At 38.1% G+C, this 113,290-nt stretch overlaps 5 protein-coding genes across 7 annotated transcripts; 3 read left to right on the top strand and 2 right to left on the bottom strand.

Annotated features, from left to right (window-relative positions):
• Positions 1 to 6,822: 6,822 nt before the first annotated feature.
• On the top strand, positions 6,823 to 44,416 carry LOC136771894 (solute carrier family 45 member 3). 2 transcript variants are annotated; one of them, XM_066724452.1, is made up of 6 exons: positions 17,976 to 18,065; positions 18,419 to 18,717; positions 26,654 to 26,955; positions 33,257 to 34,087; positions 36,436 to 36,701; positions 37,172 to 44,416. In XM_066724452.1, exons 3-6 carry the CDS (start codon positions 26,757 to 26,759, stop codon positions 37,634 to 37,636), a joined length of 1,761 nt encoding a protein of 586 aa, XP_066580549.1. In that variant the 5' UTR covers positions 17,976 to 18,065; positions 18,419 to 18,717; positions 26,654 to 26,756; the 3' UTR covers positions 37,637 to 44,416. The 2 variants fall into 2 exon arrangements, with proteins under 2 accessions (XP_066580550.1, XP_066580549.1); XM_066724453.1 differs by lacking the exons at positions 17,976 to 18,065; positions 18,419 to 18,717 and adding an exon at positions 6,823 to 6,936.
• Positions 44,417 to 46,555: 2,139 nt separating this feature from the next.
• LOC136771892 (fibroblast growth factor 4B) lies at positions 46,556 to 55,919 on the top strand. The gene is made up of 3 exons (XM_066724450.1): positions 46,556 to 47,741; positions 48,245 to 48,348; positions 51,248 to 55,919. The coding sequence occupies exons 1-3, from the start codon at positions 47,402 to 47,404 to the stop codon at positions 51,422 to 51,424; spliced, it is 621 nt and encodes a 206-aa protein (XP_066580547.1). The 5' UTR covers positions 46,556 to 47,401; the 3' UTR covers positions 51,425 to 55,919.
• A 1,385-nt stretch (positions 55,920 to 57,304) lies between these two features.
• fgf23 (fibroblast growth factor 23) lies at positions 57,305 to 62,641 on the top strand. The gene is made up of 4 exons (XM_066723755.1): positions 57,305 to 57,401; positions 59,530 to 59,958; positions 60,317 to 60,420; positions 61,211 to 62,641. Exons 1-4 carry the CDS (start codon positions 57,305 to 57,307, stop codon positions 61,670 to 61,672), a joined length of 1,092 nt encoding a protein of 363 aa, XP_066579852.1. The 3' UTR covers positions 61,673 to 62,641.
• A 5,106-nt stretch (positions 62,642 to 67,747) lies between these two features.
• LOC136771891 (fructose-2,6-bisphosphatase TIGAR B) lies at positions 67,748 to 77,111 on the bottom strand. Of its 2 annotated transcripts, XM_066724448.1 has the most exons (6): positions 76,985 to 77,111; positions 75,018 to 75,055; positions 72,562 to 72,683; positions 71,376 to 71,453; positions 70,441 to 70,551; positions 67,748 to 69,363 (listed from the first exon to the last, which is right to left on the bottom strand). In XM_066724448.1, exons 1-6 carry the CDS (start codon positions 77,014 to 77,016, stop codon positions 68,932 to 68,934), a joined length of 813 nt encoding a protein of 270 aa, XP_066580545.1. In that variant the 5' UTR covers positions 77,017 to 77,111; the 3' UTR covers positions 67,748 to 68,931. The 2 variants fall into 2 exon arrangements, with proteins under 2 accessions (XP_066580545.1, XP_066580546.1); XM_066724449.1 differs by lacking the exon at positions 75,018 to 75,055 and having other exon boundaries at positions 76,985 to 77,059.
• A 2,918-nt stretch (positions 77,112 to 80,029) lies between these two features.
• ccnd2a (cyclin D2, a) lies at positions 80,030 to 110,352 on the bottom strand. The gene is made up of 5 exons (XM_066724447.1): positions 109,918 to 110,352; positions 108,244 to 108,459; positions 99,210 to 99,369; positions 91,401 to 91,549; positions 80,030 to 85,064 (listed from the first exon to the last, which is right to left on the bottom strand). The coding sequence occupies exons 1-5, from the start codon at positions 110,110 to 110,112 to the stop codon at positions 84,903 to 84,905; spliced, it is 882 nt and encodes a 293-aa protein (XP_066580544.1). The 5' UTR covers positions 110,113 to 110,352; the 3' UTR covers positions 80,030 to 84,902.
• Between the last annotated feature and the right edge of the window lie 2,938 nt (positions 110,353 to 113,290).

The following is a 113,290-nucleotide window of genomic DNA, read 5'->3' as shown; positions in this document are numbered from 1 at the left end:
AATGTCATGGGAAGAACTTTAAGGATAAATACCATAAGGATTTTTGCAGGGTAAATACTGTACAGTATGACTATGATGCCAGCTTTCTGCAACAGAAAGCAGTGATTTACTCTTTCGATTTTGTGAACATCCAGAAGTCTAAACCCATCACTGCAGTGCCACTAACTCTCAGCAGGTGGAAAACGAATTGCAAATTGTTAAGTGGTCACAAGTGCTGGATTCTCACTAGGTTTAAATTAACACTGTAAGCATTTTAGCAGCACTTTAGCAATTAAAGTAGGTTTTATGCCATCAAAAAATGTGCAAGCTTAAATATACAGTAAGCTACCAAATGTATTTGAGCAAGAGACAGAATGTCAATAATGTATTTAATAGAATGTGGAAGACTTTCAACCAGTTTGTGACAGATGGGCAGAGATATGTGTATCAGTGATTTTCTGCAAATGTTAATATACTGTTTCCTACTTGCAGCATCTGATTTGGGAAAAGAAATATATTTTGCAAGCCTTTGTAGGGTATCGTCTCTTTATTTTCCATAAAAGGTATACAATACTACAAATTCCTGGAAATATTTTCAAAGTGTTTATTTTCCTAGTAACCTAGTGTCTAAAACAGGTCTGCTTGGCTGCTTCATTCGACCTCTAAATTATACTTTTATAGGCTGATTCAAGAAATCTACAATCTTGTTTATTCTAATAGCAGTGTCTGATCATCAGCTCTTTCCAGCTAATGCAGCTGTGGAAATTCTTTACATATTGCTCATAAGAAGTACACAACAGAGAATGGTCTATATAAGAGTTCAAACTGCGTTGTATACAGAAATCACTTAATGATCATCGGGTTGAAGGGTTCTGTAGTGCCTAAGAAGATAATGCAGTGTCTCACAGTACACACACCTGTTAATTGCACTGGTTCTGACTGAAGTTCCCAGCCTTTGTAGAATAATCCCAGGTCTTTGTGTTACCCATCTCTTAGCTTCTTAATAGTTTTTTGGTGTCTTCTGCTGTTAAACAGTTGAAGATGACTAAGGATTGAAATCGACGAATGCAACTGCAACACAGAACAGAAGAGGCAGTGGCACTATAGGACAAGCACGGCAAGAATATACTGTAGTGTCTCCCTGGGGGTTGTCTTCCTCATTGTTAAAAGCAGTTGTTGCTTTCCTGACTTCCTCCTCAGTGCATTTCCGCTCTTGATGTCGGTGTGTTTTACAAGTCCAAGTGTCAAGAGTATTTTTCATGTGTCATGATAGGATTTTCTCACAGTTTATTAAGATACAGTTTTCCACAGGATCTGTCTAGCATGTATGCGAATGAATTTTGATTTAAAGGGTGGTGATTAACACTGCATTGTTCATGTATTTACTTCACTTCAATTTAAGTGTTTCATAAATTATATAAATTGATCTATGGAATATGCATAAGAGTTAAGGCTTTGGTTGATTATATGAGGAATAACATTGGTGCAGATAAAATCTCCCCAACAAGCACACCTAATAAACACAATTGGAATTAAAATTGCCTGAAAGGAAGCAAGATGGAAAATTGGCAGAATATATAAACTATCTTCTGAGCAATTTATTCTGCTTCACTTTGTTAAGCTTTACCAACATGCATTACTATATAATTAATTATACCATGATTGAAATTCTACTCTATTTTTACAAATACTAAAACAGTAATGCTTTGATAGTATTATCATTATATTTCCTTCAATTAATGAGAGAAAATGTAATGATACTTTGGCAGTAGAGCACTATTTTACATGACACTGCCATTCTGATAATGCTTTTTATTATTTAAATGTATGTTTTGGAAGGGGAATTTAAGAAAATAGCTTCAGTGTTGTAACATAAATAATTGGTGAGTCTATGATTAATCATCATGGCGAGCTAAATAAGCTTGAAACTAAATGTGAAATTGGATGACTTTTGTTCTGAGGAGCAAAATAACATACATATCTCTTCGACCATGCAAATAAGACTTTGGTGGAACCCTATCTTTTTCTGAGCTCACAATGATATCTATGCAGTAGTTTATGATCAGTAGAAGACCATAATGTTTTACACTTTCATACAAGCCCAGCATTGTTGTCTAACCAAAGCAGGTTAATAGACTATGACATATAATGTTTAAAACATGCAGTGCTGTTAATGAATAACTGCTGGCCCTTTTACTTTGAGTAACAATGTCTGCATTAGACTTGTTTCCCTATTTTACTGACAGGGAAGAAAATAAAACATGACATTATCTGACTAACAAAGAAGAGCTTTTAACGGTATTCCACAGGGCTAAACACTTCTAAGACAAAGAACATTATTTTATAACCCAAAATGAAAGTCATTTGAGTAACCCTGCATTGTATTATTTAAATGTAAAATAAAATCTGGCATTTCTTTTCATGTGTATTCATGAACACGTAAGCACACCCTGCAATCATGAGGCACTGTAGACAATGTCAGGTTGTCACTAGCTGACATCCGATATGAAGCCAGACAGGCTTTATATAGTTCAGAGCTCGAAGATAAAACAAACAAAAAAAACTTTTTGTTGTATAGTCTTTTCTTTTTTCCCCCTGCAGTTTCAATTTCTCACTTCAATCTGAAAGCAAACACAAGCTGCTGCTTTTGTAATGTGTGTAGGAGTCAGCTGAATGTTCAGTGTCAGTGCCTGGTCACACTTAGTCAGAAATGCCTGATTTTGTAAACAAGTAGATTCATTAAAAAAAGTTGCAGTAAGATTCTGCCTGTTGGTCTCATCTTGAGATGATGCTGATGATACATACATACACATACAATCAAAGTACAGTAGCCTCCATTTGTTGAAGTGTAAGTACAAGTTTAGTTCAGTATTTTTCTATACAAATACATAAAAAGGTCATCAACATTCTATGTATCAATAGCACATTTTAAAATTGGTTACTGAATATCATATTTTCAACACACCCTGGCCAGTACTTTCTGAAATAACTTTGACATTGATGGAGGAGGCATAATTATAACTACTAAATTAACAATATATATTTTCAGAGTTTGTTGATCACTGTCTAAGCCTATAGAAAACTGTATAGATTCCAGTTTAGACAGGGCATTTAAGGTTTTAACTGCCACTTCATTGATTTCAAGCACTTACTGTTTTCTTCAGAGGAATTCAGTTCTAGATGATGTATATACTCCACTGCCACTGTATGTACTATATTGCTGAAATAATTGCATAAAGTCTCCATCCTCTAGGTTGTATCAGGGCTTAAGTATTATATGAAGGTTTTTTTTTTTTTTTTGGTAGAGCAGTACTGACAAAACATTTAAATATTTTTGGCAAAATACCACTTGTGCTGGTGCAATTTTTAGGGGGAGGATCCATACATCTATCAATACGATAATGACATGACACAAAGACATGAGTAGATCGCCGTGATTCACGAAAAATAACATTAATAACATCTCGTTACCTGCTCATATTTTTGATACCCTACCCATTAGCCACCTCTGCAATAGAATGAAATGAAATTGGAAAAGACAGATCTACTGTTCACTAGAAAGTGCAATGTGGTAGGAATTGCTATCTATCATATACATATACACCCTAATCACCCAAACTCTTGCCTAGATTTGATGTGAGTTTTGCCACTCTCCCATAAAGGCCACTTTTCAATGTTCTTATATCCTACCCCTGGTTGGTGCTTTTGAAGAACATTATTATTGATTTGCATCATCTTCAGGATGTAGTTTTTGTTAGGAATTGTACTAAACAACTGTGGGACCTCCCAGAGACAGGTGTATTTAACCTGAAATCATGTGACACACCTTAATTGCACAGAGGTTGACTCCATTCGACTAATTACGTGACTTCTAAAGACAATTGTTTTCACCACAGTTCAGTCAGGTGTGTCATAGCAAAGGGGGTGATTACTTATGCTTTCAAGTATTTTCTGTTTTGTATTTTTAATTAATTTAGAACAATTTGGAGATTATATTTTTCACTTTGACATTATGGACATTGTCTGTGTTGATCAGCAGCAAAATCTCCTGATTAAATCCATTCTGATGTCATGTTGTAACACAATGAAATGTGGAAAAGTCCAAGGGGGGTGAATACTTTTGAGAGACACTGTATATATCAAAAAGTCAAGGCTGGGCCCTATCCTTATTAAATACATTGTGAACAGCTGTACTACTATTTCAAGGAATATGGTGTATGTTTCTGCATGGAAAGTTACATTTTAAAATGAGTAACCTGTTAACAATTGAACATGTTTATCCTGTGTTCACAAGTGGAACTGAACATTTACTGCTTGATGTCTATGTGCATCGTTCTTTTTTTTTTTTGTAATGGAATAAATTCTCATAAATTATATCAATAATAGTTGCATAAATATATAGACTATGGAATTTATGTTTTACATATGTTTTTCAAAAGTTAAAACCAATCTAAAGTGAAGACGATACTAGAGGTTTCCTGAACTGTTACTACTCCTTTAAATAACGATCAAAATGCCTGTATATAATTGAAATGTATCTCCTAAAAAAGTTAAGCTGAGTTTAATACATTTTGTATGTAGTTTAGTGTTTAGTTAGAACTGGATGGTCTTATATGATGCATCCAGCTGCTTTCAAACCACTTGACAGGGACAGGAAATATTTTTTTAAGAAAATGACAAACTCTTGGCAACGTTTTGTGAAAAGCTAAGGATGTATATTTATTAACAGCCTAATTCCTGATGCCAGCTGTGGGAAAATGTAAACACGTCATAATTCCTGTGTTGTGCTACTTAGTGTTTGCATTGCGTTTCATAGAGATCATATCAATCTTACATGTGTGTAACACAAATACATTTTGCATTTGTCCAAAAGCATTTCTCTGACGATTTTTTTCAAATTCCACGTCAGGGAAAATACCCATCACTGTTTACACAAGAATATTGATTATGTGCTTGTCATGAACTTGGTAAAGTGTTGTTTCCTGTTCCTAAACACACCATGGGCCTAATTTAAATAGTGGGAAAAGGTTTACAAAAGCTGCACAACACATCTGTTGGTAGTTATGGTTTTCTTTTGCTGCTGTTGCAAGTGCTGTTAACCCTTTGAGTGGTTATTGGCTGGACAATGTTTTTGAAATTATTGCATCACCAGCTGTGCATAAACATAAACATAACAACTAACATAAATGGTGCATTACTGAATGGATTACACCAGAGGGAAATGCATGTTTTTGTATTCATTTCAAAAAAATGAATGAAAATCTAAAATGACAACTAAATTTACCTGAGGGAAAGCACAATCTTAAAAATAAAATATACCTTAATGTTAGGAAAACATTATTGTGTGAGAAAAACAGTTTTGTTTGTTCATTTAACAGGCAAATATGAATGTGTCTTGGTTGTGGATACAATGTCTTTTTGTAATGTCCTTCAATGTAGTGAAGATAAAAACCTGCACAAATTGCCTTGTATACTGTGGCAAACCTCAAAGCTGTAAATGTTGTTACTGCAATTAAATATCGTAATTGAAGGATCGTAAACAAAATAATAATAATGGTTGATTGATAAAACAGAAAATAATGCATAAAGTATTGTTTAGATAAGACAGGGTTCTAAAACCTCCCTGATGATATACAATAACCTAAGGAAATTCCATCATTTTGCACCTATGATGTTCATTATTAAATACTAATAACTTGACCACATTTGGCTTGGCTTGACTTGGCTTTGTATCTCAGTCATTTAAAATACAGGACCCTAATAATGTAAACAAACAGATTTGAATAATACCCCAGCCACTATCTGACCCTCTGTTAGCAGCGGACTGCATTTTAACCTGGCATCTATTCATAAAATCATCAATAGGCTAATATATGGAAAAGACACATATTGAAAAAAGTATTTAATTCATTCATCATGTAATTAACCAAATCACCTGTCAATTTCCCTGGAAAAACATCCTTAATGTTTCAAACCTTTAAACCCCTTCCTATTTATAAAGGATTGATAGAAGGTGCTTTTAATTCTTATTGTCTTATCTCCCATCAAGTAATAACAGTTAGTTCGTGGGACAGTACAATACTGCCTTAATCATAAAAAACCCATAAGGCTTTATAAAACAGTCATCAAGGCTGTGTCACACAAGTGGATTATTATGTGTTAAATACTTATGACTTTGCAACCAATCAATACATATTCATTTTACTGTTATTGTTATTGCTATTGCATAGGCGTCTGCAGAATGCCTTCCCAAAACGCATGTATTCGCAGCAAATTTTTACAGTTTATTGGCGTTAGGACAAAAATACAAGCAAAGTTGTAAATTGTATTAAAATCCAATTCGACAACAATGCTCTGCTGATACGATTTTGATAGATTTTTAGGAGATAAGCAATACATATCACCTCCCCCCACCTGAAACAATACTAGAGCTTCCCAAATTCCCCTCAAAGACCTTAACATTACATTCCTTTTGGCAATCCCTATCTATCAACTAGTTTATATAGTTTATGAATTCTTTAAAATGTGAGTTCATGGCTTATACACATGCGATGAAGAGTTAAGTTGCTCAGGTGAAAGTATGCAATGCTTGACACAAATGTTTGCACTGACATAAACCACTGGAAGGTCATAAATCCAGGTGCGCTGATGCTACACAGTAGGATGGGAAACCAAAGCAACGCAAAATGCTAAATAAAGCAATTTCCATTCAAGAGAAATCCACTACTAGTACTTCTAAACATCGTTTTGTTGTTGTTGTTGTTGTTGTTGTTGTTTTTCCCATGTCCCCTGTGGATTTCTTTCTCTTTCTTTCTTTCTTTCTTTCTTTCTGTTTTTCCCCCCCTTCTGGAGAGTTGCGCGTCACTGGTCCTTCCCACAAGTTAGGAGAGCAGAGCGCGGCGGGCGGAGAGGCAGCGTCTTCAGCCGCAGGGATCAGCGCAGCCGCTTCACGACCAGGTAAATACGCGTTTACTTTCCCCGCTGCAGGGGCTCTGTGTGCTGGGGAGACGAGAGCGCAATCCCGGCCGGCCACCAGACAAAAAAAAAAAAAAAAAGCTGCCAGAATCAATCAGAGAGAGAATTAAACTTGGCCATTATATCATTGGAATAACTTCCGCTTCCTGCAACATGATGTTACATGCATGTTGGCTGTAGCGCACACCGGGACTTCAGTGCGTCCTCTGACTGTCCAACTGATCTGAACTGGGACCCCGGTAGTCCTCTCTCTGCGTGTCGGGGTTGCTTTACAGAGCCGCTTTAACGCCTATTGTCTTGTGCTGCGCTCTTACAAGTCATCTCAGCTGCTTATTCTCCCCTTCTTTCAATTTGAAATGGGGCCAAAGTGCCAGGGTGGCAGTGAGTGCGTACAGATCATCCGGAGAAAGCAGTGGGCAATAACAGAAATGTCCCTAAAGTGAAGAGAGAGGGGTCGTGGATCAAGGCGCCCTGGACGCGTCTGAGTGCCGGGTCCTGGCGCTGTGGGACCCCCGCTGTTTTGACACATGGCAGCGGCAGCGCCGGTGGGGGAGGTGGCGCTGGGCTGGATTTGGAGAGTTCATTTAGTGTTTTTGTAACCTCGCATAACACGGAGACTGTATTGCAACCGCACGGATGGGACGGGGACGAGACGACAGTCGCGATCAAGCGATAGATGAAGAGCTGCCCATTCATAGAGCGCGTCAGAAGCCATGCGGTGGTTTCTTTCCGCGATTCATAGTACAGATCTGTGTTGACGCGCACTTGAATGCTGTGCTCTGGGCTTTTTCATAGTCGATTGAGTCTTATGCTGTTGCCGGGGCCTCTGGAGACAATAATTTGGCATGCATGCATTTTACGCTACTTTCCACTCAGATCGGCAAGAAAAAGACTTCATACTGACTGGATTGTATACTGATTGCTACCATAATGCTCTTACTCACTGAGATACAGCAAATTAGCAATCTTGGGCCTCTTTGAATTATGCCAATCCTTTATCTCGGTTAGATATGAAAAGGTAGAACATCTTGTAGGATCCCACTCCTACTGTACTGATGTGTACGGGTGTGGTTGTGTCTCGATCTGCAGGACTACCTGAAACAAGACCCCGTCCTAATTTCAAGTGGAAATTGGCATGGATGAGAACAGTGGTGCTATTCATGCCAAAGTGCAGTCTTGCTGTGTAGGGTGGGTCATCAGGCTTTCTCTTGGGTCATTTTGTGCTGCCTTGTCTCAACTGGTGCCAAAGTTGTCAGCTGTTACAGCGGCTTTACCTCACCTGTTGTGTCATGAAAACACATCCTCAAAAAAAGAGAATTAAAGCAAAAGTGTGTTGGGGGCGGTGCAGGGGTGCAATGCACAACACAGATAATACAATCTTGAGAACACAATGGCTATCTTATCGTATGCTACACTAGAGTGTGTAGACTATATAGACTAAGGGCCGGATTAAATCAAAACTTTGACCCACCCGCTAATAGAAAACTACAGAATTGTACTCAGTTGCGGCTTCATTTTTAGTAAGATGACACTTTCTTCTAATCATAACTGTAACCACTATGATGTACAGGTTTGTAGTTTGCTATTAGCGGGTGAGTCAAAGCTTTGATTTAATTCGGCCCTAGGTCTGATCACCCTTCATGGAAATTACTAGAAAAAATTGCCATCTTATTATGGCTAGTACTTTCTTGTTACTAAAATGCTGCCACACTATTCATGTAGTGAATTAAACATACATTTTCAATTGTAATGTATTGCTGTTACTTTGCAGGCCTTTCTCCAACTATGTGAACAGATTTTTATTTTATCTTTTCACCTCAGCTTTAAACTACCAATTAACCCTACCAAATCAATGTTTGTAAGTAATGAGACTGATTGCAATTTGCTTTTCCATTTGTTAGGTTTGTGACCTCTTCAGATTTTTTTAACAGGCAGATTGACATCTGGAATGGATATGTTAGACTACCATTGCCTTTTCCCCCTATTCGAATACATTGGATTGATGGGGCAATGTTGAATAAGCACTTGCTTAATTTGACTTAAATGCATGTCAGTAGCTTTCATATTTCATATAATGCATGTTTTGATGAATATCTTATGTAATCTACTGTTTTGAGTTTAGGGGGAGTACTGCATAATCCATTTCTCAAATGGAATATCTGTGCTTTTACACTTGATGATTAATAATTAAAAGAGGGATTTATGTAATATAAACAAATTCATATTACCACTTTCCAGTGTCATATCTGACTTTCTTGCTTTCTTTTTCTTGACAGTATGATCATTAATGTGATGTAGTATCTTTCATTAATCAAGTTTCCTCAAGGTATAGTCATGACCGCATAAACGTGACTGCATATGTTCCTCCAGAGCCAGAATCCTGTTGGTTTTATTGTAAATCATCAGGCACTGAATACCTTTAATACATTGACTAATCAAGCCAAGCAATTGAATCAATTATCAGTTTGGATATAACAAAAACAGAAGAAAGTAGAACATAAGAAAGTTTATAATCGAGAGGAGGCCATTTGACCCATCGTGCTCATTTGGTGTCCATTAATAACTACGTGATGCAAGGATCCTATCCAGTCTGTTTTTAAATGTTCCCAAATGTTCAGCTTCAACCACATCGCTGGGGAGTTTGTTCCAGATTGTGTTTTCTGTCTTGAATGCCTTGAAGCCCAATTTCCATTTGTGTCCCGGGTCCGTGTGTCCCTGCTGATCTGGAAAAGCTCCTCTGGTTTGATGCGGTTGATGCCTTTCATGATTTTGAAGACTTGGATCAAGTCCCACATAGTCTCCTCTGTTCCAGGGTGAAAAGGTTCAGTTCCCTCAGTAGGTCATTCCCTTCAGACCTGGAATAAGTCTGGTTCCTCTCCTATGAAACTGTCTCTAGAGCAGCGATATCTTTCTTGAAGTGTGGAGCCCAGAACTGTCCACAGTATCCAGATGAGCTCTAACTAGTGCATTGTACAGTCTTAACATTACTGCCCTTGTTCTCAATTCTACACTTTTGACAATATACAGTGCATCCGGAAAGTATTCACAGCGCTTCACTTTTTCCACATTTTGTTATGTTACAGCCTTATACCAAAATGGATTAAATTCATTATTTTCCTCAAAATTCTACAAACAATACCCCATAATGACAACGTGAAAGAAGTTTGTTTGAAAAATTTGCAAATTTATAAAAAAAAAAAAAAGCACATGTACATAAGTATTCACAGCCTTTGCTCAATACTTTGTTGAAGCACCTTTGGCACCAATTACAGCCTCAAGTCTTTTTGAGTATGATGCTACAAGCTTGGCACACCTATTTGTGGGCAGTTTCTCCCATTCTTCTTTGCAGGACCTCTCAAGCTCCATCAGGTTGGATGGGGAGCATCGGTGCACAGCCATTTTCAGATCTCTCCAGAGATGTTCAATTGGGTTCAAGTCTGAGCTCTGGCTGGGCCACTCCAGGACATTCACAGAGCTGTCCTGTAGCCACTCCTTGTTATCTTGGCTGTGTGCTTAGGGTCATTGTCCTGTTGGAAGATGAACCTTCGTCCCATTCTGAGGTCCAGAGCGCTCTGGCACAGGTTTTACACAAGGATGTCTCTGTACATTGCTGCATTCATCTTTCCCTCGATCCTGACTAGTCTCCCAGTTCCTGCCGCTGAAAAACATCCCCACAGCATGATGCTACCACCACCATGCTTCACGGTAGGGATGGTATTGGCCAGGTGATGAGCGGTACCTGGTTTCCTCCAGACATGAGTTCAATCTTTGTTTCATCAGACCAGAGAATTTTGTTTCTCATGGTCTGAGGGTCCTTCAGGTGCCTTTTGGCAAATTCCAGGCGGGCTGTCATGTGCCTTTTACTGAGGAGTGGCTTCCGTCTGGCCACTCTACCATACAGGCCTGATTGGTGGAGTGCTGCAGAGATGGTTGTTCTTCTGGAAGGTTCTCCTCTCTCCACAGAGACACGCTGGAGCTCTGTCAGAGTGACCATCGGGTTCTTGGTCACCTCCCTGACTAAGGCCCTTCTCCCCCGATTGCTCAGTTTGGCTGGGCAGTCAGCTCTAGGAAGAGTCCTGGTGGTTCCAAACTTCTTCCATTTACGGGTGATGGAGGCCACTGTGCTCATTGGGACCTTCAATGCTGCAGAAATTGTTCTGTACCCTTCCCCAGATCTGTGCCTCGATACAATCCTGTCTCGGAGGTCTACAGACAATTCCTTGGACTTCATGGCTTGGTTTGTGCTCTGACATGCACTGTTAACTGTGGGACCTTATATAGACAGGTGTGTGCCTTTCCAAATCCAATCAACTGAATTTACCACAGGTGGACTCCAATCAAGTTGTAGAAACATCTCAAGGATGATCAGTGGAAGCAGGATGCACCTGAGCTCAATTTTGAGTGTCATGGCAAAGGCTATGAATACTTGTGTACATGTGCTTTTTTGTTTTTTATTTTTAATACATTTGCAAAGATTTCAAACAAACTTCTTTCACGTTGTCATTATGGGGTGTTGTTTGTAGAATTGTTAGGAAAATAATGAATTTAATCAATTTTGGAATAAGGCTGTAACATAACAAAATGTGGAAAAAGTGAAGCGCTGAGAATACTTTCCGGATGCACTGTACCCTAGCATTGTGTTTGCCTTTTGTATTGCTTCACACCTTGTTTGGATTGGAGAAAGTGAGAGTCCACATAGACTCCTAGGTCTTTCTCATGTGTTACTTCATCTAGTTCTATTCCTCCCACAGTGTCAGTATAGTGGACATTTTTGTTACCTGCATGTATTACCTTGCACTTGTCCACATTGAATTTCATCTGCCAGGTGTCAGCCCACAACTGAATATTATCCAAGTCCCTTTGAATAGAAAAGTATGACTCTCCAGGACCAGATTGGCCTGCTATAATTGGCCTATTGTTTAAGAAAGGAAAACTACAATACTGTCATTAAAGACAGAACTATAATTTGGAGATCCCAATTCTGTTTTCACTTCACAATTGTACAGTCTGTATGCAAAACCAGTGGCCCTACAAATTCCTGCAACTTCTCACAAGTTTCCTGACCTCAATGAAAATATTCCCAAAATGTCTTTCCTTTGAAAAACTAGTTTCATTTGCTGTTCAAAGCAGCGTACAAACAAACTTTGAAGGAACCGTTTTATGGAGTGATAAGAAAATTATGCTCTTTTCTATGTAGTGGCATAATCAAATAATACACTTAATGTTTTTCACCTTTCATTTGGTTTCCAAGGTTCTAAACCAGCTTTTTTGCACTCTAATCACAGCAGCATGTAGACCTGCTGGGAGTTTTCCCAGTGTTAGATTAGAAGGCTTTTCTAAATCAGAATGGCTATTAAGGTTTATACATTTCTGATCTTTTAAGTCAAATTCCTGAATTCTTCCCCCAAACATGCCTGATTTTTTTTCGCTTACTTAACAAAATATAAGTCATGCCAGTGGAATAGCAAAAAAACTGAAATAAATTTGATATAAATATTTTGCTTTATGGTGTCTAGTACCTGTATTTATCTAAGGATAAGGATGCTCAACTGAACTTTAATTACAGGCTGCATATCTAATCTAAATATACATTTTACAATTTCCTAAAATGAGACACGCATAGTTAAACATTATTTCCATTCACAATTATCTTTAATTCTGACCCTTAGCTACAATACATACAATTATCATTCTATATACACAAAGCTCACTTTGCATGATGTTTAATCATCATAAACTCAAAGCAAGATAACAAAGTGAATTTAAAATGTACGCAGTCGTTCACATAACTGCCATGTCCCTTATTCTTGTTGACTTATCAAGCCTTTAAATGTCCCCCTGTAACTGGTTTAATATTGTCAGCTCAAAAGGTATAAGCTACATTGCGACTGACTCTATCCCTACAGAGTTGTTACAGAGATTTGCGATCAATCTTGTCTTTGTTTTTCACATGCTGAAAGAACACTTTACGTGATCGTATAAACCATTCCTTCATTAATTCAATACTGATAAAGACTAATTTTCATGCAAGAACTCAGCAAATAGGCAACAGTGCTAATGTCACCAACCGAGACTGAGTCATAGCATTTCTAAATCCTGTTTCTGATTCTTTATTTTTAAGGTTCTGTCTTTGGTACCAGTGAGGCTACTTCTTTTGGAACTTCTCATGCTTTGTTTCTAAATGTCCTTTTATGTCATATGCCTTGCAAACTTTGCTAGGATGACAAGCAAATCAGTCTGTATGACCTATCCTGCTTCTCAGTAACAGACAATTCTTCCCCAATCTTTCTCAGCAATTCCATGCTCTTCTTGGATGCTTCAGCTTTTCTTCGGCGCTGACTTCTGCTGTGTTGTTTCCCTTTCACATCCCATTTTTCTTTGTTAGATAAATCTATCCATCTGTAGGGAGACTGGGTTTATTTCCCAGACATGTTTTTAATTCTACCAGAAGTGGCTGATCCCAGTACTATTGTCAGCAATTTTGAGAAGCGTGTTGTAGTTACTGTAATAAAATGAAGGACACAGAGGAGCTACTAAGAGTTAGTAACTCCTCTGTGTCCTTCATTTTATTAAAATACAAAGCATTCTAAAATATAAAGCCTTGAGTGAAATGGAAGTCATAAAATGGGCTCAATCATATGATAAACAGGCCACAGGTTGTGTTTCCCTAATATAAGTTGTATTTACTTGTATTCCAGTTGGTACAAACTAAAGTCATCATTTAAAGTGGGGTCAGTTCTCATTCATATCTACATAGATACATTAAATTGCCTTTGAAAGTTTTACCCCTCCAAAAAAATCCACTTCTTTCTTTTGGAGAATTTTCCACGACACTCAGAAGGTCTTCTACTTACCTCTGCAATGACATCAGAGCAGAAATATTCTCCGGCAAAGATTTCACCAATAGCCAGGGGCCAGAACTATATATATTATGAGTTTCCATGTTTCACTTTTCAGCTTTGATGGGAAAATAACCCCAAAAAAAGGCAGCAGACTTCAGTAGCATGTTTATATCTTTAAATAGAACTGAGTCACAGGATAAGTGTACTCCATTGCTGTCCCAAAAGTGGTTGCAATAAGTCTTCACTGGAATTGAAAAATGCTGCTGAAAGTTTGGTTACTAGTTTTTAACAGAGACCGCATTATGAATGCTCTTTACTGAAAGCAACCACATCTCCATTTCACTTCCTCGCCAAGCTCTGTTCCAGCTGAGCGATACCTACCGAACCCAAGTTAATTGTGTACCATCCCTGTTCAAGTCACTTGCAAAGTGCTTTCATGTGGTACTGAGGCTGCAGGAAATTATCAAAGTGTTCTGCAACTGTCAATAATTTGCCAGTAATCAAAAGCTTGCTAAATACTATTAAAGGTTACACTTCTGCCTTTTCCAGTCTGTGAACTGTATAGTAAATCCGAGGTCACATCTTCAGAGCATTACAGGTACAATAAGTTCGCCCCAGATGTTTCTAACATGTGTTTTCTAAGATCCTGCATACTAAGTATCCAACAACTACTGGTAGAGATGAGATTGGTGTTATTAAATTCCTTGAAGGGAAAAATAGATGAAGGTCCGTGGGTTTAAAAACGTAGTTGAAGAGGCACTTTGAAATCGACTCCCACTGATTACAAATGACTAAGAACATAAAGTTAAACATAGAAATGCAAATGTCATTAGCTTTTACATTTTTAAATTCCTGGTGGAATAAAAAAAGGAACTTCCACTGTGTAATGTAGCTTTGGCACAATTATTCTTTCAAGTAATTTGCGTCTGTAGAAAGTGATCAAAAGAAACTGCAAAGCCAACCTTTTTTAGAACACAAAGGATCAAGAACAGAACTCTGCATATTGTTTTTCAGAAAGCTCTAGGGGCAAACGTTTAGTGTTTGGGGGCAGGGCAATCTTTTGATATCTGATCTCCATTTACCTTTGAAATTACTTAACAGAATAGAATGAACTCATGATAGATATGTCAATCCACAACTACTGAAGCTCTCAGATCGAATGGATTCTTTTAGCAAAACTTACACACACTTTCATGTTTTTCTGTATTATTGAAATGCAAACACTTAAAAAATGCAGTGATGCTAATCCTTGCTTGTTGGCCTCTTTCCTCACATCCTTCTTAATGCTGTCCTTTTATGATCAAATCCTCAGAAACAGCCATTCATCCGTGTCTCTATGACTCACCCCTTTCTGTGTATGCATTTATTTATTGGGTAATTAATTAGGAAGAGGCACACTGGTATTAATATTGTCCTGGATGTAAGCCTGTGATTATATATGTTTAACCTCCAATCTCCATATGTTTCCATGTTGACTGGAATGTCCAACTACATGACAGAGGCCTTTGTTTCACTCGGTTCCACACTGAGCTGTAGATTACAGCCCTAAGACTGCACCATAACTAGCATGATATTCAACACTGTAAACAGCTGTTTTGCCTTCCTGTAGGAAACTGAAAAAGAAAATCCTGTCTTCTGTGGGGGGAAAAATCAATAATGGCAGATTTAATTTAGTTTTTTTAACCACATTTGGAACTGAATTTATAATGCAGCTTAACAACATAGTTTTTTTTATCCATACAGGTACAGATTGTGCACAGTGATTCAATTAATTTACAAATTTAGTGAACAAATCATTACAATACCAAATGTTAGCAATACTAAAACCCACACCTTGCATATGTAGATGACGTAGCTGTTTATAAAATGTGCAGGTGTATGTTACAAAAATCCACAAAGTGATATCTAACAAAGCATACAGCTGCAGTCAGACTGATGCCCCTCCCCTAAAAATTATTAAAAAAAAAAAAAAAAAAACGAAAGATAAGGCCTGTAGTACAGCATACTTTTCACAAATCAATGATATCCCTTTTATTCAAATCACTATTACAAGGATCATTATTTAATTTGCTCTGCTGGAGCAGCCTCTAACTGGCCAGAACAGTGCAATTCAATTTTTTGGCTGCTCCAAATCCCTGATAGTGAATGTGGAATATTTTCTAGAGTTTATATGGTTCTGTTAAGTCTTTGAACAGGTAAATATTTTGCATTACCCATTAAACGGGACCAAGGGAAGGGATGACCACAACTGTGCTTACTGGGACTTCCACTCTCCAATAGAGCTTAACCTTAATTACCTCACTCAGCTCATTTCTCAAGGCTATATTCAAAGCTGTGATGTAATCACTGTCAAAATAATCTCCCGCAATGCATTTAATTCTTCTGCGGTGGAAACAAAAGCGTGCTATTTCCAAACTCGATATCTCGACTGGAAAAGTTTACCAAAGAAAAAGACTTGCGAGGAAGGAGAACATTTGGTTATACTTTCCATGCAAATTCATTTCAGAATCGTTTATTTTATGAGCTGCGGTCAATGACCTCTCTGCTAGGCTTATTTAGTTTCTTCTTTTCTTTTTATGCAAGAGAAAGTGTATAACTGTATGTATGTATGTATGTATGTATGTATGTGTGAAAACGATGCGGCCTGCTCCTATATTGGGGCCTGTGTCTATAATACCAAGGCATGTCCTATTACGTCTAAACCATCTGGTTTATTTAGAGTTCCTGAAGGAGGTGTTATCCCATAGCCCTCAGGCCACAGGGGAAAATTCCAGCCGAAATGAACCTGTTGCAGTTACAAACCACATTGAAATGGCAGGTTTTCAGATGGAGAATGCTATGAGCACTAGAGTCCAAACCTGATTTATGGACAGAACACACAAATTCACTGTGATGCTCTAGCTTTACAGCTGAAAATAGAACGGAATGAAGATACTTGTTCAGGCCAACCAGATACCTTCCTTTGTCTTTAATCATCTGAACGTGCTTCCAAAATAATGATAATATGCAGTAGCCACACACATACCTTTCAAAGTTAATTTAGGAGCCAATACTGACTTCTCTATCCTTAACTCCAGGTTTAGCATGGATTATATTTAAGTTTATTGTGGGGTGTCTGTTTGCCAAAAGCAGTAGCACATATCATCTATTTTTACACACTCGCCTGTTTATATGTTGCCATCAAAGAAAAGAAAATTAAAGATTACTCATAATGATGTGTTGGGTTTGGCTGACGAAACTCTTACAGATTTAGAAGAATACCCAAAGTTTACTGACTCATACCAAATACAAACGTTGCAATATCTGTAGCCTGCCTAGAAAAAAGTAAAACTTGTTATATATACAGGTATTCCCAGCTTTGCATGGATTCGTTCTAGCACAAATTATGAAACTAATTCATTGTAAAATAAAATCATACAAATCATTAATATATCAAACATTCATATAACTGAACCACAAGTTGCCTTGCTTAGATAGATGGCATAGCTGTTTCATATATATATATATATATTTTTAATGTTCAGTTGTGTTTAGTAATTTAAAACCAATTGTTTAAATCAAGAAAGTGAGTCAGAAATCATTCATTGGATTAAGTCAATGTAGCTAAAAAGGCTACTCTAATTTTGCATTCCTCGGGTATTTGGGAAAGCCATTTTCCAGCCCCCTCCCCCCTCCTGTAGCGCATTTCCAGCTGAAGGAATTAGAAGGAGGATTACAGCAGTCTTTAGATAGGAGCTGAACCTGTTATTACCTGGCAGGGCATTCTATAGTAGGCTTGTATCAAACAGGTGAAGGCTTTTTGGCATGGTCTTGCTGAGCTGAGTGTGAAAGGAGGAACAGGGGTTGTAGGAGGCATGCTGGAGGGAGAGAAATCTCTCTGGGTTTCAGTTCAGACGTGGAGACCGTAATTAACTGCTTGACCTGGGTGTGCCACTGTCTTTGCTGTTGGTCTCATCCCTGAAAGTTAAGGAAAGGCAGCAGGGGGAATGCTGTGTTTGCCTTGTATTGTCCTTGTCCTGGGAGGAATGCAACAAAAGAAAAAGCAGGTACTACTGAACTATTGTGTCTTTTGAGCATCTGCTTCAGTGTGGCAGGCAAACCAAAACCAAAAAAATACAAGAAAATAAAAATAGCTTAGGGCACCATGTAAAGCCGTAGTGTGCAAAGCTGCTGCTGTGCTGGTTAATATTGATCTGCATTGGCTAACGTGCAGAGGTTTCTTTAAATGCACTGTTAATGACTGCAGCCTGCAACTTGAATCAGTTACCGGTGAGTATGAAACCTTTTGCTTCATGTCTTCCCACCAGTTATTGTATTAGACGGCACTCTCGGGGCTGAGCTTGGATGCAGCCAGAGGGAAGTGTACTTCAATGGGCTTGTGATGGAGTTAATAAAGGCTGCATTTCTACAAGCTTTGAATTTGAGACATGGGTTGAGGGGTGGGTTAGGTTGGGTTGGGGCAGAGGGGTGTGGGGGGGGGTTGAAGGGGAGGTAGTAGGGGGTGTTCCTGATAGGCAGTTAAACATGATACCAGGTCAGGGATTATTGTATGGGGTGTTTTGGAAAGGAGGTGGGGGGGGTCATATGTGGTGGAATTGATATGAATTCATTCTTTGTTTCAGACTAGCCTGTGCTCTTTGAGTGCAGAACCCAAACCGGCAGACTGGAGAATCTCAGGAGAGGAGAATTCCTTCAGGGCTCGGGTTTTTTTTCCAGAAGCCGGGGCAGAGAGCTTAGGGGTGACAACTCTGGCAAAAGGAGCGGAACAAAACATTGTCTAAGACCAGGACAGGCTCGGTTTTTGAGAGGGGAGGGTGAAAATTGAAGTGGACAGGACTCTTACTTCTTTCCCAATTGTATTCTCTGTATAGAGTGAAAAAAAATAAGGACTGCACCACAGCCACAGCTTTAAATTGCTATAGTAAGTAAACAGGCTTTTTTTTCTCTCTTATTATTGTAACTATCAGATTTAGTTCACTGCTTAGTACAACGTGTTCCTGTAACAATTTAACAGTGTTTTACAAGTGTTCATAGGCTACACTTAGCTCAGAGGTGTTTGTAACTGATAATGTCAAGGCTGCTGTCTCATTCATCCTAACTCTGAATGGGCAATGGGGCTGATAAGAGCTGTATTTTACATAACGAGTGTGAAGCCTGCTCAGACTCTGAGTCCTGCTAGACTCCCATCGTTTTGGTATTACTCTGAGCTGGAATGTTAATAGAAGTTGTTGACTTCACATGTTTCACTGAATTTCGTCTGACTCTTCCTGGTCAATTCCTGCAGCTGTGTTTATGATGCATTTGTTAACTGTGAAACCCTGACCTAGCAAAATGAGCACCCCCTCCGACTCTGACCAGATGTCCTGTGGTGTAAATATAGACATTCTTCGTGTCCACCTGTAAAAGGCCCAATGCAATGCATGAGGCCAAGCTGTAACATAGACGTGTGGATATAGGCTACATACTTGTATAATATATACTAGAGCTGGGCAGAAGGGTTATAATTTTACACCATACTATGGATTTTATATATGATATACAATATAAATCGTTACTCACGACACTGGAGGATTATTATTTTTAAGCACATTTCTTGTGATGTTTTATTTAAGGTGTATTGTGCTTTACTAGGCACCGCACAATGCTGAAAGAAACCACGTTTGACCTAGTTTATAAAATGTTGGAACGAATGCATGTTGTATCAAATATTTGTTGTGTAATTTAAAAATGAAATGACATCATGAAACAAAAAGGAATGTGAACCTTGACTTCTTGAGGGCTACGGATTCAAATGCATAATTCAAATGTACATGTGAGTGTAAGATTAAACTTTAAAAGCACAATAACTATACAACAATGTATTGGTTCCCTAGTAACAGTACTACTTTTTATGGAATCATTGACCATATATTTATATAAATATAATCATACATAATTCCATTATTGTGGGCATTCAATCCAGTGGGAACTTTTGTAAGAATTGCCTTACGTAGCATGGAAAAACAAATCTAAATTAAAGGTTGCAGTAGGGTGACCACACATTACTATTAAAATGAATCCAGTGCTTAAATTTAGTACATAGTCGACAGCATTTCTGCTGTTCTAAGTTCCTAAAGCACTGTACGTTTCATAATGTAAAGGGATGTACAAACTACATGTAGATTTTCAATAAAATGGTTAAATTGCCTAGTTGTATTGTTCAATTAAGGATAAGTGACTTTAGGTCACATTTGCCCCTCCCAAGTGAATTGTAGCATTTTAGATTTTGGAAAGCTTTTTGTTGTTGTTTTTTTAAAGTCTGCCTGCAGCCTTAATTAACCTCACTGCATCAGGAGCCCTCTGCTCTAATGCAGTCTGTTCTCCTATTATTTGTGTTGAAGTCAGACTGGAGTGAAAATTCAGCCTTGACAGTTTGATCAGTCCCCTGCGAGGTGCTGAATAAGAGTCTTCATTGCAATGCACACTCTTGTGATACTTGTTCATATGCCAGCATGTGAGAATGCTTTTAGTCAGACCCCACACTGGAAAAAAATACGCAGAAGGTCACAGATTTTGTGGGCCAATCCAAATTCCATGAATCAATGTGAACAAAGCTTGTATTGCAGGGAGACACTTCAGGTGTACAGAGAAAGAGAATACTCACTTCCTGCCAAAGAAGAAGGTTGTGGGTGTGGACGTGCTTTTTAAGGCTACAACCCCCCTCCCCTACTCCATGTCAATACGAATTATTGCTGACGCACTTATCCAGAGCAACTGACAAATGTTACAATATATCACATTATTTTTACATGTAATTACCCATTTATACTGCTGGGTTTGTACTGGAGCAATTGAGGTAAAGTACTTTGTTCAAGGGTACAGCAGAAGTTCTCATAAGTTCAGAGTCCTTACCACTACTACCAATTCCTCTATAGCAATTAATCAAGAGGAATTGGTTTAATAGAGCACTACATTCTTGGATTAAATGTATTCCTGCTGTCCGAATTGCTGTATTGTGTGTCTTCAGAATCCCCTAAACTCATCTCCTCTCGTCCAGCCTGCAGTTGTAAAATGTCAGCCGTGTTCATTTAACCTCAGGACTATTCCGTTACTTTTCTTGTGTAACTTGCTGCTCGTTGTGCTAATAGTTTTCAGCTGGGTCAAATGATACGGACAGCACAGAAAGTATTCAAAATGGTACAGATCGAGGCTTCTCCCTGAATGTGGGAGTCTTGGGAGACTGCATTAGATTTATCTTTGTCAGCAGATTTCATCTGATTTGTGTAGCAAACACTTGTATTATTTCCCCCGACTCACATTGTCAGCACCCTTCATGGAGCTCAGGCAAAACAAAATACTGCTGAGTGGGGTGTTATCTTTTGAGTGAGTTGTGCTGCCGGTGAATCTGGAGTTTAATAATGCTGTGCATTTATATTGCGATTTGTATTTTTTATTCTTGCTATAGAAAAGAGCCTGCCTCCATCTACCACTGAATTGCATCACTCTCTGGGGGTCTTTATGGCAGCCATTTTGCCCCAGCTAATTGCCCAAGAGATTAAGTAGAGAGGAGGAATAATTGAGTGAAATGAGTGACTGGTCAGCATATGGCATTGATATACATAATTACACTAATAAATAAGAAATAAAGTTCTAAATTGCATATGTTATTTTTAAAAGTCTGACTCCACAGCAGTAGCACATGGGAATTAGTTTGCCACAGCACTATTCATTATTTTTACAGAAATTACTTTTGAGCTGTTACCTACAGTTACATAGCTGCTGGTGTATTTTAGCTGTGTTGAAATACGGTGCAGCCTTGACTCCATGTGCAAAATGGTATTCTCTGTCTTGGTTATAAAATGAAAGTCCCTTTACTCAAACTCCACATAGTCCTATGAGGATTTCTGTATAGTGGCCAACAAAAGCCATTAAACTGAAGTCAAAAGCAACCCATGGCTTTATTTGAGGTTTTTACATAGCTGTCGAAACATAGTTTGTGGTTCTGATGTCATTGTTGAACAATCCGCTTAAGCTGGCTCAGATGCAAGCACCCTAGACTTTTTACCTACTTACACAGTGTTCAAAAAAGCGTAATTGAGAGAGCTTGATGCCCCCCAGTATATCAAGTTACTGCTCTGGCAAGATGTGCACAAAGCCTGTTTTGTACAATGATATCCTTTTCGGGCCATTAAACCAGTTTTCAGGTTGTGCTGAATGGGGTGACAAAACGGCAAAATGCTCTGGCAGAGTAGCTAAATTACAGCTAAGAAAAGACTGCATGTATAGGATTAAGAGTTAGGGTTCAACAATATTCTCAAGGCCACTTTGTGAGAATCAGTGAGGTTACAATGTTGAATTTGATTGGTCAGTCGGAATGTAGATTCGGTTTTGAGAGTTTTTATTTTATTTTGTATTACTAGATTGGTGTACATATGTATATAGTTAATTACTAACCTATTCAACAATTGATAGATTGAATATTTAAGATTTGTATATGATATTATAAAATGGACATAATGTATGTTTGGTGGTGAACTCTTCCCAACTTCACTGAACACAATTGTAACCATGGGCTATTATTAAAATTGTTTGACAATGAGGATCTGAGAAACCACAGCCAAAAAAAAAAAGATCTTTAATGACTCTCTGTCTGGGACTGCAACCCTAGGGATTCCCAGAGAGATGGGCTGGGAACGTTGTGATGCAAAAGAAATATAAAATTGCCAATTCAGAGCAGAAATTTTTGAAATGTCTCCTCACAATACAGGTTAGTGCAGCTGGTGCCCTCCGGGCAGGGAGGGGGGAGGGGCAGTGCGTTGACGGGGAGAGACTGCGCGGGAATGCTCAGCCTCCCCTGATGGGCTCTTTTCAGTGTCTCTGCAGTCTGATGAAATGGGATATGACGGCTGTGAAATGTTGGTTCACACAGCCACTCTTGCAGATTGATTGGTATAGTTTAACCCTTCAGTATCTGGGTTCCTACTGACTCAAGATACCCAAAGATCAGCTGAGATACCCTCTCCAAACTATTATTTTCATCATTATTATTATTATTATTATTATTATTATTATTATTATTATTATAATTATTATTATTTGCACAGATTCACTATTTTTTCTATTCTGATAAGAAGTTAAAGCTTGGCGAATTGGCATTTCAAAGAGACACATTGTTGCACATCAGCACAAGTTCATGCTGAAAAGAAAGAGGAAATAACATTAAAACATTGAATTTCACATTACATCACTAGTCACCCTCAGGATCATGTCTTTTATGAAATTGATAGGGAATTGTATATAGGGCTTTGCTTTTATAACAGAAGCACAGATGGTCCACATTTGCTAAACAGCTTTACAGTTTTGCACTTTTTTTTTTCTTGTTGATTCGTTCCAACAGTTAGGAATACTAAATACAAGTTTCACACCTCTTCTTCAGGCTTGTGTGGTCACTATGGGCTGCCGAGTGAGCTCAGACATGGAATTTATACTCCCAACAGAAACCTGAGACATATTTTTGGTTTTGTTTTGCTTTTTCCATGGGGAGCACGCCAGACAAACACTAAATTCCCATGAACTGAAATGAGTGAATTCCAGGTCGCACGACTTCAGAGTTCATGGTCAACTGGGGGCAAGAATGAGAGTCTTAAAATTATTTTGGAATATTACATACCAGTTATAAGCTTTTGTGCTACCTCTTCAGCTTTTACTTTCTGGCTTTAAGATGTACAGTTAACATTCCCCTGCTAATGTAATTGCATTGTGTGTTTGTGCAATATAAATTCAGGTCCATTTCAAATTGTTTGTTGAGGCTTTGAAATGCAATTACTTTATTCAGTATAGCCAATGGTTACAGTGGAGAATTAATTGATTTGTGAGATCTGTAAACCGATGCTTACTCCAGCCAGCTGTCTGAAATATTTATCTTGTACATTTTTCATTATGCAGTGGAGAGAGAAGAACAACATCTTTTTAGTATATTTGTTTCAACAAAATGCCAAATTGAATCACTGAAGTATTCTTGTCTGTTCCTCAGGGATTTAGTTTTAAAAAGTCCCCATTGGTCTATAAAAGGAAGGAAGGAAGGAAGGAAATGGAAGCTAAACCCTTTAAAGACCCTGTTATTTCTTCTATTTTCACTGCTTCAGTTTATTTGAATGGCTTCTGTTCTGCATTTAACATTGTATTATTAGTTAGACTCAGATATAATAAGACATCAATAAATGGAAATGCACTTCTGTAGGAAATGATCATAGTTAAAGTGGCCAATGGATTACAAAATTGATATAGGGGAAAGATCATTGAATGGTGAAATGTGAAGCAATCCTCTTGAATATGTCCTTAAAAAAGATTGCCTTGCAGATCTTAGTCTGAACTATGTCAGGAAACTCTTGACATAAGCTGTATGGTGTGGTGTCCCATTACACTCGAACCCAAAGGACTAACATTGGACTAGGTCACTGATTTTAAATAAGCGGGTTCAGGCCACCAGTGCACCTGATTTGAGGCCAACCTTACCCCACAAGAAGTTATTTGACGTATAAAGTGGTATTTCAATTGTGTTGCTTTGATTTATATTGTTGTTTTCCTCCATGTATACAAATAAAAATCATAAATGGTCAAACTGAGTTAGTCAATACTTAACAGTTCTGTTAAAAGTTCATTTTCAGACCTAGTGTACTTCTGAAACTCTGCAAATATGAAACACTCCACTCCTTATATAAGTATGAAGAGTAACCTTTGTAGAAAGTACTGTTGAAGGAATACATTCTTTATGCAAGTATGAAAATGTATTGCCACCTGACTTTACTTTTCTACTGAAGCATCACCATGGTGATGAAACCTAGAATAGCCATTTGTGTTGTGTATGGTCACAGCAGGACAAAGCCTAAAGGAGGACTTCAGTCAAATCTTCTTCAGGTTATAACTAATTGTGAGACCATCAGTAACTAAAGGCCTTGTTTCTGTATTCCATGTTTCAGACCATTGTGGCTTAAATATCTAAGCAATAACATTAAAACTAAAGTGCATTTGACTTCCCAGAACATTATACTCCAGATCCTATTTTTTTAACAGAATTTGACTTTTTTTTAATATACTTGATGATGTCATATTTTTTGTTTTGCAAAAATTGTCAAAACTGAAGGCGCAAATGTGGACCCATTGGTCTCTCCATCTCCAGTGTTTGTCAACGCAAGAGTAGTATACTTCACAATGGCATTTTAGGTATGCTTTGGGTGCAGGCTATGTTGTCGCTGTATCGATTTGAAATCTGCAAGTCATGGGGCTGTCTAAAGACACTGAGGAATTCAGAAGGATTTCCAGTTTTCAATATGTAGCACCTGATGACCATGTACATACCTCCCTCTGCCCAATGCACTTACCCACCATTCAGTGTGATGTCGGTCTAGGCTGATCTCATTGTAGACACCAGAATATGCTGGCCTAGTTTGACAATACCGCATTTGATATTGCTTTGTAATTTGTCTCAAATGACCACAGCCCGCCAACCAAAGTCTGCAAAGTTTTTGCCCTTGAGATTGAAAAATAACACTTATGGGATGTTGCAATATAACGAGAGCAGAGTCTCATTGGGATTTAATGGAAAATACTATAACTGCCTCAAGGCATAAATTCTACCTTCCTCTCACTGAATTTAGATTTTATGGGATAGTATGTATAGTTGCAACTGGGAACGGTAGAAACAGCAGACATTTTTACACCTAAATGGTATAGCTATAGCCTGTTTTGGTTCCTTGGGACTTCCTCTAGATTTCTCTCTTTTCATTGTGTCTTTTAAGGTATACTTAGGGATTTATTTTTCACACTCAGAAGGGATCTACAGTACTTGGATAACAAATATGAGGCCATGGTCTCTTCTGTTGTGTAAACCCATTCGTTGCCTTTTCCCTGTGTGAGTTGTGATGCACAAATATTGATGGTTTACTTGTGCAATTGCTTTGCATATGCATTTGGCTGAGAATCCTTGTGAACAAGAGAGCGCACCACAGCAATATAAAGCAAGCCTAAAAAACTATCAAAATAAAATGTCTAAAGGATATCTTGGACTGTAAGGTAAACAAAGTGAAAGTTCCCTTCCACATAAGGCATAAATGGAGGATGGTATGTCACAGTGGTAGCCTCTACTGTCCTCTGTCATGCAGGAACATTTTGATATCGAATTGGGAAATTATAAATATCGATTGCGCTTAGCCATACCACTTTTCCTACACTAGGATATGGCAAGGTTAGCAATTGCAAATGAAATCATTTTAGACTTGTTACCCAGCCATAAAATGTGATATAGCCTATATTATTGGTATAAATAGTTCTGATCAGGATGGATATTTTGGGTGCATGGTCGCATAAAAAAAAAAATTAAACGTGTGCAGATATACAACTCTATATTGAAATCTGTACTTGAAATCTGAAACCATGTAATGCAGTGATTGAATTAGTAGTTCATATTTTTCATTGATCAATTGGCCTATATTATGTTTCTGTTTGTAAACCAGAAAAAAAATTGTAAAGATTCCAGTTGACTGAATTTGAGTTAAGAGTGTAAACATTTGACAGTCACCCTATTGATTTCTATGGAGCAGCATAACACGACATCTCCAATTACCTATTCCCAATGAAGGCTGTGAATGCTTCCAGCTATAGGTGTATTTACAATATCGCTGCTTTTCAGTAATGTCCACTGTGTACCTGACAGCTGTACTTTGTAGTGGTCTAAGAAGGGTTATGTGTATGAATTTGAGGATGCAACAGTATGGAATCACCATAGCAGTTATTGTTTCCAGTAATTTTGTATTTTAATTTTTTTAACAAAACTCATTACACTGGCTCTACCTAATTCATGCTTGTCCTGTGTGTTTCAGAATCAGCATGCCACCTGAAGAATGGAGCGCTCACGATGCCTGAGAGAGGAGCCTGCTGTCCTTGTGACTCCGCCAGAAAGCACAGGATCCCTGAGAGCACCATATGGTGTTCAGAGCTCCCAGTAGTAGCTGCCTGGGAAAGAACATTCTAAATATGCTTCCATGCAAATTGCAGTGGCATCTTGTCTTGCTAAATTTCCTGACCTGTGGCCTGGAGATCTGTGTGGCAGCTGGAATTACATATGTCCCTCCATTACTGCTGGAAGCTGGGGTTGAGGAGCAGTACATGACCATGGTCTTAGGTAAGCTCTCATTACTAAGTGCAAAAGCAAAGGAGGTCATTAAATATGAAAGAGTCCTTCTGGAAACAATTAAGGAGCCTTTTTTGTTTTGTTTTAATTGATTTTATTTTATTTTGTAAAAAAAGATCACAGAAATCCTGACTGTCTTTGTCTGTAAATTACTTTAAACTACACTTTCCATCAAAGTTGCATTCTTTTGCACAATCCGTCCATATAATCCATGGTAAATTGCACAAAACACGGGGCCCTATCTATAGATTATAATTTAATTTTAACATTGATAAAGATAAAAGAAGAAATTAATGTAATTTAGTCTGTTATGTTGTGATTTCAATGTGTTTAGGGATTTACATTTTACATTTTTTTTGGACTCTCTAAACATCCAGCAGAACCACATACAATTTGTCAGCAAGGTACTTTACCACTGCTTTTTGGTACTTCAGTAACTGTGACTATGAGCCGGGTTGTGAAGGGTTTTCAGCAATTCTCCTTAACCCATTGTGATATACCCAGCTTGTTGGCATCATGAGCTATTGTATCGTTACATGTATGGCCCTTGCCTTCAAATTTCATCAGCGCTGGCAGTACACTGATACAGTTCAGTTCAAGGTGAAGGTAGGCTGGTCCCATTACTTTTAACATTGTGCAGTTGTTTCTGTATGTTGTTTTGTGATAATCCACAGACAAGGGTCAAGGGGTACCAGTCTGCTTGCTAAGGGGGTCGTGTGGGTGGCCTGTTTTTTGGTCCCTAGAGGGCAGTAAGTGCCTCAGTCACATGTGCTGTTCAAAAATGGGACTGGAGTAGAGGTCATGGAGGCACGTAGCTAAGCCTCTTAGGAGACTCAACTGTGGAATCCTAGGGTGAACCCCAGCCGAGGTCACCAGTGCAGTGAGCTTCATGCTGTGTGTCCTGACCTTCCTGCCTTGGTGAAAAAACATTTAATTTGGTACAAATTAGTGTTAGGAGCTTTAGGCGCCCTAATACATTTTCACTATAGCATACCATGATAAAATTGCTAGTATTAATTAGTACCTGTATTGAACATATCCAGTTCATTCACTTTGGCTAATATGGGCCTGTGTGCATTTGCCTTTCTTTCTGAGTTTTGAGAAGTCTGTAGCAGACAGAGACACTCTGTTCTCCAAACATTGAATGATCCTTGCCTTGACATTGTCAGGGGATGAGGCAGAATTAATAACAAACCTTCCTGTTGTTTCTACAAGTCGTCCACAAGGTCACAGAAGTGTTACCAAATGGCAGTCACAAAGGGGCACTATAGCTACTCAGCAGCTATAGTGTTGATTTTTCAATAGTTATTATAATCTGTTAGACTCACATATTAATCAGCATTTCATTAATTTTCATTGATTCATCCAATTTATCACACATACAATATGGACTTAATCTCTGTTCTGTCTCAAGATGTGAAGCTATAAATGAACAGGGCTCAGAACCTTCACTGAATCCAGGGATTCTCTGTATCTCTGTCACCTGTTTCTCCATTACCAAATATACATCTTGTTGATTCATCGTCGTCCTGTGGATTCTTTAAAATGGGAAAGTATAGGAAAGCAAAGTGATAGAATGAAGACTCATAGAAATCATGGTGAAGTAAACCATGAAACCATGATATAACCATGAAAGCCATGCGAAATCTGCCACATTAAAAATTAATAAGAGAAGAGTTTGTCACTTTTTGCAGGCCCAGTTATGATTGGAAAGTGTTATCAATATGCGGTGGCCTATAACGCAAATGTGGTGCCTGCACGTGACAATTTGAGACTTTATGTAAGTGTCGTTAAATCCATTGGTGTTCTAGTGTTCTCTTTTTGATCTGACATTTTATGTAGGCATTTGGCTTGCAGTGGCTAGAGTTTCCCTGATGAGGCTTTGTGGAAAGAGTGCAAAAGGTCACATTATAAGGTCTTTGCGGTTATAGATTATATGAGGTAATTGCTTATGAAAGACTTCTAATGGAGCAGTTGAGTGGCCATCTGCATCTTTTACGTGCCACTGTGCACAGCTTTCACAAGCAGTCAGATGGAAGTGGTTAATCGAATAAAGGATTAATTTTGGTTCCATCTAACGGGAGTATGTTCTGATGATGTTTCTGCTGCTGGAAGATGTAACGTGCACATTTAATGGGAATCTAAAGGGCTATTATTCCTTCTGTTCAAGTAAGCCATGACTATTGTGAATGAAAAGCCTGCATTGTTCTGGAGCGTCCCAATGACAGTCCGTGCTTTTGATCAGTTTGATGTGAAGTTAATTAGATGGGTCATCTCTTGTCAGCTGTTGGCAAGCAAGAACTTTGTAAAGTCAGATCCAAAGTAAACAAATGGTTAGAATCTTTCATGTCACCTCACAATGTATAGATTTGTTTTCAGTCATCTATCAAGAGGGCCAGCATCTCAGTCCCTCACGCGGCATGCATAAAAATCATATATGACTAGTTTTACAGAATTTAAATAATTTGTATAGGCTATTTTAAATAATGTGTTACAACAACAACAACAAAAAATTACTCCTGTATAATTCAAAATGAAAATATAAAAACTAAGTAATAGAACCAACTCTAGCAGGAGCCAGATGTAAAGCAACAACGCTCTGGTGACCAGCCAGCCGTCAGCACCGGCGATAGGGGATGGTTTCTCAGCAGCCAAACAGCATCTACTCCAGTGGACAGTAGTTCCCCTGTTGTCTTCTATAAAGTGTATATATTACGGAAGGATAGATTCATAATCTCTTGCCTTAGCAAACCATCCTGGAGGCATGTAGTAGCAGTGGACTTATTTGCAAAATGCGTCATTAGAGTGCAATTAGTTTTAAACGCACCATTCTGTACTGGATGCAGAGGTTGTTGAAGATGAATGGATGGATAGTTTAAAACAGTGGTTCTCAATCCTGGTCCTGTCGGAACACTGACCCTGCTGGTTTTTGTTCCAACTGAGCTCTCAATTACTTAATTGATCCCTTAATTGAAGTAAATTTCCTAAATCTGAGCCTTTTAATTATTATTAACAGTAGGGGTTTTAAGTATAAGGAAATTATGATCTTATTATGGAACCAACTTTTTATCAGTTACACAATTTTAAGATTCAAATGTAATCAAATTACTTCAATTAAGGGTTCAATTAAGTAATTGAAAGCTCAGTTGGAACAAAAACCATCAGGGTCAGTGTTCAGCCAGGACTACTGGTTTAAAACACAATCACAACTTTCAATTATTCTGAAAGGATCATGACAAATTGTCCAATCAGACTCTCAGATTTTAATCAAAGTAATTGTTTTGAGTTTTTTTTGTATTATTGTTGCTTATTAAATTTATTGCAGATGGATAGCACTGATGGTTCACAGGGACTCATTTGTACCCTATAAGCTGACCTACTTGCATTTAGATTGCACAGATCTTTGCTCATTTAAGCTAAGTTAAATTAAATTCAATTAAACGCCACATTGGTGGTATTACAAGGGCATACACCTATCACTTGACATTTCACTCAAATTATTCATTTATTTTCCAAAAAGTGTCATAAATATTCACACCCCTGTTCTCAGTACTTTTTGCACACTCCCCTCGCAAGGCAAACACTAAGTTCCAAGGCCATTTAGCAAACTTTAGACAATTTTGTTTATTGCTGGCGACCTTTCCAAAAAGCCTATTGGCGTGGAGGTGATGCCTGATGGTAGATTTGTAGCCTTTGTGTTCCTGAGATGCAACCAAGTAATGTCAATCTCCAACTGTGGTCCTTGGCTCCTTCTTTGCCTCCCAAACCATGCCTCACTGTGTGGGGGGGGGCAAGATGCACTGGTCCTCTACCAGGCAAGTTTACCATTGTTACAGCGGTTTTCAACTTCTTAATGATTGAACAAATAGTGGAAAGAAATAAAAGAAAACATGTTAATGCAGATTTTTATTTATTTTATTTAACAAAAGTAACAGGTGTGTGAAAAAAGGAGACATCTTTTTGAGGAAAAAACTTGTTACACAAAATATTTTTCTCCTAGCACTTTTATTTTTTTGAGCAAACAATATAGCTCATTAACTGTATTGTTAATGTTATAGTCTTTAATGTTAATCTTTATCAAGGGTGTGAGTAATTTTGGAGGGTACTGTATTCACTAAAGACCTATTCAAGCAATTAGTGTTACTATTCTGGTAGAATATTATAAAGCTTAACCCATTTTGGAGGTTTTAAGTACAGGGAGACTGGAGAATAATCACTGTAATTCTGAAACTTGGAAAGCACTAGCTAGTTGAATACTGTTTGTGTCATTGTGTTAGCATACTGCTACCAGGAATGAACTGTATGTAGCTGAAGCAGCACGCATGGCTTCCTAAATACATTTGAAAACAGTAAGTCCTTGTTGCAAGAAGTAATCAAACTGTATGACTCCAATTGTCTTTCATTTAAACATGCTTTCAAAAGACCTTTTGAAAGTTCAAGTTGAATGACCTTTTTTCTTTGCTACTGAGTATATTTCCAAAGTTATACTACTGAACTTCTACATTCTTTGCCCCCATGGTAATAAAAATGTTACTTGGAAAAAATGTGGACTTGTAAATTTTGGTCCTTAGAATTGATGGTGTAATTTTGACCTCAAAGTATTTTCCTAAGAGCCAGGAAAAATAGGCAGTAAAACATGATGTCACTTCAGTTTCCATGCTACCTAAATTCCCTAAACATTTAGATAGCATTCATTTAGAATCTTTAAAACAACCAAGATAATAGGCCATTTAATTCAAGTAACAGCGAATCTATCCCATATAATTTAGTTTTATTTTGTGATTATCACTGTTAATAATAATAATAATAATAATAATAATATTTCTTAGCAGATCCAGGATGAATACCAGATTGACCTTTCATATTGCTGTTAGTAGAAAACAACTTTGGAAATCTTATTTTAGACACTTGAAGTTCACCAATAAAGACTGTCTGATATGAGCAGAGGGAGGGGGGAGTGATAGATGAAAAAATGTGTCTTTGTTTCAAGTTCACAGAGGAATGCAAATTAAAACAGTGCACATCAAAAGCCATTCATCTTATCTTGTCTAATCTAAACCAGTTAAAGATCCTGTCTCCTAATGTATTTCAATTAATTGCACAAGGATATTATTCTATGAAGTGAACAGTGGCAGCATATATACTAGAGTGCCTGCTGGTTTTCTTGAGCAGTGATCAGATTCCCAGTCTGTATATTTTTCTTCTTTGTTAAATTAAGTAATTATTTATGTCTCCTTTATTGCAGTTGTGCATTTTATTGTTTGGTTTATGTCTGTACTCCTGTTGAAGTGGCATCGTTCTGTATCTGACTGTTAAACCACGTGCTGTTTTTGAATCTGCAGTTATTTTATTGATTTGAGGCTTTTCCATATATTGTTTACTCCCAGCTTCACATAAGTCTTTGACCTCTTCAGCTCACAGTCCTGTGATGCCTTTCAACCATTGTGCGCAATAGGCTTTCAGTTCTCTAGCAGGTTTGTATGCCTGTACTGCAGTGTGCCTATGGAGATACCTGATTAATTAATTAAACTTTTCTGTAGGAAACAATTAAGCAACAATTGTGTTCTAAACCTGTCCCTTATAACACATATATTACACATAATTTTGGTACTCCTGATTGCTTATTTTTTCTTCATTACTTATCTTCATATCTGTGTCTTTTAAAATGGCTACACTTGGTTCGCTGGGCATACAAAAACAAAACAAATAACAGCTTGATCTTTGACAAATAAACGAAAAGCACTCCTATACTGCACATTTTTCAGAAGATCAATAGATCCCATATGCACATTGAACTTAAATGGTTTACACTTTACATTAATGGCCGTCAATTCATATTGAATTAATGTATGAATTCCACAGGAACATATTCCACAGGAACATGCCTTATGCACTTCCAACTAATGCTCATATTGATCACATGTATAAATCCTAACCCCAAACCTAGATTTAAAATTTTAGATTTCAAATTTAATTTCAGATTTAAATCCTAACCCCTAACCCCAAACCTAGCCTTTAACACTATCCCTTACCCTGACTCTAACCATATTATCCATGTGATTAACAGCAGAACTCAGTTAAATTGTATAAGGTATTCATGTGTTATTGATACATCAGTTATTGTGAAGTGTGACCAATTCTAGGAATGATTATTGAATAGTACTTGTTATATAATTTGAAATGTTGAACATAAAAACTGGCCAAAAGATTTAAATCCACTACCACACCACTTAATCTGCGCTGTATACTGTACTTGCAATATGGCTAACAATTCTTGTTGCCCTCTCCACAGGCATTGGTCCTGTCTTGGGGCTGCTGTTCATACCTCTGATTGGCTCAGCAAGCGACCAATGCACAAGCAGCTATGGCCGCCGACGGCCCTTCATCTGGCTCCTGTCCACAGGAGTGCTGTTGGCTCTCTTCATCATCCCTCACGCTGATGTCTTCGCGTCTTACTTTAGCTTTGGTGGACAGGCCCTGCAGGTGGCCTTCCTGATCCTCGGGGTGGGGTTGCTGGACTTCTGCGGCCAGGTATGCTTCACCCCCCTGGAGGCCCTGCTCTCAGACCTGTACCGGGAGGAGGAGGCGTGTGGCCAGGCCTTCGCCATGTTCTCCTTCATGGTCAGCCTGGGTGGCTGCATCGGGTATCTGCTGCCAGCCCTTGACTGGAGTGAGAGCTACCTTTCAGTCTACCTCGGCGGCCAGGAAGAGTGCCTGTTCTCCCTGCTCATCCTCATCTTTGTTGTAAGTGTCCTTGTCACCATGAAAGTCTCAGAGGAGCCGGCCTGCTCGCCGGGTTGCCCCGTGCTGGAACCAAAGCCTGTGGAAGGCACCCGCTGCGTGTCCCGCTCCTGCTGCTACCTACTCAAGTGCAAGCTGAGGTTCTTCAAGTCGGGGCCTCTGATGTGCCTGCTGAGGACTTGCTGGTCCATGACTCCCGCCATCTACCGCAGCTACTGTCATGTTCCCTGGGTGATGAGGCAGCTGTGTGTGGCCCAGCTGTGCAGTTGGATGGCGGTGATGTCTTTCATGCTCTTCTACACAGACTTTGTGGGGGAAGGCCTCTATGAAGGGGTCCCCAGTGCCGCCCCGGGAACCGCATCACGGCTGCGCTATGATGAAGGTAAGTGTCCAAGACCCCTGCCTCCCTTTATTACTAAATCATCCTTTTCAATATTATTTGTTAAATTCAGCTTTAATGGAAACTAATTTTAAACTTTATCCATCTGTAAACAAGTTCTATAGGTCCTTTAACACTACAGTGTGAGGCAAAATATGCATTTAATTTCACATGAAATAAAAAAGGATGTAATTGGAATGATATTCTACAGCAGAATACCAAGTGCTCTATCATGTTATCCATGGTTCAGGTGGCAATTTTGTAGATAAAATACAGACTTCGTGTTGGATTGCTTGCCAGGTGTTCTTTCAAACGTCATTTTCTGCATCGGCAATGTACAGATATTTTTAATATTTGCAACCAGCTTATCTATTTTCAGGAAATGATTTCCCCAGATATTGCTGGTAAGGCTATGAAGTGGGCATTACAAGTGAAAGAATGACGTTTTGTGACTTGATCATGTAGCTGACATAATCAGAGAAAGATCCATGATTTGACAACCCTGTGTCACTTAGTAATTCACATAGTGAAGATTAACTGTATTGGCAAATATTACTTTCAGTTCAGAGCTATTCAATGGAATGGAATACATTCTACTCTTTTGTATCTGCAGGTACACTGTCAGACATCTTTACCAGGAGCCGGTTGGATAAAACTATTTTTTATACTAGTCTAAACCATTAGACTGGTCTTAATTTGACAATTAGTCCTAGACTAGTCTAATGTTAAAGTTAGACCGTTGCATAAAAAAAGACTGACTAAGACTGAGATTACAGCAAATATTTCCTCTTGAATATTTATTTATCATATTCTTTCATCATTTCTGTATGTCTTTTACAGACTGCACACACAGTGGCTTGATGCTGTTCATTTATTTTTATTTGTGTTTGAGTGCATTTGAGTAAGTTTATGAAATATGCATTATATTCCAAAACTAGGACAGATTTTCAGTTACTCTGAACTGGTATTGTTGCTGTTTTAGAGAAGCGTTCACTTTTTTTCAAGCGTTTAAAATTCCCAGAATGCATTGCATGATTGATGCGTAAAACCAGTCTAAGGAAAGAGTGTTTTATGCAACCATTTAAACTGATTGTCTGTCTTTAGTATGACTTATCATTATGCCATGACAAAGACTTAGCAAATTCCTTTTTCACTTAAGCTGCTATATAAATTGTTTGGGGTTTCACCTAGAGGAATATATTAGCACAAACAAATGTCAAATGAAAAAAATATATTGTGCATTCATAACTTTCTTTCCATTATGTTTTTACTAAAGGAGGTCATTTAATAGCTGTCAATCTCAGGCTTTTGTTTTCTGTAGGTGTTTTCTGGTGATAATTCTCAGTCAGTTGTTCATTTCCAAGTGTGGTCTAAAGATAAATTACAAGTTGTTCAAAATACAGAATATCAGGTATATATTGTTGCCTGAATTAGCTCAATGAAATACTTTTGTATTGCGATGTTTTGGAATTCCTTTTTAAGTCTCTGTTTCTTTTAATGCATCGATTTATTCAGTTAGCATTTATACTACTTGTATTTTTTATTTTCTAATTAGTCAAAGCAATTTGTTGATTTCTTAATTGCTAATTCAATTACTATAAATGAGTAGGTGTGCAGGGACATCTAGGGCACAGCAGCCACTAAAAAAAACAAGTCGCAGAAAACGCAGGCAACTAATTATTTTTAAATTATTTATTTGTTTTGCCCCCAAGACATAGACAAATAACAATGTAATGCATACCCACGACCCAACCCGTACCCAATGGTGTGTCATGCACAAAGCTTTTGATGAATGATTTGTATGTTGCCATTGCAATAACCAGGTAGAGAACTTTTTTCAGCACATTTAATATGTAGGCCTAGTCAAATCAGGATTCAACAATATCCTGCTCGTAGTGTCATTTGATTCTAAATCCTCGAGCCTTTGTTCGCCTTAGCATTGTTGTGAACGTCTGTCAGGGTCTAGATCTCCTGTACAATGGTAAACGTGGAAAAACAAAACTGAGTGCATGTGATAAGGTAGTGTTGGGCCTTGCAGAAGGATGTGAGGAGTTGTCTGTTACATCAAGAGTAACAAGAAAGTAAATTGGGTTATGACTGACTCCCTTCACATTTCGCCAAGAACTTTTGGGATCAGAGTTTAATGGGTTGCCTCCTCTACATTCTCCTGAATAGAAAAATATGTTTTGGCAGTGTTCCTGTGCACTTTTAGATTTAGATTTAGGAATAATGACCCGCTTTGTTCATCTCTAGGATATATTTGAAAAACTGGAAAATGTCAAACTTGCATTTAAAAAATTAGAAACATTTTGGTATCTTTGTTGTCTAATGCTTGGTTCCCTTTCCCCTAGGTATTCGTATGGGGAGCCTCGGACTTTTTTTGCAATGCGCTACCTCAACCTTTTTCTCACTAGTAATGAGTAAACTGGTGAGAGTGTTTGGCTCTCGCAGAGTGTATTTGACCAGTATGATCAGCTTCACCTTGTCTGCACTAGTGATCTGCCTTTCAAAAAGCATTGTGTTGGTGACCATGATGTCTGCACTAACAGGATTCGCCTACGCCACACTACAGACTTTACCTTACACACTGACCTGCCACTACCACAAGGAAAAGGAGGTAAGTACCAAAAGCCTTCTGTCTCTTTCTTTGCAGGATTTTGTAGAAATTGTGCAACAGAGAAAGAAAAGTCAAAATGGTATTCATATACATATGGTTGCTTGTTTGTGCTTTTCTTATTTCAACTCCATCTTCACGCACGTGCAAATATTGGCTTCTATCCAGATGCCTGAAATTCTTAAAACAAGCAGTTTTACCTCCAGTTCAAACTGAAAATCACTGATTTCTCTCCTTATAAACTGTACAGATATTAAAGGATCTTCCATGTCTTTTAATCTTGTATTATAATTTTATATATACAGCTCTGGAAAAGAGACCACTTAACATTGATTTTTGAACTTGGAGTGCTCTCTTTATTTTTTCCAGAGCTGTATATAAAACATATTTGGCTTTACATTTCAGGTACACTGTGTCATTCTGTAACACCAAACAATATTTGAATCCACTTAAGTTTACTGTTTTTCGTTTAGGTTTATATGCCAAAAACAAAAGCCAAAAACATGCACAAGAATGGGATTACAATCACACGGGAGTCTGTGTACCTCACGCCGGATGAAGAGTCCACCATGAACCACAAACAAAATGGGCATCTTTACTTCAATCCGGAGGTCGCTGGCTTTTACACTGCACAGAACGGTGTGGCCCAGGGGCCCAGCTTCCCCACAGAGGCAATGCCTGGGCAGGACAGCACCTCTGGCAGTGGCTTGGAGGGTGGCAAAGAGGGGGATTTTGGGAAGCGCGGCGTGGGGCTGGACTTTGCCATTTTGGACAGCACCTTCTTACTCTCTCAGGTCTTTCCTTCTCTCTTCATGGGCATGATTGTCCAGTTTACGGAGTCTGTGACCGCCTACATTGCCTCCTCCACCATCTTTGGCTTCATTGCGATTTATTTAGCCAATCACATAGTGTTTGACCAAAAGGACCTGAGGTTGTGAGGTGGAGGGAACCAGTCAATTGGGCACAGGAACAGACACTTCCTTGGTTAGCATAGTGAAACTTGGAAAGGTCCAGTGTTGTTTGAGAAAACGTGGCCATTTCCAGTTTTTTGTTTAGCTACAAGGGTGATGGTGTTTGCTTGATGTGGCTTGCTTGTGTAGGTGTGCGTGTTCATGCGTGCTTGTGTTTTTCAGGCACTGTCCGTACAGAATACCTCCCCCCTCCCCCTGTTCTTAACCAACTAAACTTCATTCAATCCACTGAGAGCTCAAATGAATTGACAAGATTTATCCTGATACACAGAACCAACTTTAAATACTTTATTTTGAACTGCTCTCTGTGATTTGGATTGGGATTGTTTCCCATTACATTGCCCTTGATTTCCAACAGTCTGTTTGTTTTTTCTTTTCCAAGTAAGAACAAGCACACCTTGACCCTTGGATTAAAATTTATATGCGTATTTTTAGAGGGAAAAACAAGTTTTTTATATAGTTGTACAATTTCATTCTAGGGGTTGATGTAGGGGACAGTTCTATATATATATTTTTATATATAAATATCTTATATGTAAATCTATCTATATCCCTATGGGAAGTTCTTATGCAACCTGTTTGAATGAGGTAGAGACTATTGGTGCCATAATTGCTTGGTTGCAGTTGGCATTGGGAGAAGATAAATGATTACTGTTCATAACAGTATAAAGGGTTTTCTGTGGTATCAAGACAGCATTTTCTGGTTCTCCCATAATCCAGCAATCCCTATGGCCAATCTGACATCTCTGAGTCCAGGGTGTTATCAGTGAAAGCTACACCGATCAGCCATAACATTATGACTACTGACAGGTGAAGTGAATAACACTGATAATCTCTTATCATGGCACCTGCCAGTGGGTGGGATATATTAGGCAGCAAGTGAACATTTTGTCCTCAAAGTTGATGTGTTAGAAGCAGGAAAAATGGGCAAGTGTAAGGATCTGAGCGACTTTGACAAGGGCCAAATTGTGATGGCTAGACGACTGGGTCACAGCATCTCTAAAACTGCAGCTCTTGTGGGGAGTTCCCGGTCTGCAGTGGTCAGTACCTATCAAAAGTGGTCCAAGGAAGGCAAAGCGGTGAACCGGCGACAGAGTCATGGGCGGCCAAGGCTCATTGATGCACGTGGGGAGCAAAGGCTGGCCCGTGTGGTCCGATCCAACAGATGAGCTACTGTAGCTCAAACTGCTGAAAAAGTTAATGCTGGTTCTGATAGAAAGGTGTCAGAACACACAGTGCATCGCAGTTTGTTGCGTATGGGGCTGCGTAGCCGCAGACCAGTCAGGGTGCCCATGCTGACCCCTGTCCAGTGCCGAAAGCGCCTACAATGGGTACGTGAGCATCAGAACTGGACCACGGAGCAATGGAAGAAGGTGGCCTGGTCTGATGAATCACGAGTTCAAGGTGTTGACTTGGCCTCCAAATTCCCCAGATCTCAATCCAATCGAGCATCTGTGGGATGTGCTGGACAAACAAGTCCGATCCATGGAGGCCCCACCTCGCAACTTACAGGATTTAAAGGATCTGCTGCTAACGTAGCACAGCACACCTTCAGAGGTCTAGTGGAGTCCATGCGTCGACGGGTCAGGGCTGTTTTGGCAGCAAAAGGTGGACCTACACAATATTAGGCAGGTGGTCATAATGTTATGGCTGATTGGTTTACATTATTCCTGCTGACTATGCTGTAGCTCTACTGTTTGCACTGTGGACTTGCTGTATGCGGGGGGAAAAAAGCAGGTAGCCATTTTTCAGTACATGTATCATCACTTGCATTGTAACAAAAAGTCGAAGCCTTGAGAAAAGTTGATTTAACAGTTGGTAATTCGAGTTTGGAGGGTCTTTAAGAAAAATATTATTGAAAATGCCAACAGTGGGGAAATGTATATACTCAACAAATATATAAAGGCAACATGAAAAGTGTTGGTCCCATTTTTCCCAGAATTCCATTTTTTTTTTTTTTATACGAACAAAAAGCTTATATCTCAAATGTTGTGAACAAATTTGTTTACATCCCTGTTAGTGAGCATTTCTCCTTTGCCAAGCTAATCCATCCAGCTGACAGGTGGCATATCAAGAAGACGATTAAACAGCATGATCATTACACAGGTGCACCTTGTGCTGGGGACAATAAAAGGCCACTTGTGCAGTTCTGTCACACAACACAGATGTCTCAAGTTTTGAGGGAGCGAGTGATTGGTGTGCTGACTGCACAATCGTTTTAGAGAATTTAGCAGTACATCCAAACACCTTCACAACCACAGACCACGTGTACCACTCCAGCCCACGACTCCACATCTGGCTTCTTCACCTGTGGGATCATCTGAGACCAGCTGCCCCAACAATTGATGAAACTGTGGGTTTGCACAACAGAAGTATTGCTGCACAAACTCTCAGAAAGCGTCTCAGAGAAGCTCATCTGCGGCTCATCATCCTCACCAGGGTGTTGACATGACTGGAGCTCTGGTGGACATTCCTGCAGTCAGATTAGAGTCTAATTGATTTATTTAAATGGACTGATTTATTTATATGAACGGTCAAATCTTTGAAATTGTTGCATTTATATTTTGTTCAGTGTATACATTTCCCCACTGCTGCTATATACAGTGATCATTAGAGAATTCAAACCTATGGTATGATTACTGAAAATATGAAATCAACCGGTTAAGTGTGTTTACATTTCAGAATTGAAATGTAATCTTTGCGAAGCACTATCAACACTTGTTTGTATTTGAAATTTAGCTTGTTTAATAAAAGTTGTGCTACTAATGATAAGGAACATTGTATTTTCAAACTTGGGAGATTTAAAAAAACTAAAAAACACCTCAACATTATTGATAAGCCACTTGGGTATATATGGGTTCGCTTAACTCCACAAACATTTGTTATACAATCAGTGATATTTTCTGACAAATATCTTGTAGCACTGTATATGTTTTCTCTAAAGCCATTTCTGTATACAAGCTGTGTACTAGCCTGAGCTGAAGTTGCCCTATAAGCCTCTTCACAATGGCATGTGAGAGAAAAAAGGTGTAAGAGAAATGATTAGCTCAGGATGTGAAGCAAGATCTCAGGAAAATACAGTGTCATGAAACAACAATAAACAAACAAACAAACAAAAAATACCATAGTGGATATTTACAGTTAAAGAAACATCTGTGTATTTTAAAAGCGTATGCAACAGTAGTATATTTTTCACAGGTTAATTAGTTATTTAAAGGAGTATTTAATTAAGTGAGTAATTTTGTATTATTTAGTGTCATTTTTGTTCCTCATAATAGTTGTACCCTCCCAAGGAAAATTCGTGACCTGTGCAGAATAAAGTATTACATTTCCTTTTGAGGTTGTTTACCATGTGACCTACAAAATCCTTCCCAGTTAGGAAAGAATTTTGCATGGTTATTACCGTTTTATTTATGAGAATTGGCACTGTTCAAAAGCTGCCCTAAATTAAGTTGCATAATTGAATTAATTACTTGCTTTGAATTACCAAAGTCCATTGCTAGGAAGGCACAGGATATAATGGAAACTAATGTTTTAGCAAACAGCTGTCAATCGCTTTACATGCGCGATTCATCTTTTCATTAGATTGACAAACAATCACAGGAAACATACAGCTTCTTGCTAACTAAGAAGATGAGCATGAAATAAGAGAAACTAAGAAAGTGCAGCTCAGACATGACTCCTTAATCCCCTCAAGATAAACCCTACATGTTCATTCATGGAAAATAGACTTGTCCTGAAACTTCTGTGGAGTGAAATAGCCTGTTCTAATGTTCAGTTCGGTTCATTCCTGCTCAGTAACAAAAGCCCCATTGTAGTTACACTTTTACATCTGTGCCCAAAGTGGCAGTGTCAATAATTAGCATCTAAATTACCTTTGCATTTTGTAAGCGTTAACATTATTTCTAATCCATTAGATGAAGTAGTTAAGGCATCAGTCGTAGCAAAGTCATGGCCGAACGTTTATTTTCTCCTCAGTTTTAAGGCACACTGGAATTTTTACTTCATTTAAGTGTTATGTAGGAGTCATTCTTATTTATTAAAGAAACACACATTCTAATCTGATACTCACAGAGCACAAATAACAGAATTAATTTTCTTTTTGTTTGTTGTTGTATTTTTCTGTCAAAGGGTCCTAACTTATATGTGGCATTTGAAAACAAGTTGTCAAGTACTAAGTGATTTGGAAGCTGTGCACTTGTCCATGACATTCAAGCATAATGATGTACCACTTGTCTGACAACACTTGACCTTTCAGTTCATGTATGTACATAGAACTTTTTTTTTTTTACCAGGCAACTTACAGGTTTTTCATCTCAGCTATGTTTTATAACTATATTTTTAGATCATTTATAATATTGCCAGATGTTGTCTTTCATCTCAGACAGTGTAAATTCCCAGTTATAAAAGTTGTACTATTTTTGTTTCATTTATCAGACATGAGGGTAAACAAATGGAATACGTTGATTTCAATAAGTGCCTGAACACTTTTCAACATATTTTTGTAAATACATATTTATTTATTATTCTAATTATAAGCACATATTGAAAAACGACTTTGCTAAGTTTTTTTATATACACAGCTATAAAGGGTATAAAGTTTCTGTGGAAATACTTTTTTTCTTTTTAAATAGATGTAAACTTGGTGTGCAACACATTTAAAAACTACAATGTATTTGAATACCCTTCCATCCTCTTCTCACGCTGTCCCTGTGATTTCACTGAATGAGCTACTGTGACTGCAACAGCCCCTGCAATTTATTGGGCATTAACCACAATTTATTTCAGAAAACCGAGCATTACAAACAACCCCTGAACAAGTATCCCCTATGCGGGTGGAAATCCATTGCTAACTTTGGGTTGGGATTGCTTTAAACAAATAAATCCATACTCAAAAAGAAAGCTTTCTATATTTAATACTAAACACAATGATACAAAGCTGTATCTTTTTAATGAAGATGAAGGGGGGAAATTAGTTCATTTTCCATTTTATTGATGTCTCCTTCAGTTGTTGATTTACATGTAACATCAGTCACCGGGAACCCCAATGTAAGATTATTCTAATTTATCACCCAGTTATCTTTCAGTGTGAGCCTAAACATGTTGTAGATTTTCTACCAAAAGCAGGATTATATTTTACATTTCTGCAGTTTACTTACCTAGCCTCATGATTTGTATACCTTTGATTAATGGTAACATGAGGCTGGCAAGAAACAGTAAAAGACAAGTCACTGGCCATAGAAGTAAAGAAAATAAATCCACATTTTATTAGATTTTGTCAAACTTTCTGAGTTAAATCAGAACCTTAAAATGTATATTTTGGATATCTTCTAACAGTACCACATTTTCTTTAAAATAATGCACAGACTTGTCTTTCAGAATTGTTCAGGGAATGTGGGAGATGGTTCCCCCTGTATCAGACTTCAGAATATGACGGTGATAATGTATTTGTTAAAGATCTGCTTTAAAAACTAAAACTCTAGACTGAGGAAAAAAAAAAAAAAAAGCTCTTCTTTTAATTTCAATTTAAAATTTAAAAACTTCTCTAAAGAGCAAATGTGTAAGTCTTTGCCGTTGAATTATTTCACAGTGCAGGCCAGTTTAAAGTTAAAATTTAAAGAAAGAGTATGAACAAAAGATATGCTACACTGGTTTTGGGTCAGGAAATCGAGAGCAGCACACAGCAGGGATTGAATCTGTGTCAACTGAGAATGGCACAAGACACAATCAACAAAGTAAGAAGCCCTTGCATCAATGTGCAATGCATTTTTTCACAGATGAAAGCAAATACCAGGGAAGTCCTTTCAATCTCGCAACAGCGATTAACACACTGGAAACTAAGCATTCATTTTGGAGGTTGGGAAAGACAGGAATATCAATATTGCACATTCATGGAACCTGTTTTAATACACTTTCAATAGCATGACATAAAGTTATGAACACAAGCCTGCTCCTGATAAGAGAGAGCCTTAATACAACTAGATCCACTGAGCAAGAGCTTTCACATTGTATCTATATCATTGTGCAGAAATGCAATATAGTATTTTCCATCATATGACTGCAGATGATGGTTGGATTAAACACCTGCTCTAATGAATAAGTATTGTATCGACTATTATTTTAATGTTTTTTGTGCAACACCCTTAAACTCCCTTAAACCTTTAAGTTGTTCTAAGCAACTGGTCATAAAGCAGTACAATTATATTGTGGAGCACAAGTGAAGTGTATATTCTACTGTTTTTTTGTTGTTGTTGTTTTTAACCACAATTTATTTTCTCCTTGATTTGTTCCCACACTTCTACTTCTGTGCATTTATATAATTCTACACTACCAACATTGTTTTCTAAATCTTTGTGTCTTATCAAAGTATATATATTTTTTTTTATTATAATTTTTTTATTACACCAGACAGCTGAAATTGTGGTTTATTTATTTGTGCCAGTAGGGGAGGCAGTGAAAATCAGGGATCTTTTTGTGTTTGGCCTACAGGTTATATAAACCTTGTAAAGTATGCACAGTTTGTTGGTTTGTTTTTCCTCAAGTGGATATGCTTCTAATGTGTTAGTATTTCTCCTGTTATCCTTAGTATTTCCATTTTCTGTACAACACAGGAAACTGTGTAAATACATTTTAAAGCACAAGTAATGTGATACACAAGTCTGTTTATATTTTCTTGTTGGTTGTGTATACTCTTATGCATTTTCCATACCTTTTTTTATACTGCAATAAATATACTGAAATCTAAAACATGAGCCACTGTAAGTCCTTTTCTTTTTTTGTGAGAAGACATAATTTGTGTTACTTGCCTTTTAGAACAAATTAGCAAAACGTTTTTTTTTAATAATTTGGTGCTTTTTGTTGGTTGTAAACCAAGGGATTTTACAACTTAAATGCATTTAATGACATTAACCTTAATTCAAATAAAGTTATATATTGTTTAGTTGTTTTTCTACAGATGATATAGCAGTTGATGGTTGTGGTTAAAGCACTAATCATTCAGCCTAATTAATTCCCCTGTTAAAGTGTGATGTAGTCTAATTAACAGATCGAAACCTTACATTATATGTTGTATGTTTTTTGGCAAGAAATCTGGAGAACCACGAGAGATTGAATCTGTTTTAGAAATTGTGCTGGCATGCGCACTTGTGTTCAATGCTGCAAAACAGTGGCATTCCCTGTGTAATATGGCAATGAATTGTCACTGATCGAAATCAGTTGCAATACACCACTCCTCAGTACTGATGTAGACCACTGTTGCACTGTCATATCTACTGCTTTATGTCCTTTGGTAACACATGAAACACATTTTCTTTTTTCCTTGTATGCCCCCAGTCAACATATATATAAAAAACCTGATCCATGCTAGTCGGATAAACTGAACAGAGTCACAGCTACTAAAAGCGTGGACATTCACGCTAACTGGAAAAAATGTAGAACTCAAAGCGTTAAATGTTGAATGTGCCCACCAAGGAATCAATTGGCAAACTCCCATTTCACATGGATACATAAGATCATATTTGCAGGTTATACCAGGATTACGTTGTAGTTTAAGATGCTCATTAAACATCAAACCTGTAAGGGTTGTCACCATGCCTGTACACAATCCAATATCCGATTCCCTAAACATCTTGTCTGTGTGCCCTTTTCCTTAATTTGACATGTGACAACGATTGGTCAGAAAACATGGAAAACCTTAATATTCAGGTAACGTTCAATTATTAAAAATGCATTATACACTCACAAATAACATCACAAAAAGCACTGTTGTATTGTTTAATTAAAAATCGTGTAACATTTTGAACATGTCTTCCTTTTTTAAGGGTTTAAAACGCATACTACTTTTAAATGTGTTTTAATTTAAAATTCCAGATGATAATTTACCATAAACATTGATGTGAATGTTTTAACATTTATTTATTTAATTTTTTTAATTTTTAAGAAGGAACGCACACAACTGAATACTGCTAATATATCTGGCCACGTTACATTTCTTGATAATATTTTATTGAATTATTGTTTGAATTATGATTAGCCTAATCTGAAATTATTCGCGCAATTATTCGTCTAATATGACGGATTTAAAAATATTAAAAAAGTAAAGTGCGTAAAATGATACAGACGCACTCTCACCAATGAATACGTTTCTTAATTAATTCGAATAGTATTTGTATTCAAACCAAACATCTTAATACTTCATACATTTTTGCCAACGTGTGCGTCAGTGTAAGAATTGAAATCTAAAAACCAAATTTCGGCTCCTGATACAAAGGAATTACGCAGCACAATTGTATTTATTTGCATAAATAATTTATAACTAGGCTGATTTGAATATGTTTCCCCTTTAAAGTCACAAGACTACCGAACAGCCACAAAGCTGTCATATTAAAACAAGTCGTTTATACGCATAAAATATGTAGCCGACATACGGCCGAGCACTAAACGGAGCAGCCACAAACACGGCAGTTTTTAGAAGACTGACTTCGCGTATTATGCTGCAACTGACGCAGAAACCTTGGAGCGCATATTGGAGCCAATGAATGTTTTAGGAAAATTGCTCATCCCACTGTTTGGTACCAATAATAATAATGTCCAAAATAGATGTGTGTTTTTATGCACAGCAATGCATAAAGTGAATTGAATTGAAATCCTGGGCTACTCCATACATGCTGCGTTTTGAAGATGCGTATTTACCCTAGTTCATATGGAGCCGCACTGAAGTGTAAGGTCGATGAGGTTAGGAGGATGACAGCGCTAGACATTTTAATCCCAGTGGTAAACAAGTTACAACGGCCTTGATCAATGGGATGTTTCCTGTAACACTTGACTTGAAACAGTGCCACATGTAAGAGCTATATGAAGTAGATATGTATCCGGACACGGGGAACACCTGGATATGCGTCTGCTGTGGCTTGCAAATTGCCAATGTGGTATTCAGCGCATTTTGTACATAGCTGTGCTTAATTTCAAGTGTATGTGGCATCCCTCACCAATCCGAAATCCTACACGTTTCCAAACACAAGTTTAAATGAAGGGCTCCTTTTAATTTCTTTTTGTTTCTTTCCCTTCTCCTGGACCGGCAGCATAAAGTATCCTAATGTAAACTTACTGAATAAACAGCACAGGAAGTAGCTTACAGGATTATCATTGCTCTCTGGTGACTGCTGGACTGTTTTTACACCTTCCTTCTAAATAAGGAAGCAGCCTGTCAGACATATGACCACAGGACCAATTTGGGCTCTGCCAAAGTGCCCATCACATCCCATGACCGCGCAAAGCCCTCCAATGAGGCTCCTCTCTGCCCTCTCGCCTGTGGAGGCACACAATTCATCTGATCTCCCACACGACTTGGCTTTGCAGATCGCCGCTCCAGTTCTTGCTGCCTTTTTTACTTTTGACGGGACGGCGCTCGGGTCAGGGTGATGTCATAATGCAAAAGATGTCGGAACCTGGCAGAGTCTTCTAGATTTTTGAGTGGCATTCTCCGCGGCCATCGTTGCCCATCCAGAGAGAGGCCGGAGCTCCAAAACATGGTAATCACCACCACCACCACCATAAGCTCAGCCGCTCTCTCTCCATTTGCAACGACGCTGCTCTCGGGCTTTCGTTTCATGCCCGAAACCCTGATCTGCCTTCCAAAAATAAGCCCTTGCCACCATGCCGAAGGAAGAAAAACAAGAAGAGCGGTATTTTTAGGGCCATTAATTCTGACCACGTGCCCCGAAGGTAAACCGGATGGGCATTGCGCAAAGGCTACCCACCAGTATGTCCTACGAGGCCAGCACTCACAGGACGTTGCCTGCGATTGTCCTCCTGGGATTTCTAGTGGGCATTGTGTCATCATATCCGATTCCAAGCAGGACTAATGGGACAGGGCTGGAGAAAAGGTGGGAGACTCTGTTCTCCCGCTCCATTCTCGGGCTCTCAGGGGAGAAGGCAGACCTGAACTGGGAGAGTGACTATTTGCTGGGCATCAAGAGAGTGCGGAGGCTTTACTGCAACGTGGGCATCGGGTTTCACCTCCAGATCCTCCCAGACGGATGGATAAACGGTGTACATAATGAAAACCAGTACAGTGAGTTGCATCCAGAAATGTACTGCAATAGACGACACACAATCTGGGGGGGGGGCTTTTCTAGCAATCACGGCTGGTGCCACATCTGTATTCTTGTTATTTGCATGATATTTAATCGGCCGTAGGCAGCGTTGGATGTCTTCTAAACCAAAGACAAATCTATTAAAAAACCCAGTATCAATCAGTGCTAAATATCTTTCCAGGCTCAAACATGACATGAATGCTTGGACGAATTTAGAAGCCAACTTATTTTTACACTGCCAGAAACGGCTCGTAATGCACGTCTAAAGCTAATGGATCAGTCCTGTGAAAATAAAAGAACATAGCCACGGCTGCACTATATGATCTGCACCAGAAACTTTATCAATTATAACTGATTATCCTTAAGTAGGCCACAGTAGTCACTGCATGTTTGTTGCTGCTTTTGTTTCTTCTCTTTCTTCTGTGCATTGAGCTGTTTGAAGTGTGTGCAGTGTGTAACACCTGATGTTTTGTTTAATCAGGTCTGATAGAAATCTCAACTGTAGAGCGAGGAGTGGTTAGCTTGTATGGAATCAAAAGTGACCGGTTTGTGGCAATGAATAACAGAGGAAGGTTATATGGAACGGTAGGTGTTTTAAAAAAAAGTCTTTTCACAGTTATGGTTCCTTCAGAGTGCTACAAAGACACTGCGGATCAGATATGATCATTGTAACATCCATGAATGCAAAATGCATTCAGATCTGTGTGCAGGAGAATGCAATCTCATGTGTGGAAAATAGACAATTGAAATTGGTGTCAGTTATCTGGGACGCATTGACAATCTGTTTTTATTTGTATATTTTATATTCCAAATTATATCCTGTACATTTTATAATATATGATTGAATATATACAGTTTTCCAAACTTAAGGACTATATCAATAACATAAAAATAACTGTTTGAATATCTAATTTAATAATAGTTGCACGCCTGGAGTTTTAATCTTTTGTAAATGTTAAAAGGCGCATTTTCATTTCAAGTATACAACAACAACAACAACAATATAAATAATAATAATAATAATAATAATAATAATAAAGTGTCCTCATTCAAGTATATCTGTAGCCTGATTTAAGCATGTTCCTGTACTTGGGGGACTGAGTTCTGTGTTCTAAATTCATAATTGTTGGGTGTTAACCTCGGACATTCATTTAGTTTACATATCTTGTGATTCCTGTTCTTATATCCCTTATTTCCTGAGATCATCTGTGATCTTGCAAAGTAGTTTTTAAGCAACAAGGTATATTTAAGAAGTGAAGAGGTGAATATTTGAATGTAAATGTCTGAGGTATCATACGCAGGTTTTTCACTCATGCATTTTCCTTCAGCCCCTGAACTGTTTTACCAAACAATTGTTTGCTGAAATGGGGGACGTAACGGATTTAGGTTAGTAAGCAGGTTATTACATAGAACAGGGGGAGTTTTTGTGTGTGTACTATTTTACTGCAATGTCAATCTGTGTCAGGAGGATCTATGTCTGAAGTCCTTATGTACATCAGAAATCAGGGGCCCGCTCTGCTCTCATATAGCAACCAAGGCCCTTTCTGCGGTACAGCCACTATTTCGGTGACAGAAAATACAATGCCCCACATAAGTCTAAGTAGGCTTGCCCTTTTGTAATGCTTGTGCAAACTCTCCCTAGATAAGTGTGCCTGACAGTAAATACATAATAATATTACAGTTGCAGCATACAGAGTTTGTTTTGCTGGCTGTTTACCTCCAGGTATCTTGGATTTTCCTTTTATGCACACAGGAGCAGTACTTAAAAATGCATGAGTTCTTTTACTTTGTCCTCCCAACTGTCATACATGGATTAATCCAGAATTGTCACAATCTTGACAGCGGGCGGAGAACTCCAAAAAAACAAGAAATTGTGCAGTTACCAATATTGATGAGAGGATAGGGCAATTCCCCCCTTTATATGGTCAAACATGGTGGAAATGCGACAAACAGAACAAATATAGACAAGTCGAATCTACATTAGTGCAACTTTTCTAAGATAAGAAATACTAGATGTTATGAGGTTTCTGTTTCTAGACAATTAGATGTTGCTTTCTGTCCCAGATACTCTCCAAATTCCTCCCCCATTACCTTATTAACAAATGAACTAATGTCAATGCTGCTGCATCAAATAGTATTTATTATTTCAGTTTACCTTCATATTCCCATTGGTAAATTAACCTGAACACTGTCATATGGATCTCATGTAAAATTTCTTGTTTATACGGCATTGAAGGCCACATCCCCTATCGATATTAGTTTTTTAATTCAGCCCGTGCTTTGCTCACAGACCCTTCATGCCACCCACTACCAAGAACAAAATTCGCCAATAAGTTTTACGTATAGGCAGTATATTTGTAGATTCCCCTTCTTTTGGACATCTAATGCATAGACAGTCTGACTGCATATGTTAATAAAAGGTCATCCCCTATCTAGTCTACCTAGTTAGATCCAATTACAATTTATGCCAGTCTACTAATTAAAACTTTACTGTTACTTTGGAATTGCAATTGAGAAATATCACAAATCATCTTTATTTCACTGTTCAGTGCCAGCGAACAGTCCACCTTGTTATACAATATTGTTTTCGGTTTGTTTAAAAGCAACATACATTTCGGGAGGACAAATTCTGTAAGTGGGCAAAGGGCTAGCATATTATCTGCGCGACAAGACACACAGGCACTTCCATGTGAAGTGTGTCTATCACATGTGTTGTCCTAGGTTGTAGCTGTTGTTGTTGTTGTTGTTGTTTGTTTCTTTGGACTCAAGACACTTTCACCTCATCTCAAGAAAACTACTGTTTACTCCTATTTGCATTGTAAAACTGATTTAGAACATCTCAACAATTAAAAAAAAACATTAAAATTACAATTTTTCCAGATATTAATAAAAAAATGTAAATTGCATTTCAACAACAATAGCTGCTGTGGCTTATATATAAGTGTTAGGGATATATTTTGTCTGAGGCCATGAGACCTAGTAAAATCTCACGATTTTCATCTTGCAATGGGTTTCTCTCTGTGTATATATTAATTGCATTTGATAGCTAAGAGGAGACAACAGATAGCATTTCCATATGGTCACACATCAAAATAAGCAGCCATGTTGCCAAATAGGGAAGGAGAGTTTTAAAGAAAATGAAGATAAACAGTTAATGATAGTGACAGGATGCTTTAGAAGATCACAAGCAGATTGAAGTTATGTCTATAACCTGGGGAAAAACAAGATTATATACCCACTAAGGCATTACTCCGACAGGTGGCCTAGACGTTTAGTGTTAGCCGAAAATAAAGATTTATTGTTACACAGAGAGAGAAAGACTGACAGAAGACAGATTGGCACCATCTGTCATACGATATAATACTCAGAAAGTTATATATATATATATATATATATATATATATATATATTTGTGTGTTTCTTTATTAGTATACTGGTCTTGTGGCAGTAATTGTGTTATTGACATTGTTTCTTTTCCATGTAGGCAATTTTTCAAGATGAGTGCAAGTTCAAAGAAACCCTGCTGCCCAACAATTACAATGCATACGAGTCCTCGACCTACAGCGGCTCCTACATAGCACTTAGCAAACACGGACGAGCGAAAAAAGGAAGCAAGGCCACGACGTCGATGACTGTGACGCATTTTCTCCCCAGAATGTGAGGAAAGCACCAGCAATTCAGTAAATCACTAATTTGCACATGTGAATAGTTTATCAGTTTAGAAAAACAAGAATACAATCTGACCGCAGAAAACAAAACAAAACTTCAGTATATTTCATAGTATTTATTTTGTCTTTAAATATGTATATTTGGTTAGTTCACATTCTGTTAGAACTTGTATATGCCATATTTCGCTGCTTATCTTTACTATAATGTATATTACAAGTAAGAGGCCTAAATGACCTCTTTACTTTATATGGGTGCTTAACCCTGTCAATGGGATGACTAATATCCTTAGCTTTTAGAAGTGAAATGGATACTTTTTATTACCTCAAACAGCAACCTCCTGACTGACAAGGATACACAAAGTTATGCAGACTAGAATTTCCGTATATTTTTCCATAATTTAGCGCCTGGAGAGCTGGATGTTTTTTTATTTTCTGCATAATGAACCCGGAGCCTTTCTCTTCCCAAACTGCTGATGTTTTCTCCAGCACAGTTTTCCAAGTAACTCTTGATAAAATCTAGCAGGAGTTAGAAATTGGGTTGACATCCAAACACACATAATTCTTAGAAACTTTTAAGACATTTTGCTTTCTCGAACTGTTTTCTCCAAATACTCAAGATAACTAAGTACTAAATTAGCCCTGCTTGCATAACTCTTCTATTTCGGTCGTTGCTGAAGCCATGCTTATGAACACTTAGCACAGTACATGTGCACGTAAATTGGGCAGTTTTCTTTGCAAAGGTTGTTGACAGTGTGCGTCAAGTTTTAATAGGCCTGCTAAATAATAATTACGGATTACATATTGACAAAAAAAAAGCAATTCCCCCCCCAAACTTTGGTATAGCTGTCCCTAACGTTCGATGCTGATTGTTTTTCAGATTATTTAGGCTCCAATGCAATTTAAAGAAACTGTTGTCTTCTAAAAGTGTCAGAGGATGATAGAGCTTGATGTCAATCCTAACCAGGAATCCTTGGTTGTTTGCTTCCAGTGGCACATGTCTACTCCTGCAATAGCAAAACTAAAAATGTTACTTAGCTGCACTGTCATCAGTTTTGTTTGCATATGTGCTAAAGTGTCAATGTAAAGAATACATGAGGGGAAAACAGTGTAATCAGTCTGAAAAAACTATTAATCATACTTGAATTAAGACAAAAAGTCCTTGAGGGGTTAGAGATGCATGTACAACAGTCTGCCGTATTAAAATGAGCAGCCTTATGATATAATACAAAACGGAGCATGCACCAGCACAGTTTGTTTGCCCGATAAATGCGTTATCGGAAAACTCGATTAACTCTGGGGCTGTTCATTGGAATATGGCAGACCGGTATGACATGTATGGTGTATACTTGCATACAAAGGCTGCTCTTTACACGTTATAGCCATCCTTTTTGAAAGTGGAAAAAAAAGGCCTATTTTAATCCAGAAAAGACTTATGGGACACCACATGCAGCATCCATTGTTGATGTAACCCTGCGAGAATCTCAGTCATGCGGGGGGTGTAGGCTCCTTCCAAAATACCTGAGACGACTACTCGCTCAGTTGTCACTATAAAAGCAGCGGTCAGGGAGAGCCTTGAAATTCCTGCAGTAACAGAGGGCTTCCTTCCCCGTTTAAACCATTTTTAGTACAAGGTCAGAGCGGCGCTCACAAGCACTGACTAAATTAAAAGGTCTTCAGGACATAGGGATAAAATGACTAGGTGCTGTTATGTCTTGGAGCTCATTCCCAGACACCCTACAATGTCCCCTACTGAGTGTTTTTACAGCCCCTTGGTTTTCATGATTTCAAAGTGAGTTGCCTTATTGTTTTGGGATTCTACGAAACGTCCGGATATTTCAGAAGTTACAGTTTTAGGTTGGGATTCCCTTGTACATTAAGATGAATCTGAAGAAATTATATGCTTATCCACCTGTTTAAAACTCTCCTCAAGGTCTCAGGTTTAACATATGATGAGTAGATTGAGTCCCATCACTTTTTTATTTTTTTAATACATTACTTTCACGTGATAGCTTCCCTTTTTCAAGCTGGTTTGTATGAAAACCAGCCTACAGCAAACACATAATTTACTTAGGTTGTAGAACAAATCCGTACAAAATTTCCATACATAAGAATCCTATATTGCATAGACACGTTCCTTGTAAGAGGAAGCCTCCCTGTGTTACTTTAAGGTCTGATATGACTACAGATTGGACCCTTTATTCCTTAGAAAAACAACCAGACATGAGCTGTATTAAGTCTGACCTCCAGCACCAGTTTTATCCAGTGTCAAGGGGCCCGGGAAGCCTGCGTGCTTCGCAGACACTCATTTGTGCAGCAAGTATGCCACAGCTCTGGACGACATTCCTAGAATGCATTCTTTACAGCTATTTCTAACTAGAGAGAAGTATGCATTTAAAGAGATGATCAGCTTATTCTGCTTAGGGTGTCTCTGTGAGTGCAGGTGGAGATTTATTTTTCAGTGCCGAATTGCGTAGAAGCCTGTTTTTCTTGGGTTTAATGTAATGGGAGCATGGAGACAGCAGACAGAGTAAAACATGTTCAATGTATAACATTTTCACTACCTGCCATCCTATAATAACAGGAATAAAATTAAAGGCACATAATTAAACTGATCATGAATGTTTACCTGATACAATTAGTTGGGATAGGTGCAATCCCATATATTTAGAAACCCTTATTCTTAACAGCATTTTGTGAAACTCTGATGGGAATCTCTGTAGTTTTGGCAAAAGACTGGACATGAACATCCTACTGGATTCTATCAGATCATTTTGCAGCGCCCAGGGAATTATCTGGATTGTATCAATCAATTAATTTTAGAGATAATCCCTGTGGATAATCACAGACAGGTGCTTGATGTAATCCAGGGAGATTCTTCAGTCTGGTTATATGCTCAAAACATTTTTTTATTATTATTTTTCTTTCTAGAATGGATACAGTTTGGTAAATTACACCAATGCTTCATTTATTAGACATCAGACATGGAGAGAAAAATGAAGTGGAGTGTTTTAGGAGTGGGCTGTTGTGAAAACAAAAACAGCCTGACCCTTTTTAAAACTGTGGTGTTGCAGTCTTATGTATGTGGTTTGCCAAAATCAGGCATACTGACTGAAGGTATTGAATGTTTGTTTGTTTGATATATTAGGGATGCCATTGAATCACATATATACTCATTCACTCGCATCCCTGAAAATATGTAGTTTGTTTGAATTGTGACAGATAGCAAAAAATGAACTGTGAAAAAAGCTAAACTTTTTGTGGGAAGTCAACATGTCATTAGCCTCTAACATTTATGACTTTTAATGGGGGCTAGAGTTCCGATTGGAATCTCCCTTTTCCACAGTTTTCTCTATACCCTATTAAACAAAATTAAACAAAATTAAACAAGTACATAAAACATAACTTGCTGAAAAGCTAGGTCTTGCCAGTTAACTTTAATTCTTCACCATGGAAGAATAGTGTATATTCAATGTATGTGTATTCAAGAAAATGATTATTTCCCTCTAATCCTCAAGCAGTGAATAAGATTGTCAAAGTGTGTTGCAATAAGATCACTGTGCATTTCTTAGGGATTAAGGTTTTTCAGTTGTCAAAGCAGTACTGTTATTTATGCTATTTCAGAAATTATATATTTCTCCCCAGTACTCACGGTCTCTGCACAAAAATGTTTTGCTTCAAAAGTGGAGATTTCAGTTACTTTTTAACCCTCATCAAAGAATTCACCTGATCTGCAGATGTTTATTTATTTATTTATTTATGGTTCCAGCTGAGTTGATCTCCAATTGTTAAACCACTGACGGTAAATACAAATTTCCAGTTAAACTATTTAGAGCTTAGCTACAACTTGTAAACCCAAGGGTACTCCAGGAACAGGGCTGCAAACCACTGGCATAATTCATAGTACTCTGAAAGTGCAACATTATATTACTGAGTGCCACAAATTATTTGTTGATATTTGGGGGTTGATGGTCAACTTTGAGACCATCTTTCTGAAAATTTGCTTTTAAAAACAAAATTATATTACCTGTATGTGTAGGCCCCAATATCCATCATGCTGACTGGAAAATATGTTATTTTATTTATTTATATTTGTTGGTTCAAGAAATATTCGACACAATACCCATACAAATAAGAGAATATGTGTGAGTGTGTGTGTAAGAGAGAGAGAGAGAGAGAGAGAGAGAGAGAGAGAGAGAGAGAGAGAGAGACTATGTAAAATCAAGAGCAGCCTTTGTGTACCTCATCAGAATCTTGTATTCCTGCACTGAAGAAGTGTATCATCTCAAATTCCCTTTTTGTTAACATATACCTCACCTTCTGCCTTAGTACTGATTTGTTATTTTGATTGTAAATTTGTAGGAGAGACAGGATTATCCAATCATTTGTTTCTAAAAAAAAAAAAAAGTATATATGAAATGTTTTCCTTTTATTTTTGTACGTATGTGCTGTGCACAGCAGTTAATGTATTCCTAAAGTAACAATAAAAGTTTGTTTTTTATGAGTTCAGTGGTTATGTGTGTATGTATCTATGTATACATTTATGGATTTAAGTTTTTGTCTTATCAATAATCATGCTTATTCTGTAATATTAATACATGTCAGAATAGTCACAACACCTACACTTTTCTTTCTGGGAAATCACAAGTACATATCCACCATGGAACCCAGAATATATTCATTCCAAGAGTTTGTCAAAACCCCATGAATGCGTTGGATAAAGAAGTATGTTTATGATGTATGTTTGGTCTTTATTCATTTGATCTGGTGGAACCCCCCATCTGAATCAGACTTACAATAGATCATTTATTAAAGTTGTAACCTACATGTAAGGGGAATTATAAACAAAAGCCACATTACTTACAAAGTGTACCATGTCTGTTACCTGAAACGGTAATTAAACTGACTGAAGTGAAAGGTCGGAAATGGTCGTCAAAGTATAATAAGAACCTGAAATACACATGCTGGCAATCGTTTGAATGACAGAAACCCCAGAGGAAACCTTTGGGTGTTACAATGACAGCGATGGATGACTTGCTGACCTGTGAGATGACATGCATGTAACCCCCCCAGTCACCATTCTGCCTGGTCACAGCCATTCAGAACTAGTATGAAATGCACTAATATACCTAAATTGAACACAAAACGAAACATAATATGTTTATAATATAATGAATGAAATGTAAAACTGCAGGGGGCAGCAACATCATTTCCAACCCCAACTCACTCGTTTAATCCCTTTAATGGGAAATAATCCCATTTCCCTCTTGTGGGTCTTCAACCAGCTCATTAGCAAAGTTGATTTTGGGAGGGCCCGGTGCGCTGCAGGATCCGTGGACGATGCCTTGTCTCCCCCTTGTGGGATGTTTGTGCAAGTGCGGCTCGTATTGCGAACAATGCGAAGCTACTGCGTTCGTTACACATCGGCAGGGGAACTTATATTGTATATGTGATTAGCGTTATCACTTAATACCGGTCTAATGTGTAGTTTGTTTTTTAAAATATTATATTTAAAAACAATAATAACAAAACGACCACTCATGTATTAACTATTTCCTTAAAACAACAATATCTGCTTGTGAACCCATGACATTGTTTTTTGACTGCTGACTTTAAAATTAAAGCTTTCATAATTTCAATTATAAATGCAATACAAGGTATTGGTTAATATATGTACCGTATACACCTATGCTAAGAGATGTAAGAGATGAGGAAGTGGTGTTAGAATACAACTAACCCTGCAAAATATAATAATAATAATAATAATAATAATAATAATAATAATAATAATAATAATAAAGGGCTTTTGCCCGTTTTGGAGAATGGTGAATAATCTTGTTGTAGTATAAGACCACAGACAACAACTGCCCCACTGCATGGCCGTCCCAGGTCACAGTCTCAGCTGCCCAGCGGACACAGACCCTGTCGAGCTCATGTGGGATATCCTTGACCGCTCCACGTCTCACTGTCCCGGTAAACCTATCCGGGACTGATATTTCAGGATGAGATCACCGATATTCATAAAAGACCACAGTCTGTCAGTGCCGCGCATCTTTCCACAATAAACAGTGGCTTGGCTACTATCAGCGACTGTTTCTGTATGTTCATTGTAGGGTAAAAATGTGTTCAACAGTATAGGAGGGGGAGACTGACAGCAGAGCCATGTCTCCTGTTTAAAAAGATGAACTGCTCAATACGATCGCTGCCCAGTTAAAAATACTGTCTTTCCAAATGGCAGTTCAGCTTTCATGAAGTGCAACAACCTCACACACTCAAATACAGCCATCCCGACTCAATGTCTGCTTGAATGACGATACAAAACTATGAATCATAAACTATGCAATGCTTGTAAATAATTCAAAGTAAGAAGAGAAATGTGTATTTCTGGGAAAAAATAGGATACGCAGGCGCGTCTTGCACTTCACTGACGTTCATCTGTAATCATCACTGCAATTGAACAGTCTCCCAAATATTACATTTATTTACATGGGTGTCGATAAGCCAGAACTACAGAATTAAAAATTAAAACAAATTGAAATAGCTTATCAAAGCAGGTCTTTCTGACTATTTATTTTATACACCGGGATTATATGCCTATAGGTTCAATTAACATTTTTACTCCCCTGAGCTGTGACATGATGTTGTTTTATTAACATTATTAATGTATTGTGTTGTGTATTTTGTTTTGATGTTCAAAGGGGGACAGACTAAAACGAATGACAAAACGGAACGCCCATTGACTATAACGGGAAAACCGAAATCCCACACAGGAATCCTAAAATCCTGAATAAAAATCCTTTCTTTAAAATAACCTTATTTTTTAATAAAAAGTGGAATGACATGGAATGACAGCTGATTTCTATGGAATGACAGGCCTGCAATATGAATATAATATTATAATAATGTATAATATGTCTAAGCAGACAGTTAGATTTATACACTTTATTAAGGGTGATTTACAATTGTTTCAAGATATCGCATTATTTTACATACAGTTGCCCATTCACACAGTTTATTTTTTCAGATAATGTTGAACTTGCAGTGTACATAAATGTAGATTACAGAATATATATATGACAACATATATTTCCTTTTGCCGTTTTTTTTTTTGTGTGCTACTGTTTAAATTTGTTCCGTTCTGTACAGACAACCTGGCTTTGTTCTATGTGCTTCAGATAATGTTGAACTTGCAGTGTACATAAATGTAAATGACAGAATATATATATTCTGTCATTTACATATATATATATATATATATAGTGCTATGTTTTCAGTATTCCAGGCCTGTCATTCCACTTTTATTTTATATATGAGGTTATTTTAAAGAAAGTGTATTCAGGATTTTAGGATTCCTGTGTGTGATTTGGAGATATAGACTGTCCTTCTGTTTTCCCCATTGTAGTCTATGGGCATTCCACTTTGTTTTTCGTTTTAGTCTGTCCGTCAAAAAGTGTTTGGGGAACCCGTTTTAAGTATTTCTATTTTATATATATATATATATATATATATATATATATATATATATATATATATATATTTGTTGTTGAGCGCAGTGTATCTTATGTTTGAATGCATCATATTTGGATGCCTAAATGGTTTGATAGAGTGAACCATAGATACAGACCTTTTAAGTTTAAAAGGAAAATCTATTCTAAATCTTACCAAAACAAATCAGATACATTTATCAAACGGTAGCCTATTTTAAAACAACCATCAAGATCGCGTCTGCAACACATGACTGTAATAATCATCATCATCATCATCTTCATCATCATCATAATAGTCTAGTAAAATGTAGACATGTTTCAAAGTTTTACATCAATCGAAAACTGAGATTTGTTTTTTTGAAACTGACTTCGGAAATGGTTTCAGTCAGAGGGCAGGAAGGGTACCAATTTAAAATAATCATGAATACCTCCGGTGGCACATTATGGGATCACTGTGTAGAGAAGTTAATTTAGCTTATTCCTTTACTCGCACAAAATGAAGTATGCCACACCATGTGCACACATTCGTATCAGCATATTCACCTGTTCCCCAATAACGCAATAAGACAGGACTTTGCGCTGGGGGTGCAGTGATTACAGTTAACACGACACAGCCTGGGCACAAGAGCCGGCTGCTCCCTGGAGATCTGCGCATCTGTGCAGGGGCGACGAGGATGTGGGCAAGGTGTGGCACTCGGTGGCTTTAAATAGCCGCCACCAAAACGTGGAAGCATCAGATCAGCTCCGGCCTCTGTCGCAAGATAACGCAGGACCAGGCAGTCCGCTGGCAAATCCACCTTTGGAGCTTTTTTTCCCCCCCTGTGGCCCGATCATGCACCCGTCTTCCTCCGTGCTGTGTCTGCTGGTGTTTCTAGGTGTTAGGATTGCGCAGTCCTTCCCCAACCCATCTCCGCTGCTCAGCTCCAACTGGGGGAACCCAAAGAGATATGTGCACCTACAGACTTCTTCAGAAAGCAGGACTTTTTACTTGGAGGTCGGATCGGATGGGCAAGTGAGCAAAACCCCCTCCAGGAGCGCATACAGTAAGTGCATTTTGTGTGTCGGTTTTGGTCATTGTATGTACTCATATTTTAGTTGCTTTGCAATGTGAACCAATATTGCCCACAAAACTACACTAGGCCATATATACTTTATATATCTACTTGTAGTTCAATATTTGTGCTATGGATTAATATTGCCCATATTGCCAAAATAACTGTTTCAGAAAGTCATTTTCTTCAATTCTTGCTTTAGGTAACAACTGACCATTTCAAAACCTGTTTTGTCCTTTAGGATCAGCAATTACCCTCAATACCACCTTCAGCATAATAATCCTTTCCTGCAATCAGATCAGTGTGTTACTGTACACTGACGCACTGTTGCTTCCTCTCTTTTAAACAGGTGTATTGTTACTGAAGACGGAGACGAGAGATCGGCTGGCCATCATGGGTGTTAAAAGCAAGCGTTATCTGTGCATGGACGAGGAAGGACATACTTTCACTTCTGTAAGTATTTATGAATCTCTGACTACTTCTCCGCTTCATACGAATATATACATACAATGGTAATTAATATATCATCATCATATATGACTTACCCACAGTATCTCTGAAGATACTATACTCCACAGTGAAGTAGTCCCACTCTATTTCGCTCACGCTTTTATCCAAATCGACATGGTTGGATATGTTTTTATTTATTTTTATTTTTTTATTTAATTGATCTGGGTTAAGTAACGTGTTCATTAGTAGTCTCTCATGCACGGTTTGAACTGACGACCTCCACTTAGTCCTAACTATTACTCCACACTGCTAACTAAATCATACATTAAATGCATAAGTCCAAAACAAGAACACTTTCGACATGATTTGAGTAGGACTATAATTAAAATACAGAAAAAGTTTGTACAATGGACTGGACAGTATTGCTAAGAATCATGCTTTTTAAATAATATTAAAATGCATATCAGTCTAACTTTCATTAGTAGCTCCAGCCTATATTCTAATAGAGAAAACAAACTGATCTAAACATGTATTGCCCATTTACCAGTGGATTTCAATTGAACAGATTGCTTGTCATAATCTCCTCGTTGACAAGTGGTTTCTTGTTCAAAATTACTCAACATTTTCTTTAAGTAATTTAAGGGTGTATGGCGTACAGAAAATCAGCTCCCACTCATGACAGCCTGTTTCCTCAAGCAATGCCTTGCGGTTCCAGTTCCCAATTATCTTCAGCCACGTGTGGCATGTACAATCCGAATAACCTTTCTATACATTTTTCTCTCGATCATTTCAGACCGTCTGCCATAAAGAGGACTGCTTGTTCCACCACAAGCTTTTGGAAAACCACAGAGACGTATACTATTCGTGCAAGAATGATCTGGTCCTCAACCTCGATGGAGTCAAGCACACCTATGTGACTGGGAAGAACCTGCCAGCCTATTCCCTGTTCTTGTCTGAACCGAACACAGTGCCGCTGGAGCAGCTGCTGCACAGGGAGAAGAGATACGGCCACGTCAATCCGTCAGACCCCTTGGGAATTTTCCTTTCCCACAACTGGCAGTATGACGAGACCTCAGACTCGAGGGCTGCAAACACTGATCTGTATGCTGCCCTCTCTGCCCAAGCACATGCAGTATCCAGGGAGAGTCACGGTACAACATATAATGAAAAGGTGGACCCTGTCGATCCCCTGAACCTCCTAGAACCTCAAGACAGCATGAGCCCCCGATTTGCGCAACAGCAGGGACAGAGTTAGAAAAAGGAAGTGAGAAAGACTTGTAGGGTTTCTTCTACAGCTGGCCTGCAAACCCACTTGTTTAGTAAAAGTGTTGCGGAGAGGTGTCTCTGGTAATAGGTACTGTACCACAGCCTCTGTCTGCCTATTTGTGGAGGTGGATCCAAAAAAGAAAAATTGGGGGGAGAAAAAGTTTATCTTGGTAAATTGAAATAATCTGCATCTGAATCCTTGGGTTTTCATCCATGCTGTTGTAACTTTGCTTGGAAACGTTCCTCAAAAATGGTCTAGAAGAAAAATAATATAGAGAGCTTGTAAGGAGTCAGGAACAATAGTTTCCTGCCTTGGTCGCAGATATAATGTTATATATAACAGTATGAAATGAGTAAGAGAGCAAGAGTGATTAATTGAAAGTAATATTCTGCATATCAAAAACCCTTTAAATTACAAGAGCAGCAGTGGATGCACTCTAAAACATTTCCTTGCCTGGACCGAATACACACAATTCAAAACCCCCCCGGCAATTAGAAAGTTAAAAATGCAGTAGTTCATGCTGGGCTTACGTTAAATAGAAAGACGAATCCTGTGTCAAAGCATATTTAGAATGTACAATTGGAGTGTGGGTCAAGGGTTTGATGTCAAAAAACATTAGAATGATTTGCAACACAAAGGTTTTCTTTCTCAGACTAAAAATTCAAATCCTGCACAGTGAAAGTTTACTAATCTTTACTAAACTTCATTGCAGTAGACAGTCTAAGGGACAGGTGGATAAAGACCACTATAATTTATGCCATTACGGAGGACAAGCAAAGATAAACACCCCTCCTTCCTGTCTTCAGATCACAGAATAGGGGTTAAACTGTAATCAGGAGGTGACAAACCTGTAACTAAACACAAATGCTTTAAAATGGAATCATGTTTTTACTTAATTTGTTTAATTGTTTTCCATGGGGAATTTTGTAGAAGACTAAGCAATCTGTTAATTATGTTTCTAAGTTATTGGGTATTATTAGACAGTTAAATTGGATAAATATTCCTGTGACATTCATATTTCAAATAATATTCTAGAACTGTTAATAGCATGATTATTGAATAGCACATTTATACCATTGTGTAAAATCACTTATCTAAAGTGGTACTTGCAAACTTCAGTTGCTGGTATTGGCATGCTCTTTGCTATGCCCAATAATATATCACATTATCACTCAGTTAGCAGCGTAACACACAGTTCTAATGTATAGGTGCTGGACACCACCAGCCAAGGAAAACAAAACACAAGCAAAACCTAAAAGGGGAAAAATGTATTTATTTATTTATTTAAATGTATTCATATTTATAATATTTATATTGATGCATAGTATCCATTGTTAAATGAGACTAGAAAACGTGTTGTTTTATTGTAGTTTTTCAGGACTTTGTTCATAATAAACCAATGTTTGTAGTTTTTAAAATATCTCATGATAATTTCTGTCTCCTGTTATTGTTTATCATTTAAATCTACCCATCTATCCACTTTTAAATTAATTAAATTAACTAATACTCTCCTTTATTTGCCATTTCAGAAATAAGGCTTGTCATTGATATATTAGACCCGTGCAGAATGATCTGCTTTAAATATATGGTAGCATTAGCAATAAAGGTGAACTTCAAGAAATTCAGTTAAATTTGGTTAAATGCATACATGCGTCCATCAGGCTAAAAGGAGGACCTTGAACTTCTTCTAAGAAAAGGAATGTCTACTCTATCTAGTTCTCTAGTATCTATTATGATAGGAAAATGCATTTAAGGGAAACAAAAAAGGCAGTGTTATGCATTTACTTTAGAGATGCACAACACAAAAGCTGGTTAAGATATAAGCTTCATGCTTATAATGTAAGCAATTGACTGGGCAATAAAGCTGATCAATTGCTTTTTTTAATGGGCGACAAGATGTTGAACATTGACTCCTTGCCTTTGATGTCTCTGTCATTAAGTGTGCTTTTCACTTTTCGCTTTCCATTTTATTCCTAAATTGCAGGCATATGAACTTGGCCAAATGGCTATTTTTGGGAGATTGTTGAACACCCACTCTCATGTTGCTATATTTGTCATGAACACACACATTGTGTGTAACCTTTTCGTCACACAGGTTAAAGCAGGTACAGTTGGGCCAAGAAGCTGACAAGAACCTCTCATCAACCATTGATTGATGAGTAAGCAGCCAGGAGAACTTCATTTTGTGTTTCAATAATGCAAAATAAAAAGGTCTGGAAATAATTATTCTTAATCAGTATTACATGATGATCTTTGTAATGTAAGGACTTACTGCAGTCTCTAACTTTTAGTGGCAATTAAAAATGAGAGAGTGGGCTTATTGAATCACACACTTACGTTTTCAGTTCCGCTATTGCTTTGTTTCTGCTCAGAAGTTGCACACTTGAAGGATCCAAACATGAATAATTCAGACAACAGCTGTTGCTGAGGACCAACCCTTGTCTGGGCGGATGTAAAAGGTTAACACATTGGCCTCACTTTGATATGGCTGGGTTTTTCATTGATGCGTTGAAAAAGCTTTGGCAATGTCAGTTTGCAATGTTGCTGCTTGACCAGGTCAGTGCGTGTGCATATTAACAAACACCAGCATAAAAGCTATTTTGGGGATATTGTTGGGTGCTTAATTTGGCCTCCTGCCACTGCCGTAGTTGCAGAGCACGGGAAACATCTCTCGAACATACTCCTGAGCTCCCACAGTCAGGGGCGATTACAATCTGAATTCCATGACATCACAGAGGCAGTCTGCCTTCTTGAATAACCATTACAGGTAACAGCGGAAGAACTGGTCATGTTCCTACATTTAATGTTTTTTATCGGGCCCCATTACAACTCTTGACCTTTGTTTGAGCATCGCATAAGATCAAATGTTATGTCTGTGCCAACCACCCTTTATCAGCTCCCACAGGACACCAAATGGGAGGTTTGCCAATCATTTTTGGGATAAGAAGTCGTCTTCAGAGGGCTGCGCTTACACTAGTAGGATGGGCTTTTTTTTTTGACATTTGGAGTCAAATAAGACATTATAACATAAGATGTATAGAATTTCCATCTCATGGACAGCTCCATAAGGAAATATTCTAGGTTTTGACACCTAATAAAACCTGCTCAGATGTTTTGTTTAAGCCTATAGTTCAATTTAAAAAAATCTGTAGTTTCTTTCCCAGTCTTATTTTTTTCCAGTTACCAGGGGCTACAATTACACTGATGGTAGAGCAATAAAAAAGCAGTTGTATGTTTTATGGGAAATAGTCTTACATTTTAATTACAGTGTAAGTTGCAATCTATTTTCTCACTTTAGTGGTTTTATTTGGGTAAAACAATTAAATAAATAAATCTGTACTGTGTAGATCGCCATTACAAACTCACTAATATACTATTCCCAATCAAATCTACAGAATAAGATGTGAATATCTTGCTTAAAGACAGAATAATTAGTGTGATGTAAAAAACAAGATGCCAGACCACAGAATCCCTGTGCTTAAGTGCTCCTTAAATGTAATGAATGCGCTCCTTCTGGGTAAATCTGGTCATCCATGGCTTCTCGATTTTACACAACTGTTCAATAGCATTTCACTAAAAGGCACCTAAATAACTGTAACATTTGCTCTTTATCAAGGCGCATTGCCCCATCACTAACCCATACAATTCATAATATTTTGGATGAGTAGACATCATGTGTATGCAAATCACTTGTCACATATTGGGAACCTGAAGCCGAGGGAAGATAAAAACGGAAATTATCAACTTGGGCATTTTCTTTTGTCCTTTCCGGTTTAAAAGAAAAAAAGAGCGAATGCTTATTTTAATTAATGAGTGCACACATGCATTTCAATACTATTGCTTAGTTTCTTAAACTTATTTGGGAGCACGCACGAGTATGCTCAGAGGTGTAAATGTATATTAAATATGATATGTAAATACATATCAATTACAGGAGCATTAGTTACCTATAGGATCTTATTTGTACACATGTATAAACATGTATAAATGCAGTGGTGCTAGAATATGTATTAGCACCAGCTTTTTCAATGAATCAATGAAAATGTATAAAAGGCTTAAGTATGGGTGGAGTGTTTAATTAAAGTCTATTGTCATAAGATCTTGCTCAGATGATTATTAATATGAAGAAGAGTTTTCTTTTGCTAGTTTTTGTTATGTTAAACAAAATAGTGCTCACCTTTTTGCACAATCAATCAACTTGACCCTGACTGTCTGCAAATCCTTACACCCTTGTATAACTATATCTTTGTTTTCTGAAGAATTACTCCCTTGTCAATGAGAACATTTCCTCTCGACGTGACTGAGCCTATGAGATTATACTTACAAACCATGAAACCGTGTAAATAAAATTTAGTATTTTGGTCCAGCCATGAATCTGGCATTAACAAAATTGAATATCAGAGCAAATATGAAGAATGACAGTGCCCTGTTCAATTTTATTTTAGGTCTAAAAATCTTTTTTGGAAAAAGTGAAAAAAGACAAACTTGGCAGTCTTCTGATGGAATATAATTTGTATTTTAAGAGCTGAATCTCACCATTAGAAGCTCATTCTACTTTTTCTTTCAGTCAAATCCTGAAATGGGAGTTTGTTCACTGTAATGTTATTTGCTTTTAGATTTTTAAACTAGGTCATGTCTGTTTATTATTTTTTTAAATTCATTTTTACCTTCTTGGCTTACGTATTCAATGCTCCAAATGTATATTTTCACATGTTGCATATAGAGAGCACCTTGGTAGAAATATGAGCACAGGACAACATAATTACTATTCTGTTATATCGACTTAGGGCCTTGAGAAATATTGGCAATAATAATAAAGCATGGTCACAAAACCACACCACCCAACAATCATTGTGGTTAGTTAAAATGTCTCGGTCTGCTCATAGCGTCCTTTACCTTTTGATTTATATCAGATTGATTATTTTACATCTGATTAGCTTAATCTATGATCTTGGCTGTTAGGGAGCAACTGTCCTTCAGGACTCCTATCATGGTATGACATCCAAGCTTTTATCTGTCACCTGAATCATATATGCTGTCTCCTGTAGACCTTCACAAGTCATCCTGATAGTATAACCCTGCAGGGGACCAAAGGGAACAGTGACTGTTTAAGTAACCGTGTATTTGAAGATGACTGACACAAATTCAGCAGGATGAAAGGGAAAATGTCAAACAAATAAAACGCAAGTTGACAAAGCTAGAACAAAGTCAATGTACAACCGGGTTAATAAAAAGTTAACCCTGTCAATGTGTCGATATTTTATCACTTTCTTCGACCAAGTGTGTAATTGGTGACTTGATTAATAATAACATTCTGAAAACCTAACAAGTATCGGTACTCTGGACGTGTTCTTCTATGCGGTTGAAGTCAGGTTCCATTGGGTGTATACATGAGAAACAGGCATGTGTGATCAAGATCCACAAACGCGGATTTATGCACCATGCAAGTGATAAACAGCTGCTGCAGGCAATTAAGAAAAGCTTTACACTTCCTCTTGATCCATTATGCATTTCAGCTCCTGTACTCCCCTCCCCAAACCTGGCTCTTTGTTTTGCTTTATCAAATTTGACTAATGCAGAAATTAGCTTGTATTACTCTGTCTGTCTGTCATGGCAGTTCATTTTTAGATTTGTATCACCAACAAAACTGGAAGGTATTCCTCACATTTTATATATATATATATATAAAAAAAATCTTCTCACAGGAGCCTATTCTGCACTATACCCGTTAAACATAAATACCTTTCATGTACCACAGTGACTAAAGTTAGACCCATACTCAACCTAAGTTCAGAATCACACATTTTTATAGTCATTTTGAGATGTTGGTAACTTACCAAACATGCAACTTTCTGATCTGTCTACTTCATTTATTCTCAATGGTAACTGTAAAATCAAAGCCCACACTGTTTGTACATAAAAGCATCTGTGAATATATTGTGAAATGCATTTAATAGACTTGCAACAAAAAACACTCAGTATGAAATATGCAGGTGCCATGTACAATGTAAAATTCCAGGAGTAAAAAAAAAAAAAAAAAAAAAAAATCTACAAAAGGACAAATATCAGAATAAAGGTTTATTAAATTAAAATGAATAATTTACCATTTCTTCATAAATATATAATTAAAATACTTTCAATTGGGAACACAAAAACAATATAGTTTTGGGCCAAATTCATATATTCTACATCGTGCTCTATGACAATTGAAAACACAATTAAGTTGTAAAGTGCCAACTATAAATTTAAAGACAGCAAACAATCAATTTTCCAGATGGCAAACAATACATTTTCCATTTTGACGGTCACATTAGGACAATTTATTTATCCTTTTCAGAAAACTATGCTAAACTAAGGCCTAGTAGAAATTAAACGCCCTGCGAACTGCAAAGTGCAAAATTGTACCAATGTTAATATTGTTTAATAGTAGAAAGTTACTTCTAAGAATAAATTAAATAGCAGTACAGTATTTGGTACAGTTTAGCCAAATTTGCGGGTAGGTCAAAGTTTTCATTTCATCTAGGCCTAAGTTTCATGGAAAAAACTCTGAATATGACCGTTCCTTTTATTGTGCGCAATTCCTGTTATATATATATATTTTAATATACACACACACATACAAAATGTTCCAGGAAGACATTAAAAAAACATAACTTCAGCAATCAACTTAAAAGTCATCATGTAGTGCATTCTGGGAATAAACCACAAATGTTTTACAAAAAAAATTCAACTGCGGTATAGGACTTTGCATTGCATTGCTTCATCAGAAACTGCTCTGACTGGAAACACTGTCAACTGAGTTGCTTTGTTAGAGTTTTTGTGTGGTTCTTTTTTTACAATTTTGATTTTAGTTTTTTCTTCTGGCACTAGTATTGCCAAAAGATCACATTTCATTAACAATGTACACAGCTCATCCAGGTTACAGTGTTGCTTCCCCTGGGTACACCACCTTAAAATCACAAAACATGTGTGCGCAAACCTTTTCAAAAGTGACTATTGTACCAAGGAAAGTGGCTTCTTATGTACTCACAATTGCTTAGCACAGGAAACTAAAGTATTATCAGAAGGAAGACAGACGGTATACATGGGAGATCAACTGAGCTTTCAAGAATGACCATCCGAAAGCACATGAAAATAAATAAATAAATACCACTCTTGTTTCTGTGCTGTGCTCATCATTCCTCTTTTTGAGCAGGTAGCAGCTTGAAGACACGGATTATGCATTTGTCTTGTCCTTGAGCTCAAGGCTATTCGTCTTCCCGCAGTGACGCCAAGTGGTCTTTCCTGTTGATGAAGACGCACTCGGCAGACGGCGCCACTTCCCGGTTGCGCTCCAGAGTGAGGATGAAGCGGCACATGCCCGTGTTGGGGCAGGCGGAGAACATCTGCGACATTTTGAGACTGTGCGGCAGGGCGCAGTCCAGGTCCTCCACAAAGTGCTTCACCACGTTCCTCATGTAGGTGCCATGGCTGACAACCAGAGCGTGCGCTGCCAGGTGGAGGGCCCCATCCGCAGGGTGGTTGCAGCTGTTTGTGGCGGAGGAACAAGGAGGGCACGCGTCTCCCTCACAGGCCGAAGGCGGGGGCCCGTCCGTGCTCTCTGGACCGCTGCAGGCCAGGTGCTCACTTGCCATCCTCTGACAGAGGGACCGGATGAACTCCTTTGCCCGTGACCTCACCTGCCGAAACAAATGCAGCCCCATTTTTGGTCCTTAGAAAGACTGAAATGGATCAGTACTGGGCAACCGCCTGTTGTTTTCTAGCCTTTTGTAATTTCTCACAGACAAACTGATGGAGAAAGCGTACATGCTAATGATCTGACTAGGGTTATGAGATCAGTTGATCAGAGAAAAGCAGAAATCCATTACAGCAAAAGCCAGAATGCTGATTTTACCAAGTGATCATTTCACAAAGATAAAACTAATAAGGACATTGTGCCCAAGGTTAAAACATGTCCTTACAGATGCCAGTATGTAATGAAAGTAGCTGTTTAAATGGTACTGGAACAGCCCATATTTGTATTTGTTTTGTGCATTACCAGATATTCTTGCTTTAAATGTATGCATGCCAAGAACTTAAACTGATTTGCTATGAAGTTCCGTTATTTAAAACCAGAAACACACAGATGTTTTAGACTTAATGCAAATGTAATTAATTGTTTTAGAGCTCCCTCTCTGTTCCGCTCCATGTCAGTTGTATACTCTACATATTCCTATACCAGTGACTATTATTATTTTTATTACATGTAAGTTAACAATGATTTGGAAAGAAAATTTTCAAAAATACTGTATAATAACAGACTGTTTTGGCTTGGCTTTACTGAATACAAGAATCAGCTTTACTGGTTGAACATCGCCATCTAGTGGTGCAGTGCTGCAGCTTCACAATACTGGGTACAATTATTACATCATGTTTATGTTTAATATAGTATGGATGCAACTCACATTTTCACAAAATGTTTAAAGTTAATTTCTCATTTGTAGGTAGTAGAGCATTACCTAACAGTGACACCGTGACACAAACTTGGAATAACTTCAGCAACATAACCCCCATGTTAAACAAGGGATTCACGTAGATCATTTTTGAATGGACCCATTTATATTTAGTACAGCATTTAGGATCTTGGATCACGTGCTACACAACATACGCTATTTAAAGCTCCCCGTAGGCCAACACTAGCTCCTCTCGTGAGGGGGCTGAAGTACAGATTTTGCGCCTTGCTATTCGATTGGGATATCCCAAATGAGGCCTCTCACCTGGTCCTGGGTCTCTCCCCCTGGAGGTGTGAAATGTGGACACTGCTGCCCCGCCGCCTTGGCCATTTCCTTCATGCTGTTCACTGGCTTCCCTTCTGCGATGCCAAAGCTCTGCAACGGAGGGTGGCAACATCACTCACTGCCAGACAATCCTCACACTGGCCTCCATGCTGCCCTACACAGCTGACTGGTCTCAGCTGCCAAATTTGTAATTCTAGGTATTAGAATATTTGTGTATCCCCAATTACTACATGTCCCTGTAAAACAGCTATAGATACAAACATGACATTGGAAAGGTTTCAGAATAGCAGTAAACAATTAAAGAAACATAACTGAATTGAAACACTTCAATGTATCATGTAACAATTGTTAAATAATTTGTATTATAGTGTTGCTATCCATATTTTCATATAATGTATCCGCATCTCTTTTTAGCAACTTTTAACAATCATGCATCATATACGTTTAATTTGTTTCCTAGAAATTGTGTGTATTATTTCATGAGTTTAATTTTCTATAGGTTACTCATTTTATTTACCATTTGTGAAATTGTATGGGGTCACAGTGCTTAGTAAATGAAATAGATAAATTAAAGCGAAGAGTCTGTGATATTTATAAGGACGAACCAACATGCATAGCAAAGTGATTCCTCAGACTAGTCAAACTATAATTACAACATTCTTAGGTAATGGTATTTAATAAAAAAATGTTAAATTGCTGTAAAGATACTGTATTAAATGAATATGCGTCATCCCAAACATTCGAGTTTGTTTTTTCACCCAGACAATGATTACAAAAGATTGTCTAGCATGTCCAGTCCAGAGCATAACCAAGAGTCTTATTTCAAAAGATGTGACTGTAAAAGCAGGAAAGAAAAGAAAGCTTCAGTGAAGACATATCTCATGACAATAACCCAGAAGCAGGCCAGTGCTTACTCTCTCGCGGAGTCTGGGGTCGCAGATTATTGTGATGCCGGGGCTGTGATTGTTACTCCGCATGATTATCGCAGCTGTCTGAAAGCACAGAAGTGAAACACAAGGGTCATAGCTTTGCCAGTGGGAACTGAATACAGTGCAGCTTGAAATGTATGCCTTAGGGAGACTTTGCATGCGATTGGCCTAAATCACCTCTAAGGGAGTGTGTCTTTGTACTGGGCCAAAACACAGTTCTTGTCCAGGAAAAAGGAGAGAAGTCCACTTATATGTCCTATGCCACTTAAGTGACTATAACACGACTTTCCTTGTTGAGGAAACTCACTTCATGTTCCCCCTATCCCACAGCGAAATAATGATGTCCCAGCTGTCCCAACAGCTTCCTTTAGGGAAGCTACAACAGTGGTTCCTAACCCAGGTCACGGAGGACCCCCTACCCTGCTGGTTTTTGTTTCAGCCGAGCTCTCAATTACTTAATTGAACTAATGATGTCCTAAATCAGAATCAGTCCTTTTCATTATTTTAAACAGTAGGGGTTTAAAGTTAAGTATAGAATTTTATAAATAATGTTTTTAATTGTGTAATAAAGAAAGATGATTCTTTAATCAAATCTAAGCAGATTATTACTTCAATTAAGGTTAAATTAACTAATTGAGAGCTCTGTTGGAACACAAACCAGCAGGGGGTCATCCAGGACTAGGGTTGGCAACCCCTGCTCTTACACCAACAACTCAAGTTCTAGCACACAGAAACTTAACCAGATATCTTAGTTCATCCAGGACTCCTTTCTCTGATGCGTGATAAGCTCTCCAAACTCCAAAAACAGCTTATCTACATATTAGATCATAATTAGTTGCCCAATGTAGTCTAACAGCTTTTCAAAGCCCACCAAACGCACCCTATCACAGAACTCAATCATTACATGAATACATTTTGGCATAATTTACCATTACTTTTCCAGAACATTTCACCACCCAACCTTGTATTTACCATTACTTTTCCCGTCTGGGAAGTTAAGTTAGCAATTTTCTAGGTTTTTCAGGATGTAATGGAACCGTGTTTTCTTAAAGAGGAAAAATAAGAGAAAACAAGCATCTTACAATGGAATTCAGATGCAGCAGTATGGGTTCTTAGCAGACACCCTCATTCAAAGGCAATTAAAACACACAGCTAAAGGATTCCCTCTCACCTGTTTAGCGCGCTGCAGATCACTGGAGAACACATTTGTGAACTTCACATCCTTGAGGTACTGGCCCGCAGCTTCAGCCTGCTTCACCCCCATTTCAGACAAGGGCTCATCCACACCCTGACCTGAATTGGATGAAATCAATAGAACACATCATCAACCTGTAAGACAGTGTCACAAATTGCTCTAGACCAGGGATCATCAGTTCTGGTTCTGTAGGACCAGAGTCCAGCGGGTTTTCCAGCTTTCTTAAAAACACAAATTCCCTCAGAACTGAGGAGAGTCATTGGTTCTATTAATAAAGTAATGAATTGAAGTAAGTATATAGGTACTCCAGTTAAACCACAACCTGAAAGCACTGCAGCCATCCATGACCAGGACTGAAGACCCCTGCTCTAGATGGATTTAAGTAACTTACAGGTTTTAATTATTAATCCATTTCCCTCATCTGAAAATCCCCAAATCTCTCCTATTCGGCAACATGGATGGAACTTTTTCTTTCCAGGTTTGTACTTGCAAAAACTTTGGAAAAAGTTTCAGGGGATTTCATGGGCCTTCCCCACTTCCTATATAAGTCTCACACGTTAACCACAAGTATCAAAACAGGAAACAGATTTAGTGTCAATGGCAACGTTTCCTTGAGTGTCTTGAGAATTGTTGCTGGAGATGATTGAAAAATGGCCCTATACCTGTTTGCATTTCCAGGGGTTTCATTAATTGTACATGAAAAGGCCAGCTGTCCACCCCCTATTATGCAAACCAAGAAGACATGTGGGGGTTGATATCTGCAGACTTATGCTGTTTGTGCAGACTTGTTGCAAATGTGTATATGCTTTTCATGGAAAAAACAAGAGAATGTTTACTCTAGAGAATCTCACCAGGAAAATATAATTATCAACATAACACATTCTACTTCCTTACTAGTATTAGCATGGTGAAGTGTTTGTTTGTTAGATTGTGGCCTGAAGCAGCAATTTTAATGATCATCAAATAAATAAATCCCTTCCGTCTCTTACCCAACTAAGTGTTTTTTCATTAAACTCTCTAACCAAGGTATTACAGGTCACGGTGGGTGAAAACTGATGGAGAAATTCACTCATCATCTCTTTACATGTAAAAAAAAAAAAAAAAATGTCCATATGGAGATTCCACCAATATAGCACCAATGTGGAATAAAGGATATTGCGTTACCAAGCTCAGAAACAGTTAATTCAACCAGATAGCCCAGGTAAATAATCCAGACATCAGTCTTAGTAAATGTTACTTTCCAAAGTCGTGCTGGATCCTTTTTTAAACACAGAAATTACTTTCATCATCCACTCACACTACATAGCCCCAGGGTTTTCATTCTAACACAAAAGCAATTTACCCTTGAATATTTATTGGAAATGCTTGTTAGGGAATTTTGTGTAGTAGATATACCAGCTAAGCTTAATTATGGAGCAGTAAAAAAATGTTTGTGTTGCTGGATAACAGGATCTTGCTTTATAATTGTATATATATATATATATATATATATATATATATATATATATATATTTTTTTTTTTTTTTTTTAAGTGCATGCTCCATATGTCAACACAATGCTAGGCAGAAACAGCCAATCCATGCATGTGATTTTGCAAGACCCAATTTTCCAGCATGAGCTAACTGCCCTTCTGATTCAGCATGGAGTGAAATGTTTCTCCACAGTGGAAAATGAGAACCATTCCAAGTGCAAGCTCATTATAGCATTTTGGTCTACTTTGAAGAACACTAAAAATGTTCAACTATGCACACATGAAATTGAAGGCAGACACCTCCTACTCTCTGACACAACTGTGGCAGCATTACCAACAAACAGGCAGCTCTAGGAAATATAAGTACTCTGACCAGCCTGTAGTTACCACTTCTAAGCGAGGACTGCCATTTACTTCAAGCCCACATACAGCTGCTTGATTCCAAGGAGAGGAACATCTCCCAGAGCAGAAACCGCAAACAACGTGGCAGCACCAAAGCTCAGCTAGATGGTTGTGGTGCCACTTGTTGAATAGTAAGTTATCAAATTCTGCACACCTACCAAAACTGTCAACCCATGCATTCTTTGGCTGGAATATTGGGATGAAGATGGATATTCAAGGCAAAGACAGCTTTTATTAATATAGAGTATACATTCCCCAGACAATGAATGAGCCGAAACAGTCCAACCTGTATAGCAGCTATCAGATAGGCTTAAAGGGCATTCGTAGTTGAGGCAAATTATCAGCAATTGAGCTCAGTTCATTAAAAGCAATTGCAGTTATGCATGAAACATTCCTATAGCTCCCTGATCCTCAAAGGCATCGTGTGATTTAGAAAGCTGACATTTGAGTTGCAACATGCCTGGCAATGCTTTACAGAAAATCATAGCAAATCTAATAACTGGGACAGGACTCTGAAAAATCAGAGCGCGCTACATTAGTGAATTATGAGAATTGTTACCTTGTAGCAGTCTCTCCTTATTGTACCATGTTTCACCACTAGGAAAATGAGAAGGACAAAAAAAAGGTTAAAAAGCGGCAGCTGGTTTTTACATTTGAAAGCAATTCAATTTACTGGTACTTAAGTCTAATTTCTTCAGTATCCAAACCCTTCTTTTTCTGGAACTTAAAAGGAAAACTAAGTTAAATAGCGGATATAAAAACCCATATATTGCCATGACCTGCAAACCTTATAAGTCCAAATCAGGCATTTGTCATGTTTTGACATTACAAAATTAAGATCTGTGTACTTCCTCTGTGTTCCTCAAGCTATGATGTCCCTACAGAAACAAGCGATTCTTGACATTGTAGTCTGGATGCAAAAACTGTCTGCCACTGAGTGCTGCGTCAATTCTAGCATACGAAAAGGAAATGAAGAATGATGAAGCAAATCTGTTCTGCATTCCATTAAATTAAATAATGAATATATATGTTTCAGTTAAATTATTTTTTTGTCGGTGACAGATAGAAAATTGTATAATTTATCATATAGATGTAATCACGTTCGTACATACTTCAGGTATACCATGCTTTTGTACATCATGGGTGTATGGGTATGAGTCTTGCTATTGCTTAATAGTAAAACATATACATTTTGCAGGGTGCAAGCAGGAGCAATAATAAGTAGGGAGTATCTGTGGAGTACAAATGTCTTGCCTCTTCAAAGTGTGGAGTAGGTTGTGTTAATCAAAGGCACAAATAAAACAATTTTAATGTATCACAATTTCTGGTCATAACACACCAAAGTGTGAAAATGTCCAGGAAGGGTGAATACTTCCTCTAGGCACTCCAGCTCACTTGTACACCTTTAATAAAGACGGACAAAATTGTACTGCAAAAGTACAGGTGTTTTTTTCCTGTCAAATTCTTACAAACATGGATGACGCCAGGAATTTGTTTATTTTCTACAGATCGATAGTGTTCTTCTGTTTGTGCACAAGAATAATATAACTGAATATATGTACCAGTTTTTTATTATTATTATTAAAAATACATGTTACTTGTCCTTTTAACTTACAACTAAAGTCAGTAGTATTATAATGCAGTTTAATACATCATTTCGTGTTTGATGTAGGAGGATTTACATCACGTTTCAATATTTTTTTTGTACATTCCTTAGATACCTGCAGCCGAAACCTAGATACTATAGCTATTCAGTGGGACATGCAGCTGAGATCTAAGGTCTCTGCAACAGGGGTCACCAAACCTGCTGCTAACAGAGTCTCAATTCGAATGTAGAATGTAGAATGTAGAATGTAGAATGTAGCCCGAGTTTTTGGTACAATATATAGTATTTAACGTCCCATAATGTCACTGAACGTTTAAAAATATTAACAAATATGAATGTGCATGTACCTATACCATATAACTTGTATAGCGATCTCTTTAACGTAATTTATTTATTTAGAGAGAGAAGATACTATATCACTGCCAACTGCCCATCCCTGCTTTATGGCTTTACTTTTGTTCGGCACAAGGTGTCAAGAAGAATCAAGAAGAAAAACTAAAGGCATACTGAGCAATTCTAGCCGCCAAATCCCAACCCCCAAAATAATAATGTGCTACTACTACTGGCTACAATTAAACTCATGGAGTAACAAGTAGAAACGCGGCATTGTCCTTAATCTAGATCTTCAAGTGACCCTTGACTACCCACATCTAAAATAACGAGTTGCCTGCAAACTACGGAATACATTTATGCTGATCGACGGTAGCCAGTCCTTCGACACAAATACAACCAATACCATACTTCACCAATAACAAGATCATATGTATTGATTCCAATAGGATTTGAAACGAAACCCGCCGCTGCCATTCTTGTCCAGCTCTGGGCTCACCTAAAAATAAAACCCAAGCATATCCCACCGCCTTTGTTCACGTCAGATCCCCTTTCCTTGTAAATCATGCAAGAACAGAGGAGCTACTTACTGTCTGACAATTGTTAAGCCAAATGTGATCATTTTGCAGAGAGGGGAAATCGCAGGGTACCGCTGGTGCTCAGCCACCCCTTGTCTGTGGTGCAGTGCAGGGGCTGACGGAGGGACGGGTCCGACACACACTGCTCTGAGACTATAGGCCCCGCACGCTGCAGCCCAGGCAAACAGACCAATTGTAATAGCAAGTCAGGCAGGGAAGGGAGACAGTCATTGCCAGTTAAAGGGACAGTGTGTGTTACACGTGTATTGTCAGGGTGGATAATTAATTAATTAATTAATTAATTAAAACAACGACAGAGACCAACAATCAACAAATACAAATAGATTTTTTTTACTAACTAGATACATTAAAACAGATCTTCAGCAAGACGTTTGAAGTTTCATTTTCCCAGTGGAGGGGGAATAGACAGGTTGCCATCGTGTGGTAATATATGAAACAACATGCTCTAGATGTTTGGGAGACTGTACTGTGTATGCTGAACAGGCAATTTAAGTTATGCAAACCTATATATAGAGAGAGAGGGTGGGGGGGAGGGGTCGTCTATAATATCTATCTATCTATATCTATCTATATTGGTCATATTATGAAATGTACACCCAGGTTTGGAATACAAAGTGTATTTTGATACCATACAACGCACTGACAATATATGACTGAGGTTCTGGATGGCAGCCCATTCCTGCGAGAGTCCTAGGGATTGTGTTTATAGGGATGCTTACACAGGGATTAGGCAAACATAGCCCACCTATGCTCAGTTGTGTTATTGTCCAGACCATGGAAAAGTTGTAATGCCCTTTGCCCTGTTTCCTTCCATGTTCTAACATACTGCCCTTTCTAGAGACGTGACATGTGTCCTCCTTGGAGAATCGGGATGTTATCTATTGCAAACCATCAGTTGTGATAATCCATTGGAGGAACATCAAACTCCAGGTTAGACCAGGAATATCTGATATCATCCACATTGTGTGGAAGTTTATATAAACACACCCACACCCACCCACCCACAAACAGGGCTGTTGCATTTCCAGGAATATTGTATGGCATGAGAAACAGTCACCCAAGATATAAGGAACCCCTGTATTACAGGATATATAAAGAGCCCTGGGAAAAATATGAAAAGAGGAAGAATTTGCAGGACTCACCTGTGAAAGTTTCCTTGCACCTAACGCTGCATTCCAGGACTACATGCAGGAACAGCTGTTGTGTGTGTGTTTGCGTGCCAAGGAGAGGCCACCAGCTCTTATAGATGACATCACAGTTCCAAAGTCACCAAACTAGCAGGGAAGGGATCAGTGGTGTGCAGTAAACTCAGGATATCCTAGCGTACGCCACTCCACCCAACCAACCATTGTGGTGCTCAGCATGTTTTGTGCCATGCCCTGAGAGCTCTTGACTACAGTTTGCTAGTGCTGTTTCCAGGGTTAAAAAAAAAAAAAAATACCCATCCTTAGGCTGAAATCTGAGTGGAGATTTTATGAAATGAGCCACTTAATAGACCAAAACCTGAGCTTTAAGTGGACCACCCTTCATCATATAACATGTCTGGAAAAAACACATTCAAATTACTGGTGTATAACATAAAGATTCCTTTATTTTTCTATATTTTAATACGGCCCTAAAGAAAGTCTACAAACCTGGTTCTGGAGGTTCCCTGTCTAATATATTTGTTTTATATCTATTCATAAAGACCTTGACACATTTAATCCTGATAATTAAGCAGAATTGTGTTTTGGTAAACAGTTTTTAATACCCAGTCCTCAAAAACCATAGTGACTTTTATCCTAACTGATAAATAACTACTCCCAGTCTTTTATAAATTGATTATTTAGAGATGACCTATACAACTAAAGGCATTTCTTATGAGGTTTCTCCAGTGATGGGTTTATCTGGGCTTCTGTGGTGATTCCCAGTATTCTGGCCAGTAAAGGAATATTAGAGGTGTTTCATGTATGCTACTTTATTCTGTTCACAATAGTGTGTATTAGCAATGCTCAGCACTTCTCGAATTTCCTTTTATGACTTGGAAGTTGTATGAGATCAAGTTAATTCTGTCAGAAGACTTATTCAAAGAAAGTCTGTTAAAAATGCTGACAAGATCCACAAGGCAAGAACATGGGTTTCACTATTAACTAAAGGTGAACAAAGTCTGTAGGTGTGTGGAAAAAACAAAAAGAATTAGAAGTGTTTCAATCATGGTGAGTTTATTGACCTTACATCATGCCTATATCCTTCACAACACTTATTAAAAAAAATCTTTTAAAACAGATCAATAAAGAACTGGTTAATCATATAGAAACTTTGCAATACTGAACACAAACTATCTTTGACATGGACCTATTAACTTTCTACCAGTCCATCTATGACCTTATATTGGGCACATGGATTTTTACACTTTTTGATTCACTGGCCTGAAACAGAGCATATTGGGATACCAGGTAATCCTGCTAGCCACTCCCCCCCTTGATTTCTGGCACTATTTAAACGAAATGTCGACTCTACTGATCTCTATTGCAGTAACATGTAATACACTAAAAAGGATAACATTCCCAGAAAGTAACTGAATGCACGTTAATGCTCTGAAGATTGTGGCAATCAAATGATACAATACACATTCAAATAAATGCTTAGGTCTTATCTGCCTTACAAAATTGTCTTTTAATTCTCTGCAGCATAGGATTTTGTTTTATGCAATACTTTTATTCTTAAAAAGAAAAAGGGTCTTCATTATGCACCATGAAAATTACCCAGTATTTGGAGAAATCTCCACACACAATGAAGAATTAGGGGTTGCTCTGTTTCACCTCCACGCCTAATTCTTAAAATAAGTGTACTCTGGAAATGGTAATTCATTCCGCCAGGCTCAAACGGTTACTCAATCACTACTCCCCCTTCCTCTGACATATCCACACTCAATTCATAACTACAGCATCCTTAACTTTCCCCTGACCCTATTTACATCAACACCACTTCACTTTTTTTTTGTCACTTAAAAGGAGGAGGAAAAAAAGGTAAGAATAAAATTGAATTGATATGGCATTACACTCTTTAAAGCAGACGTTTATTGAACAGAGGTTGTGCAACTGACAATGCTTGAGGTACATGGTATGATTATAGTGGAGGGAAAAACAAAACTGAGCCCGATTGTTTTACTGGCAGTTTGAAACATCATGGGATGACAAGGATTTACCAGTGATAACAGCATCATAGATAAAGCAATCAGGGTAGCCTGTTAACTTTGTCCTTTTTTGCCCTATGGAGATTTTCCCCAATTATTTACACAAGCCGAGAGTGAATTGATCCAAAGCCAAATTTCGGCCTTGCATTTCTTTAGCTATCATTTAAATGGATTCTGCAGGGAGTACAATGGCCTGGAACTACAGCTGTTGTTGGGGAATTCAAAGTAGAAATTATCTCTGCACAATTCACAAAGCTACAAGAAAAAAAAAAAAAAAACTCTGATGGAGATTCACCAAACCAGCACTGTATCAAACCTGCATCAATCAATCTTAATTGATTATTATTATGGCTGTAAAAAAGGGCTATTTATTTGATATTATTATATATTTTTTTATTTGTGAATCAAAATTTGCAAGGCTGATGTTTAGCACCGTTAGTATTTATGATATGCATTGAATGGCTAGGTCTCATGTGGAAAGTTTCCATTTTAATGCCCATTCATTGGGGGGATTTGTTTGTTCGTTCTGTTTCCCTTCCTCCACTATATTTGAGTCCAGGTGGGAGCCGTGTACCTTTCTTCATTGGTAAAAAACTTTTTTCGTCTCTGCATCTCATAGCAAGAAAACAAACCAATGAGTCAATCTGTCCTTCTGCTTCACTATTAACGGTAGTACTAGGCTCCCTTAAAACTGCGTAGTTGTGAGGTATTGTGAGAATGGGAACTTTTTTTTTGTCCAGTAAACCTGAGGTAAATATATACCGCATTTCCAGAATGTGACAAGAAAAGAAAGGAAAGGGGAGGAAAAAAAACACATCAGAAAACAAAGACATGCTATTAGAGCAAACTGTACAGAGCATTTCCAGTCAAACACTTGTTTCATGATCTTCTTTCACCATCTACTTCAGTATTCTGTTTTTTTAAGCAGTAAAATAATTATATAATACAAATGTTTATAAAATAGCAGCACACTCAGTGAAACATCACAGCTAAGTACTGTTAATGTGTATAAGAATTAAAAAATCATAGCTTTTTAGCAGCGCAAAAAAAACAAAACAAACAAAAAAAACCCAATAAAAATACAGATACTTTAACTTGTTATTACAACCTTGTTTGCACGGTTCACTTTGGAATATCTAATCCCTCAAAAACCCCTCTGTCATCCAAACCCCCAACCCCAAATCAAACCAAAATAAAAATTAAAAAATTAAAAACTGCTCACCCACTTGTTTTCATAGCAACATCCCATACAGAACTAACATATAGGCCCTATGTTTAGCCTATGGTAGAAATGTATGATCCATATACTTTAGTCTGTAAGCCATGTATTTATTGTATGTGTTGAAAATATATGTTCAGCAGATTCATATCTCATATGAAAAATATAAGGAGCATACAGTTCTTCCACATATTAATGTTTCTTCCATACGTGTTAAATGACTTACAGCCACCTAAAAGACAGACATAAAAGCCTTGCATTTTATTGCTGTGCCCACCCCAGATAAGTTGGCAATGTTTTAGTCTTCTCAAACAGCAACTCCATTTAAAAATTAACTGTTTATTTATAATCACTAGTACTAGTCATCTGGCTGAGAAACACTGTGAATTAAAGATGGATTGGCATATGATGGTGAATGATTGTGTTTTCAGAAGCATTGAAAAATAAATAGAGATTCCCCACAAAAATTGTTTTATCCAGCAAAAGCGTTTTCTATGAGCGCACCCCCCACCACCCCCCTTACAAAATGGAACAGTTAATTTTCTTTAAAGTTGACGCCAACTTATGCTGGGGGGTGGGAGGGAAGGAGAATAGTGCCATCTCACTTTCCTCCTATTGTATTGTGCAAATTGAGATGTTCTGGAGCGTAGTTTTTATCAATTTATGAACATAATTGATCCAACACAGTCAATTTCAAGTAGCAAAAGGGTGACAGTTCAGCTCAGCTCTCAGTAGTCATCTATGCCCTGTCCTGATTTTTTAACAGTGAAGTTCCAAGCATAAGTAACATTTTAGAGCTGTCTCGAAGTCACAACTACTCCTCCAGTTGACTTTGGACAGATTCCTTTGCAAAACTCAACTTCAGAACATATGAACTTGCAATAAGAGTAAGAAATACTGCCACGCAACCTTTTAAAGAACAATTTTGTGTGAAATAATAATTCAGCTGGTATTAGAACATGTGCAAAAAAATCCTAACAAAAAGTTCCTTTTTTTTCTTTTTCTTTTTTTTTTTTATGTACACCATCCAAGTGACTTAACCATGGAGCAGACAAAAAAATTCAAGTAAAATTAATAAACTTTATTATTTGATTAAAAAAAAATCCCAAAACTAAAACAAAAAAGAAAAGTAAATTAAAATTGCGAACCTCTTCAGAAGCTTTTTATTTGTTTGCATTGGCATGTAATAGTTTATCTCTTTATGATATTGTAATTATTATTATTTGTTTTTAAATAACATGAAATGTTCAGACTCTTCTCTTTTTTTGGAATGTTTCAGTTGGAATGTCTTCTAGAACAGGTGTTACAAATCACTAAAACACCTCAATCTATCGCCATGGGAACACCTGATGTGGGAAACCAGCCCTACAAAACTAAAACAAAAAAAAACAAAAAAAACCCCAAGCAAAACAAATAAACAAAAAAAAAAGAAAGAAAAAACTAAAACAAAAAAGAGAACATCATCATCCCTACATCTCCCTCAGCAGACTTTCAAAAACCATTCCATTCGTCCCTTGGGAGTTTGGTTCAAAGTGCTTTGCTAATGAAATAGTTTACAACAACATGTGGACCAAAGTTGTGGACTTGGCAATAATGAAAAGTGTTCCACGCTTAGAAAATGCACCTTTTGTGAAGAAAAAACAAACAAACAAACAAACATAAAAACTTGGCAGTGTAAAGTCTGGTTTGATTTCCACTGCCATTCAATTGTGCATGATCGAAAATGGTCCAAAACAAAAACAAAAACAACAACCTTAAAACAATCGAACATAGACACACTCAACACAAACATGTATCAGTTTATTGCAGGGAAAGACCCTGGGACTGTAGCTGTCTTCTGCCTCCATTCCCCACTTCCACCTTCTACCCCAGCCACTGCCTGTCAACATCTTTCCCCTCAATCAGCAGCATGCAGTGACATGAACCGATGTGGGACACTACCACAATTCCACAACTTATCTTAAATAACTATATCCCTCTGTAGCTTTCGCTATTAAGATCTTTAACCTCTGTCTAATTCTATTGAGATTCTATTGCTTTGGGCACCGTTGTCCATTTTAAGCCAAGCCCAACTGACAACAAAACAAAACAGAACAAAATAAAACAAAACGGTCACCTTGATTGGCGACTTGGCAGTGAAACATATTTTCTCCATTATACAGTACTCCCTTGATAGTACAAGCCACTTGCTCTACCCCTGGCAGTGGCCAGGACGTTAGGACGTTAGGACATTAGGTGCCATTCCTCTTTCTTTGAAGACTGCAGGCACCCCCTTACTCTTCCCCTCCCTCTTTTATTCAAATAGCAACATTGACATATCTACCTAGCTCACTGTGGAGTGAGTGGGCTCAGCCCCCTCAAAAACTAAGGCACCGCCACGAGTGGCTGCTTAGACATTTTCGAAAGAGAAGTATGTGAGTGGAACACAATAACACAGGTGCCCTAAAAAGCAGGCAGTAGAAGCAACCAACTCTCCGCCAGCCAAGCCCTCCCACCTCCTCTCCTCTGCCTTACCTAACACGCACACGCGCATACATACACTCTGAAGCAGCTATTTCCTGACACAAAAAAACAGACAAAAAAACAAAGCTTATTGGAGTTAAGATTTTTGACGAAGCATTCACTGTGACAGAAGTAGTTGCTTAACACAAAAAATAAAATAATAATAATAATAATAATAATAATAATAATAATAATAATAATAATAATAATAATAATAGATTCAACATTCTGTATTAGATCCAAGTTGTTCTGCTCTGAAAAATGGTTCCGCCATTAAGGAGCCTTTCTGTCTGTCTGGGACCGTCCCCAACTTTTTCTGAAGACTATTGCTTTGCAATTAACCTAAGCTGAAAAACTGCTCCGTCATGTACTCACTCACGCACACACTCACGCACGCACACAAACACACAAACAGTCCAGCCTAGATATCTTAGACACACAGAGGAAATATGTGTTGAACACTCCATTTACATCAAATGGAAACACACATGTGTATGATAACAGTATGCTTGCGGCACAAAAAAAACTAAACAAAAATGTAGCCCCTATATTGATCCCACATATGTAGACTTATATTTCTTCAGCTAATTTTTTATAAGCTTTTGTAAGCTTTTAATTTTTTATGTTTTTTTTTTTTTAAATATATCTTTATTATGGATATACAATTAAAAACAGTGAATATGCAAAATATTTAATCGTAGGTTTCCCTTCTGTAAAACATAAGATGCATAATTGATCTTTTTTTTCCTTGTTTTTTATTATTTTTTGTTATTTTTTAAAAAGTTTTTATTTTCATATCTAAAATAGCTTTGATTGTGATCTATATATGGGAGCCCTTTTTATTCTTATTTTTAAGTACAGTATAAAATAAGGCCTTTCTAAAAAGAGGAGCAAGCACACTTTTGTTGTAGGGCATTGGTTTGTGTTGTTTTTTCATTGCTGTTTTTTTTTTAAGTTTTTGTTTTTATTTATTTTTCCAGCTTGGTCCTCCAGCAGTTTCCAAGCAGTAGGGCTCACAGGTTGATGTCTCGAACATCTGTGGGTGTGCTTGCCTGGTCCACCTCATCCACAGCTTTTCCAGGTCCTCCCTGCTCTTGCTGTTGCTGCTGGCGAACCTGCCTTAGGTTGCTCACAAGTACCGTTTCGATTTGCTCCTGACAAGCCTTCAGGCAGTCCTGGAACAGAAAAATAAACAAGAGAGACTTTGAAATATGCAGTTACAGAAACAACTGATTTGCCTTGAAATGTGTAATGTTGTTGGGTTTAAAAAAAATGTAAATGGAAGACTCCAAACACATCTCTCTCTCCTGATTCCAATACATAAAATGATGTAAATATGCAGAGATTTTAGAATTGTCACGACTGAATTCAGAAGTCAAACATAAACACCTAATTATTAGAAAGTTATTTTATTTAATATAGAAGACCAGACTAACATCAACTCCAGTAAAACAATAAGCTTTTGAAGGTGAATGTTTACAAAGTTAAAATGAAGCAAGCCTAATTGTAAGTAACTAAGACTGCCTTCTAAAAGGGATATCTGTGACACCAATTCAAAGGTTTGAATGCTTTTCTTTCCTGCCAGAGAAACAGAGATGAACATGTAGAATTCAAGCGAAAATGCACAGAAAAACATTTCTCGGAAAAAAGAAATCCAAAGTTCACTCTCTCTTGGCTCTTAATAACCTTGGGAAAGAGAAAAATTGAAAGAATGTAGCAAGTACTGACTTGTGACAAAAACAAATAAAACAAAACACTAAAGTCTTCAAGCAACATTCAGCCAAGGAGAGATATTTGTCGCAGAAACTAAGTATACTCTTGATAACAACACTGTAGGAGCACATTTCAGGAAAGCCCAACATGGAAACTAAGCTCCTTTGAATGGTACCCTTGTGAAATTCAGAAAATTAAAAGAAATGAAGTTAACTATGGAAAGGCCTGGCCTAACCACCTAGCTGCATTGGTGGGAGAAGCTCAGGTGGGTTCATTCTGAAGCAAATTATGCAAAGTCATGTGGTTCAAGCTAATTGTCAGCTGCTGATTAGTTTTCTGGATTTCAAAATGGCGGAACAAACATCTTGACATGGAGAACGATAATCAAAAAAGCAATACTATTGACTGCTGTCTCCCACTTCTGTCAGTACTAAAACGATCTTGAGCTGCCAGGTAGAGATTTAGGCACTTAATATTTTGTTGGGGAAAACGGCGTCTCCAAATTCCAAGCGGACCCCGCCTGAGCAGGTGCCTGCTGAAGCCTGTACAAGATGACTGAGCCTTCTCCTCCACTATTCACTATCAGAGTGAGTCATCATGGGAAGACAAGAGCCTGGTTACACAATGGGGATAGGAGCAAACAATGATCACTCCTACTTGGGCATTATATGGGTTGCAGTGGGTTAGACTGATGTGGGTATCTCAATTTAAGGAGAGCTGAGGCTAAAATAATGTTATAAAAAGACATTTTGAATTGCATGTTAGATAGAGAAAGCAATGTTTTTAAATGTGCAGTAAATAAAGAGAGAGAGAGAGAATTACATGTTAAGTATTTGGAGGCATATGAGCAATATAAGTAAAATTACACAGTTTTGCTCAAAAGTCCCATGGTGGAATGATACTCCTAAAAGTTCGTCCAAACCCAATTCTCCTGATTGACTGGCAACTTAAGAAACCTGGTATTAACTTAAGAAAGTCCTGATATTATAGAGCCAGGTTGGCAGGTACACTAGAACCATGTAGGATGACCACTGTGAGTTTAGCAGGCTGTGCCAGGCCCATACACTAGCATGGAGCAGGCCAAGGATTACATCAGCCTTTTGGAGCTGAGAGCTCCTCGCCGGCCTTTTAGCATGACAAGGAAAAACTAGGGATTACCAAAACTATGTTAATTATCTCCACGTCTTTTACAATACATAAAAGGAGTTTAACAAGACAGCAGCCTGCAGGGACCACCTGAGCCCGTTTCCGCTCACATTACAGCTTCAAAGAGAGAATCAGAAACTGAGACTCTCCCAAGAATCTATACCCCAAATGAGCCATTACTGAACCATAATGGATGGTTGAAAAAAGAAAAGAAAGAAAAGAAAGAAGCAGCACAGTCTAGCAGACAGAACTGGAACAAGGGGAGGCCACGGGGGTTACAGGTTACTGGGGTCTAGTTTCGTGGTCCAAATTCAAGACTACCAATAATTAGGGAGATGAACGCCACCTGGTGCACTGAAAATGAGCTACAGCCTTCTATGAGTAATTATAGATCTCTCCCCTTCAATAGCACCAAGGCAATTGTGGCCGCCATGTATATACAGTCTGGAATTATCAAGGAGAACCAGGCAGTGGGTTTAGCTTTTGTACAGCTTGTGGAGTGGCGAGCATACTTTTGAAATTTACAGCTAATTAAAACATGATGGGGCACAGTCTGAGCCCATATTATGACTGCTTTGATATGAAGGCCAAGCTACGCTGATTGTGTAAACTATGAACTAAAACTGGCATGTGGGTATTGTGTTTTACTTGGAGTTGAAGGAATGAACTTGTATTTTGCTACTATATGTGTTTTTCCATGTAGATACATTAAGCAAAGAGAACAAAATAACCTACCTTAAACACAATTCCAATACCATTATGCATAATAGGAATAGAGGTGTAATTCCTATTCAATTCATATTGAATGTTTATAGTGGGAAACTAAGCATATTTTCATGACACATTCATTTTCTAAAGTATTTCCATTATTCAACATTAATTATCCATGAACAGCCACAGGGACTAAATATCCTTATGGGAAATCAATTATTAAAGTGTATACTAAAGCTATAATATAGTTTTGGAAAAACACAAATTAAAACCAAATATGGCTCCAATAAAACATTTGTCACAAAAATTTCACTATCCAATATTCAACCCATAATGCATCAATATAATACAAGATTTTTGAGTGTTCTTCGAGTATAAGGAGGAAGACTCTTCTCTGAATGGGTGGTGCCACATTATCTTTTAGGCTGTGACTTAAGAAACGAACAAAATTAAAAGAAGCCTCATAAGCTGTCCCAAGCTTCCCAAGAAGATGTGGTTCATTAGTCATAAAAAATAAATTCCTCCAAGAAAATTAACTAAAGCATAAAACATGTAAAGGAACTGCCTGTGTCTTACCACAAGAATGCAAGCTCTTTTTTCTTAAAAGACATTCCCTCCGCTTACTCTTTATAGAAACAGTTTGTATCCCCTGCCAAAACCCAGAGGCTTAAATCAAGAAATGTTAATAGTTTCAATGTGTAACTACTGGAAACATGAATGTATTCTTCATGTTTAGACACAAGCTGAGTTTCGAAGACTTACATTGTGAGCTCCAGTGTCCATTCACTAGTAGGACTTTTGTGCGTGTCAATGTGCTTAACAGATCTTGATGGGTTTGGGAGAACAAATAGGTTGAACCACCAAGATTAATGCTACTTTTTGAGCTACCACAAAAAACACACTTCCTTTTACTCTGTTGTTGTCACACCCTAAAGATGAAGCCACGCAAACTCTGAGAATTAGTGGGGACAAAATTCTAGAAAATAAAATGATTTTGATGCCACGACTATCTCTGCATGACTTTTACTCAAAACAGTCAGCAACAGTCAGTATTCTGGATTACGACGTTTGTTTTGCTCTACCAGATTCAATGTATGAAATCACATACATTAATTCTTTGCTTTTACTTTGTAAATAAAAAAATCAATGCCGGTCTAAAAGTAAAAAAAAAGTCTCTAGACTTGTACAGCCTGCAAAGTGCACAGAAGTGTGTAATCTTTTAATCTGCCACTGTATATTCCAGTGCATTTTACATTACAATAGCGGAACCCGGTAATCTATTACAACAGCCTTAGTTTTGACATCTACCTCAATAATCGGCTACAGTTATCAGCACACTTCTTGCTGAACCGCAACCTGTCTTTGCATGTGCCCCGAGTTAAATATTAAAACTCACATGCGCCCTTGTGTCACCTTTAAATGGCTGCACCAGAGGCAGCAGCAGGGACTGTATACAAGTCTATGGGGAATTTCCATTGCTGCTGTATGAATTAAGCGAATTAAGTCATTCAAATGCGCTCTACGGAAGCTCCGCCATCGGTGAGACTCAAATTGCCTGGCATTTTGCTTGGCTCTCACTGCGAGGTAATGTGGGTGAGATCTTGTAATGATGAAGTTGAAGTAGGCTGTACAATTCTAATTTAAGAAAAAGCACACTAAAAACCATCTCTCTCTCTCTCACACACAGAAACACACACGCTCAGACACACAAAAGCTCCAAGACCCACTTCTCATTCAGCTAAAATATGCTGCCTCAACTTCCTGTGTGAGCTGGCCTGTTCTCAATGGCACTGGAGAGCTACCTCCTATTTCTGAATGGGACTCCGGGGCAATCCAGAAGAAGGCCACGTTGTGAGCTGCATCCCCCTCATTGTCACTGGGCTTGCCTTGCGCTGATTGGGGAGAGCGAAGGTGGTGGTGGAGGATGTGTGAGTGTGTGTGTGTGTGCGTGTGTGTCTGTGTGTGTGTTTGTGTGTGTGTGTGTGTGTGTGCGTGCGCATTGCTGCTGCTGAGAGTGAAAAAGATGAATGGGCCTACTGCCTGCTGCCAAGTCAAGCATAGACAAACTAGGAAACCGTCTCATTCTTCCCATTTCCCTTTGAGGCTGTTTTGTCTGCCGCTTCCTTGCATATGAAATGCGGCCGCCTGAAACAAATAAGACAGGATAGCAGGCGAGAGCGAGTCCTGTCACATGCTTCCAAACCACAGGCATTCGACACCACAAAAGCTAAGATGGTGCCCCAGGGGGGTTAGGGGCTGACTTACTTCATGACTGGCCTGCTAGCTTTCCATATTCTTTAAACACTTAATCAACCCCCTCCCCCACGCCAAGTCCACACACATACCCATAACCACCTCTGTCCCTTAGAGTCTTTCCTGTCGTCACCTTTTGTAACAAGGGGTTTGTGTGTGTGTGTGTGTGTGTGGGGGGGGGTGGGCAGTTGTCACCATGTGTGGCCTTAATATCTCTTCCAAGATGGAGGATGTCCGAGAAATCAGAGATTTCAGTGTGGCTGACTGGGTAGACATTTGCAAAGAAATATGTCTCAAAAACAAAGTTCCCACCTCTATCTTTATTCAGATAGGGGACCCCGAACTGAATAGGACGTATTTTCCGTGTTGCACTGCTGCACAATCAGTCCTCATTGTGGACCCCACAGGTTTTCACATGTGTGTTATGTGAAGGACCCCCTGTATACTCTCCCAACCACGGCTTGTTAATATCCAGGAATTTGCTTTAGACTTTGGATCCTAAGGCAATAACTTATTCCTGAAGTGGAATTTGTTCACGATTCCAGTGCTAAATCTTCACCAATCACAAAGTGATATTTCCCACGTTAGGTCGTCTCCCACGGATTAGGCAGCGATGTGTTAAGAAGGCATCTGGAAACAGGGGGGCAGCAAAAGGTCAGGCAACCTGACACTAGCTGAAATCCTTGTTTACTTTTACACTGTGGTCGTTTCCTCTCCCTGCCAAAAAGACTTCTTTCACATCGCTCTAAGCACCATCAATGCCACACGACTGTCACCGTTATAGCATGTGTGTGTGTGTTTACCTAGGAGGGGGGGCTGCACTGGCTTCCCAGCACCTACTCATAACATAAGCCTCTGAAATCTCCAATCTCCACTTCCTCAAACTTCTGAGGCTTTTAATTCCTTTTCAAGATCACATGGTTGTCCACAGGTCATTTGAACACCACAAGCCAGGGGAATTCAGTATGAGGAATTTACATGCCACCTACTAAGGCCTGTTGTCAGAGCCTCTGTTTCAAATTAAAAGGAGTTGTTCCCCTTCCCCCACTACTCCTATACTCTTACAAAACACAGGCCTCAGCTGAGCCAAACCTCTCCTTGTTTAGCTCTGCTGAACACAGTACCAGGTCAACATATAGGAGGTATAGGAACCGTATGTAAGTGGCCTTCATTTATGAGAGGAGGCTGAGATTGGAGATGCTAATAAGAAGCAAATGCACGCTGTTCCTTTAAATGCTCAAAAAGGTCCAGTTGGGATGGGTAAACGTCCCTATTCTTTTTATTTAGACTTGTAGCCAGACTTGTAAAGATTTGTATGCCATCTGTCCATTACTTTATCAGAAATATTCTACTGGCTGGTGAAGGGAAAGGAGTGACTTATAAGGAGGCGGAGGTGGCAAAATCTATTTTCATGGTTTCTTATTTTGTTCCCTTTGAAGATTATGCCAAAAAGAGAGAGGTTGACAGTAACAATACAGCTAGATAATCAAAACCTGAATGCTTCCTAGCAATGGTCAGTCAACATTAAAGGATACATTGATCATTCACCCCCGTCACTGCATGTCAACTTTTTTCACTGAATGATACATTACATAACTGCAATATCAGTTCAGAACCATTGCACATAATTTTAGAGAAAGCAAGTGAAGTATTCTCAGAAGAAAACCAAACAAAAAAGTGCTGCTTACCACTTCTGTGTTGGTAATTTTGGCAAGTAGTTCTGTCAAGTTGTCTCCCCACTGTGACCGTTCACCATCATCGAGCTGAAGGCCACAGATTGCTGCACCAACACTTCCAGTTGCTATCATTGATGGAGGGTACATTGCAAAGTTGAAATCTGTGAAGAGTCCAGGACAAAACACATTAATAATGCAATTCTGAGAGAGTGAAGGTGAGTGTCTGGATAGTGTGAGTTTCTAGGCCTCTAGCATCTGCCTGTTGTCCACATCCTAAAAAACAACTGTACATTTGGACTAGCATTCACATTGGACTTAAACCAAGGTTTGAAACCAAGACAAATCTGAGAAAAAACACTAGTTTTCCAGTAATTTTAGATTCGCAGTATCTGACATATTCATCTCTGTCTTTTGGTTGGCATCTTTATCTTTAGTCTAAAAAAAAAATGTTTAATTGATTAAAGGAGACTTTTCAAGAAGGAAATAGGAGAGGCAGAGAATACATAAGGAAAATATCTGTATGCAATGTCCGTACATTTTACCAATTATAAATAAACAAACTAACAAATAAAATCCAGACAGAGGCCTCCAAGTATTCAGCATCACTCATTTGTTCTCCCTTCTTAGTTCACAGAGGAATGTAGCTGAGAGCAACTTATCCTGTTATTGTCATGCCCTCACAAAAGCATGGCACTTCCGACATAAACAGAGCTTCAAAAGAATATTTTGGACGACGCTCAATTATAAAACACACAAGAAACATAAGACAGTTTACAAACGAGAGGAAAATACCATCATGCACTTCTGTCATGTCAAATATGTTTGTGCTGATCGAATCATCAACATTCCTAACAGTACATGAACACAAACTTTGACTGACACGTCATGTCATCTGGTTTTCAAGACACGCTTTCAAAGTTGTGTTCTGAGGCCCTGCTTTCTATGTGAAATAAGCTTGGGGTCTGTAATAAAAACAAAACAAATACAAAACACTGAAAATAAAAATACCTACACACTGGAGCCTGCACTGCTTTTCGTAGTCTCGCACAAAAGATGGTACACGTATCCTTTCAGATAAGGCACGGTAATCTCTGCGATAAATAATCCTGTTTTTTTTTCATTAGGTTGCTGAGTGGGCCTGGTAATGACTAGCCGAGGCTAATGAGGGTTCACTTGGCTTGTAAATGAGTTGAAAAACACCCCCTCCCCAATCCACCCCCTTTTCTTCCTTCTCCTAAGTAAATCGTGTGCTCCCTGAAAAACTCCCAATCTTGGAAGGCAGAATAAAGAGCCTCAGTCCCCCTGCCAATGCCCACTGCTGTAGGTCCTTTTTCCACGTGTGGTCACAAGAACGCGTCTGAAAGCCCAATAACCTTGTTAGCTCCCCTCACTGTCATTCATAATGCAAATAAGACAGCTTGCGAATGGGCCAGGATCCCGAATAGCGACTGAAACAAAAAAAAGAAAAAGAAAGAGAAAGCTCAGGCTTTTCCCCAACGTCTGACAGCCTTCTCTCGTATTGCTCTAGCTTCTCCTCCGTAACAAGCCCCCACGGCTTTGGCCTCTCAATGGCACACATGCCTGGCCTTTGTTGCAACAACAGGCAGTGATTTGTATTAGTGGCCTCCTATTTTTAGCATATTAATTAAGTGCCGCAACTGGCAAGGCAAGTGTCGTGGTCAGGAGAGTGTGGCACCATTGTCTGGAGTCATCACCTCATCTCGCGCAATTGAGAATCGTGGCCGTGACCCTTTTGCTGATATGGAATGAACCCGACAGCCTCACAAAAGACGAGGAGGAGGAGGAGGTCCCTATTCGCTGCACATGATTTTCCCCTTCGTCTCCAGAAGCCTGTTAGAGGAAGGTAACGTTTTTTTTTGTTGTTTTTTTGTTTCGGTGTAGAAAAGAAGCCACTCACAGTTGCTGGGCCACCTAATGGGTTGAGTACAAGACGCAGGAATAAAAAGCCCACAGATTAAGATATAGCTATATTCAATTACAAAGCAAACTGTGTGTGATGATTCTAAAAGGGATTTCTTTCCTTTTTTCATTTTTTTTATTATTAATAAAGTTCCCAAAGAGGTACCCTTTGATAGCCATGGAAGCAGTCCTTCACGGCCTTTTTAACATTCAGTACCAGGCGATTTTCTCTTCTTGTGAGCCTGTGTTGACAAATAAATGAACTTATTATACACCTCTGTGTCAGGAGCTGGGATTCAGCCAGGGAAGTATTTATTAAAGACAAGCCTGAGCAGCTTGGAAAAATAAAAGATAGAAAAGCAGCAGTACCATGTAATTCACTGTATCTGTGTGTGTATGTGTATATGCTTTAAAGTAATTATGTCTGAGAGTCAACTGAATCAACTGTGAATCAACTGGTCTGGGCATTTTCTCATTGAACACACTGGAAAGTTAACTACCTAGCTGGATTCACTTTTCACCCAATTGCTATAAATAGAGAGTGTGTGTGAAGAATTTAGTGAGCGAGACAGCAGCCTCATCTCCATATTAACTGATACAAACATGAGCTGTAACTCCTGAGTTGTGGGAGGCTGCTGGCTGTCCGCAGTACTGATCAGGAATCAAACCTGCATCACCAGGCTCAAAGAGCAGTTCCCTTACCACCGCGCCAACTGATATACAACTTAAATATGAAACCTATTTTACGTAGCCTGCAGCCGTCGCTTCCAGCTGTTGTGACTAATTGTATAAAACGTAATTATTGGGGTTATAGTCTCAAATTAATACATCAATTAAAAACATACATTATAATAAATAATACAAAATAGTTTGTGTGTGTGTGTATTTATATATATTCATATAGCCTGCCTACTATATATACACATATGTGTGTTCTATGGCTCTACAATAAGTGAATGCACTCAAGGTTACAAATGCTCAAGTGGAGAGCGTATAATGATGGGGGCGAATTGTCATCGGGGATGAATTGTTATAGGGATGAACTGTTGCGGGGACCAATTATCACGGTGATGAATTGACGTGTTCCCACCCAAGACAGGTCATAGGAGATATGACTGAAATGGATTAAATCCTAAATTGCATAAATAAAGTCAATCCAAGTTCCTATTTCAAGACATTAGGAGCCAAAGGGAAACTAAGTAAAAAAATATTTGAAACAGAAGGCAGGAATCCTGTATTGCTCAGGAATTATGCGTGTATGTATATAATTGTGGCAGGAAAAAAGACACAGATAAAATACAGAGGTCATTCATAACATAGTTCGATGCTAATCTGGTTTCTTATTTTGCTACTAATAATCCTCATGTTCTGTGCTCGTGTTCTTAAAACACAAAGTATATTAATAAAAACCAACACCCTTCGGAGGAATTGGATTCTGATGACGGATGAAGGCTGTTCAGTACAAACATCCCATCTGATGAATAACTTGGACTGAAGGCCATTTACAAATGCAGTTTAAGACTGTATTTTAGGTTTAGAATGCTGTTGTTGTGGTATTTGCTCTTTCTTAAAGACTGTCTGCATGATCAGTGGCCCAGTGTTGTTTCACCAAATAAAACAAGAAATAATTAAAAAGAAAACCTTTTTCATGCTTCAAATTTGCATTTAAATTAATGAAATAAATATAATGAATATGACTGAATTAATTATAATAAAAGTTAAGAAGATATGATCAAAACGACAATGGAAAATAAATGTAATCTATGGATTATGGCATTTTTGATTCTTTGACAGAAAGCATCACCTCAACGTAATAGAGAATTCACATGGGGACTGGAGACAACCTATCTGCCAAGACTACTGATGTAGATTCTGTATGGATACACAGTATTCCAGTCAACATGCTTTTAACACAAACATTGAAATTTATTTTCATCTTTAAAACATAAATCCTATTTCTGAGGCACGATAGTGCAGTTAAAATAAATTAATGGTATAATAAAGTGGCATCACAAGTTTCTGTGTGGGATCAAACAGGCATTTTCAGAAGTGGACAAACAGGGCAGTAGAGTTAATATACGCTGAAGCTGAACTATTAAGCTGAAGTATTTTTTTTTAGGCTATTGACTGATAATATGAGTCACCAAACACAGGGGAGTAATCATAGCATCTTCATCCAAATAGGACAGCTATACTATACCAAAGTAAGGTTATTCCCATTGAAACTATCAAATGTATCACATTGTGTAGTGAGGAAGTTGCATCAGCTTTACACTCAAAACTGAAAATGACTTTTGCATTCAGAAAGCAGGCCAAATAATTATACTGATATTATGCTAAAGTTTCCTTGAAGATCAATGGAAGGATAGAGAGAAAAGACTATTCTGCGATTACATTTTTTCTTGCCAGCACTGACTAATCTAACCTGGAAGTTACTCTGTCAACAAACATTAATAAAACAACAAGACTCCAGACCAGCTGCAACTGAATCATACTTCAGAGAAGTGGGGGTCACATTCCTGGCCAAAAGGTCTTCACGCAAGCCAGTCATTTAAATAGAAAACAAATCCAAACATTATTGACTGGGTGAAGAAGCCTCCTTACACATAGAGGAAAAAATTACTTCAGCCTTTTCCCTGACAGATAAAGGAAACAGGGCTTTGTGTGTATATTAAAAAAAAACAAAAAACTTCTGCCTACATCTGTCCCTCAAACAACACTTTGGGTTAACTGTTCATGCACTTCGAATTTGTGACCTCATAAAGGGATTAAAGTGATCGTATTATTCTATGAAGTTAGTACTTTTGAAACTTTGCAACTTTTATCGGCATTTTAATGATAATTAAACAATATACTCCAAAATATCTCCACACGGCCTAAATAATGCTCAACCATGACTAGATTAAAAAAACACAAACAACAACAACAACCAAACAAAAACTGGAGCATTATTAGTGATGGCCACAGAATTGGACATGAATGCAGGCCTTGTTTGAACTGCGGTTTAGGGGTGAGCACAGCGTAATTAATCTATGGTCTGGGGGCAAGGAGGCATCACAGTGTGCAACATAGGTGTGCAGACTGTTACATGGGAGGCTGCCATATGACTGATGCTGACAGAATTTCAAGACCAAGGGCTTGATTAAATCAAAACTTTGACCCACTCGCTAATAGCAAACTACAAGCGGTTACATTTCTGATTAGAAGAAAGTGTAATCTTACTGAAAATGAAGCCGCAACTGAGTACAGTTCTGTAGTTTTCTATTAGCGAGCGGGTCAAACTTTTGATTTAATCCCTGCCCAAGAGACCACCAACAGGTGGGCAGAGGACTCTGAGACTTGACTTCCTTTCACTTATTTTTGCATGGATGTACTGTCTGCCCAGAAAAGCTGATCTTGTTGCTAAAACGATATTGGCAAACCCTTTTATGACGTGACTCGCCCTGATTGTTAAGGCGAATAACTTTTACCCTAAGGGACCTAAAAAAGGTAGCTACCATACCCATGTTTATTTTCTGGAAGTAATTCCTACTGCTTTAGATCCTTAAAAAAACAACACTTGTAGTTTGTTATGTGTGCTCTGATCCTAGTCGTTATTCAGGGTAGGTTTTGTCAGTTCCTGAATCAGCCTCTGTTTGGGTACAGTAACCACACACATTACTCTGTGGGTCTGCACACAGATATCACCCCTGTTTCTCTCCCTCGAAGTTGCACAAGGAAAACAAGGAACGCTGGTGTCTCTCTGTAAGTGCTCAGTATAATCTTTCTTAATGAGCTTGTTTCCTCTCTATTATCCTCTGCCGGCCAGAGAAAGGATGATGGTTCCTATGAAGTGCTCCCCCTACTTTGACCCTTACATGCCTCTGCATATAAAAAGCAGGGCCGGCCTTTGTCTCCTTTCTTCTGTTTTATAACCAAGTCCAAGACAATTTGCATAGTGTTGAAAGACTCCTAAGGTTATTAATTAATAATGAATCAGCTTCCACCGCCTACAAGGACAAATAACAACAACAACAACAACAACAAGAAAAAACACCCACCAAGTACATTGGCTAGACTGCCAAGCCATAACAATGAAAATTTCTGAGCGATTCACGCACTCGGTTTCCACACACTAAGATTCTTCTCTATCAGTTCAGCATCAGCAATTAAGAGATATTAAGTTAAACCAAGACATGACCTTAGGGCACATTTGTGAGAGCAAGGGACAGATGCAGGCCTTTAAAAAGAAAAAAGCCGTCTGCCTGGCTTTGTATGCCCTGTGTTCTGTGCAGAAAAACCCTGCCATTGTGTCCCAGAATTCTTAAGTAGTGTACTATATTCAAACTCAATCACAATCATTTTTTTTTCTCTCCCCCTGATCTGTATCTTAGTGTTTAGGAAGCCATGAAATCCACACATTAATGGTAACCAGAGCCACACAAAGAACTTTAACAGCTGGATATTCTTTGCTGAAAATGTTTCGATTATTTTAAATGAAATAATTTCAAAACCCCAAGATGAAACACCATTTTAATGCAAATTCCACCGAAACCAGCCTTGATCATTGGTCCAGGCATTTATTGCATTTGTTTGGAAAAAAGAGAGAGAGAGATCTAAGCCATCTCCCATGAAAAACTTCCTTCTCTCCAGCTATCACAATTAAAAAAAAACAAGGAACCCTTCAGATATATATTGGCATGAAAAACCTAAACTAATCTTCAAGAGTGCATGCTGGAAAAAGATGCACTTCTTTCTAATTCTAATAAGAACGATAATAATGAATGTAAAATTTGCCTCCTACACTAATTTTAACAATGTTACACTACATAACACGCTTAGCCAAAAATGACATTCAGCAATTAGTCTAAAGTCCTGCTTTTGCTGTTTGTCTCACAAGTGGGTAATGTACCTGGCCAGACCAGACACCCTGCTACAGAAAAGAGCCTTGAAGGGGAGAGAAAACTTGCCTATGCCCATTGCATGCCTGGGTTTCATTATCCTTTGCTCAAGAGGAGGCCAGTACAGCGGGCTTCACAATTGAAACAGAACATGGGAAAGTCAACGCGCCCTAGAGCTGCTGGGAGGCGTGAGAAGAGACAGATATGAAAACATGACATGGTCCGCATTCTGTTTTGTAAGAACAATATCCACCTCTTTTTTTCTCCTTCCCAAACACATTAGATCATATTTAAGCCTTCCCCCTCCCACGACTCTGTTTGATCTTCCAGAAGCGATCCACCTTGTGAAAGGAGAAAATACCCTCTTCCCAAGTACTAGAAGTTCAGCCATTGATCCCCTAAAAATGCCCTAACCGCGCTCAAGTGCACACCACAACCCTTTGAAGTGTCACTGTATTAAATTCCATCCGAGATATGCCTCACAAACAGTAAAGGGCAAGGAAAGACAGGCCTGTGTTTTGGAAATGTGTTGTGTTCATCATTTTATTCCTGTTTCATTAACATTTCATTTACAAAAGTAGACCAACACTGTACAAATGATACTAGCATTTTAACATCCCCCTCAGAGTAGCTGTAATGAGCTCAGACAGCTTTTCCTGCCAGCCATTTTTGCAGTGACAAAACGAGACACCTGCAAAGTATATGCTTGACGGTGTGAAACAAAATGTTAGATTAGTCTATATATTTCACCATGCTCAAATACCCATACTGCCACAATGTCTGGCAATGTGGGTAAATACCTCAGAATTAAACGACTGCTATTGAAAGAACTAACCAAACACAGTTTTCTTTGTCCACCTGTTTTTGTTTTTAACCCTTCTTTATTTTTGCTTCGTACAGATATATCTGAAAGGGGGTAGTGGTAAAAAGTGAACCAACTCGTGAAAACTTCCCTAGCAACATGCGACAGGCAACGCAAACATCACTGCAGGGCCAGACACACAGCTAACTTCCCCCTTACCTGTGGCACAAAGGGCGATGAAGGTTTGCGTGTGTTTGCGGATTAAAGGCAGCTTTTCACTGGGCAAGGGCAGCTTTTTCACAATGTGTTCGATGAAGTCGTGGGGAGTCACTGCTGCCAGGTTCCACTTCAACTTCCCAAGGACCACCAGCTCCCACTCCTAAGGCGATGAGCAGGAGACAAAGGAAGAGACCATTGAGATGTATGCGTGCGGTGCGTCACAGTAAAACTCCAATTACTGTAAAGCCAGATTGCAGAAGCCACCATTTATCGACTGGCTCAGCAGTGCTTATGTCAGGAGAGGGTTGTAAATATCAGAGGCACAATGACTCAACTCCTGGGCACTGCAGCTTTTTTCTTTAAAAAATGTAAGCTCTTGGGATGAGAGATCACTATGTGAGGGCACATCAAATGAACACTAGAAGTCTTTTTCTGCTTAAACATGCTTAAACATCTTCCCTTTTTACCACTTGCACAATCACGTATTTGTCTTCCATCTAATATAACTGATAACGTACACATGATCAGCATTATATCAATATAAAAATAAGTGAGCACCAGATGATTAAGTCCTTTACGGGGTATTTGTTGTGTAACCAAGTTAATCTTGGCCAGATTCCACAGTAACACTACCCCCAGTACACATGACTGCAACTGGCATCTCCTGCCACAGGGAAAGTTCTGGATTAATGCAGAATATTAACCAATTTGCACCCATTTTCCATATATTGCATGGAATTGAGAGTGTCTACAATTGAACTGCAGTTTTCAGGTGTTAGAACCTCTTATTCAACTTTCTATAAACCCAACCCAGGATCCTGTCTATTATAAGCTTGCTAACCTATTCCTAGTTTCAAATAATTTGAATCATTTGGGGATCTTGACAAGTAAGCAAAGGTATTTAATTTTAAATTGATAGGTCTACATGAATGTGCATGGTTCATGTTGTCTAGGGAAAGTATAATTACTATCAAGGTGTAACACAGTGAAATGCTAACACTTGGTTGACTTGATAATGACTTGAGTTGCTACGGGGAAGACAAATCTGACCATGGTGTAGTTTTTCTGCTATCCAGGAAGTTATGACAACACATCCTGAAACACTGAAAGAGCATACATGCCAGAGTTTGACTTACATGACAGAATCGATATAGTAGAGTGGATCTTGATATACATACAGCAACACGTAAAGTTGCATTAAATCATAATTTTTGGATACTGTATATCCAATTACTGTATACTGATACTTTTCCCAATAAGTTAACCCTACCAACCCTAAGTCAAACCAAGTGGTTGGGAAATGTGGACAAATCACTGAGGGACCCACAAATTACAAATCCAGCTTCTTTCTTATCTAAGGGCAGTTACATCACTGTTATATTCCTGTGCCTGATACAGAAGGAAGCTCCGGAAAACACTTGTGTTGCTGTTACTTAATAAATTACATTGAGTGTCCTCAAACAGTCAAGCCCAACCACTCGTTTACACAAGTATTTCCAAATAAGTCACATTTCTTTGTTTGAGGTTATAATTTTTTTTTCTTCTCTATTTTAATTAGCAAAACAGTTTCAGAATGTTCCCTAAAATGTCACTTCGGCTCATTTGATCTGGAAATGCTTTGAAATAAAATTGAACATTGTGTATTGTAATCTTCTTTGGGGATTTAAGAGGATAAACCAGCATATTGTGCATAAACATTTGGAAAACGTGACCTACAAAAGACCAAGTACTGTAAAGCGGATTCTTTTTGTAAAGGAGAAACTGATAGGTTTTTGAAAATCACAGTTTGAAAACTTGTGCAACATCAATGCATAAGACACTACAAAAAGACCTTTGACAAACAATACTGCTACACATAAAGAGCTCCACTATGTGTCTCAACAGTGGGGTGACTCTTATCTTCTATTACTCTGTCCATCGGTCAATCGAACTGTCATTGTACAGATTCATTAACTAGAGCTATTTGAAACAACATCTATACCATTACCATGATATTAAAACAGAATAGTTAGAATAGCTAAATCACTTCACACACGCTGGACTTTAAATTCCTACAATACAGCGAGACTTCCCTTGCTGAGAACTGGATATTTTTTATGTTTAATACATGTGAAGATTGTGAACTCATTCTGCAGCCCTTGAGAATGGCTATATCTCATTAGACTGTCTGAATAAGAAAAGTTGCACACAGATTGTGTCCTGATTTGGCTGCAGGAAGAATAAGTCAACCTTCAGTTTGTCTGCAATTCTGGAAGAATGCTTGTGACGGGGATGTGTGACACAGATACTGGTTTCACCACGTACACACCACATCCACTTAGTCATGAGACTGCATAATGTGGCAACCATTAACTTCACAGAGTCTTTAAAGCAAGGGGTTTCATTCCAAGCAGCTGACTAAAACATGTTTCAGAAGTACTCTGGTAGACATATGCCTTGAGGGAACTAAAAATACATAAATAAACAAACAAGCAAGCAAATAAATAAATAAATAATATAAATTAATTAATAAATAAAGTGTCCACCTTTACAGATCATTTCACTCATTCAATACCCAATCATGTCTCCCAGAAAGGCACACTAAAATAGAACAGACCAAATAGTAGTTGTAATTTTCATGTCCTAAAAGACAAGCACATTCACAGTTGCAGGTAGGATTGACACCGCCTACGCACTGTCACAAAGTAAGACTAAACCTCACAACTAACAAAGATTGAAGTGCCTTACTGGCAACATTCAAGACAGGAAGACTGCTTTAGAAAAAACTGAGTACTAGATAGATCCCCATCCTGTCTATACCTCTGTGCCTTCAAAAATGGTGCACAATAATCAAAGGAAATTGCTATATTTGGTGATGCCAGTGAAATGTAACCACTTGGCTAAGAAAGAGCATCTCAATATGGGCGGCCTAAAAGCATTAACAGTTGGTGACAAATGCTTACTATCTTAATCTGCCTTTGCACTAAAAACATCTATAGTGATTCATCTCTCTTTCTATATACATATAATATAAATACACACACTAGGTTTCTGTGATCCAAGAGCAAGTTAGATTTGACACAGAACTCCTACATATTAACCAAAAGTGAAAGAAAATTTTAAGTATTTCATTATTAACAGTGAACTACTAGTCAAGAGAGGGATGGTGAACATAAAATATCCACCAGAGCTCTCCAGTAAAGACATCACTGTTAGTTTTTAGCCAGATTAAGCGGACATGACTGTAGCTCGTGTCCCTCCCTTGTGACACCTCTGTCTGGGTCGCCCCATGTTTGAATTTGCTTTGCAGTGCTTGTTCTTTCAAGGGCAGAAAGTGTGTGGAGGCCAGAGCCACAATGAAGATGCCTGATGAACACTCCAGCAGGCTGCTGTACAAGGCTGATGACTAGGCCTGTCATTTAAACTGTCTCATAGGGGTGTAGAAAGCTCTTAATCATTGTGGTGGGGTTGACAAGAAAGTGCTACCACCTCTCTGCCAAAAATTAATTAAAAAAATAGGAAGATATGACTAATTTGGATGATTGTCAGCTTCCTGTTCTAGCTGCCACTAGTAGAGTCATTTAGAGACATACAGAACATGGTGACAAAACCCCTCTGCAGCTGGGGAAATCCCCCGTACAACTGGTCTGCAAGCTATGACATTCCAGCCACCTTTGAGCAGCACATTCAAACTTATATTAACCCTACGTTCTGAAATGCTCTGCCGTGACTCAGGGAGTGTTTATGAACGCGCTTAATGCAACTGAGAGCGTGCTACATTCTGCAGCTATTTCACCAAGTGTAGGAATCAAAAGTCTTGCAAGAAGGTGTCTGGGGAGAGCTGCACTGCTAACTTATCTGCTCAGAGAGGAGGTTCCTGAAATGTACTTCATGTTTCAAACTTCATGAGAAATATCCATGCACAGGGTGTCTCTCTCTCTCTCTCTCTCTCTCTATATATATATATATATATATATATATATATATATATATATATATATATATATATAGTGAGAAGGTGAGTTCCACACTGCCACAAGAACAGACTCTTGGCTGTGACATAATTGACTGATTGGCCAAAGAGTGCAATATATTACTGTCTCATGTATGATTGGCCAATCAGTCAATTAGCCCCTTCAGGAATAATTCAGAAGTGGATATAAGAAAGTGGATCATATACAAGTGGTACAAGATGCAAAAAATATGACCTTTCTCTATGACTGGGCTTTGCTGACTACAAGAAAGCATTTGATTCAATATATACAAACTCAGTCATCAGGGCTCTAAGAAATCAAAACATTGAGGAAACCTATATAACTCCTATTCAATATATCTACTATAATGCTACATGAAAAATCTGACTCCAAGACACTGACAAGATCAAGATCCGCAAAGGAGCATGTCAAGGAGACACAATCTCTCCAAAGAAGTGTTTGAGACTTTGGACTGGGAAGAAAAAAGAATCAAGTTAAATTGTGCTTATTAGAACAACTTAAAATTTGCCCATGACATCGTCATATTTTCTAAAAACACCTGGAGACCTGTGACTTCAAATTCAAGAACTCTCACATGCAAGCAATCAAACTGGACTTATAATGAACCTGAGTAAAACCAAAGTCATGTTTAACAGCTTTGTTAAATGTAAGAAAACTGAAGTAGATCAATGGATACTGAAACAAGTTAAAAGTGATGTCTACCTTGGACAACAATCTGTGTGCACGGAGTGCATGTGGAAGAAACAGTTCACTGTTGAAACAAAATCCATCAATTTGCCTGAAGAGAAGTCTTTCATCAGTGTATACTAACGGTCCTCACTTATGGCTGTGAAACCTGGTCAATTAATGCAAAAATGAAATATAAAATGTGGAAGACACAATAATAAACTTTGCAGGCGTGACATGGAAAAGAGAAGTTGTAGATCAAAGCAAGTGGAAACATCTTGAGTAGGCCTTCATCCCACAGTGGACTGATATAAACTGATGGTGATGATATACAGATATAATATTTTTTGTTAATTTCTGCAAACTTCTCACATCAAAATGGTATATTTTATTAGCAATCACAGCTGCACATTCTCCAGGCTTCCAATCACTAATTAATTGTATATATTTTTTCCATTTATTCCAAATTATCTTCCAGAAAATATTTTTTAGATTAACTCTTTGTCCCCTTATGGAAAACATTTCAATGGGACTGAGGTCAGGAAACTAGGAAAGACACCGCACCAATTTCAGAATAATATTCTATACAGCCTAAGTGAATTAGGTTGCTTGTGGCTGTGTGTTAAGGATCATTGTCATGTTGAACAACATTTACCGATACAATGCCTTCCTGATGACACTGATAAAAATTGTTCCTTCAATAATGCACATTATTTTCTCACTATATAGCCAGTAACATTCACCCAAATTATCACATTGCCACTACCATATTTTACAATCAGGCAATGGTTTAATTACAGTTGCCCCTTCTCAGTAAGATTTATGTGCCTCATAATGAATTTGTCCTCAATAAATTGTGATAAAATTATTTCCCTGTTAAATTTGGTTTTAAGCACACATTTTAGAGCACAATACTAACTGATTTGAAGGTAGTTTTACTTTTAGTTTTACTTTTTAAAAACTAAGGCTCGTGTTCATTATTAAAATGGTAGCGATCTCGAGCCTCGCTAAGAGGCATTAATAAAATTGTTTGAATCCACTCAAGTTGTATTGCAAGGGTAGTGTGACCTTTAAAGAAATCTGCACACCTAGAGATCAATAGATTTGCAGGACAAATTTAAAGTTTCTCTCTTCTAACCTTAATTCAATTCCATGAATCTATGTTTAATGGCTGCCAAATACCTGAATTGAAACATATTTGTACAGAACCAGTTAAATAAAAAGCTTATTATGGACATTTTACAAACGAAAAAGTTTAAATGAATAACAAGTGTTAAATCTTACAAAATTAAAAGTGTGAATCAATAACTAAAATACTTTTATATATGATAAGTACCTCAAAGAACGTGACATGACAGACTAGTGCCAAGGCACATACTGAGTTCCCTTGTTTTACTGTAAAGTTAGTCTATATAACCACCTCTATGTAAAACCTGTGACAACAAAAGATGCAGTGAACATTTCCATATAATTACCTAAATTCACTTTGGTTTTAATTAGAATACCCTGTGTGACTAACCTTAATACAAAATTAGGTCTCCCATTCCCTAGCTTGGATATGGTACACAGCAGTCCAGCCGGAGAGAAGATTCCTTACTCATTTACAACCAGAAAGCAGCTTGGTTTGTCAGGACAATAAGAAAATCACACTCCAAATGTCAAAACAACCACTGTTACATTTTTCAGTCTTTCTTGGTGGATTGAAAAATATTGAAAAAAGAAAACATCTGCCGTGAAATTTCACGTGGATCTTTTTGGATTTGTTAAGTGACTCGCACGGAGTGAAGTCGATACATATGGATGACTATTTTACAAAATGGTTCTCCCCAACACTGGACACTTTAATATACAATTTGATGACAGCCCTCTCATGTATATATTATCATCTTTAACCACCATGGTCTCCAGCCACCCTTAGCCAACCGACTCCTGGAAACTTCTTGATTTTATCTTGCCTTCATCAGGAAGTCTTCTTGGTCATTTTCTTGTCCAGTACTTCTTTAGTGCCACTGTGATCTATTCTTCTTGCTATGCATCCGGCCTGTTTCCATTTTTGTCTCTTGGCTGTTGGAATGACGTCACATACCCTAGTTTGTGATCTGGCCCATTTGTTTCTCTTTCTGTCTCTCCTTGTTATTCTAGGCATACATCTTCATATGTGCCTCTGGCTTATGTGAAGTTTTTGTTTCATTTTGCATTCAGGGTCCAGGTTTCACACCCATACATTAATAGATGCAGCCTCCATGGCTGAAGGATTTCCTTTTAAGGCACAAAAGCAGGTTACCCTTTACAATCAAACGTAATCTTCCAACTACTTAGACTCATTTGGGGGCTTCTGTTTATCTGATTTTGTTCTGGTTTTCATCAGGTGTTATTTAATGACCCACATGCACATCATTGCTGACCTCTTCAGCTAGATGCATATCAGTTCAGGTCTCATTATCTTAATTATGATGTACTTTTGAATACGACAATTGTTTGTGAACTCTTAATTGTAATTCTTATGAACTGGGTGCAGATAGCATTATGTGATCAGCAAATAATAGGACTATTGTTATATTCCTATATCAGCAGAAGATAAAGGAATGAATTATCTTGCTCCCCATTGCCTTCAAGATTTGTCAGCTAAGGTACTCATGGAAAACTGGGTTCTCTCTAGTCAAAAGACCAAACCGAAATGAGATGACATTATGCGCAGTAGTAAAAGATTACAAAAAGCATTCAATTCCAACACAAAAGCTGTGTTAAGAACTAGAATATCAACAATATAGTGGGCACTATATTCAAGAAAGCAACATTGTCTATCAGGCTACACCAGAATAGCAAGAAAAATTGAAGAATTCCACCATGGGGGTGTAGTATATAATATATCAAACTTGCATCAACCACCTGCACTGTGTTTTACCACAAAAGGTGTTTTCTACCAAGAATTTAAAAAACTGAGTATCGGATTGTTCAATAAACTGTTGTCTGTAAGACTGCCAAAGATTTATTTATAAAAGAAAAAAAAAACATATATACCATAATTCAGCATTGACAGTTGGTGAATCATATTCGGTATATATTACTACATGGGTGGGAGAGGCTGTTTACTGAAAATGTTTACATAATTTAAAGAGGAAATATTTATCTGATGTGAGAACTCAGCATTTAATTTGCAAGTATCTCCAAGTTGACTGGTCAGACAACTCACAAACTCTACCCAGATGTACAGTTTTCCTCAAGAAAGGAATGAATATTGATCCTCCATTACACTAATGTGTAGCATTTTGATATTTATAAGATGTGTTTTCGGAATCTCCAAGATTATATATATATATATATATATATATATATATATATATATATATATTTGGCAAGAAAATGCTGTTGTGATCACACTTCCCTGGTTCAAGTTAAGGCTACATTGACTGGGGGGAAATGGGTGCAGCTGACAAGCACACAAAGTAAGAGGCCACCAATGTGACACCCACTGAAATCATATGATCTCCTTCCTCAGCTACACTGGTCTGTCAGCTGAAGGTATTAGTATTATTTCAACATTCAGGTAACACCTGCTGATCCCTTGTTCGCTTCCTATGGGGGGGAGGGGTATGCAGATTTAGGTACAGCATGGATATTCAGGAAAGTCAGACAGGTATAATTTGAACTTCCTACCCAGATATTCTAAGACAATGTCAATTAAACATATTTTACCCTACATTTAATTTTAGTTGGTCAAAATGTCATCTCATCAAGTTACTGTTGCAATACGATAACAAGCGTTTGTTTTTTTCCCCCTTTTTTTCTTTGTCTTTTGTTTCTTTTTTTGTTATATTGGTTGATTGAAAGAACAGTGAAGCGACCAAGAAGCAATCGTCCTTCATTTTTCAGGCTAATGCCTCGAAATCCAGGCAGTGGCTTTAACACAAAACCAAAGTCACTGCAAACCTTTAACACTAGATGGCAGTAAAGACCGCCTCAATCAAAACCCAGGTCACTTGGGTTTTTAATAATTTCTCTGCAAAGTATTCTTACACGTGATCAATGATCGCAATAAATAACTCTCTGAAGAGAAAATGTTTAGTAATCCTATTTGTCGCGTTGGAATGCATTAGTTTTAGGCCAACACTTCATTTGTGATTTTGACTAAGAACTCTATACATGAGGTTACATCCATATTTTAGCAAAGTGAACTTGCAATTCAACTTCATAGAGCCACAAACCCCCATCCCCGTTCTATCCCGAAACACAAACGCATGCAATCTACACAAATATACACATATTTCACAAGAAACTATAATCATTCGAAACTGATTTTGTATTGTGAGATTTGAAATGATGCCTAGGTTGTTTATAACATATATTATATCTAAATCATATTTAACTTTCTACAAAAACAAATTGCTGCTTACCAGCAACTCTTGTGGTTTGATGGAGTTGTCAGTATAGATGCAGAGCTTCTCTGCAGTTAATGGACGTGTCTCTTTCAATTTTGATGCAAGAAACATGCAAACCGCTCCCAGCAACTGTAGATTACATTTTCTGGTAGGTACCACTGCTAAAAATCTGTCCAGATAGTTCATAGCCAGAGGAAAAACTTCTTCTTCGCACTTCTGTTCCTCACAAACCTAAAGAAAAACAGAAAACGAATAGCGGGATGAAATAAAGCAGATGGTACACAATGATTGCACTTTGTGAAATGTTTTATTGATTGCAAAATCAGATGATCTTGACGTGTTCTTTACCAAAAAAGAGAAAACGTGACGAAAGGTAACCATCCCGAATTCTATATTTCGTTAGAAATCGTTGATATTTTGTTTCAATGGGTGAAGCCGAACCAAACTGCGGCCAACATAATCGATAAGTTCCCAATAAGCTAATTTTGAAGATTGGAAAAGGGTCTCTGGCACAGACTGTCAATAGACTCGCATTCTTTCGGTTCATTCAGTAAGAAATGAATTCAAGTCACAATCACCCCAGCCAAAAAAACACCCATGCAGCCGACTTCGGGAACTCTTTTTTCATTTCGTCATATTTTCATAAAATATTTAAAAATATAAAAAAATTATCTAGAAGCCAGCTTTTCACTCGCAAATGTGCAGGAGCTCTTCCCACATCATTCCCGACAATTCATATGGCTCTAGTCCGAGAGTACATATGATAAAAACTTTAAAATTATAACTTAGTGTCATGTGTTTTCTGTCGAGTGCGTCACCGTCGAAACAAAATAATATTTCAGAAAAATATTTAAAATCGCAGGAAGTGAAAAAATGAAACATTTTTACACTAAAATAAACCTTAGGGGGTTTACTTTATTGTCTGACAAAATCCAATGGGAAATATCGAACCGATTTGCAGATATCGAACTTAATTCTTATTTGACGCGTTTGTGAAGATGAGACAGAAAGTACAGAGGCCCGAAACCGCACATGCATAAAAATACTTTAGAAAAATTATACAACACATTGATCACGTTTGCCGGTACTATTTTTATACGGGAAGTGTAGATCAAATGTTGTTCTATTCAGAAATGTGCATTTTAAAAGTTGTTATCGTGTTTTATACAGTAATAAACGCGTCGGAAAAAACATCAGCAGCTGCAATCTAGCAAAAAACCAACATGGCGTTAGCCTAGTATATTAAGGATGGGGGCACGTATTGAACTGCATACGTGTGCATGGAAATATTTATTCGAGAAAAATAATAAATTAAATTGATCCCCGGATCCCTTTCCAAAGGAACTGGGGAGCACTTTTATCCGATGCCAGCTGTCTTTATTTTCGGTGGTATAAAACTTTCGGATGAGCTTTTCTAACTGTTTGAACACAAGCGTGACTTGTAGCTTACTTACAGAACACGCCTCGGCTTTCTGAAGAAGAAAATAAAACTTTTCAAAAAATTGTTAAAAATACAGACTTGTGTAATTTCGGGAAAGTTTCGTCGGAAATAAAAGTGCAGACACCCTTCTACGTCCTAAGCTTGGAAGGGGTCTGATCCTAAGCAAGAAAGTTGTCTTTAAACGCTTTAGAAGGAGGTGTGGGTTACAAGGATATGTAGCCTGGGTAGAAGAGGCTTTCAATACAAACCTCCAGCATCCAAGTTGCCACCATCCTCCGCATAAATGGCTGAATATCCTTCTGGACGCATTTGAAATAAGAGCATTGGGGTAGAAACCTTTCTTCGATGGTCAACAGGTTTTGCAAAACCCGCTCATCAAAAAGCAGATTGGGGTCTGGACGGGCTCTCCTGATGGTGTCCACCTCGTAGCAAAGGAGTTCCATGGTGTTAGTTTAGAATATCAATGGAATCTTTCGAATCTGGAATCATAGAAACATACAAAACAACTGGAAATAAAGTATTTTGTTTTTAGAAACATATAATCGGGATTGCAGGGCTATCCAGTTGTGTCCTGCCTCCCTTCGGAACTTTTTTTTTCCCCTCTCGCTCTCTCTCTCTCTCTCGCTCGCTCGCTCGCTCTCTGCTTTCCTTTGCGCTCTCGATATGAAGCCTGAGCTTCAAGTGACGCAAGCAACACAGGGCAGTTCTCTTGTAGAAGAGTTGCTTGGCCAGACGCAACATACTACATCAAACGTTTTTTCTTTCGCTTTTTTAGGTTTTTTTTTTGGTATTGTTCGCAAGCTAATAAGGAACCAAAGAGGCCGTGATAGGGTAAAAAAATGACACCTTCTTATGGATATTATTTTAATTCCTGTAAGTAAACGACCACACTCCCCCAACCTCCCAACCCCCCCACCCCGAACACACACACACACACACACACACACACACACGAGTCACTACCCCCCACAAACAAACCTGAAAGTGTGAAAACCGAATCATTTTCTTTAATTGAATAATTGAAGTGGGTATAATGTATGTACAAACTGCAGGCTACTGATGCATAAGTTGTCTTGTTACTCCTCTTAAGACAGAAATTAAGGTTATGAGCTGCAAGGACAACATTATGCAGATCACCAAAAGGTGCTCAATGTTTGAGTTTAGGATGATCAACTTTGTCCATTGGTTAATTGCAGTAGCTTGTATTAATTTGCATTTCTTGTAAATGCATTCATTTAAAGACAGCGAGGGCTCTGAAACGTATTTTTTTTTTGTTTTACTTTCTGCATTTTTTTTGTCTTCCTGACTGCAGTGTCGTTTTTTTCTCCCCACCCCCAGCAAAACCAAACTATCTTTTAGCCTATATAGAACCATCGCATGTGGTCTGACAGATAGCTTTCTAGGAAATGCAGGCTAGAAATGTTGCATAGGCATGCGTTAGATAGCACCATTAGGCTAAGACTTCCACCCAGTTGCTATGCAGTTTACAGTGTGAGTTTCAAATTCACCAATGCTTTGCATTAATGATCTGCACTGTACAAAAAGTCGCTGCTTTAAAAATGCATTTAAGTGTCTTCGTGTTTTTTGTACGCGTCCTTTGATTGGACGAAAGCTCTCCATAATGAACCAACGTCAGTCAACCAGAGCAAGTTATTAGTTAATATCAGAGATGACTGTTTTAGGCTGACTAAACCAATACCATTTTTGTCTTATGATAAGAATATTTCAATACATATATTTTTGAAGTTTGGTTTTAAGATACCTTTTCTTATATTTCACTAGACCATAGGTAGCATTTTGACTATGACCTTAATTGAGTAAAATACTAGTGAATACACAATTAGTGGAAAGGGTATTTTGCACAGGACTTTTAAAAAGTGAAGGACAGACAGTGCTCCAGGTTAGGCACATATCACAAAGCAAGACCTTCTCAGATGTAACACATTGCAAACAATATATGCATTCAAAGGAGAACTGTACAGGAAGTATTGCATAGCTATACCTTGCCTCTATCAGCAGTGTAGGCTGAACACTTTTGCACTAATACGCCATAAAACTACAATGCAGGTGTTCCTGTTTGTAGCCCCCAACTTTAGTGAAAGGGGTAACTGTTTGATGGCTTTGAGAGAAGTGGGAAATGTCTCTTTAAACGCGATTTTTTCTGGTTTCTAGATTGTTTCCTCCCTCGGTCGCTATTTGCATAGCCAATAGCTCTGCTGCGCTGCTCGCCGATTGTTACCGGGCAGACTTGTGGCCGCACGCATTCCTGTTCGGGCTGCAGGGTGGGCCGACCTGCGCTAATCAATCAGGGGATTAATGGGCGAGGCGGGCGCAAGAAAGAGAGAGAGAGGTGGGGGGGGAAGTGAAGTTTCATTCCGACGTCATTCATAACGAAATAACACACTTTTCTCCCTTTCAAACTTTCTATTGGGAGAGTGAGATATAGGCTAGTTCACCCCCCCCCCCTTTTATTTCCGAAACCTGATATGTGGGGATTTTCCTCTCTTTTATTTTGAGATGCAAACTTGTGTCGTCTTATTTTGTAAACGTTCAGATCATAACCAAAAGTTGCATACACCCCAAATACGGAAATAAAAGCAAAGACAGGCATTTATGTACCCATATATGTATTCTCACAGAAGGCTATTAAAAAAGCGCACATTTTGTTTATGCTGTGTTTAAATGATTGCCCCCCCCCCCCCCCCCCCGCCAACCCTAACATGACACAATACAATAGTAATAATTATAGTGGTTGGATATGCTTTGGTATGAAGTTGATGTATATATTTGTTTCAGGAAAACGATGTAATTGGGAACCACTCTTCATCAACTGCATGGTTCACTTCAAACTTTTTATCCTTTCAAATAACTAATAACCAGAAAAATAAGTGCAATGCATTGTCATAGGTATTTTTATTCGTTTTCTTTGTTTAACTTGCAAATCTACCCTTACACTAATGAAGTGCGTCTTTCTTTGTATCAGTCAATAGTCCCTTGTCATTAGTCTCTGTAGACCGCGTGACATCAAAGTTAAAACCGGACTTTTCCCCTTCCCCCCCCCCCCCCCCCCCGGGGATAGCAATCTACTGCAAATTGATGATTGGACTGCTTGCTTAATGCAAGAAGTCTCCAATTTCGCATTTTAACGCGTCTTTCTATGCATACATCTTTCTCCAGACTTCTAATTCTCCCACAATGAAAACATAAAATGACATTATGACGTAGGTTACTAATTAACTTAAAACACGGATCACTATGTATGTAAAACACCCCAAAAAAGCATCAGAGGTTTTTAGTCATTACTTGAAACCCCCTACACGTTTCGATTCTTCATTCCCTTAAATTGGGAAAGAACACGACCTAATCTGATGCTTTTCATCGTGGGCAGATATAGCATTGAAGCTTTACTTATATGTACAGAGAACATAATGTTTATGTGGCGCAGATGCATGCAAGGATAATCTGTATCAGGTGCAAGTGTTCATCTGATTCAACAGTCCTCTACATGTCCTCACTGTGGTGTCTGATCATCTCGTCAGAGAGGTAGGCGTTTTTTTGGTTGTTTTTTTTTTAGACCAGGTGTATTGTTTTTTTCCTCCCCCCACACAATATCACTTATAT

This window comes from Amia ocellicauda, chromosome 15 (genome assembly GCF_036373705.1).
Source record: "Amia ocellicauda isolate fAmiCal2 chromosome 15, fAmiCal2.hap1, whole genome shotgun sequence".
Lineage (NCBI taxonomy): Eukaryota > Metazoa > Chordata > Actinopteri > Amiiformes > Amiidae > Amia > Amia ocellicauda.
The sequence above is the reverse complement of the archived record's forward strand: the minus strand, read 5'-3'. Positions and strand labels throughout refer to the sequence as shown.

Excerpts from the sequence above, each read along its gene's own strand:
- fgf23 (XM_066723755.1), top strand. The coding sequence starts at position 57,305 with ATGGCCGTCCCAGGTCACAGTCTCAGCTGCCCAGCGGACACAGACCCT. Across the intron at positions 57,402-59,529 it reads CTCCACGTCTCACTGTCCCG|CCTGGGCACAAGAGCCGGCT; the intron begins GTAAACCTATCC and ends AACACGACACAG. Across the intron at positions 59,959-60,316 it reads CCCCTCCAGGAGCGCATACA|GTGTATTGTTACTGAAGACG; the intron begins GTAAGTGCATTT and ends TCTTTTAAACAG.
- LOC136771891 (XM_066724448.1), bottom strand. The coding sequence starts at position 77,016 with ATGATCACATTTGGCTTAACAATTGTCAGACA. Across the intron at positions 75,056-76,984 it reads GGCTTAACAATTGTCAGACA|TGGTGAAACATGGTACAATA; the intron begins GTAAGTAGCTCC and ends TCATTTTCCTAG. Across the intron at positions 71,454-72,561 it reads ATCTGCAGCGCGCTAAACAG|ACAGCTGCGATAATCATGCG; the intron begins GTGAGAGGGAAT and ends CTGTGCTTTCAG.
- LOC136771892 (XM_066724450.1), top strand. The coding sequence starts at position 47,402 with ATGGGCATTGCGCAAAGGCTACCCACCAGTATGTCCTACGAGGCCAGC. Across the intron at positions 47,742-48,244 it reads ACATAATGAAAACCAGTACA|GTCTGATAGAAATCTCAACT; the intron begins GTGAGTTGCATC and ends TTGTTTAATCAG. Across the intron at positions 48,349-51,247 it reads GAGGAAGGTTATATGGAACG|GCAATTTTTCAAGATGAGTG; the intron begins GTAGGTGTTTTA and ends TTTTCCATGTAG.
- ccnd2a (XM_066724447.1), bottom strand. The coding sequence starts at position 110,112 with ATGGAACTCCTTTGCTACGAGGTGGACACCATCAGGAGAGCCCGTCCA. Across the intron at positions 108,460-109,917 it reads TGGCAACTTGGATGCTGGAG|GTTTGTGAGGAACAGAAGTG; the intron begins GTTTGTATTGAA and ends GTTTTTCTTTAG. Across the intron at positions 99,370-108,243 it reads TCAAACCACAAGAGTTGCTG|GAGTGGGAGCTGGTGGTCCT; the intron begins GTAAGCAGCAAT and ends TCATCGCCTTAG.
- LOC136771894 (XM_066724453.1), top strand. The coding sequence starts at position 26,757 with ATGGTGTTCAGAGCTCCCAGTAGTAGCTGCCTGGGAAAGAACATTCTA. Across the intron at positions 26,956-33,256 it reads GTACATGACCATGGTCTTAG|GCATTGGTCCTGTCTTGGGG; the intron begins GTAAGCTCTCAT and ends CCCTCTCCACAG. Across the intron at positions 36,702-37,171 it reads ACTACCACAAGGAAAAGGAG|GTTTATATGCCAAAAACAAA; the intron begins GTAAGTACCAAA and ends TTTTTCGTTTAG.